Raw genomic sequence first — 119,274 nt, forward strand, 5'->3', positions numbered from 1 at the left:
ATCACCTTTCAATCTCTCATGTTTCTCCTGTTCTTCCTCTTTTGACAGAGTTTCCATCCCACCACACTATATTTCCCTTTCCTGTTGTCTTTCTTTCATTATTAGGCAAATACCACATCAGAGGTAGTACCTGTACCATAGTTCCTTATTTGTGTTGATTCATGAAGCCTTTGAACTTTGTCTATGGTCAAACATGGGTATTTTCCACAGATTTGTCCTTTATGTGCTAAATTAGAGAATTGTATGTCCACTCTAACTTACATGATGCTACAACCATGACTACTACAACCATGCACTACTGCCAGCAGATTGTCCATCTGCTCTTGTTCAGGTCCCCTAGAACGTTGCCGTGTCTGTGTAAAGGCAACCATATGTACCGGTCATGTTTACACTGCTGAGAGAAACTGACTGGGCTGCTACAGCGTTAGAACTGTTTGCCATCAAACCAGATTATATCACAATGGTCTGACACTGCTGCTGTGTGAATGGCCATAGCAGCCACCCAGCATGCAAAACAAAGCGTGACGCTCGCTATTTTCCCCATTCCCGAAGCAGAAGGCAATAAAGTTCTACCACCAGCAGGTGAGCAGAGTGCCGCTTAAGACGTGATTTACATCTCTGGCAGGTATACAAGCCTTCAACAAGCCCCTTATGTTATTTACATCTCTGGCGGGTATCCCCCAGTCAGAGGACTGCTACAAGCCTTCAACAAGGCGCCTTTCCCTGCCCAGCAAATGTAGACGCCTGGAGTTTGCTACATGGTATTGGTACTTGGATTGGAACCGGTGCTATGGTCAGATGAAATGAAAATGGAGCTCTTTGGCCACGCACACCAGTGGTGTGTTTGGCTTCGAAATAAGGATACATAAGCAGAAAAGAACCCCAAAATATGGTGGTGGATTAAATGTTATTGGTCTCGTAAAATATTTAAAAGGCTCTGCGCCGCTAACCTTGCAGGGTGAGGTATTGAAAACAGGGTACCAGTAATTTTGACCCCAATCTTTTTGAGAAAGATTACTTGTTAACCCCCCAGAGTCGATGTCCACACCTCTATGGTAATCTGGTTAGCGTTAAAAAAAGTCAGTTTCAGCTAGAGAGAGAGTGCATTCGGAAAGTATTCAGACCCCTTGACTTTTTTACGCATTTTGTTTACATTACAGCCTCATCAATCTACACACAATATCCCATAATGACAAAGTAAAAACTGTTTTTTAAAACTTTTTGCAAAGTTCTAAATAAAGAAAGATCACATTTATGTATTCAGACCTTTTACTTAGTACTTTGTTGAAGCACCTTTGGCAACAATTACAGCCTCGAGTTTTCTTGGGTATGACGCTACAAGCTTGGCACACCTGTATTTGGAGAGTTTCTCCCATTCTTCTCTGCAGATCCTCTCAAGTTCTGTCAGGTTGGATGGGGAGCGTCACTGCACAGCTATTTTCAGGTTTCTTCAGAGATGTTCGATCGGTCTCAAGTCCGGACTCTGGCTGGGCCACTCATGGACATTCAGAGACTTGTCCCGAAGCCACTCCTGCATTGTCTTGGCTGTGTGCTTAGTGTCGTTGTCCTGTTGGAAGGTGAACCTTTGCACCAGTCTGAGGTCTTGAGTGCTCTGGAGCAGGTTTTCATCAAAGATCTCTCTGTACTTTGCTCTGTTCTTCTTTCCCTCGATCCTGACTAGTCTCCCAGTCCGTGCCGCTGAAAAACATCCCCACAGCATGATGCTGCCACCACCATCCTTCACCGTAGGGATGGTATTGGCCAGGTGATAAGCGGTGCCTGGTTTCCTCCAGACGTGATGCTTGGCATTCAGGCCAAAGAGTTCAATCTTGGTTTCATCAGAGAATATTGTTTCTCATGGTCTGAGAGTCCTTTAGGTGCCTTTTGGCAAACTCCAAGCGGGCTGTCATGTACCCTTTTACTTAGGAGTGGCTTCCGTCTGGCACTCTACCATAAAGGCCTGATTGGTGGAGTGCTACAGAGATGCTTGTCCTTCTGGAAGTTTCTCCCATCTCCACAGAGGAACTCTGGAGCTCTGTCAGAGTGACTATCGGGTTCTTGGTCACCTCCCTGACAGAGCTCCAGAGTTCCTCTGTGGAGATGGGAGAAACTTCCAGAAGGACAACAATCTTTCATCAGTCCTTTTACATGAAAATGCCCATAAGGAAAATGTAAGTCTAGAGCAGATTTCCCCAAATATTCTGTTAACAAATGTTTTATTACTATAATGTTATACTATATGAACCCTCAATTGAATTATACATAAGCCTATTCTCTTTTTACAGAAAGTCAAAAGATCTATGTATAGTGACAGTCACACGTTAGATAACTTCCCAAGCAAAGTCTACATTTTTTTTACTCCTCGACTTTAGAAGGTCTTAGCTCAGCTTCTGAACGTCATAGAGACAAACCAAAGATATTCCCATGTGCATCAGTCGCGTCTATCTCTGGCATTTTTCAGCTTGTTTCACAGAGTTATGTGTTGTTATAGATCGGTTCATACAATCCCGAATTTGTAAAAAAAATGTCTTTATAAAATTACCACTCATATCAAGGAAGGTCCCGTGACCCCCCCCAGAAAACTTTGGTGCCCCCCACCATTTTGAACAAATAGCCTAACCATTGAACAAATAGTACAGTGAGTAGGTTAGATTGTGCTTTGAAAGTGATGTTTTAAAGCCATCAGTGATGCCCGTAGTGGAAGCCAATGAAGCAGAGCGTTAAAAGCATCTTGTCAGGATCAAAGTGAAAGGACTCTGGTGTGCCACTGAAATACCAGTTGTCATTTGAAAGGGTCTGTAACCTGGAGCTCTGGGCTCTGGGCCTGATTGGTCATCTCTTCTGGGCAGATCCATCCTACATCCCATCCAATAGTGGGCTGAGAGAGTCTCTGAACTCTGAATCATGTCCCCATTGTGTCAGTCTGGATCTCACACACGCGCCAGGTGATGGGCTGAGTAGAGCGCTGGGCTGGCTCGACCCAAACCCGCAGAGCCAGGAAAAACGGTAACAAACTCTGTTTACTGTATGTTTATGCTCTGTTTACAATCACATGGTCCAAAAGTTCTGTCTTGGTCCCATCATCCAATCTTTAGGATAATCAAATGGCCAGTTCAGTGGCACTTTGCCAAAATCCTTGCTATTTATAAATGAATTATTCTCTTCTCTAAATGCATGTGTAGATAGTCTACTGCACTGTAGTCACTCAAGACCGTGTAGTGGTAGATTCTTGCAATTCAATGATAGAGACAAGTGTGATTTTAATTAGGAGATTAATATGCACAGTAATGCTGAAGTCAAATGCATCAATGAGTGACATTGAGATGGGATGCTTCAGTACTTCTTTGCGATTTATTTATCCACTTAGATATTGTTTATCCAATTTCATGGAAAATTGTCTTACTTCCACTGCATGGGGTTTTGGCAAAAGGATTTCAGACATCAAAGACCCAGTAAAGATGAAGACTTAATGGAAGTTTGCCCACCATCCTGAGTGCAGACTGAGGCGTAGTAATACACGTGATGCTGAATTCCTCTTTTTTTTTTAGCCATGGGATACAAAATATTGGCTATATCCCAGCCACTTTGTAATTTTTAAGAAATAATGTCATGGCGACTAAGCTTTTCATTCAAACAGTATCGGTGCAGGGGCCGTATCCGTAACGCGTCTCAGACTAGAAAATTGGTCCTGACGATGTAGACATTTTACGCCTACTCTTATGGGTAAAAATAAAAGCTATGCATGAAGCCTCTGTCACGATTACCGGCTGAGGTTGAGTTGAACATCATCCTAAAACCCACTCTGAGCTGGGAGTTCTTTTAGTCTTAAAACCGGTTTTAACAAGATTCCTAGGACCTTTTCTGAGACGATTTGTGGATACAACCCCAGGACATGCATAGTAATTCAATTAGGCTAATAATGAATGCTGCCATTTCAAACGCAACCTTTGGAAATGGCACAGCACAGTTGCCATTTCCCTTCCAAATCCTTGATCTTTTCTTGATCTTGACATTCAATCAGCCTCTCAAATATGAAGAAGCAACAGTGTGTGAAAAGAGTAGTGAGGATTCCTCTTGCATTATATGCCTACGGTTGTGCCAAAAAATGTCCTCAATCGTTTTGTCAATAAGGATTCATTGGAGAAGTGTGACGATGTCAGCCATGCTTACAAACATCTTGTATTGATTTAAACATTTCTCCCTCCATCTCTCCTTCCTTAGATCCATCCCTCGCTCCCTCTCATGCTCTCTCATGTTTCCCCTATTGATTTCTTCCCTGGTGATGTTAAGTAACTGATTTACATGTAGCTAAAAAATGAAAATGTGTCCGAGCATGTGGTATCAGCGGCATGGGAATTACTGTAGTTGCTCAGTGGGATCCAGAGAAAAGGCTTTGTTTATTTCCTGCTCTGATGTGTCGCCCTGGGATGATGATGATGAACTACAGTAATGTAGAGTCACACCTGACCTGACTTCTGTGATTTGGAGGTAGGGTGACTCACTCATTGTTCTTTTATTTCTGTGCTAAAAGAACGATCACAAATTGTCATAGCTCTGCTGGATACTTGACAAGTGCACAAAGGTCTCTGTGCTTGTAAAGAAGAACTCTGAGCAAAGGAGAAGCATTGTAACCCATGAGCGTAAGCTTGCAATCGGGAGCGAAGTGAAAGCACCTTTGTGACCTGTCGTCGATCTTCGTAAAAGTCAGCGCGTGAATCGGTTTTCATGTCCCACGTCTAAATGGACTGGTGGTGAGGGAGTTGCTGGCTCTGTTGTGCAATTATTTTGAACAAGGCCCTATGTAACCTAATATGTTAGTCATAAATAAGGTACTGATCAGGTCAAATGAGCCATACTATTTCCTACAACTGTAAGCTGCAAAACAGAATGAAAGTCACTCACAGTACAATAAGATCTTCCTAAGGTTGTGTGAGAGTTTCAGACTAGGAGACAAACTGTCTTCAAGTGTTCCCAGAGTCAAAGCCCATGTGACCCTGGCTGACACGTGGGTAATATTAGTGATAGCACGGTCGGTTGCAGCGCTACGCAAGGTTATTTTGTATCGCTACATCTCCCCCCCCAGTTATCTGCCAGCCCGCCCGCTGCCTCCTTATTAAAGCGGATTAAAAAGCGCTGCTGTCATCTCGCCTGTCGTAATACGCTGTGACTCTCAGTTGCCCGGGGGGGAAGACAGCGCTCAAAGTTCAGTCTTTCAGCCTCTCAGTCAGAGCATGAGTAACGAGGACTTGGCGTCAGTAGGTGTCTTCTCTATAATGTATTTCTAGAGGGGAGTGTCCTGCGACTTGGTTGGGGAGGTGTGCTTGTTGTTGTTGAAATATGAATGGGCCCTCTGTGACTGAGGTAAATGTTAGGTTAAACCTCATTGTCATCTGACTCCTCTCACTGTTCTGATATCAGGCTGAGATATCATGATGTACTGATCGGAGATAGCTGAGCCCTCTGGTAACAGTAAACACTGACAACTTGTTGAGAAGTTTCCTATGAAGTTGAGAAGGTCGTACAGAGAGTTTGTTCTCCATTTGAGACACGCAGAGCTCAGCTGTGGAAAATCCACTTTACTTACACACAGAGTACACAGCTCCGTAGGGCTGAGCACTGCATAAACTCTATTACCCCTGACAAACTGCGTTAATTCAGTCTGCTGCTGAAATGTGAACCATCGTCTACAAATGATTCCGTCCACTTACCTTTTCTAATGAATATAATGCCAATGTGGCAGAATGGAGGAAATGAGTTGGAATATTCATTAACATTTTCAGATGTAGTTATTTTTCTAAAAGTTTCCTCCTCTCTCCCTCTGTAGTGTTTCTCTGGGGTGATGTAAAGGAGAAACAGTTCTGCACTGGAGGGATGTTGCTGCTTTATTACCCCCCCCCCCCCCCCCCCCCCCTCTCCTTCTGTCAGCACCCCTTTTTTGTTTTGGCTTTCTTCCTCTGCTAGCATCAAATTGACATGCATCTAGCTGCTATCTGCTGGTTTTATGTACATAAACTGTGTATATATTGGTGTGAAAGTAGAATTAATTTCTTCCTGGTATGGGACCTCCCTATGTGTGCATGCCTGTGCACCTAGAAAATGTATGAGCTTAACAGGCCTGGCCCTGGAAGTTCTGCCGCCCTAGGCGAGACAAAAAATCCCCCCCCCCCCCCCCCCCCCCCCCCCCCCCATCCTCGCTAAACTAGAATAGTGTACAGCAGGGGTTAGCAATAGGTTTGGCCAAGGGCAAGTTTTCTCAGCTAATAGTCAGCAGAACAGAACATAATAGCAGCCCAATTCATAGGCCTACGTTACACATTAAACACAATGTTTAACACATCTGGTGAGTTGGCTATGTAATCAGGTCAATGTCAATAACATATCCTCATATTTTCAATCTGATTACACTGATAAAATCACCAACGTCTCTATTAAATTCGTTTTTTATATTTCTTTGTGCGTTGATTGGGGAAAAACTGCTTGCAGTCAAGAGAATGTCACTCTGAAAAAGTCTGAAAAGAAGGATGGATAATGAAAAATAGAGCTTTCAGGGAACAATGGACAGAGGAATAGGCATATTTCTCCAATGTCAAACCAGAGTGTGGGCCTAGTCATAAAGATTTGTCATTGAGCTTTATAGTGGCATAAACACAACCAGTCATGATGTTTTCCTCTGCTTGTCAAACAATCACTTCAAAGGGCTCCTTTACTAGGCTACCCACACACGTTCATCCACTCACAACATATTTCCATCCTCCAAACAGTTGTGAATGGAAAGACACTTCTGTTACACAAAACACCAAAAAAGTGTCATGACATTTGGTGATTGTCATTAGGCCAGAATGAATGCCTCCACTGCTGTCCGTGTGCTTCTCGGTGTGGCCACTCATCTCTGCCTTGGCACATTTCTGTGATCTTGTCGAACCACATTGCATTTTGGAACATAGGCTATCACCCACTTTCAAGTCCTTTCGCTTTTTCATGCCTCTGACGTATGGTAATGATAAATAATGGTGGTACAGCCTACAGTTTTCTTGATGTTATTGTGATCGGCCCAGGTTTTACCGGTACGGCGTACCCCTACTATTTATTTTGCCCGGGACGCCGTACCGGACCGCCTTACTTTCACCCCTGTGCAGTGGTGGAAAAGGTACCCAATTCTCATACTTGAGTCAAGGTAAAGATACCTTTTAATAGAAAATGACTGGTGGTTGATCACGCACAGTGAACTCTATGTAGTTTTGCTGTCTGAGGTTAGGCTGCTACTCTACTGTACTGTGTTTCTAAGGTCTGCAGCCTAGGCGGGCTTATCTCTGTCAGATAAAATATGGTCATGGTTTTTAAAGAGCTGAAACATCTCAACAGTGATTGTACTGCGTACAGTAGTTTTGTTTAGCCTTCTCCTTTGTCTGCTGTTTCCCCCACTTACTCCCTATCACCTCGTAGCAGTGCATTGTTAGGCTGTTTTGTGCCTGTGAAGGAATAGGAGGTCAGGAGGACTGTGTTTGGATCATTTGTCTGGCTTTTCTTTTTGCCCTCAAGAACACAAAAAATAAACTGCTTGTCCTTTTGTTCTGTGGGGCAGTCGTTTGCATCTGTGGTACGGTCGTTATAGGCCTAACTCATTGAAGTGAAACCTAGGCCGATGTGCTGAGAAATGGACTAGTCAATTAATGATTAATTAGCTAATAAAACTCTTGCATTGAACTCCATAAAATGATATGCTCAATGTTTGTTCAGCAGGGATTTTTTTGTAAACAAAAATTATTGTTCTGATCCTGAATGAAATTGACAATACCTCATTTCATGTGTTTTTTTTATTCCCTCCCCCCTATTTTTTTATTTATTTTTTACTAATTGTTCTAATTTCAAAATGCAATTAGCAGCAGAGGACCAGCTAATGGTTTGTATGATTATTCACAGTGAGTAATCACTCCCACTCTCCTGACAAAAATAATAATAATTTCTTAAACTTTTATAGCACTTTTCATAACAGAAAGAAATCTCAAAGTGCTTCAAAAGCAACAACAAAAGAAAACGATCAAGCAATAGGCTATGTCGTGAGTAGCCTAGCTATAGTTAGCTAGGTCAACCAATAGAGGCCAAGTCTTTGAGTGCATGAATCCTCCAAAGATGGAGATGGTCAGTTTATGGCTTGATTAGATGAAGGTAGAGGGAGATGGTCAGTTTATGGCTTGATCAGATGAAGGTAGAGGGAGATGGTCAGTTTATGGCTTGATCAGATGAAGGTAGAGGGAGATGGTCAGTTTATGGCTTGATCAGATGAAGGTAGAGGGAGATGGTCAGTTTATGGCATGATCAGATGAAGGTAGAGGGAGATGGTCAGTTTATGGCTTGATCAGATGAAGGTAGAGGGAGATGGTCAGTTTATGGCTTGATCAGATGAAGGTAGAGGGAGATGGTTGATGGAATCTGATGGTGATCTTGTCGAGGGTCAAGCCCTTCTCCTTCACAATGTGTGGGTGATGCCTCAGCAGCACTAATAGGTTAAAAACAAAACCTTTATCTTCAACATCAGGCCAAACAAATAATGTGTTCTATTCATCCCGTAAAGTTACTAATTTATCGTCAAAGGAACTGTTAGAAAGGCGCAATTTAATCATTTTTGGAAGATGGAATAAGTTGTTGACGATCGCTTTAGGAGACAACTTAGTTTTGCCGTTAATGGCATCCCGACTTGAAGTACATTTTTATGTGATTCTAAGTGAGTCAATCAAAAAGGTAGGGCTAGGTTTATATAAGAAGTAAGATTAGCAAACAAATGTGCCCTTGGAAATGATCAGTCAGCATTTTCGCCTCACTACGGGCCTATCTAGGGTATCTCAAGGTGGGATGTGTCGCAAACACAATTACCTCAACACTGCCACACCGTCAACCTATTGACACTTATTTTCAGCTTTTGTTGAAACAGTAACGCATTGCAACATCTTTGAGCTGTCATATCAAATGGACATCTCTAGAGCATTCAGCTGTTCTGTCGCTTTTTATGGATTGACAGTATGTATGCATTGACAATAAATTACACACTGTCAATGAACACGGGCAAGTGGGGGAGGAATGCTGTCTAAATGTGCAAACAATATTCAAAGTAATTGATGAGTTGAATTAAATCTCTTTGTGTTTTTGTGTTGCAGTACACTCGGGTGTGGATCCCAGACCCAGAGGATGTATGGAGAGCTGCAGAGATCATCAAGGACTACAAGGAGGGAGAGCCAATCCTGCACCTCAAACTTGAAGATGAATCGGTAATCTACCCCCCACCCCCCAGATCAGGCCACAATTATAAGATAAATATCGTAATATATATATATTTTTTATAGCCCTTGCCTAAGGACTCAATATGCTTTGGTCTATTTTGTCGTGCTCATGTACATTTGTACATGTCCTCATTTTAAAGCAGTTAATGTGTGTGCGCGCCTACACACATTCAGAAACTTTGGTGCCATGAATCATTAATCATATTTTTTGAAGTGAGAGATGCAAGCCCTGAGAGATGCAAGATACAGTTATTAAATAACAATGTACTGTGCCAAGAGTAGTTTGAATGAATCAGCAGATGATGATATTATCGCTTTGTGCAGCAGCAGTATATTCCCCTACTCATGATCACAATCTCTACTTGATACAGGTATGATTCATAAACACCTAGAAGCCACCAAATCCATATCCTTTAACATGTGTAGTTATGGACAGTGCTGCATTATGATTTCAACTGGTAAAGGGAGTCGTCATACCCTAAAACCAGGTGCACATGTGCAAAGACTTTGCTTTTAACGTTTTTTTAGTATTGACATTTTTTGCTTGAACCCCTCCTGTCCCAGCCGTTGGAATACCGCATCGGACCCAAAGACAACCCTCTTCCCTTCCTCCGGAACCCTGATATCCTGGTGGGGGAGAATGACCTCACAGCGCTCAGCTACCTGCACGAGCCTGCTGTCCTGCACAACCTCAAAGTGCGCTTCCTCGAGCCCAACCACATCTACACATACTGTGGTAAGTCTATACTGTACCACCACCTGCTCTGACAGCGCCACTTATAGTAACCAGAATGTCTGGTCTGTATAGGGTCTCTTAGCAAAGCCCTTGGCCTGACCTTGTGCTGCAAATTCCTCCTACGTTTACTATGGTAGCTGGCTTATTTTACACCATGTAGGGTCGAGGCTTTCATTGACCTTTTTTAATGGTTGTCTTGTCCCAACTTTTACAAACCTGTCCTCCCAATTCCCCAATCAACTAGGGTTCCATTGACTTAAACAGCCAACGAGTGAGCTGTTGCCATGTGTGGTATGCGCCCTAAACAAAGCAGACAAAGGGGAATGAGCAAAGACAATATTTGTCTGTTGATCCTACACTGGCTATAGATATCACCATCATGTTTTAATTAGGGAAATCTGTCCCCATAGTAACCCTGCCAGTGCAAACTTGGGTGAGCCTACTACATTCCTCTGGTAATATGGATGTTTTGACAGTATTTGCCTATCAAAGTTAGCAGGAAAAATACAATGTGTTTTTACCCACAGTAGCATATTGTACTGTACTGTATGATAGGATTATATAATTATTATCTGTGATATGTTGTTGTCCCACCTAGCTATCTTAATGTGAACTCACTAACTGTAAGTCACTCTGGATAAGAGCGTCTGCTAAATGACTGAAATGTAGATGCACATACAATTAATGGACTTAAGGTATTTTGGTGGGAATTCAGGTATTTACTTTCTCATACATTTTCTTAGTATATCAGGTATTTCTTAAATACTTTGTGAAAATATGTTGCCTCATTTGCATATATACAGTATGCTGGGTGTATTTGCATTCATGAATAAATTAATATGAAGGGGTGGAGCAGGGCTGCAACCACCAAAAACTTGCTCTGTCTCTAGGTTACTCCTTACTGTTGTTGTCACCAGTAAGGAGTGTGTCAGGAGAAAGTGTGTCAGGAGAAAGTGTGTCAGGAGAAAGTGTGTCAGGAGAAAGTGTGTCAGGAGAAAGTGTGTCAGGAGAAGGATAACCAATGCTAATAGAACTCTACACGCTTGGCTCTAGATTACACCCATCCAAACATATTTTACGTTGTTTGTGAGATCAGACATAATGTCACTAATCCAAGTGTTCATTTTCAGAAGTTGCTTTCATTTCAGCGCATTTCATTTGTAAATATTTCAACTGTATTAAATCATTACTTTTTTTTCTCAAATTGGACAAAAAAACGAACACCCATCAAAATACCTTTATCTTTGTTCTCTTTCTTGGGATGTAACTGTCGAAGACGTGCCGTTGAATCCCTTACGAAGCGTTAGTGTTCTTATAGATGCAACGGATAGCCAATGTATTCTATTGAGCCCATTTCAGCCATTACCGGAGTGTGTTTGACAGGTCATTACAAACGTTTCCGCGGTCGTTACATTTAACGGGGGGGGGGAGCGAATGGCACAAGCAATAGTGGGAAAGAGTCACCAGTGAAATGAAAGCAATCAATCCAGCAAGATTTCAGTGACAAAGTGGATTTTGCACTCCTCAAACACAGGAAATAGATGGCTAAGATCCTCAGCTGGGTGAGACACACAAATACACACCCACAAGAATATATGGGATGTATTACTAAATATAGGATTAAGGAACTAGAGGTTACAGTCTCACTGACTGGTCATACTATTTTCTCTGTCCTCCCTTCCCTCCTTCCTCTATAGGTATCGTACTGGTGGCCATCAACCCCTACGACCAGCTTCAAATCTATGGAGAGGAGGTCATCAATGCCTACAGTGGGCAGAACATGGGAGACATGGACCCACACATCTTTGCTGTTGCTGAGGAGGCATACAAGCAGATGGCCAGGTACTGGATGAGCCTCAGGGTACAGCTAAACGGGTATAACACAGGATCAGGATACTGTTAATGTATTAGACCTGGAAGAGTTGCCAATTAATAACCACATTCTATATATTAGTCTGCTTTGGGAAGCAATTGAGTTGTTACTGTGTGGCACATGGAGCTGCGTAGGAGGCACTTGATTAGACTCCTCATTCGGTTTGATATGTCATTTTGATAGTGTGTGGCTCAGTTGGTAGAGCGCTGCGCTTGCAACGCCAGGGTTGTGGGTTCAATTCCCATGGGGGACCAGTATGAGGGGGAAAAAGTGTGAAATGTAAATGTATGCACTCTCGATAAGAGCATCTGCTAAAATGTAAATAGTGTTGGTGTGGGACTGAATAATGAGTTGCCACAGAGATAAACTGTGTCTTCAATGGAAGATGTGGGTGGATAATAACAGTGCTCCGGTCCACATTAACTGTCAACCTCATCAATGCTGCTCTTCTCTGTAGAGCAAAAGACAATAAATACCATGTCCACTGCCTACATACTGTGCATGCCCACTGCTGGGTAGTCCTGGCAACTCCAGTCATGTAGAGAAAATGAGCGTTGTGTAACTGTAGACGTGGCCCATTAATGCAGCTCTGGTCAGTTACCTATTTTTATTAAATGTTCCAAATCTCAGGCCTCCCGGGTGGCGCAGTGGTCTAGGGCACTGCATCGCAGTGCTAACTGCGCCACCAGAGTCTCTGGGTTCGCGCCCAGGCTCTGTCGCAGCCGGCCGCGACCGGGAGGTCCGTGGGGCGACGCACAATTGGCATAGCGTCGTCCGGGTTAGGGAGGGTTTGGCCGGTAGGGTTATCCTTGTCTCATCGCGCTCCAGCGACTCCTGTGGCGGGCCGGGCGCAGTGCGCGCTAACCAAGGGGGCCAGGTACACGGTGTTTCCTCCGACACATTGGTGCGGCTGGCTTCCGGGTTGGAGGCGCGCTGTGTTAAGAAACAGTGCGGCTTGGTTGGGTTGTGCTTCGGAGGACGCATGGCTTTCGACCTTCGTCTCTCCCGAGCCCGTACGGGAGTTGTAGCGATGAGACAAGATAGTAATTACTAGCGATTGGATACCACGAAAATTGGGGAGAAAATGGGATAAAATTTAAAAATTAAAAATTAAAAAAATGTTCCAAATCTCTTTCTCTCTCTTTTTCTTTTCCCGTAGAGATGAGAGGAACCAATCCATCATAGTAAGTGGGGAGTCGGGGGCAGGGAAGACCGTCTCTGCTAAGTACGCCATGCGGTTCTTCGCCACTGTGGGAGGGTCGGCCAACGACACCAACGTTGAGGAGAAGGTGCTGGCCTCCAGCCCCATCATGGAGGTGAGGAGGGGAACTGGGGATGGGCTGCTGGTCCCATACTGTAGGCCAGCCCAGCAGTATGGCATCCTAGTAAAGGAAGTCGATCCCGGAATATATGGGTTACATAATATGATTTGTGCCTTTTTGGAGATGACACATATATCTTCTGGACAACCAAGTAATATTTTATTTACCTGCTTAGATGGATTCTAGTGAAAACGTCATCGTGTTTTACTTTTTCTATGCCCTGAAAGTTTTATGAACTCGGCTGTAACTTTGTAGAGTTTACAGCACAGTATTCTTATGGGGAATCATTTTGTAAACTGTAGGTGGAGAAGCTAAACACACCAGGAGTCCATGAACAGCAAAGTCCCACAGCCTGTCTGGAAAGATACGACTAGGAGAAGCTGCTAGCTAGAAAGTTCTCATGACTCTCTGTCCTTCAGGAAGTCATAGCTGAGGAGAGTCCGACATCTCTGAGTCCATTACCAGCCTCACCTCAGCTAGATCAGTCAGAGTGAAGAAACAGGACAGATCTGTATGCAAGGCCAGTTGGGCACAGTCTCCATCTTGGCAGATGACACAACACAAAATTAGGAGCTTTACAACTGTCAAGACACATTACGAGCAGCAAGGAGAAGCTAAAGGTTTTTGTGTGGCATGAATCATAATTTCAGAAGATATAAACTCTGCAAAAACATAAACTTCCTTTTTTCAGGACCCTGTCTTTCAAAGCTAATTTGTAAAAATCCAAATAACTTCACAGATCTTCATTGTAAAGGGTTTGAACACTGTTTCCCATGCTTGTTCAATGAACCATAAACAATTCATGAACATGCACCTGTGGAACGGTCGTTAAGACACTAACAGCTTACAGACGGTGGGCAATTGTCACAGTTATGAAAACTTAGGACACTAAAGAGGCCTTTCTACTGACTCTGAAAAACACAAAAAGATCGATGCCCAGGGTCCCTGCTCATCTGCGTGAACATGCCTTAGGCATGCTGCAAGGAGGCATGAGGACTGCAGATATGGCCAGGGCAATAAATTGCAATGTCCGTACTGTAAGACGCCTAAGACCCCGCTACAGGGAGACACGGCGGACAGCTGATCGTCCTCGCAGTGGCAGATCACGTGAAACAACAGGATCGGTACATCTGAACATCACACCTGCGGGACAGGTACAGGATGGCAACAACTGCCCGAGTTACACCAGGAACGCACAATCCCTCCATTAGTGCTCAGACTGTCCGCAATAGGCTGAGAGAGGCTGGACTGAGGGCTTGTAGGCCTGTCCTATGGGCACAAACCCACCGTTGCTGGACCAGACAGGACTGTCAAAAAGTGCTCTTCACTGACGAGTCAGGGTTTTGTCTCACCAGGGGTGATGGTCAGATTTGCATTTATAGTCAAAGGAATAAGCGTTACACCGAAGCCTGTACTCTGGAGCGTGAACGATTTTGGAGGTGGAGGGTCCGTCATGGTCTGGAGCGGTGTGTCACAGCATCAATGGACTGAGCTTGTTGTCATTGCAGGCAATCTCAACGCTGTGCGTTACAGGGAAGACATCCTCCTCCCTCATGTGGTACCCTTCCTGCAGGCTCATCCTGACATGACCCTCCAGCATGACAATGCCACCAGCCATACTGCTCGTTTTGTGCGTGATTTCCTGCAAGACAGGAATGTCAGTGTTCTGCCATGGCCAGCGAAGAGCCCGGATCTCAATCCCATTAAGCACGTTTGGGATTTGTTGGATCGGAGGGTGAGGGCTAGGGCCGTTCACCACAGAAATGTCCGGGAACTTGCAGGTGCCTTGGTGGAAGAGTGGGGTAACATCTCACAGCAAGACCTGGCAAATCTGGTGCAGTCCATGAGGAGGAGATGCACTGCAGTACTTAATGCAGCTGGTGGCCACACCAGATACTGACTGTTACTTTTGATTTTAACCCTCCCTTTGTTCAGGGACACATTATTTTATTTCTGTTAGTCACATGTCTGTGGAACTTGTTCAGTTTATGTCTCAGTTGTTGAATCTTGTTATGTTCATACAAATATTTACACATGTTAAGTTTGCTGGAAATAATCGCAGTTGACGGTGAGAGGACGTTTCTTTTTTTTGCCGAGTTTAAATATACACTGCTCAAAAAAATAAAGGGAACACTTAAACAACACAATGTAACTCCAAGTAAATCACACTTCTGTGAAATCAAACTGTCCACTTAGGAAGCAACACTGATTGACAATAAATTTCACATGCTGTTGTGCAAATGGAATAGACAAAAGGTGGAAATTATAGGCAATTAGCAAGACACCCCCAAAAAAGGAGTGATTCTGCAGGTGGTGACCACAGACCACTTCTCAGTTCCTATGCTTCCTGGCTGATGTTTTGGTCACTTTTGAATGCTGGCGGTGCTCTCACTCTAGTGGTAGCATGAGACGGAGTCTACAACCCACACAAGTGGCTCAGGTAGTGCAGTTCATCCAGGATGGCACATCAATGCGAGCTGTGGCAAAAAGGTTTGCTGTGTCTGTCAGCGTAGTGTCCAGAGCATGGAGGCGCTACCAGGAGACAGGCCAGTACATCAGGAGACGTGGAGGAGGCCGTAGGAGGGCAACAACCCAGCAGCAGGACCGCTACCTCCGCCTTTGTGCAAGGAGGTGCACTGCCAGAGCCCTGCAAAATGACCTCCAGCAGGCCACAAATGTGCATGTGTCAGCATATGGTCTCACAAGGGCTCTGAGGATCTCATCTCGGTACCTATTGGCAGTCAGGCTACCTCTGGCGAGCACATGGAGGGCTGTGCGGCCCCACAAAGAAATGCCACCCCACACCATGACTGACCCATCGCCAAACCGGTCATGCTGGAGGATGTTGCAGGCAGCAGAACGTTCTCCACGGCGTCTCCAGACTCTGTCACGTCTGTCACATGTGCTCATGTGCTCAGTGTGAACCTGCTTTCATCTGTGAAGAGCACAGGGCGCCAGTGGCGAATTTGCCAATCTTGGTGTTCTCTGGCAAATGCCAAACGTCCTGCACGGTGTTGGGCTGTAAGCACAACCCCCACCTGTGGACGTCGGGCCCTCATACCACCCTCATGGAGTCTGTTTCTGACCGTTTGAGCAGACACATGCACATTTGTGGCCTGCTGGAGGTCATTTTGCAGGGCGCTGGCAGTGCACCTCCTTGCACAAAGGCGGAGGTAGCGGTCCTGCTGCTGGGTTGTTGCCCTCCTACGGCCTCCTCCACGTCTCCTGATGTACTGGCCTGTCTCCTGGTAGCGCCTCCATGCTCTGGACACTACACTGACAGACACAGCAAACCTTTTTGCCACAGCTCGCATTGATGTGCCATCCTGGATGAACTGCACTACCTGAGCCACTTGTGTGGGTTGTAGACTCCGTCTCATGCTACCACTAGAGTGAGAGCACCGCCAGCATTCAAAAGTGACCAAAACATCAGCCAGGAAGCATAGGAACTGAGAAGTGGTCTGTGATCACCACCTGCAGAATCACTCCTTTTTTGGGGGTGTCTTGCTAATTGCCTATAATTTCCACCTTTTGTCTATTCCATTTGCACAACAGCATGTGAAATTTATTGTCAATCAGTGTTGCTTCCTAAGTGGACAGTTTGATTTCACAGAAGTGTGATTGACTTGGAGTTACATTGTGTTGTTTAAGTGTTCCCTTTATTTTTTTGAGCAGTGTATTTTACAGTGGTTATGATTTTCTTTTGATCTCTGAAACTCTCCACCCCTTCTCCACCCCTCTGCTTCTCTTTTCAGGCTATTGGAAATGCGAAAACCACGCGCAATGACAACAGCAGTCGTTTTGGGAAGTACATCCAGATTGGTTTTGACAGGCGTTATCACATAATAGGTGCCAACATGCGCACGTATCTGCTGGAGAAGTCAAGGGTGGTGTTCCAGGTACGTGTAGCTCCATGCTGCGCAGTCTGGGATGAAACTCTGTATTACTACTTACTAAGTCCATGCTTCCCTTCACATTTACTTTCCTTCATTTAAACATTTGATTAGGTCCTAGCTTGACATGTTTTTTCCAGCCAATCAAATATCAAAATAAACGTATCTAAGTACTTTACAGAAATTAATACGATATTAAATTGCAGCCTGGGGGAACTCATGATCTAACAAAAGTCTTTCATTCATCAGAATATATTATTGATAAAGAGTTAAGTGTAGTATATTTCTGCTTTTTAGGCTGAGGATGAGAGGAATTACCACATCTTCTACCAGTTGTGTGCCTCTGCTAGCTTCCCGGAGTTCAAAGACCTAGCCTTGAGTAAGTGTCGCAGACCGAGCCAATATTCAACTACGTTTCTGTTAAGGAAGCAACTGCATAATAACTGCAATCGTTATTTTTATGTCATGTTTACTGGAGCATAGTCCTTCGAACTACATTCAGAGAATAGTACGTGTCGTCTGTGAGGACGTTCAAATAAGAACACTTTTCTAATACGTTTATTTCTATCTCTGCTTTCATCTTAAAGCCAGTGCGGAAGACTTCATCTTCACATCGCAAGGAGAGAACATCTTCATTGAGGGGGTGAATGATGCCGAGGACTTCAAGAAGACGAAGGAAGCCTTTACACTACTGGGTAATGGTCTGACTGGGACATGGGTACATTCTAAGATGGTAACACCGCTACATTAGAACAGGCTCAGAACAAAGGGTTTATGTATCTTGGAACAATATTTACCTTACTGTGGTTTGTTTTTGCAGGTGTTAAGGAGAGCAATCAAAGCAGCATCTTCAGAATCATAGCTTCCATCCTGCATCTGGGGAACGTGGAGATCTGCTCGGAGAGAGACGGAGACTCCTGCCACATATCAGTATGTCACTATACAGCCTTGTCCAGATTAATTCTGTTTGAGTTTATAGTTCCACATCACAGCCTCAAACCGTATATCTTCTCTATACCTAATTTATTGATTAAATCTGTGTGTGTTTGTAGAGGAACGACCCTCACTTGACGCACTTTTGCCGGTTGCTGGGGGTGGAGCTGGAGCAGATGGAACACTGGCTATGTCACAGGAAGCTGGTCACCACGTCAGAGACCTACGTCAAGAACATGTCCCGCAAACAGGCGGCTAATGCCCGCGACGCGCTCGCCAAACACATCTACGCACACATGTTTGACTGGATTGTGGAGCACGTCAACAAGTCTCTGCACACCTCCTCCAAACAACACTCCTTCATCGGTGTTCTGGATATCTATGGGTAAGACTGCCCACCTGGGCTCCCCAGAACCTCTGAAAACAAACCTCAACAGTGGGTTGGTTTGGATTGTGAGAGAAACTTGACTGTGTGGTGAGAACCGATTTTCATGCCAGCAATAGAAGTCTTATTTCAGGAGTGTAATCTCAGCCATGGTGAATGGTAAAAGCATCCCAGGCTGGCAGTAAGTTAACACACTGTGACAGCAGACACACAGAAGAACATCAGCCCAACATTTCTCATTTTCCCTCGCAGTTCTGTCACACAATGTTTTCTGTACTAAAGGCACGGAGAAGCATGATATTTGATGAGTCGATTTCATAACGGTCACATACACATATTTAGCAGATGTTATTGCTGCTGTAGCGAAATGCTTGTGTTCCTAGCTCCAACAGTGTAGTAAAATCTAACAATTCACAACAATACACACAAATCTAAAAGTAAAATAATGGAATTAAGAAATATATAAATATTAGGACGAGCAATGTCGGAGTGGCATTGACTAGAATACAGTATATAGATATGAAATGAGTAAAACAGTATGTAAACATTATTAAAGTGACTAGTGTTCCATTATTAAAGTGACCAGTGATTCCATGTCTCTGTATATAGGGCAGCAGCCTCAACGGTGCAGGGTTGAGTAACCAGGTGGTAGCTGGCGAGTGATGGCTATTTAACAGTCTACCTTGAGATCGAGAGACTGAAAAACAGCTTCTATACCAGCTTTGATGTACCTGTACTGACCACGCCTTCTGGATGGCAGTGGGGTGAACAGGCCGTGGCTCGGGTGGTTGGTGTCCTTGATGATCTTTTTGGCCTTCCTGTGACATCAGGTCCTGTAGGTGTCTTGAAGGGCAGGCAGTGTGACCCGGTGATGGGTTGGGCAGACCGCACCACCCTCTGGAGAGCCCTGCACTTGCGGGCTCTTGGATGCACTTGGATGCTCTCAATTGTGCATCTGTAAAGATTTCGGAGGGTCTTAGGGGCCAAGCCAAATTTCTTCAGCCTCCTAATGTTGAAGAGGCGCTGTTGCGCCTTCTTCACCAAACTGTCTGTGTGGGTGGACCATTTCAGATCGTCAGTGACTGTGTATGCCGAGACACTTGAAGCTTTTCACCTTCTCCACAGTACTGTCCCGTCAATGTGGATAGGGGGGCGCTCCCTCTGCTGTTTCCTGAAGTCCACGATCCGCTCCTTTGTTTTGTTGACGTTGAGGGAGAGGTTATTTTCCTGGCACCACTTTCAGGGCCCTCACCTCCTCCCTGTGGGCTGTCTTGTCATTGTTGGTACTCAGGCCTACTATGGTTGTGCCGTCTGCAAACTTGATGATTGAGTTGGAGGTGTGTGGCCACGCAGTCATAGGTGAACAGGGAGTACAGGAGGGGGATGAGCACACACCCTTGTGGGGCCCCTGTGTTGACGATCAATGAAGTGGAGGTGTTGTTTCCTACCTTCACCACCTGGGGGCGGCCCGTCAGGAAGTCCAGGACCCAGTTGCACAGGGTGGGGTTCAGACCCAGGGCCCCAAGCTTGATGATGAGCTTGGAGGGTACTATGGTGTTGAATACTGAGGTGTAGTCAATGAACAGCGTTCTTACATAGGTATTCCTCTTGTCCAGGTGGGATAGGGAAGTGTGCACTGCAATGGCGATAGCATCGACTGTGGATCTATTGGGGTGGTAAGCAAATTTAAGTGGCTCTAGGGCAGGGGTGGGCAAAGTTTTTGGCTCAAGGGCCACATCGGGATTTTGAAATTCAACAGAGGGCCACATTTTTGGAGGACCAATTGTTTGTTAAAATGAATTTGCGGGGGCCTCCCGAGTGGCACAGTGGTCTAAGGCACTGCATGGCAGTGCTTGAGGCATCACTACAGACCCGGGTTCGATCCCAGGCTGTGTCACAGCTGGCTGTGACTGGGAGACCCATGAGGCGGCGCACAATTGGCCCAGCATCGTCCGGGTTTGGCAGGCCGAGATTTCCTTGTCCCATCGCGCTGTGGCGGGCCGGGTGCATGCACACTGACACGGTCGCCAGGTGTTTCCTCTGACACATTGGTGCGGCTGGCTTCCAGGTTAAGTGGGCATTATGTCAAGAAGCAGTGCGGCTTGGCTGGATCGTGTTTCGGAGGATGCACGGCTCTCGACCTTCGCCTCTTCTGAGTCTGTAACGGGAGTTGGGACAAGACTAACTACCAAGACTAAGACTAACTACCAATTGGATACCACAAAATTGGGGAGAAAAAAGGGCAAAAAAATATATATTTCTTATGTCTCACGGGCCGGATTGAAGTGCCCGGCTGGCCGGATGCGGGCTGTACTTTGCCTCCCCTTGGTCTCGGGTGTTATGTAAGGGTGTTATGTAAGGTAGGCAAAGTACAGACTCTCAAAGCACTTCATGATGACAGAAGTGAGTGCCACGGCGCTATAGTCATTTAGTTCAGTTACCGTTGTTATCTTGGGTACAGGAACAATGGTGGACATATTGAAGCAAGTGGGGACAGCAGACTCGGATAGGGAGAGATTGAATATGTCAGTAAACACTCCAGTCAGCTGGTCTGCCCATGCTCTGAGGACGCGGCTAGGGATGCCGCCTGGGCCGGCAGCCTTGCGAGGGTGAGTATGCCTTGCGAGGGTGAGCACGCCTTACTCACGTCGGACACGGAGAACGAGAGCCCACAGTCCTCAAAGCGGGTGAAGAAGGTGTTTAGCTTGACTGGGAGCAAGACGTCGGTGTCCGCGACGTGCCTGGTTTTCCCTTTGTAATCCGTGATTGTCTGTAGACATTGCCACATACTCATCTGTGTGTGTGAGCGCTCTGCGTGTCTCCAGCCAAATACCTCCATCCCCTGTGTTTTAAGTGCCTCTTTTCATTACAGTAGATAGAGGATGGAACCATATTGAATTGGGAGAGCTGTGCTTTTCTTATTCATGACCCTGTTTGACTGAGGGCTTAATTGGTTCTCTGCTGTGGGTTAGATTATTGATAAAACTGGCAGCCTGGCGCTGGGAGGGGAAAGATGCTGAGCTACAGTAGAAAGCCCAAATAATAAGACATACAGCGGGGGGTTATTTGTAACTTGAGTCTGATAATTATCTGTACAAAACAGTTCATCTGAAAATACTTGTGGAATTTAAAATACTTGCTTGATTCACTGTTTGTTATGTTTTCCAGTTTCTTGAAATACTTTGCAAACGCAACTTATGTGAAAAGTGAAATGGTCTATTCATTCCTTTTCCATTTTAGTAGACAGTCTTATCCAGAGCAACTTAAAGTAGCGAGTGGATACATTTTCATACTATTTCGTACTTGTCCCCTGTGGGAATCGAACCCACAACCGTAGCATTGCAAGCGCCATGCTCTACCAACTGAGCCACATCACATCATTGTCAATGTACTCAATTACTGTATTGTGATGGAAAGTGTACAGGTACAAACCTCGATGACCAGCCTATGTACAATACGGTAATATACATTTACATGAAGTGGTTTGTAAGGATGGCACATTAATGCTGCACAAAAAAGTGATTGTTTTCCATGTTATTTGATTAAGAAAAATATTTAATTTGATGTGGATGTTTTGTGTCTTCGCCCATAACTTTGTACCTTTTTGATGTAAGTGTTTGAGGACAGGGTTTTTAATCTTTCTGGATTCCATTAGAATGACAATCGCAAAGAAAGGAACAAGGGCAACAACTCTTACAGTTGTATTGAATCCTGCAAGATACAGTTCTCAATAATACAACTACCTTATTTGCCAAAGCAGAGATGCTGTGGAAAAAAACTTTTGCCCACGCTATCTGTCCTCTAATACTGGTAAAGGCATACTACAGTACTTTAAAAAAAAATGTGTATAAATATATTTTTTAATTCAGATTTTTCAGGGGGTGCTGCAGCACCCCTACTTCCCGTGGCTATGCAGCAGGGGTGTCAAAATCATTCCATGGAGGGCCTAGTTTCTGCAGTTTCTTTTTAAGACCTAGACAACCAGGTGAGGGGAGTGCTTTACTAATTAGTGAGTTTCATTTATTAATCAAGTGTAAGGGAGGAGTGAAACCACGCAGACACTCTGCCCTCTGTAGAATGAGTTTGACACGTGATCAACAGTGAGCTCAACATTTAAGGGACAGTTTTGTCGTTGTTTTGTCTCTGTACTCCAGCACTTTGGATTTGGAATTGTACAATGACTATGAGGTTAAAGTGAAGACTGTCCCCTTTCATTTGAGGGTATTTTCATCCAAATCGGGTGAACTGTTTAGAAATTACAGCCCTTTTTGTACATAGTCCCCCAATTTTAGGGGACCAAATGTATTGGGACAGATTCACTTATGTGTATTAAAGTAGTAAGAAGTGAAGTATTTGGTCCCATATTCATAGCACACTATGACTACATCAAGCTTGTGACTACAAATTTGCTGGATGCATTTGCTGTTTTGAGTTGGTTGCATTTCAGATTATTACAATAACAGGGGAGGTTAGAATTTTGGGGGGGATATATTTGTGAATCTGAAACTTTCTCACTCATCATTATTCACAATTCATTCAAGATTATCAGTAATCATGGTAGCATCCACATGCATGTAGAAGTGTTTAGAAACATTATCTTCTCATTTAGAATAAAAGTGACTCCAAAATTACACACTACATTATTTACTATTTAGTTTTCCTCTAGGCCTAATCACTGTCTAAAACACAGGATGGAAATAGACCGGAGACTTCCGACTCACCAGATATGTGACTGTTTTCTCTTCATCTGAACAGATTTGAGACCTTTGAGATAAACAGCTTCGAGCAGTTCTGCATCAACTACGCCAATGAGAAACTGCAGCAGCAGTTCAATCAAGTGAGTTTAAGTCTTCTATTTATAATATACACAGTGTACAAAACATTAAGAACACCTGCTCTTTCCATGACATAGACTGACCAGGTGAATCCAGGTGAACGATATGATCCCTTATTGATGTTATGTGTTAAATCCACTTCAATCGGTGTCGATGAAAGGGAGGAGGTTAAAGAAGGATTTTTAAGTCTTGAGACATGGATTGTGTATGTGTGCCATTCAGAGGGTGAATGGGAAAGACAAAATAGTTAAGTATGGTAGTAGGTGCGAGGCGCACCGGTTTGAGTGTGTTAAACTCAGCAGTGTTGCAGTTCTTTTCACAGTCAACAGCTTCCAGTATGTATCAAAAATGGTCCACCACCCAAAGGACATCCAGCCAACTTCACACAACTGGAGTATACGTGCCCCTGATGAATTGAGGCCGCTCTTAGGGCAAAAGGGGGTGCAACTCAATATTAGGATGGTGTTCCTAATGTTTTGTACACTCAGTGTAGCTACCTACCTTATATTCCAATGTTCAGTAGAGGAGACCTGAGAACATAAAGCAAAACATAAAACATAACATAAAACATAAAGCTGTTAACCTCGTGACTCAACATGAATGTTTTCAAGTGAAATAATTCAGGACTTAGTCTAACTGATAACCTACTGTGCTGTAGCTCACTGTGGGACTGCCTCTGTGTGTCCTCAGCATGTGTTCAAGCTGGAGCAGGAGGAGTACATGAAGGAGCAGATCCCCTGGACGCTCATCGACTTCTATGACAACCAGCCGTGTATCGACCTCATCGAGGCCAAGTTGGGTATCCTGGACCTGCTGGATGAGGAGTGCAAGGTGGAGTACCCGGTCTTCCATACATAATGTATTCGTCTTTAGTCCTGAATTCTGTCCTTGCTCCAGTAGTTCTTAACTTCTCTTTTTGGGATGCATTAGTGGGGAAGTGTATATGAACAATTGGCAACTGGAGTAGTTTTAACGCTGAATGCACTTGAGCAGTCACAGGTGTTGAACAATCTTCTGTGTTTTGGTCTGGAGGGAGCAGAGCGGAACACACTGCTGATCCCTGCGTTTTAAACCTCTGGTCTCAGTTTAATGGGATTCATCCTGCATTCATAGGTGCACACCGTGGCCTGCGTCTGTTTCCCCTGCCTGCATCCAGATTGTTATCGGAGTTAAGGACTTTGCAACAAAACACAGATTACTTATTTATTTCACTCATCCTCATCCCACAGCCCTTTGAAGTTATTGACGATCATTTGGAACAACCTCAAAATAATTGTTATTCTGAGCACAGCTAACCTGGATAGAAAGTTTTGGTTTCCTTCATGGTTTTACATAATATTTCTCCTTTATTCCCCTTCGCCTGCTGCTGCTACAGGTGCCAAAAGGGACAGATCAGAACTGGTGCCAGAAGCTGTACGATCGCCTTTCAAGCAGCGTCCATTTCCAGAAACCACGGATGTCCAACATATCTTTCATTATCATTCACTTTGCTGATAAGGTGGGTAGACCCAGCCTAGAGACATGTTTCACATGAAAAGCACCTGTACGTAAGGCTCTTCAGTTAGGTCAAAATTGACCTGATCCTAGGCTGTTGGTTCAAATGTCATTTTGGCCGGGAAATCCTGTTGTTACAGTCCTTAAGCAAGGTTGTGTGTTTAAACCTAACTGCTTCAGTATACCTGGCTGAGTAATTGGGAGCATCTACAAATTGTGCTATTCAAAGGACCTGACATGAATCACCCTCATTGCAGGGGCTTTGCCTGAAAAGAGCTAATATGATTATCCCATGATGACTCATCAGAGAGGCTTTGTGTGTTAGTATTACTGTGAGTGATCTCATTGGCCCTGCAATGTCACCCCTCCTCCTTATGACACATACACAAGCTCTAATTAACTCAAAGAGCAGTGCTCCTACGCAGAGGAGCTGGCACTAAATAGAAAGGACTGCCTATGTGTCTGCCTAAAGTGGGTCATGTAAACAGATGAAAGGCAGGCAGCTGTAGCAATGTCCTTTTATTTACCGTGATAATTTCCGTGAAAAGCTAGGGATGTGAGTGGCTAGAGTGGGACGAGAGAGTCCTGTTAATGTAGATGGGATTTCCTCAGCTCTCCTCTGTTAAGATGGTATTAAACCGATTCCCTTGGTGTTTCTCTTCGTCTAACTCTTCAAGTGAAAAGGAGTAGGATCTGCATTCAATTACTGCTCTTCCTCTCGCGCGCCAGTTGTACAGTCGTGGCCAAAAGTTTTGAGAATGACACAAATATAAATTTTCACAAACTCTGCTGCCTCAGTTTGTATGATGGCAATTTGCATATACTCCAGAATGTTATGAAGAGTGATCAGATGAATTGCAATTAATTGCAAAGTCCCTCTTTGCCATGCAAATTAACTGAATCCCCCAAGAACATTTCCACTGCATTTCAGCCCTGCCACAAAAGGACCAGCTGACATCATGTCAGTGATTCTCTCGTTAACACAGGTGTGAGTGTTGACAAGGCTGGAGATCACTCTGTCATGCTGATTGAGTTTGAATAACAGACTGGAAGCTTCAAAAGGGTGGTGCTTGGAATCATTGTTCTTCCTCTGTCAACCATGTTACCTGCAAGGAAACACGTTTCGTCATCATTGCTTGCACAAAAAAGGCTTCACAGGCAAAGATATTGCTGCCAGTAAGATTGCACCTAAACCAACCATTTATCGGATCATCAAGAACTTCAAGGAGAGCGGTTCAATTGTTGTGAAGAAGGCTTCAGGGCGCCAAAGAAAGTCCAGCAAGCGCCAGGACCGTCTCCTAAAGTTGATTCAGCTGCGGGAGCGGGGCACCACCAGTACAGAGCTTGCTCAGGAATGGCAGCAGGCAGGTGTGAGTGCATCTACACGCACTGTGAGGCGAAGACTTTTGGAGGATAGCCTGGTGTCAAGAAGGGCAGCAAAGAAGCCACTTCTCTCCAGGGAAAAACATCAGGGACAGACTGATATTCTGCAAAAGGTACAGGGATTGAACTGCTGAGGACTGGGGTAAAGTCATTTTCTCTGATTAATCCCCTTTCTGATTGTTTGGGGCATCCGGAAAATAGCTTGTCCGGAGAAGACAAGGTGAGCGCTGCCATCCGTCCTGTGTCATGCCAACAGTAAAGCATCCTGAGACCATTAATGTGAGGGGTTGCTTCTCAGCCAAGGGAGTGGGCTCACTCACAATTTTGCCTAAGAACACAGCCATGAATAAAGAATGGTACCAACACATCCTCCGAGAGCAACTTCTCCCAACCATCCAGGAACAGTTTGGTGACGAACAATGCCTTTTCCAGCATGATGGAGCACCTTGCCATAAGGCAAAAGTGATAACTAAGTGGCTTGGGGAACAAAACATCGATATTTTGGGTCCCAAGTCCAGGAAACTCCCCAGCCCTTAATCCCATTGAGAACTTGTGGTCAATCCTCAAGAGGCAGGTGGACAAACAAAACCCCACAAATTCTGACAAACTCCAAGCATTGATTATGCAAGAATGAGCTGCCATCAGTCAGGATGTGGCCCAGAAGTTAATTGACAGCATGCCAGGGCGGATTGCAGAGGTCTTGAAAAAGAAGGGTCAACACTGCAAATATTGACTCTTTGCATCAACTTCATGTAATTGTCAATAAAAGCCTTTGACACTTATGAAATGCTTCTAATTATACTTCAGTATCCCATAGTAACATCTGACAAAAATATCTGAAGACACTGAAGCAGCAAACTTTGTGGAAATTAATATTTGTGTCATTCTCAAAACTTTTGGCCACGGCTGTACAATTAGAACAGCCTGCAACCCTATCTGTGAGAAAGAGGAGAGAGCAGGGGTGAAGTGTGACACCAGACTGCCTGGAGGCTGGGGCTGCTGATGGACAGACAAAGGGAAGGACGATAGACTGACTGACAGGGGGATTTCCTTCCAAACAATACCTGCACTCATGTTATTTTACATCTGACTTTTTATAAATAAACACAATGTTTGCATATCTGGTTCATCTTTTTTTTATGCTCAGTAAATGCTTATGTTTAAACTGCCACATGCTTTAAATTATTCAATGTACAGCTGGATGTTTGGCTACGGTTACTGTAAGTGCATTGCTGTGGGACACAACAGCAGGACTGTATGGGCCACCTGGGATTTGAACAAACAACCCTCCGTCCCTATTGTACATAATTACCATAGTTGATTAAATGTTTGCTAATTTAGTTGTCAGTGTATTTGGCTGTGAAGTGTAGTCTGTTATATATACCTCTGTTCCCGCCCTTGGCAGGTTGAGTACCAGTGTGATGGCTTCCTGGAGAAGAACAGAGACACCGTCTACGAGGAACACATCAACATTCTGAAGGCCAGCAAGGTGAGAGAGAACAATGTCATTAGATCGCTACCACAATGACACAATCATCAAAACCATTCTAGTGGACACTTCAACTCACACTCAACAGCACACTCTGACCACTTAAATGCAGAAAGCATGTCGCAAATAATTATATTTTTAAGCTCAAACTAATTTAACCGTGTGGACTTCTTGGAAAAGCAGCACCGTAAAGCTTTTACCAAATTAGATTACTGCTGAAAGAGGCTTCAGTTTTGGGATAGAGTGCAACGACACAAAAAAAGTAACACGATTTAGAAAGTGGCAAATTGGAAGCATTTCACAGGTTCATATGATGGCCAGTATAGCTCCTATCAGATATAGTTGTTGTTTAAAGCCAGGCTGACAACTTGGCAACACTTCACATGAACCCTAAAGTTTAAATCCTGCTTTACATTCTCATTTGAAATACATGAAATGTAAATTAAGATGTCATATCAAAATTCTAATATATTGCAGATGAATTGTCTCCCACAGACACACACACACACACTTTCTAGAGATCCGCTGACTCCTGCCTCTCCAAGCCAAACTCAAACTGCTTGATTGGAACCTAATTTCAGCTCATGTTCTCTGCATGAACTTTTTTACTGATTAAGTGATGAGAGCCAAAAGTGCATTAGCTTTCTCAGTCATTTCTGTTCAGTTCACCCTCTCTGCCACTCTCTTTGGGACAAATACCAACTTTAGTTCACTTCATCTCGTATTAGGCATCTCATATTCAGCCCTTTCTCTTTCAACCATCTTGTCTCCCTCTCGCCAAAATCCTCTCCTCAGCATTACTAATGCAACAGCCATTAAGAGCGTGCAAATGAGAAGGAATATTGAGAGGCAAGGAGAGATTTCATATTTTATGTTCTGTCTAAAAGCATCTTGTCTGTGCCAAATCTATTCACTATCAGAAAGACACCAAGCTCCATTGAACAGCATGGATAGGACCGAGTTTGGGAAACGCTGCAGTGAGGTTTCCGAAACAAAAGCAGTGATAAAGACATAGCATGTCTCAATATTGTACAATATGCTGTACTGCATTTTTGTCTCTGTCATTTCAATTGATTTTCTAGTGTCAATTTTGCTCAGTAGTTGAGAACTTGGCAAGAGCCCCTAGCTTGTTTAAACCCCCTCATATCTAGCTGACAGTGATGCAGAAACCTAATCAACATTGGAGAGCCTTGGAGGACATGTGAGGGTCATGAAACTTCCTCCGGCTGATAAGTCTTTCCTCAATGACCATTACTATCATCTCTCACAGCCTGAAAGCCCTGCTAACTCTGAGGTACCTGAGCTGTACCCCCAAGCCAGAGGAGGTGGATGGATCAAGGAACTTCCATGAATCTTCATAGAAGTCCAATCCTGCTTACAGAGCATATTCTTTGCAAAGTGATAAAGGAAACATTTTCCGAAAGGAATTTCGTGTTAATGTCAGAATATTTTTTCGCAAGTTTGGCATGAGAGAATAGTTTATCCGTATGGATGGTGGGACTGCACTGCAGTGTATTAGTACTGTCTAACCACACCAGCCTTATGTGACAGAGATATTATTGTGCTATTATCAGTATGGATGGTGGGACTGCACTGCAGTCTATTAGTACTGTTTTACCGCACCAGCCTTATCTGTGACAGAGATATTATTGTGCTATTATCAATATTCCCTCTGCATCCACTGCAAATACGTGGATGCTGCTGCTTGACACTCAAATTGTTCACCTTCACTGGTTCTGCTGTGGAGATGTGACTACAGAACTCTCCTGACAGACGCCTAAATGCTGGTTTATTGACGTCCTGTCCAGCCATGCTTTTCATTACTGTAGTCTCATCAGTGTTCTTTAACACACCCGCTATTACACTGGATCCTACAGTACAGCACTATGTAAAAATATATCTTATGAAAAAGATTTTTGTGGAAATTCAACGCCACTTTTTTGTGCGGTTTGGTGAATTGATGTTGTTATCCGGCTATAAAATGGCTTATAATATAATCTGTTTTATGCTAAGTTGTTTTGGATGAAACCATCTGCTAAACATATTAATGATGTTCCCCCTCTCCCAGTTTCAGCTCGTGGCGGATCTGTTCCAAGACACTAATAAAGACGGAAGCAGCTCCACGTCTTCCAGCAAGTCCTCCAGGATCAACGTGCGCTCGGCCAAACCAACACCTAAAGTCCCCAACAAGGAGCACAGGAAAACCGTGGGCCACCAGGTTAGCATCCACCATGAGGCCTGAGTTCAATCAGTGTGCCTCTGGATAGGAGCCTGTCTGTGTTAGTGTCATAGTCATTTTCTTAACAATGTCTTTAACCTTTCATTAGGAAGCAATGATGTAACAAGTCTGTATTTTTACAATGATTGGTGGGATTAAGCAAGTTTTTTAAACTTAGCCTTTGCAGTACTTCTCATCCTCCGTTCCTCTGTTTGTTTACTGTAGTTCCGCAGCTCCCTGCAGCTTCTCATGGAGACCCTGAATGCCACCACCCCCCACTATGTGCGTTGCATCAAGCCTAATGATGAGAAGGAGGCATTCTCGTGAGTAAATATTTGGCTTTTCAGTGACGGTGTACAGTTGAAGTCAGAAGTTTACATACACCTTAGCCAAATCAAATTTATTTATAAAGCCCTTCTCACATCAGCTGATGTCACAAAGTGCTGTACAGAAACCCAGCCTTAAACCCCAAACAGCAAGCAATGCAGGTGTGGAAGCATGGTGGCTAGGAAAAACTCCCTAGAAAGGACACATATACATTTAAATTTAAACTCAGTTTTTCACAATTCCTGACATTTAGTCCTAGTAGAAATTCCCTGTCGTAGGTCAGTTAGGATCACCACTTTATTTTAGGAATGTGAAATGTCTGAATAATAGTAGAGAGAATTATTTATTTCAGCTTTTATTTCTTTCATCACATTCCCAGTGGGTCAGAAGTTTGCATACACTCAATTAGTATTTGGTAGCTTTGCCTTTAAATTGTTTAACTTGGGTCAAATGTTTTGGGTAGCCTTCCACAAGCTTCCCACAATAAGTTGGGTGAATTTTGGCCCATTCCTCCTGACAGAGCTGGTGTAACGGAGTCATATTTGTAGGTTTCCTTGCTCGCACACGCTTTTTCAGTTCTTCCCACAAATGTTCTATGGGATTGAGGTCAGGGCTTTGTGATGGCCACTCCAATACCTTGACTTTGTTGTCCTTAAGCCATTTTGCCACAACTTTGGAAGTATGCTTGGGGTCATTATCCATTTGGAAGAACCATGAGATGTTGCTTCAAATTATCAATTTTCGTGATGATGCCATCTATTTTGTGAAGTGCACCAGTCCCTCCTGCAGCAAAGCACCCCCACAACATGATGCTGCCACCCTGTGCTTCACGGTTGGGATGGTGGTCTTCCCCCTTTTCTCACCATTTTTCCTCCAAACATAACGATGGTCATTATGACCAAACAGTTCTATTTTTGCTTCATCAGACCAGAGGACATTTCTCCAAAAAGTACGATCTTTGTCCCCATGTGCAGTTGCAAACCGTAGTCTGGCTTTTTTATGGCGGTTTTGGAGCAGTGGCTTCTTCCTCGCTGAGCGGCCTTTCAGGTTATGTCGATATTGGACTCGTATTACTGTGGATATTGATACCTTTGTACCTATTTCCTCCAGCATCTTCACAAGGTCCTTTGCTGTTGTTCTGGGATTGATTGTCACTTTTCGCACCAAAGTACGTTCATCTCTAGGAGACAGAACGCGTCTCCTTCCTGAGCGGTATGACGGCTGCGTGGGTTCTATGGTGTTTATACTTGCGTACTATTGTTTGTAATGATGAACGTGGTACCTTCAGGCATTTGGAAATTGCTCCCAAGGATGAACCAGACTTGTGGAGGTCTACAATTTTTTTTCCTGAGGTCTTGGCTGATTTCTTTTGATTTTTCCATGATGTCAAGCAAAGAGGCACTGAGTTTAAAGGTAGGCCTTGAAATACATCCACAGGTACACCTCCAATTGACTCAAATGATGTCAATTAGCCTACCAGAAGCTTCTAAAGCCATGACATCATTTTCTGGAATTTTCCAAGCTGTTTAAAGGCACAGTCAACTTAGTGTATGTAAACTTCTGACCCACTGGAATTGCGATACAGTGAAATAATCTGTTTGTAAACAATTATTGGGAAAGTTACTTGTAATGCACAAAGTAGATGTCCTAACCCACTTGCCAAAACTATAGTTTGTTAACAAGAAATTTGTGGATGGTTGAAAAACAAGTTTTAATGACTCCAACCTAAGTGTATGTAAACTTCTGACTTCAACTGTATGTAGGCAACAGAATACGGAAGAGTTTGTGTGTCTTGTCTGTCATGTAACTTCTCTGCTCAAATAGCCAAGTTGTTTGGATTAGCAAACTTTTTTCATGTTGACTGAAAAACCTTGCCCATTTTTAGTGGAAGAGATGCTTTTGGGACTTCTGTACCCACTGGTACAGTATTACTACAGTATTACTGTAAACAAAGAGGGCTCTGTTCTGTGTGTATGTTTGTGTACAGTGTGTTTAAGAATCAGAAGCCAACTTCTTACCGTGACTGGCTTCACTAATCAGATCTAGGAGCCTAATATGTGGTCTGCCATTCTTATTTAAACGTGGTACGGTCATGGTGAGGTAATATTTGCTTATGTAAACAGAACACTAATAAACATGCATGGAGTCATGGGAAAAGACAACTAGGAGAGAGTACTGTGTGTGACAGACAGAGAGAGACATCACCTGCGTGTGCTGTGTTTGTTCTTTGGTTGCCTAGACCCGAGTGTAGCCTGAGGTGCTGATTCTGTCTCTTGCTGAATAACTCTCTCAAGTCCTCTGACTCAATAACAGTTTCTCTTGCTCACAGTGGCACAGCCATGTTGACTGTTACCAGAAACTCTCGTCCAAAATAAAGACTGTTTTTCAATAAACAATGTTGTCTTGATAAGCAGTGTTGAATGGGGCATTTAAACCAGCACACTAGATATCCTAGGTTTTTGTTTTTCGAGGTCGATTTAAGGAATTGTCTTGTGTTCTGAAGCTTTTCTACTACAGCACACATTGTCGACTTAGAATGTTTACTTCCGAAAAACAGGACGGAAGGAGAGGTCAGGTTATGTTGCCATCGTCTTGATGCATTCTTTTGCACAAGTGCCTCTTCAAGGTCTCTAAATCTAATGATGTGCCTTGGTCACATGCTGTGGCTGGACTTTAGCAAACATACCGACGGCTGTATGTAGGGACACAGTCAGTCTGCCCAGGCAGCACCTAGCTGACTAGCATTAACCTCCTCTCAATGCTTCTGTCTTCTGCCTAGTGGAGATGTGTACAATACTGAAGGGGAAGCTTAAGCTCAGGTACAGTAAGGAGAGGGTAATAGCCTTTACCTCTGTATATGTATGGTAATTAACCCTACTCCCAGAATGGTGTGTTTTCATTGTGATGGGGAATTGTTTTTGAAACTTTGTATACGTGTTCTTTTGTCCCTCTCTCTGTTGCAGGTTTGACTCTAGGAGAGCTGTGCAGCAACTGAGGGCATGTGGGGTCCTGGAGACCATCCGCATCAGTGCTGCTGGCTACCCATCAAGGTAAGATTGCTTCTCACACACCGTTACACGGGTGGCCCTGTTGTCTGCTCTGTGCAATAGATAGTGGATGCATAGAAATTGATTGTGGTCCTGTGGGTCAGTTGGTAGTGCATTGCGCTTTGCAACGTCATGGGGCGTTGGTTTGATTCCCGCTGGGGCCACCCATATAAAACATTTGTCACTTTGGATAAAAATGTCTGCTAAATGGCATATAATAATAATATTATTAATATTATATATATTGTAATAGAATGTGGTTGTTATGCGACTCCTGGTGATGTAATGGGCATGTCACTTCCGTAATCTGTGCTGCCTGGACGGAGGCTCTTCCTCTGTCTGTTTTTATTGCTCCATCATTGAGCTTTCTCGGTCGTCCTAAGCAGGGAGGAAATTGAATTCCGTCTCCCCTGAGGTACGTGCTTCCCTGAGGGTGAACAGCAGGAGAGCAATTCACCACAGAGCACGAAAAGTCTCTTAATAACAATTTGATTCCGTTACACAGCATAAAACAGATTGCATAAGACAAAGTACTGCGTGAGAAAGTGCAGTCTTACTGTTTCAAGTCTAGAGGACCGACACTAGTCCTGACCTGCTCATGGTCGCAAACCAAAAGAAACTAGAGATGAACAATAATCATGCCTTTATGTCGCGTGGAAGTGGCAAGGACATGTCTTACAATTTGATTTGTTCAAAATAATACAATGGTTTCCTTTTTCATGAATTAAAATATGCCTGTTTCAGATTTGGGCTGTGTGTGTTTGACTTGCTTCTCAGCCAGTCCTATGTGATTCCAGGTGGACGTACCCAGACTTCTTCAACAGATACAGAGTCCTCATGAAGAAGTCAGATATGACCGTAGGAGACAAGAAACTGGTGTGTAGGAACTTACTAGAGACCCTGGTCAAGGTAAGAAAGATTTACGCCCTAAAGCCCCAAGTAGGATAGGAAAGGAAATGAACAAATAGAAAGGAAATGAATGAATAGAAAGGACCACTTTTATTCCTCCCATGGTTGAAGGATGTTGTTCTCTTCAACGGAGCTCCCTAACTCCTTCAGGGCCAGTCCATCTTTGCATCATTGAACCTACTGCATGTCTGCTCTGATACAGTACATGTTAACTTTTCCAGTATTGAGAGACAGCTTTGAACCTGGGGAATGGGGATGTAAAAAGGCAGGTCACGAGTTTCAGTCCTAATGGACAAACCCCGTTGTGTTCTCTGGGAACAGTGGTTAATTCAGCATACACAGCCTGAGATGAATCATGTTATTAATACATTATTACTGGAATATCATTTGTATGCGCCTTGGACAGTATGTCATGGATTCCTTAGGGGAGGCAGGGGGGGGACTATTTAACCTTGTGTTTGATAACGTCCACTTAACTAGCTGCCTTGATGCTCAGTTGATCGAGCTGAAGTTCCATTTAACTGAATGAATGAATGAATGACTGGAAACCAAATGACTTCATCTTTCTCCCTCACCAGGACCCAGACAAGTTCCAGTTTGGTAAGACCAAGATCTTCTTCCGGGCGGGCCAAGTGGCCTACCTGGAGAAGCTGAGGGCAGACAAGTTCCGGTCCGCCTGCATCAAGATCCAGAAGACAGTGCGACGCTGGCTACAGATGGCCCGCTACAAGAAGATACGCAAGTCTGCCATCACCTTGCAGAGATTTGGCCGCGGTTACATGGCCCGCAGGTGAGAGGAGAAGCACAACGTTCTGCTAGACTAACAAAGTAGCTGGTCAATTCAGAATTTTTCCCACGAGGCAACTTCTTGATAAATCACACTACAAGGGTCTTGAACAAGTTTTAATCAATATCGGTGCCAGTGATGTAACTACTTTCCGTGTCCTCCTCCTTTTGCTGTCTTTCTCAGGTATGCGGAGCAGCTGCGTCTAAGCCGCGCTGCTGTTATCTGTCAGAAGCAGTATCGTATGGTCCGAGAGCGGAGGGGCTATCTGAGGGTGAGACAGGCTGTTGTCACCATCCAGGCCTTTACCAGGGGCATGTTCACCCGCAGGATCTTCCAGGAGGTACTACAACCACAACACTCTACCTGTTATGTCACTGGTTTACCTTTTACCTTTTTGATCCTGGATTTTGTATACACTCTCATTTGTTCCCAATCCCACACTGTATTCATGTTGAAGCTATCAGTGGTTAGATCTCTATTAGATCTCTATCTATCTCTATCAGGAGTAAAGAGTACCCTGGGAAGATGCCTCAGTCTTGGACTTGTTGTCCTGTTTGTGTGACTGGAAAATTGGAGACGAAGTGCTCGGATTTGAAATGGAATGTGATCAGGCGGGCCTTGCATAAATGCTGCCTGCTATTGCGCCTTCTCAGATACTCTAGATTCCCTTTGGATTTAGTACTCTAGAATTTCCCCCTACTGGGAAATCTAGTTAACTACATATTTCTCATCACATTGTACAGTATAATAAATGGTTCCTTGTCCCTGATCTCTACCTCTCCTCTCCCCCACCCCAGTTCCTTCTGCATCACAAAGCCATGATCATCCAGAAGCATGTCCGAGGCTGGCTTACTAGGAGGAAGTTCAAGGTGGCACGGAACGCCGCCATCACCATCCAGTGTGCTTACCGCCGCATGCGAGCCAAGCGTGAGCTGAAACAGCTGAAGATTGAGGCGAGGTCCGCTCAACATCTGAAGAAGCTCAACACGGGCATGGAGAACAAGATTGTCCAGCTGCAGAGGAAGATGGATGACCAGGTACAGTCAAAGACGCATGGTTCTGACCCAAGCGACTTTATAGGAGTACACTGACCTGTAACGCTAGTAGCCTACAATGAGTGCCATAATACAAAGACGGGTCAATGAAAGGTCAATATTTCCCTTTGCAATCATTTTGGCACAGAATGTTTTTTGGCTAGTCTAGACTGTAAGTTATGTTAAAATGGGATGGATTTGAAAGTGATGTGACGTCCCATAGTAGTAACAGAGCTCTCTCTCCTGTCCCACTGTTTAGACCAAAGATCTGAAGACTCAGAATGAGCAGCTGGTGGTGGCCAAAGCCTCCCTGGGCTCAGAGGTGAACAAGCTGCAGAAGGAGCTGGAGACCATGCGCAGTCGCCAGGGAGACGGCGGTCAGCTGACCTCTCTGAAGGATGAGCTGGAGAAGCTGAGGGCGGAGCTCCAGGAAGCACACGCCCACAGGAAGAAGCTGGAGGAGGAGCACAGCAACGAGAAGATGAGATTTGAACAGGTGAGCTGTCAATCACTGAAGAGGAGAAAGTACATTTTCCTTTACCTTGTATGTTCTCCAAAGCCCTAATGTTGACTGAAAACAACCTTCTGTTTGAAACACGTGGGTGAAAACAGTCTTCAGTTGCCCGAGTAACTACAGAAGATGCTGGTAGCAGCGGTTTTACTGAATTCTTGCTCTAAGAGTTGAATTACTGAACATCTGTTTCTCCAACAATCTCACTGTGGATTTAACTGTATGTATCAGTGGTCTTCTACTGACCTGAAAGTGATATCATGCATACATTTTTGTATTGTTTTGACCACCTGACTTAAGGAGATCATTGTTAAGTAGATTGGCCTCGGGCTTTCTCAGTGGTAATAGACACCCCTCTTTGGTCCTTTTGATTCTCTCCCAAGTCAGCCAGACAATGCAGGAATTGTCCCTGGCTCTCTAGCTCCGTCTGACATCAGTATGAGAGCCTCACACGCAGGATCGACAGATTTATAGTCACTTAAAGAGAAACAAAACAACTAAATAGACCTTTTTCTCACTTGTAGAGAGTAAGTAGCGTCTATCGTCTGAAGTATCAAATTGAAATAGATAAAAGAAAATGCATTGCTCTTGAACGGCCATGCTCTTTCTGATGTCTCTATTTCTTTCATTAATGCTCTTGTTCTTTTTCCTTAGAGAGTGGAGGAGCTGGAGAGGGAGAATTCCCTGCTGAAGAGTGAAAAGGAGAAGATGAACCAAAGGATTCTGCACCACTCCAAGAGCACAGAAGGTAAGTGCTTTTTAGATCTCATACACCACTAAGACGTAAACGATAGTACTACTACAGTGATTAGTTGATACATATATATAGGAGTGGTTGAAGGTGAAACTGTAGTCACAGTGAGCCCTGCATTCTGCCTGACCTGAGGGGAGGGACGGCTTGTTTCCCCACACAAAAGGTTTTTTTGTGGAAGTAGGACAAGAGGCAGAAACCGCATCAAGTTACATGGCAGCAGCAAAGTGAGACCAAAAAAAAAAAAAAAACTGAAGTCAGCCCTTATTTAGCACTGGGTTCATGTGGAAAAGTATTAGTTTTGGAATATGTACCTTTATGTGTGCGAAACATAAATCAATCAATTTGTTAAATCCATTCGTCAATGGACTTCTCTTTGTCAATGAGAAGTCACTTCTAGTTTACATCATAATCTCTGAACATGACCACTGCCTTTATCTAAATACCATGTGCAGTACTTCAAACGGGATGTTTCATCACAGAGCAGTTAAAAGGAAATCATGGGGCAGCGCACAATTGGCCCAGCGTCGTCCGGGTTAGGGGAGGGTTTGGCCGGCAGGGATGCTCTTGTCCCATCGTGCACTAGCGACTCCTGTGGCGGGCCGGGCGCAATGCACGCTGACACAGTCGCTAGGTGTATGGTGTTTCCTCCGACACATTGGTGCAGGTTCCGGGTTAAGCGGGCATTGTGTCAAGAAGCAGTGCGGTTTGGCTGGGTTGTTTTGGAGGATGCACTTCTCTCGACCTTCGCTTCTCCCAAGTCCGTACGGAAGTTGCAGCAATGGGACAAGACTGTAACTACCAATTGGATAACACGAAATTGGGGAGAAAAAAAGGGGTGAAATTGAAATAAATAAAAAAGTTCAAATCTGGTCCCATCATAGCCTAAATACAACAATTTTATCATAGCCTAAATAAAACTGATTTATTATTATATCATAACCAGAGTTTTACCTGGTGTGGTTAGCCTACCAGATCATGAAAGACTATCCCCCCATCACTCTGGGAACTTTGGTGCCACCTCTAAAATCACCACAAAATGTTACAAATGAAAAAATATATTATATTTGTTTGAATTACTATCTCAACATTTTGACTTGCGTAGTTTCACTTGCGTATATCAAAATGTTGACTTGCATATCTAAACATTTTGGGATAGTAGGCCTATCAAAGAATATATACAGTGCCTTCGGAAAGTACCCCTTGACTTTTTCCACATTTTGTTACATTACAGCCTTATTCTAAAAGGGATTCATTTTTAAAAAATCCTCAGCAATCTACACACAATACCCCATAATGACAAAGTGAAAACACGTTTTTAGAAATGATTGCAAATGTATTAAAAATAAAAAGCTGAAATGCCTTAAGTATTCAGACCCTTTGCTATGAGACTCGAAATTGAGCTCAGGCGCATCCTGTTTCCATTGATCATCCTTGAGATGTTTCTACAACTTGATTGGAGTCCACCTGTGGCAAATTCAATTAATTGGACATGATTTGGAAAGGTACACACATGTCTATAAGGTCCCACAGTTGACAGTGCATGTCAGAGCAAAAACCAATCCGTGAGGTCGAAGGAATTGTCCGTAGAGCTCCGAGACAGGTTTCTGTCGAGGTACAGATCTGGGGAACGGTACCAAAGCATTTCTGCAGCATTGAAGGTCCCCAAGAACATAGTGGCCCCCATCATTCTTAAATGGAAGACGTTTGGAACCACCAAGACACTTTCTAGAGCTGGCCGCCCGGCCAAACTGAGCAATCGGGGGAGAAGGACCCGATGGTCATTCTGACAGAGCTCTAGAGTTCCTCTGTGGAGATGGGAGAACCTTCCAAAAGGACAACCATCTCTGTAGCACTCCACCAATCAGGCCTTTATGGTAGAGTGGCCAGACGGAAGCCACTCCTAAGTAAAAGGCACATGACAGCCCGCTTGGAGTTTGCCAAAATGCACCTAAAGGACACTCATAGCATGAGAAACAAGATTCTCTGGTCTGATGAAACCAAGGTTGAACTCTTTGGCCTGAATGCCAAACGTCATGTCTGGAGGAAACCTGGCACCATCCCTACGGTGAAGCGTGGTGGTGGCAGCATCATGCTGTGGGGATGTTTTTTAGGGACAGGGAGACTAGGCAGGATCGAGGGGAAGATGAATGGAGCAAAGTACAGAAAGGTCCTTGATGAAAACCTGCTCCAGAGTGCTCAGGACCCTCAGACTGGGTGTAAGGTTCAACCTTTCAGCAGGACAACAACCTTAAGCACACAGCCAAGACAACGCAGGAGTGACTTCGGGACAATTCTCTGAATTCTCTGAGACCTGAAAATAGCTGTGCAGCAACTCACCCCATCCAACCTGACAGAGCTTGAGAGGATCTGCAGAGAAGAATGCAAAAAAACTCCCCAAATACAGATGTGCCAAACTTGTAGCATCATACCCAAGAAGGCTCATGGCTGTTATCACTGCCAAATGTGCTTTAACAAAGTACTGAGTAAAGGGTCTGAATACCTATGTAAATGTGATATTTCCGTTTTATCCAAAATCTGTTTCTGCTTTGTCATTATGGGGTATTGTGTATAGATTGAGGGGGAAAAACAATTTAATCAATTTTAGAAGAAGACTGTAACCTAACCAAAATGTGGATAAAGTCAAGGGGTCTGAATACTTTCCAAAGTGTGTGTGTGTGTGTGTGTGTGTGTGTACACACACACACTGCGCTAATAGGCTTCCATTGTTGTTCTTGGCTCAGTGCAGCCGGCAGGCAGCGGCTACTGTGACAATTTCAGAATGTAACAGGGTGTTAACTGCAATTTCTGTTGTTAGGTTCTAAATATCAGAGTAAGAACTCAATGTACACTATGAAAGCTTAAACCAAGTTTATACATGGTTCCACCAGTGATGGTATATGTACCCCAGTTTGGGGTGGAATCTCCTCCTTCTCTTTAAACATTACATCTCTGTTGCTAGGCAGGAAATTAAGTGACGCTGGCAATAAAATGTTCCTTCTCCCTTAACGTGACCTGACCTCGGCCCCCTTCCTCACTAATCCACAGCTCTCCACCCTTATCAGTGCCTGCCAACATGTGATCGTCTTCCCTGCACTCAGTACATTCCAAGCTTAATTGCCTCCACATATACATTCCTCCTACAGATAACCATTAACTTCTGGTGTAGACCCTAGACCAGTGGTTCTTAACCTTGTTGGAGGTACTGAACCCCACCAGTTTCATATGCGCATTCACCGAACCCTTCTTAATTGGAAAAATAAAATATGATTTCTTCAAATTCAAAACATGGGTATATATTTTACTGGTGCACAAAATGAACCGTGCATCAACATCAACACCGTGTGTTCAAAGAACAAAATCATCAAAACATGATTTTCACACAAAAACAAAAACATAATAATGAATATTTACTGCAAATCAGTGTGACTTCTGCTGTTGCCTTTCAGAGACCAGTTCAGAAATGCGCGGCTTCACCTTGGCAAGTGCCACTCATGTCATTTTCGCAACAAAGTCTGTTCCTTTTCTTCGTTTTTATGTCCAGCATCCTCGAAAAGGATTGCTCGCAAAGATATGTTGTAACGAACGGTATGAAAATCTCCAGAGCTTTCTTAGCAATTACAGGGTACGTTACCATTTGTTGACACCAAAACGTTGAAAGCGTTGTTGTTCTGAAGAGTTGCTGTTGAACCTGGCTCTGCTGAATTTCAATGATTTCATCGAGGTATTCATCATTGACATCTGTTGTCTCAACACTAAACGTGAACGGCTGTCTCACCCATGCTGGATATGACTCTCTTGTAGGGAAGTATCCGTCGAGACTTTGCAAGCTCAACTAAGTGCGTGGCAATTGCTTGCTTCAGTTCCGCGGGTACAGAAATGTCTCCGATTCCAGATACATCTTCAATCTTACTTACACAGTCGTCCAGCAGGGGAAAGTTTGCGAAGTTATCGTTCTCTGTTCGTCGTTTCCATAACGGTAGCTTTTTTTGAAAAGCCTTCAGGTTTTCCTCCGCTTCGATGATGTTGACTCCACCGCCCTGCATTTTTTGATTGAGATGATTGAGAGCTGCGAAGATATCAGCCATGTACGCTAAAATGAGAATGAACTCAGAATTTTTGAAGCAATCTGCATGACAATGTTGGTGCTCTTGCAAAAACAGGGCTAATTCCACACGCACGGCAAAAACACGAGTCAGCACCTGTCCCCGGGATAGCCACCGAACGTTAGAATGGTACAGAAGTACCTCGAATTCAGAGCCCATTTCTTTACACAGCTCACTGAAGATGCGGTGCCTCAGAGCACTAGTTCGCACATAGTTCACGCATTCCACTACAATTTTTAATACTTCTGCCAGTTTTGGAGGCAAGGTTTTTGTTGCCAACGCATGCCTGTGCAGAATACAATGCGTAACAATGATGTGTGGTGCATCGGCTTTCACTAGCGCACCAAAACCAGACTTTCTTCCCAGCATGACTGGAGCTCCGTCCGAACAAACTGCAGAAACCATATCCCACGAAAGATTGTTGTCTTTGAAGAAGTCATCCACAAGTTTCTTCACATCGGCTGCCTTAGTTGTTGTTGTAAGAGGCTTACAAAATAAAAAATCTTCCTTTATCACGCCGTCTTTCACATAGCGCACGAATACAGCAAGCTGGCTTAGATTGGAAACGTCTGTGGTCTCGTCGAGTTGAAGGCTGAATTTTGCCGGGCTTGAAATCAGATCTGCAACTACTTGAGCCAAGATGTCTTTGCTCATGTCCTCTAATCTGTCGCTGATGGTGTCATTTGAAAGAGGAATTTGGGATAACTTAACTTCAGCCTCTTTTCCCAACATGATATTCGCCATCTTCAACACAGCTGGTTTTATGAGTGTTTCACCAATGGTGTGTGGTTTGCCCTGCTTTGCGATCAGGTAAGCAACTTCGTACGATGCTGTGAGGATCGGTTTGTTGATGGGTACAAAGCCGAGAACAGGCAGAATAGGCTTTTCATCGAATCTGGCTCTCTTCACCTTGAATTCAGCGAGCGTTGTGTTCTTGTATTTTCCATCTCCATGCAGTTTAAGGAAGTGTTCTCTTAGTTTTGCCGGTGCTAGACAAGAATTGCTCAACTTGGCATTGCAAATCATGCAGTTAGGACGCTGACTCCCATCACGTTCCGTTATACATGTGAATCCATATTGTACATATTCGTCCGACCACTTTCTTTTTTTGCTCGACATAGTAAGTATGAAGGGATTAAAATATTAAGAAAGAAATCACAAGACGTACCATCACGACAGTCACAAGTCGACTACTGAGCGCACCAAATTCCCTGCAGCACAGATAGGCCAAGCGATGTAGCGTGATCACCTGCAGCCAATGATGGCCAAGCGGGGCGTGTCATCACGAATCATATGAGTCGGATGTGTGTCTTGACCTCCGCCGAACCCCTGAGACTGACTCACTGAACCCCTGGGGTTCGATCGAACCCAGGTTAAGAACCACTGCCCTAGACTATAGCACCCCTCATGTCTCAATATTTAAAGTTTAGAAATCTGAACCCATCACAGGTAAAAACTCAATAAAACAAGTATCTAATATAAGTCTATACATTTCAGCTGTTTCAAAAACATTGCTCTGTAGGAGTGTTAAGCTCAACGAGGTAAACTGCCCTGCTCGGAGGGGTCAACTGTCAGGCGAGTGTAGTGCGTGAAAACTGTCATCTCTTTTCTAGTGTAAAACCAGATGTAACGCTCCAGGCGTGATCATTTCGCAAGTTTACGTGACAGTATTGTCTCTCAAAGATCTATGCCTCTCGAGAACCTCTCAAGAATGTCCCTATGCTATCGGCAATGTGAAAGCGGTCCAATATAGAAAAGTTATTTGGAATCTTGACAATACAATAACCTATCCCTCAAATTAACATTTGAAATGGTGCTGACACCAAGGTGCTATTCCAAGTAACTTAATAAAATAAACTTGACATCAAAGACTAGCAATAGATATTCAGTACCTGTAATGGAGAATACTGTATGTAACTTATTGATGGCTTGTTTTCTAGTCACTCAAATGAAGGCTCATCTATAGGACAGTAATTGAGTAATAGTGAAAGTGGAGACTCATGAAAGTGATTGATGTGGACTGGTCGTGTGCGTGTTTCAGACCAGGAGAGCAGTGCATCCCAGAGTGTGGGTCGGGTCCAGGCAGAGCTGGATGAGGAGAGGCAGCGCTACCAGAACCTGCTCAGGGAGTTCTCCAGACTGGAGCAGAGATATGACAACCTACAGGAGGCCAAGGTGCGTGTGTGTTTGTGTTTGTGCACATTTGCATGTAGGTGTCCTATGCCAAGCCAGATATCCAATGGTTTCCTGTCTCCTCTTACCCTTCAGTTTCAGCCTGGCCACAGGAGGAACAATTCTAACCAGAGCAGCCTGGAGTCTGACTCCAATTATCCCTCCATTTCTACCTCGGAGGTGGGAGACACTGACGATGCCATCCAACTCGTAGAGGTAAGACCTCCTTAACCAGGATTAACCAGTTTTATACAGTCTAACACAGGCTTACTGTACATAGTTGCTTGGACTAGGTTTTGACCTGACATTGTTCCCCTGCAGGAGATGGGAGTGGAGAAGGCAGCAATGGACATCGGTGTGTTCATGAAGCTGCAGAAGCGTGTTAGGGAGCTGGAACAGGAGAGGAAGAGACTGCAAGTCAACCTGGAAAAGATAGAGGACCAGTCTAAGCGCAAGGTGGGCCTATGTCTCAGTCTAGTGTTATGCTCTTGCTTATTTTTCTATACTTCTAAAATACCTACACAGAAGTTTCTCCCGTTACTCTTTGTCTTGAATACCTTTAAGTTTAAGATCCTCAAGCTGCCTGCCTCTGCCTTATCGACCCAAAGTGGAATATTTACTATTCGCCATCTCTCTTAGGGCATTGAGCCAAAGATGACATCAGAGCAAGAGAATGCGGATCTGGCCTACAACAGTCTCAAGGTACAGATCCATCCACCCCCACACAGATACACCAACTAACATGCATACACACAGACAACCACAGTGTACAGTACTATTCAGCAGTGGGATGTCTCTATTTGTGGTGTTCCATTTCTTCTTCACTCTGGATGTTCTGGTGTCTTTGGTCTTCCTGCCCTCAACTTCTCGAGCATATTCAAAAAATGAAATTGTATGTTCACAGGTCGCCACAGAAAGGTAGAGGATCTGATTCATGTTAATTTTGTAGCAACACCTTTTCACTGGAATAATAATTTCAATATCCATGACACACAGTTGAAAACAAAAAACTAAAATATAACTGCGAGCAGCAATGAATGGGGTTCACAGGATGAGAGAAAGGACGCACAGGCAGTTGAATAACAAAGCAAAGGTTCATTAGAGGAATATGTTTAAAGTATTTTTTTAGCATATCTGCTAATGTATATCTATAGGTACAATGCGGCCATATTTGAATGCAGCAACAACAAAAAATCTCAAAACCATTAAAGACTGAGTCTAAATACAAAATCAGGAGTGAATCTGGCATATGGTGCATGAGGAGAAGATGATTGCATATGATTTTGAGCATTACCGTTACATATGCAAATAATTAGATGTTGAAAGTCCTTGTTTTTTGAGATATCAATACCAAATTCAATGTGGTTTACCTTAGAGACGTCCATGATAGCGATGACAAGTTTCAAGTTAATAGGCAACTGCGAAGTGAATTTAAAGTGGTTTAAATGGATACGTAAAATCTGAACTCTGCCATCTTTTGTCCAGCTTTTCTCAAGCTAAGTTAAGACACGTACCATGGGTATACTTTCCAAATGTGTTGTCATTTGGTCCTATGGTTCATGATAAGTGTTTTTTGCATATTAGCCTATGTGCTAATATGCTTCCACTGGTATAGTGTGGCCATCTTTTAATGCATCAGCGTTATTTTCTCAAACTCTTTAGGGACTATTGTGATGAGTCCAAAAACCAACTTTATTTATTGATTTAAAATTTTGCAGGATGAAATCTCTTGATGCACCATTCCATTTTCAAGTGTTCAAATTATTATGATTTTTTTTACAAACAATACTTGGTAACAAAAATATGGCAACTACTGTCTAATAATAAAACGTACAATCAACAGAATAAAAAAGTTGTTGTACAACTACTAATAGGTCTACAACTAATAAAAATGACTTCCAACTACAACTAATAAAACTAAGTACCTATAATATATACAGTGCATTTGGAAACTATTCAGACCCCTTGACTTTTTCCACATTTTGTTATGTTACAGCCTTATTCTAAATTTGATTTTTATTTAATTTTTTCATCAATCTACACACAATACCCCATAATGACGAAGCAAAAACATTTTTTTAAAGAAATGTTTGCAAATGTATTGCAGATGCAAACAAGGTATCTGTTTTTTGTAAGTATTCAGACCCTTTGCCCTGAGACTCAATTTTGCTCAGGTGCATCCTTTTTCCATTGATCATCCTTGACTGGAGTCCACCTATGGTAGATTCAATTGATTGTACATGATTTGGAAAGGCACACACCTGTCTATACAAGGTCCCACAGTTGACAGTGCATGTCAGAGCAAAAACCAAGCCATGAGGTCGAATGAATTGTCCGAGAAAGGATTGTGTCGAGGCACAAATCTGGGGAAGGGTACCAAAACATTTCTGCGACTAGGGTTTCGATTATTTACGTTAGACATACTATGGTTACACACATGATCAACATATTATGGTTACCATACTATAATTTCTGCAGCCTTGAAAGGCAGGTATCAACATGGCCGAACGAGAAGCTGCCAGCGATTTCTAGAAATCGCTTTCTATGGATATTAACCTTTTTTCTATGAATACAAATCGCTGTCTGTGTGAGAACTTTTTTTATACGCATGAGAACTTTTTTTTTTATACGACTACAAATCGCTTTCTACGCGTGAGAACATTTTGTATTTTTCTTGTCGTCAAATCCCTGCCAAAAGCCAGGTGACCTAAGCGCTTTCAAATATGGAGTTGCAGGTTTGCCATGTCTGTCATGTTTGCGCATATCTCTTCTATGTGCAAATCTTTATGGCATTTTACAGTCATTTTAATTAAGGCCATTGGAAATGACCTGCATATCTGCGGTTATAAGAAATTTATAATGCAATATATCGATTTACAAATACAAATCAGAAGGTGTTTGGATAGTGAATTGCATTTGTGGATTGGGGATTTACATTTGTGAATACATTTGGCATGATATTGATCCCATATAATAGTACCATAATAGCACAGGCCACAGGGTTTAGATTCGATTGGCAGTAAAAATGTGTGCGTCGTGAACATTTTACAGGTTTGAGCCATGGGATCTAATGTATCTGAGTCTACTGCACAAGTGAAATGATAACTGCTATTGGTGCCTTTCTGGACTCATTGCAAAGAGAGAGAGAGAGAGTTGAGCACTTTCAGTCACTGTACAGTATCTTAGAAGATTAATAATCTTGTCAGTGTATCTATGAATCAACTGCAGTAGTCTTCGTGGCTTTTAGCTACTTGCCATAGCTAAATACTGTAGCTACTTGCCATAGCTAAATACTGTAGCTACTTGCCATAGCTAAATACTGTAGCTACTTGCCATAGCTAAATACTGTAGCTTCTTGCCATAGCTAAATACTGTAGCTTCTTGCCATAGCTAAATACTGTAGCTACTTGCCATAGCTAAATACTGTAGCTACTTGCCATAGCTAAATACTGTAGCTTCTTGCCATAGCTAAATACTGTAGCTACTTGCCATAGCTAAATACTGTAGCTACTTGCCATAGCTAAATACTGTAGCTTCTTGCCATAGCTAAATACTGTAGCTTCTTGCCATAGCTAAATACTGTAGCTTCTTGCCATAGCTAAATACTGTAGCTTCTTGCCATAGCTAAATACTGTAGCTACTTGCCATAGCTAAATACTGTAGCTACTTGCCATAGCTAAATACTGTAGCTACTTGCCATAGCTAAATACTGTAGCTACTTGCCATAGCTAAATACTGTAGCTACTTGCCATAGCTAAATACTGTAGCTTCTTGCCATAGCTAAATACTGTAGCTACTTGCCATAGCTAAAATGAAAATCAACTACAAATAGTTTCTCTACAAAGATTTACTTACTAAAGTACTCACAATGTGGCAGCAATCACATCTTATTCTGCTCTATATTACTTTAGTACCTGTATTGGTATCAATCACTGTCATTCTTCCTTACATTGAGCCTTGGCATTTCATTACTTTTATTACCAACGATTACCAAAGTAAAATTTTAGATTGCCAATAAATCTCTTTGAACTTTGGCCTTGTTTTTCCACAGAGACAGGAGCTGGAGTCTGAGAACAAGAAGCTGAAGAATGACCTGAACGAGCTGAGGAAGGCCATCGCTGACCGCGCCTCCAAGAACAGCTCCTCCAATGAGCTTCAGGACGGCTACAACCTGCTGCTGGGCCAGCTCAAGGCAGCCAATGAGGAGCTGGATGTGCGTAAGGATGAGGTCCTTATCCTCAGGAGTCAGATTGTCACTGCAGCCCAGCAGAAAGAGAAGGAGACAACCAATCACATTGTAAGTCACCAAACTGGGAGCTGAAAGTTGACATGGCTTCATTTGTCCAATGGGAAGTGTTTATTGTCCAGTTTATATGGCCCTATTTGTTAATCAAAAGGTTATCTACACATTAAACGGGTACCAGGGACCTTAAAATTAGTCTTGTGAGGCTTGCATTCTAGGGAAAAACGGATAACACCATCATGTTCATGAGTCTCAGCATCTCACACATATCTCTAGCTTAAGCAGATGGATTTTGATGGAGATGTTTTTATGTTAATTAGATTTCCACTGGGGCGCGACCATTGTAGGCCAAGGGTTGAAAGAATGTTCCACAGCATGTCTCCACGACTCCACAGCAAGTTGTTAGTGCCCCTAGTTATCCAAATTGCCCAGATATATTTATATACATATATATATATTTATATTATTATTATTTATTTCTTTGAAAACTTTTTTTTTTATTGCATATAAGCATCGAACCATTATCGAACCAGGAAGTCATGTGTTAGAATGATGATATTAATACAGCTTCGATGGTGCTTTGCATCTGGAAGGCAGGTACAGTATGGGGAGGTGTGTCTCAGCTTAATATAGTAACGATAGCAGAACTAACGATACACAACCGCAATGCACACAACAGCACTATATGAAATTATGCCAATATAAAAACATTATCTAGCAGGCGCCCCAAACACTTACTCTGTTGTCGTCTGTTCTCTTGGCACCAGGCATATATTTTTCCTCGAGTGGATGGTCAGGGCGCCGGAACATAATTACAAATAATTTGTAGACTGCACATTGACCGCAAGATGCACAAACCGATATATTTTACTAAAACATTAATTTCACACCTTGCTTACATTTGTATACAAGAGTGTATGATCACAAAGTATCTTTCTATTATGCATGGGAATACTTTGCAACAGCATTCCAAGTTACTTGGAGCTGATTTGCTGGTGTTTTTACAGTCTTTAATGTCCAACAATAAAACATTAAAATAAATCAAATAAAAATGTTTTGGTCACATGCAGATGTTATTGCGAGTGTAGCGAAATGCTTGTGCTTCTAGTTCCCGACAGTGCAGTAATATTTAACAAGTAATCTAATAATTTCCCAACAACAACCTAATACACACAAATCTAAGCAAAGGGATGGAATAAAAATATATACATATAAATACACTGCTCAAAAAAATAAAGGGAACACTTAAACAACACAATGTAACTCCAAGTCAATTACACTTCTGTGAAATCAAACTGTCCACTTAGGAAGCAACACTGATTGACAATAAATTTCACATGCTGTTGTGCAAATGGAATAGACAAAAGGTGGAAATTATAGGCAATTAGCAAGACACCCCCAATAAAGGAGTGATTCTGCAGGTGGTGACCACAGACCACTTCTCAGTTCCTATGCTTCCTGGCTGATGTTTTGGTCACTTTTGAATGCTGGCGGTGCTCTCACTATAGTGGTAGCATGAGACGGAGTCTACAACCCACACAAGTGGCTCAGGTAGTGCAGCTCATCCAGGATGGCACATCAATGCGAGCTGTGGCAAGAAGGTTTGCTGTGTCTGTCAGCGTAGTGTCCAGAGCATGGAGGCGCTACCAGGAGACAGGCCAGTACATCAGGAGACGTGGAGGAGGCCGTAGGAGGGCAACAACCCAGCAGCAGGACCGCTACCTCCGCCTTTGTGCAAGGAGGAGCACTACCAGAGCCCTGCAAAATGACCTCCAGCAGGCCACAAATGTGCATGTGTCTGCTCAAACGGTCAGAAACAGACTCCATGAGAGTGGTATGAGGGCCCGACGTCCACAGGTGGGGGTTGTGCTTACAGCCCAACACCATGCAGGACGTTTGGCATTTGCCAGAGAACACCAATATTGGCAAATTAGCCTTTGGCGCCCTGTGCTCTTCACAGATGAGAGCAGGTTCACACTGAGCACATGAGCACGTGACAGACGTGACAGAGTCTGGAGACGCCGTGGAGAACGTTCTGCTGCCTGCACCATCCTCCAGCATGACCGGTTTGGCGGTGGGTCAGTCATGGTGTGGGGTGGCATTTCTTTGTGGGGCCGCACAGCCCTCCATGTGCTCGCCAGAGGTAGCCTGACTGCCATTAGGTACCGAGATGAGATCCTCAGAGCCCTTGTGAGACCATATGCTGACACATGCACATTTGTGGCCTGCTGGAGGTCATTTTGCAGGGCTCTGGCAGTGCTCCTCCTTGCACAAAGGCGGAGGTAGCGGTCCTGCTGCTGGGTTGTTGCCCTCCTACGGCCTCCTCCACGTCTCCTGATGTACTGGCCTGTCTCCTGGTAGCGCCTCCATGCTCTGGACACTACGCTGACAGACACAGCAAACCTTCTTGCCACAGCTCGCATTGATGTGCCATCCTGGATGAGCTGCACTACCTGAGCCACTTGTGTGGGTTGTAGACTCCGTCTCATGCTACCACTAGAGTGAGAGCACCGCCAGCATTCAAAAGTGACCAAAACATCAGCCAGGAAGCATAGGAACTGAGAAGTGGTCTGTGGTCACCACCTGCAGAATCACTCCTTTTTTGGGGGTGTCTTGCTAATTGCCTATAATTTCCACCTTTTGTCTATTCCATTTGCACAACAGCATGTGAAATTTATTGTCAATCAGTGTTGCTTCCTAAGTGGACAGTTTGATTTCACAGAAGTGTGATTGACTTGGAGTTACATTGTGTTGTTTAAGTGTTCCCTTTATTTTTTTGAGCAGTGTATATGGATGACCGAGCGGCATAGGCAAGATGCAGTAGATGGTATAAAATACAGTATATACATATGAGCTGAGTAATGTAAGATATGTAAACATTATTCAAGTGGCATTATTAAAGTGACTAGTGATCCATTTATTAAAGTGGTCAATGATTTCAAATCTGTATCTAGGCAGCAGCCTCTCTGTGTTAGTGATGGTTTTGTTCAGAGAATTTGAGGTTCCAAATAAAATCACACGCGGGCCACCATTTGGGGAACCCTGCTATAGGTTTTGTGACAGTAGTAACGATAGAAGCTCTCTGACTGACACAGAACTACATTCTCATGGCTGTTTAATTCCTTACGTTCGGGGGTGGGACAAGCGGAGACCAGGAAATCAACCTCACTCCTCCCTAAAGCTTGTTGTAGTTTTCCAAAAACACGTTATCTCCAAATATGTCACTGAGGGTCAAATCTGGAAAACAACAATACCTAGCTTTTTGATCTACAGAACGCATTTGGAAGCTGTTTCCGTAACGTGACAAAAAAATGTAGGTAAAAAAAAAATCCTGAACGTTCGTTTAAGGATGGCTGATATACTTTTCTTGTTTGTGACTTATGTGGGTTGAAGGTCAACACGATTATTATCATTATGCAGCGCAATTGAATTGAGTCAAGTCAGCCAGTGATGGAAAAGCACATGATAGTCTTGCACTGTATGTTATGGATTCCAGTGACCTGTATCTTACCCAAACAAAACACTGGAATATTTGATCAAATGTTTCCAGTTGGATTTAGACAGAGGTACAGGCAGACTAGTATGTAACTGGAGAGTCTCATTATGAGACGTTTGAGAGAGACTGGCCTCCGTGCCAGACCTCCAACTGGAACTGAGAATGACAGCGTCTGACAGATCAGTCCTTACACTGTAATAATCCAGCGCGGCATTCACCTGTAGTTATGTCCTCCTGAAGAGAGTTCCGAAGATGATCCCCACTGCTGTTAAACACCGTGGGTAGCCAGGCGTTTGGTTTGAGAGGGAGTGCCTCAGGACAGAGAGCAGAGAGAGCGCATGGTGTGCGGGAGGCAGCAGAACAGACAGCTCTCATTCACTCAGGCGTTTCCACTTCTACCCCCTCACATCTCTTCCCCCCCCACATCTAGGTAATATTTCAGACACTCCTGAGCTGCACTCTCCCAGTCCCACCTGCTAGGCTAGTGGAGGATATGCCTTGTGTGTCATACTCCTTAGAAGGGTGGTGATTATGACTCCTCCGAGATGATGGCCTGTCGCTCTGATTCTTCCTTTCCCAACTGTTGAAGCTGATTGGTTCAGATGCAGATATTAGAGAGGCGCTGGCCTGTAATATGAAAGTGTGTTGAGGGCAGCTGTACTACAATATGTCCTATGACTCACGTTTGAGTGCGTGTTAAACACTGACTGGGTTTGACCTAAAGAGGGAAAGAGACAAGTCGGATGAATGTCATTACCTTATAAAGCAGTGGCAGATGTACCCACCAACTCTCTCCCACGGGTTTTGCTACCTCTTCAATGGCATCATAAATTGACCTTCATGTCCCCCTCTCTCCATAGGAAACTAATAACTTGCCTGAATGGACCAACAGCAAGAAGCCCATAGACAAGGAGGAGGCTCTGAGGTCCTATCATGGACTCTGTGAGTCTAAGAAGTAAGTGTCTTTCTTTACCTTATATTGGAAGTACAGTCATGGAATACACACTGGCCTGTGATGAATATGGCCTCTTTTTTTTTTGTCATACCCACTGGCGCACAGAATGTTTTTCAATGTAAATATCACATTTATACTTCTGGGTTGACAGGGTGAAATGGAAATGAGGAAAGTGTTTGGTGGTTCAGTTTTCATTCCATGTGACTACATCAAACTGTTGCCAGTGCTACTATTGTTTTGTCTAGAGACCTTCACTACTGTACTTCTATGTCCGGCGCTTAGTCCAAGAGACAGTGTAGCTACAGTATGCTCAAGGTGACAGACCAACCCCCCCCCCCCCCCCCCCCCCCCCCCCCCCCCCCCCCCCCCCCCCCCCCCCCCCCAGGGAAAGCACTCGAGGCGAAACAGTTTAAGCACCGTCTTCACCCAATCCTTATACGTCAATATAACCAGTGACGAAAACCCCAAAAACAGAACTAATGCTGCTCGGATCTCCCGCATCGCATTCAGTCCAGGAAGTTTCTCTCAGTCTATGAGCAGAATCTGCCCACAGGAGATGACTCTCAGGGTAACATCGGATCACCTTTCTAATCTAAACTGTCCCAATCACTTTGACGGTATAATGACATATTCATGAAAAACTGCCCTGCTTTTGATTCCACCCTATTGAAATTGACACAGTAATATCCTTCCTGAGCCATCTACCTTCATGGCCCTCTGTGTCATCATTAACAGAACCCTCAGACAGCCAGTGAGTGACGGGACTTAGATGGCACTCAGATTGCCAGGGAGGAAAGACATTTGTGTTGCTCATAATGAGCCACTCGAAGCACACAGATTCATCGCGATCCAAAGCAATCTTCCGTTGACCCGCGATCTATTCCTGTTTTATATCTTTCATTCTGTGTCGGTTTGAGAGACCTAGCCAAAATGCCAGGGTGATTTGAACACCTCTGTTGTGGTCCCGTGTGGCTCAGTTGGTAGAGCATGGCGCTTGCAACGCCAGGGTTGTGGGTTCGATTCCCACGGGGGGCCAGTACAAAAAAGTATGAATGTATGTACTTGTAAGTCGCTCTGGATAAGAGCGTCTGCTAAATGACGTAAATGTAAATGTAATGCAGAGCAGAACCTTTTAACCTGGAGGTATTTGTTAGACGTCCTCATTATGGCAGAATGCAGATAGATGGCAGTAATGAGAGGCAGATGCTGATATAACGACACTCTCACCGTGATCGGGTTTTAAAAGGGTGATGGTAGTGTCTGTCTGTTGTGTGAGAGCTTTTTCCTATGTCAGCTATAGGATTTTAACTGGAGAATCTCTGGTTCTGCTCTACCTCTCTGTGATGCTAACTCCTATTGCTCTGTTCTGTTTTCTCCTGTCCATTTTTGTTTCACTTCCTCCTGTCACTCCTTTCTTCTTGCCATCTCTCGCTTTTCCTCTATCTCTCCGTCTCGCTATCTCTATCTCTCCTGGCTTGCCGCCGGCAGCAAAGCTTCAGACTGGGGTTATTTGAATGAAGATGGCGAGCTGGGCCTGGCATACCAGGGTCTAAAGCAAGTGGCCAGGTTATCTTCTGCTTTCCTTCTCTACTTACTGCCTTCCTGTTTTATCCTCTCCCCGTTCCTATGCCTCTGGTAAAAGAGGCACAAACTGTGGGGGTTAAGATGTGAGTTAATGAGCTATGAAACCATACTTAATACAGTAAGTCTCCACACTATGGTACCGGAATGCTACAAGTTAGGCGTTTAGGAAGGTTCAGTCAGCTTTAGGCTTATTGTAACCATCCCCTCTCTCCTCCTCCTCCCCCTCTCCTCCTTTCCCCCAGGCTGTTAGAGGCCCAGCTCCAGTCTCAGGCCAGGAAGCACGAGGATGAGCTGGAGGCGTTCCACACCCAGGTTGAGTTGCTAAAGGACGACATAGAGAAGAAGCAGGAGATGCTGAACCACACCATGTCTCTGTCCCCTGAGGCCCAGGTGGAGTACAGCGTCCAGCAGGAGATCACCCGCCTCACCAACGACAACCTGGTGAGAACACTGCAATCAGATTGCTGATCTAGGACTCTCAACCATACTATTATGATCCAAAAGGCAAAACTGATCCTGTATCAGCAGTCCTACTCTGAGACTCTTTGAATACAGGCCCAGGGGCACCTATTGGAATGGAACAGCCCGGAGCTCTGAAGGTTAGTGTTGAGTTGACCATCTTGAATGTTTTGTTACTATAGGACTTAAAAGAGCTTGTGGAGAAACTGGAGAAGAACGAGAGGAAGCTGAAGAAGCAGCTGAGGATCTACATGAAGAAAGTACAGGAGCTGGAAGGTGAGAGACCTGGAGCTCCTAATGAATTCTGTAGCCTATTCATTTATTGGTCTCACTAAGCTGTAATGAAGGCCAAAGGGACATACTGTATGATGGTTGTTGCAGTGTCAGTGACCACTTTGTCCTCTGCTCTGTCCAGTGTCCGTGACTGCAGCAGCATCCCAGTCCACCACGGCCAAACCAGAGATGACCCGTCAGGTGACTGTCCAGCGCAGAGAGAAGGACTTTGAGGGCATGCTGGAGTACTACAAAGAGGACGAGGCCCTGCTGGTCAAAACGCTCATCACAGGTACGACGTGGCGGCAGAAAGCCAGCTCATCACACAATATGACAGCATCCCAAGTACAAACACTTGTCAAGTCCAGAGCGTATCACTATATTCTCAAATCCACACGATGACTACAATGATTACTGAAATGAGTGGATGAACTTGTTCCAGGACACATCACTCTCTGTTTTCGAAATGGAATGGGTTAACATTGGGATAACTTATTGTAATGCGGTGTTCATGTAATGTTATTGTGATAACAATGTTATTGTAATAACTAAGATGTGCTGTTTGGTGTTCCAGACATGAAGCCCCACGCTGTATCAGCAACAGTGCCCTGCCTACCTGCCTACATCCTCTTCATGTGCATCCGCCATGCGGACTACATCAACGATGACCAGAAGGTCCACTCTCTGCTCACCTCCACCATCAACGCCATTAAGAAGGTCCTCAAGGTATAGATACAGAGCTGTATTCCCGCATACAGATGGAGACTTCACTCACATACTTTAATGCGGTGCACAATCTTTGGAAGTAAGTTGCGAGTCAAGCTCGGTCAGAATACAGTACAACGACTCTGGTATTTGAACGTTCTCTTCATTTTGCAATGCCTCTGCAGAAAAACAATGATGACTTTGAGATGACCTCCTTCTGGCTGGCCAACACGAGTCGTCTGCTGCACTGTCTCAAGCAGTACAGTGGAGATGAGGTGAGGCTTACTTTGAACGATCAGAGATCATTCTGCTTATTATAAACTGTGACGAGATGCTAGAAAGGATGCTCAGTACTTTAGCTGGTTGAAATAAGCGGTAGATTGTCTGACATTTATACAGTCTGACTACTCCTTGACTCCTCTCCACGCACAATGCATTTTAAAGATGTGCAGACGGAAATACACTTGCTTTAACCTACTCTACAAATTGTAGATCTCCACAACTCTCATTCCTGTCTTGCTGTGTTCCCAGGCGTTTATGACTCAGAACACGGCCAAGCAGAATGAGCACTGTCTGAAGAACTTTGACCTGGCAGAGTACCGCCAGGTGCTGAGTGACCTCTCCATCCAGATCTACCAGCAGCTCGTCAAGGTGGCAGAGCACGTCATGCAGCCCATGATCGGTGAGGTGCTGGGGTAGCTCGGTGGCAAGAACTGTATGGTCCAGAAGTTTGAGACAATGGAGTTGGAAATTGACCAACCATTTCTTCATTCTGGGTTGATTGTACTGCTGTTTTGACATTGTAAAATCCCTTATTATACTGATCTATATTTTCCACAGCTGAATGTTATAGTTCAGTACTTAGGTTTCCTAAAAGAAGAAAAGTGAACCAGTTAAACCTATAGATATGAATGAATGAACATTGCGTTAACTATCTCCTCCCTTCAACTGGGCAGTGTCGGCCATGTTGGAGAGTGAGTCTATCCCCAGCCTTGCGGGAGTGAAGCCCATGGGTTACAGGAACCGCTCCTCCAGCATGGACAAGGACGAGGAGGGCCCAGGGAGCTACACCCTGGAGGCCCTGATCAGACAGCTGGGCCAGTTCCACGTGGTGATGGGCGAGCACGGCCTGGACCCAGAGATAGCAGGCCAGGTGGTCCGGCAGCTGTTCTACAGCATCAACGCTGTCACCCTCAACAACCTGCTGCTCAGGAAAGACGTCTGCTCCTGGAGCACTGGCATGCAGCTCCGGTATGTTTATATATCAATATATCAATATATATATATATATATATATATATATATATATATATATATATATATATATATATATATATATATACACACACAGAACCATGCTGGGGATATTATATGTTCTAGGGACTGACCAGGAAAAGATCTTTAATGCTACAGTATAGCTGAGAGGAGCACTCATTAAAGTAGCATAAGGGTTTCATTTATGACCCGTCACTGAAGAGGTGGGTCTATACTAAGTGTCTTTCACTGGGATTGGTCAGGTACAACATCAGTCAGATGGAGGAGTGGCTTCGGGGGAAGAACCTCCACCAGAGTGGGGCGGTGGTTAACATGGAGCCCGTCATCCAGGCCGCCCAGCTGCTTCAGGTCAAGAAGAAGACGTCCCAGGATGCCGAGGCCATCTGCTCACTGTGTACCGCTCTCACCATGCAACAGGTACACTCATACACCTGTTACAGAAAGCTGTTACGAGCCTGTTGCACATCAACAATCCTTGAGCACCGGAACGCCCCTCACAACTCCCTCTCAACGTTCACAGGAAGAGTGACGTGTCTTGTCTTCATATATTAACCAGTGTCTTATTTGTCGTACAGATTGTGAAAATCCTCAACCTCTACACCCCGCTCAACGAGTTTGAGGAAAGAGTCACTGTGTCCTTCATCAGAAACATCCAGGTAACAGCTCTCTGTCCGTTATAATGTGTGATTGCCTGAAACCACTTCCAGTCAAATATAATCTATTTTCCATGCCATTTATTCCTGTTTTTTTTTGTATCTTGTCCTCAGAATCGTCTGCAGGAGAGGAACGATGTCCCAATGCTCCTGGTGGACACCAAGCACACCTTCCCTGTCCTGTTCCCCTATACCCCCTCAGCCCTCAGCCTGGAGACCCTTCACATCCCTGCCAACCTCAGCCTACACTTCCTCACTCGAGTCTGAGGCTTCAGCGAGGCCTACCACAGGTTCTTAGCAAGAAGGAGAGCCCAACGGAGCTCCCTCTAACCTGGGTAGCTTTCAGTTGTTCTGCTAAACAGCAGAGGGCGCCAAGTCTACAGGACTCAATGGAAGGCAAAGAACCTTCCAGCTGACCAACATTGGATGCTGTCGAGCCTCTGTGTGTAAATCCAGCAGAATGTGTCAAGTCATTCTTTATAGCTGTCCACAACTGCTTCCTCTATTTGGCATCTTCTACAGTGGGCTATTGCGATGCTGTGCTTCATCAGTTCTGTCCCAGACAGTCACATTTCTTTTCATTCACTGTAAGGAGTCTCTATGGTAAGCTGACTGTAAATTTATTCCTCTTAAAGATGAATTGAATCTGTGTAAATTTGTGCTCTCACTTCCATTGACAAGGTATTGATTCCCAGTTAGCCACTCCGCCAAGCATTCAAAGTGTCCAGTTTTATTTATTGTACAGTAGGCAGTGGTCTACCGTGTCAGTCTGTCTGGCTTTCTCATGATGAGTTAATTGTAGCCTCACTCCTCTCTACACCCTGTCAATGGACAGCAGATCAGACTCGGGAGCAGCCCTGCATTGCAGTGGCTCTGTTTGTGACTCACACTACATGCAGCACTGTGGCTCTGCTGCTCTTGATCCTTCCTCTGCCTTGAGGAATCCTCAGTCTTCAGAGCCCTTCTCTCACTGAGGCTTGAGTTTGATCTTATATAAGAGCCGTATCTCCTCTGTGTTCAGATCAGAGCACACCGTCACACCATCTCCTACTACACGCTATGGTCCAGGAAGTCTGAAGTGCTCAACAAATCTCTCAACAGAGAGATTAGTTGTTGTTTTTACTCTGAATTCAATTTGAATGAATTGAACCCGTATCATCTCCGAATCAGGAGAAGTGAAGGCAAGCTTTATGTAAGTGAGGAGTTAGTAAGTGGGGTAGATCCATGTGTTTGTGAAGACTAGGGTTGAGTAGAGATGGGCGAGAGAGAGCACTTGAAAATGGGACTGGAGAGTCTCCTGTGTAGAGTGAGCTAATAGCCATTCCTGCAGGACAGTCTTAGCCTGGTTTCAAATCTGTTTGTGCGGTCTTGCCAACTCCTGCATGGCATGACAATGACTGGCAGGAGTTGGCAAGATGGCACAAACAGATCTGGGGCCATGCTAGGTCTGCTGCAGGACAGAGGAATTAACCCTTTACACTTGTGGGAATTGGCATATGGATAGGGCTAAATTGAAATGTTTCTCACAGAAGACATATGGAAAGCATATGCATAAGCATGGTAGCAATTGAAAGGGAACAGTTTGGATACTATGGGGAAATTATTAGACCAAAGTTGAGGACACAACAGTTCACCTGACATACTGTAAGACTGAATCCAAACATTACACTGTTGATTGGATGTGCATTTTACATTTACTGTACATTTTGCCGCATTTGTTGATAACGAAATCTGAAAATACTGGATACGTTCAGTAACATAATAATATTCCCTGGAAATTGTGGGGTAGGTGCAACATAATACAAAAAAATGACAAGGGTTTGAGTGAGAGGACTAACTGGTTTCTCCAAGTGGCCACACACTTTTATAAGTCATTTCAATCCACTTGTACGATTCAAAGAAGAGTCTTCAATTATAAGGTGCTTTTTTTTTTTGCTCTCCTAGCTGTAGTCGTTTTGTTTGGAACACAACCCTGCATCCCCGCCATCACACAATTACTGTTGTTTTCCCAATCCAAAAAACGGGCCATTTATAAATTGCAATCTGGGTCAGGTGGGCATCATATGAAAGCCTGTTCTATTGCCAACATGACTAGCTAAGTTAGAAAATACAATATTACAGTGTTAAGCTTTCACAAGGCAATTCAGAGAAACAGATTTTGGTGCGCGTAGAAAGGAGTCGTGAGTGCATCCAGGTGCGTGTTCCGGAGCAAATGTTCTTTACATTAGACAAACAGGCTCATTCCATTCAGAACACCCCAGGGTATGACGCCATGTCATCTTGTAACTGTATATCAAACATAGTGATCATCAACGTTGACACTGTATATGATGCGAGTTTTAGGATATGAAAATGTGGCTTGTTTGACATCAAAGCGGTATTTATTATAATTCTCAACATCTCATATTTTAAAATACAATGAGTCCTCTTAAATTACAGCATTTCCCTCACTCAGACAACAAAACATTTTGCTAAAGTATCCCAATTAGCAGGAGGGATGGGGTCAACTTCTTGTTGCATGCGGTGCTCAAGTTCAGAACGGCTGTCAGTCACAATCCTACAGCGCTGTGAAGCGCAGAGCCAGAGCTCGGATGTAATGTATAGCATGCTACTGTACATCCACTGCATTCCAATTTAGGCGCTTATCAGTGGCCAAATCTGCCATTTACAACCCCGCATACTGGTACGAGTGTAAAGGGTTAAAGGTTAAGTGGAAGTGAGAGATTGTTCATTAGTAAGTGAAAAGGGAGAAAATTAGAAGTGACATTGGACGGGAAGAGCCACACAGCTATCAAAGACTACTGATGAGAGAGGAAGAATGAAACCTGACTTCCAATAATGACTACATTTTGAGCCCAAGTAATCGAAAGCGGCATTTGTCTGATTTGTTGCCATTTCCTTGGACTGCCTCCACAGTTGTGAAGCAGAGAGCACGTGGAAGGTCAAAGTAACTTCATTATGATACTTGGAGAGCACTGTATCGCAAGTTAAGACTGCGAGTGTATCAGCTCCATGAAACTGAAGTAATAAATAGCAGATCATGTCTGCAACTCCACTGTTTCCGCACCGGCTATTCCTATTGGATAGAAAACACATACTGTTGTTGGGCCTCTGAAGTTTTAAGCTCGTCTTCAAATCACGTTCAGAGATATCAGAGCAGCTTTTACTAGAACAAAGCCTGTGTGGGGAAAGGTCTCTAGCTACTAACGATGCCACTAACATGTACAGGACCATCTTTGATTCACCTTGTGCTTGTATTTTGTTTGGAATATGTTAATGTGTTGTTTTTTTTATTATTACTGTTGAGAGTTTATGGTAAAGGGATCAGGCTTTTTCTAACACTACTACTCGCTCATTTTGAGTGTCATTCCTATTTCCGTTGTGTGGTTATATAACTTGGTCTTCTGTCGATTTTTGTGCCATTTTATAGCAGAGCGTTTCAGATGCAGGTTCCTATAACATCCTTTCTGCTACTCTCACTTATAAAGAACTTGATATTGCTTATGTTAAGACTGGAAGTTCAAAATTTTTCACTGCATTCCTCTTTGTCATAATTTACGATCATATCCATTATATCATGAGGCTATACACAGAATACAATATTTCACAGGGGCCACATCCTCAGAGAGGCCTTCAGTCTATGGGCCCTGTGTGCCATAATAACAGTTAGAAAACACAAACAATGCATACATTTAACAATGTCATAATTTTCATCGATTATAAAAAATATTGTCGCACACTCTATATATAAACTCCCAGTAATTTATTGGGGGAAATTATTGATGAAATTGAACAGGAGTCAAGGCCCTGGTGTGTGATCAGAGTATGGATGCCAGCGTTCATACATTGATTGATGTGTTGTCCTTAATTGAAGCTCTTTCTAAAGCAGTGGTCTTGTCCTAAAGTTGAATCTTGATGTGGAGTTTATGGAAGTGTGTTTAATTGTATGCAGATTAGTACATGTTGCACAATATGAATTTGGTGACATGGACACATTTATTCTGCCAACATCTCATTGAATGATCAAGGATTGTGAATTTAAATGAATATATTTTAGATGAAGCATTGAAAGCCCACAATGACCTGGTTTTGTGGATGAGTAAATGATAAGCAAATGCATATGACAATGTTTTGTATGGTCAGGGTGATGTACGGTTTTCCATATGTATAATTAGGAAACGTATTTAGTCATTGGGGGGAAATTGAAATACAGTGTATTGACTCAGTTTGAACAAAATGTAACCTCACAATCTTTCTTTGAAAAAATGTTGTAAAAATGAAATAAAATGTTCAATATATATTTTGTGTTGTGAATTGTGGTTTACTACTGTTACGTCGCCCAGCAAGAAAACCAAATAATGTTGCTCAAACAGAAGGGGGAACTAACAGTCACTGACAACTACCAAAAGGAACCTTGTGGGGGTTTAGGAGGGGTTCTGAACGACACTTGTGGGTGTGTCCACGGAAAGTTAACTAACTACAACAACTGGAACCAAAAAGACACCCACCATGAGACCCACTAAATTTGCCCAAGAACAGGCAAACAAAATGAAAACCCCCACCAGGACGTAAAACAAAATGAAAACCCCCACCAGGACGTAAAACAAAATGAAAACCCCCACCAGGACGTAAAACAAAATGAAAACCCCCACCAGGACGTAAAACAAAATGAAAACCCCCACCAGGACGTAAAACAAAATGAAAACCCCCACCAGGACGTAAAACAAAAAAGTGGAGCAAAACAAAATCAGACAAAGGAATGTTTTTCTAGAAATCAAATTTGGAGAGCCAACTAAAGGTGTTGACCCTCCACATCTCTCAAGACAACCGGAGCACTGGGCCAGCCACTCTTAAATATCAGCTGTGCCAGCACAGGTGAAACACCTAATGAGATGACAAATCAGCACAGGTGTACGCATACTGACTAATGAGGTGACATCAATTGGTTATAGCTATATGTGCTGAAGTCCAATCTCAAAACATAAATGGAAAAACCAAAGCCTGTACACTATCAAAACAACATTTCAGATGTGATTACAGAATTGCATACATTATCTGCTGTGTGGGATTACCCTGGGGAATGTTTTAAACTACTCCAAAGGCTCCTTCCTGTATTAGTTAAGAGTAGCTGACGTTACTCTTTTGTAATAACACAACTACAGCCCTGCAACCACTTGGTCTCTGTGGGTATTGGTGGAATGGCAGTCTCCCCTTCTTCCTCTCACACAGACACCTTCATTTCACACAAACACCGATACACGGACAGAGCCGATGTGTGGAAGGCTTTGTGAAAGTGTCTCGCATGGTAGCAGACCGGTTGTGTCTATAGCTAAGCAGCTGTCACTGAATGGCTGTCTAGCTCAGTGTCCGTGGTTACCTTCAGTCTCTCAGGTGGTTAGTAACTCTGCTCTCAGAACAGGAATGATAGGTAGTGTTGCATGGCTGTTTGGTATGTTTTGTTTTTCAATATATTTGCACGTTTTTAGTATGTTTGATGGATCGAGAACGATAGAGGTTAACCTTTCTACAGTTTCCACGGCCCTGTGGAAATCTAATTAACATAACACAAAAATCCCCATCAAAATCTGTCTGTTTAATTAAAGGCAGGAGAGGGAATGCTGACAGAACAGTGGGTCTGATTCAAACCCATGCTGGCAGCGGTACATCGTACATGTGCTCCAGAACACACCAGGCCACGTTATGTTTAGTTTGACAGTAAGGCTGACGTAGACAGGTTGACCTCCATTGACATAACCAACATCTCTATTGTCTGCCAGTCTTATTACAAATCACAGCTTTCTGGGTTAAAGCAGGTTTTGGGAGGTTTACATCAATGATAGTGTGTCTCACACAAACGTGTGGTCAAATGGGCCTCTGTGGTTCATCTTTGACTCCGAGGATGACCCAGTATCTCGATGCCTCCGCCTGCACCAAAAACACTAAGCTATATGATTAGAACAGACTTGAGACATTGTGAGATGACAACATCCACTCTACATTCGTGAATGTTGAACACAATTACAGAGTGACATAAGGAGGTGGATTTCTTGACCAATTAGTCAAAAGATATGCAGGTGAAAGGCATTCAGTTGAGTTTTATAGGCAAAAACACAATAAGTTACCTCTGCAACCAGGTCTACCTTTGTTACAGAATATTGCAAAACAGTTTGTTGATGTTGAGTGCAACCTTGGTTAGAGAAACAAGCAAAAGGAAGCAGGAAGCTCACAGAGTTGCTGTGCAGCGGAGAGATTCATGTGGCTGCCACAGACATAGGTTCAAAGAGTTGCTTATTTTGGTGTGGCTTCACTGGAAATGAGCCAAACAATAGTAGTAAGAGCTCACAGTGTGCCTTCATAGAGGAGGTGGAGGATATATCTGAAGGATGAGGTCAGAGGTGGCTTAAGTAGCACTTTACCGAATCTGTTTACATGCTTGATGGGGATGTTTTAATTGTTTTTGGCTAAAGATGCACTCTCAAACTTTTGTATAATTTCAGCCAGTAGTTTTGAAAGTGCTGCTCATGAGTCAATAGTGGTCCCCGTTTTTTGTGTACTACGTCATCCATTTTGTGGGGCCAAAAAATATATACTGTATATATTTATATTCTTTTTGCTATTCATATGATGTTACAAATTTGTTGTGCTTCAGATCCTGGAGTGCATCTTTAAAGGTCGACTGCACTTCCTGATTTGGCCTTGTTTTAGATTTGGTTAATTAAGAAATGCTAGCGGCCATTACTGAATTCAACGTGAGTTGGTTTCGGTGTGTGGTTTGATGTGGGTGTATCCTGTGTGTGTGTGCAGGTGGGAAAACTTAGCCAAATCATTTAGCCAATTAGCTTCAGCCCGCTGGTGTGCGACTGTGGCAAAATTGGTTTGACTTTGGATATACTATATCTGAGGATAGTTTGGGACCGTCAATAAAATTACACAATGTAAATGAGACAATATTTTAATGTTGCACATCTATTAGTTGTCTCAATAAATGCTTTAAATATTTGTAAATGAATTTCTACAATTTAGTTGGTTTGAGGTTTTTAAGTCATTGAAATTTGGAGCTATTGATCTTTTAAAATATTGTTCCTTGTACATCCTTTACTGATGGTCTCTAACTTGCCCCATAGGGATGTCGAATGTACAACCAAATTGACCATGGGCATTACAATTGAGTCCAATGCTGCTGCGCTTAAATGTATGATTACTTGGGTGCTGCCAGCTGTGGGCATCTGAGCACGATTAAAATAAACCCAACCCATGGAAAACTGTTACGGTACACTTCATTCAGTAACATACCATTTTATCCTATCATCTCTCAAATCTCAGTTTTGGACGAGGTTGACTTTATGACAAAAATTATCCTATTTACACATTGTAGTCAATTTTTACACAATAATAAATGTTTCATATTGATGCCACATAGGCCATTTTCAAAACGAAAAGTAGCTTTTTAGGGACAGTTGCTCTTTAATTATGTGATATTTTTTGGGGTTTTTGCTGTTGCTTTTCAATACATTACTACAGACTCTTTTCACCAGCACACAGGGACCATGCATCATCCTTTACCCACAAGCACTAAATAGTCTCTACACACAGTCAAAGGATGAGGATTTAGACACCCCCGAGAGACTACAAAACAGACGAGAGAACAGATTCCCAGGCCGGTGTGGAGCGCTATAAAACCATGTGGTATAAAACCACAGCAGATGATGTTTGTGAGATGAGTGCAGAGATAAGGCCGCCAGCTTGTGGTTTCATCGGGGGAGGCGGGGCAGGCTGGTTGGTTCCTCAGAACTCCGTAGAATCAGATGTGTACCAACCAGGCTTTACGACGCATTCTAGAGAATGGTGTGCTGCTAGGCAAGTGTTAACTAACCTTTGACCCTTCTCATAACCATCTCCCCTTCCCTAACGCAGGTATCAGTGTAACACAGGCAATCACGGGCTTTGATAAACAGCTATGTGTTTGTGGTTGTTGAGTCAATGAGACCATGCCTATTTCAATCTTATCTTTCAAAAACAGTTATTTCTGAATATTTAGGCAAGTTAGCTGGCCACCTCCTTGATCCTGCTTTGTAATCAGTAATCTCTTGTAAGATGTGGCCCCTAAATGTAAACAGTGCAAAAGCCAGTGAGTGTAGAGAGGAATAGGATTCTTCCCCTTCCCCTACATGTTTTTTGAATCTTTCTTCTACATCAAACCCAGCATCAGAACCACAGCTGCCACCCACAGACGCATTCGAGAGCTCACACCAACATCTACCTTCCACCCACGGGCACCCGCAGGTACCAAAAACACACACAGATCCATCACCTTCCCTCCAATCCTCCTTCACAATATGAAAGATCTAGGTTATGTTATTCTCTCTAATGTTAAATCCTGATAAACACATTAGGTATTTTACTGTGTCCAGTGGTGTAAAGAACTTAAGTAAAAATACTTTGAAGTGCTACTTAAGTAGTTTTTTGGGGTATCTGTACTATACTATTTACATTTTTAACTACTTTTACTTCACTACATTACTACAAGAAAATAAAAAACAATGATAATACAAATCTTGAAGCTAGGATTAGCCCGTCAATAGCAGAAGAATATAACCTGAGTATTGGATGAGTATCCATACAACAATACTACAATGTACACTACCGTTCAAAAGTTTGGGGTCACTTAGTGAAGAGGCGACTCCGGGATGCTGGCCTTCTAGGCAGAGTTCCTCTGTCCAGTGTCTGTGTTCTTTCGCCCATCTTAATCTTTTCTTTTTATTGGCCAGTCTGAGATATGGATTTGTCTTTGCAACTCTGCCTAGAAGGCCAGTATCCCGGAGTCGCCTCTTCACTAAGTGACCCCAAACTTTTGAACGGTAGTGTACATTGTAGTATTGTTGACGTTGAGACCGGTGTTTTGCAGGTACTATTTAATGAAGCTGCCAGTTGAGGACTTGTGAGGCGTCTGTTTCTCAAACTAGACACTAATGTACTTGTCCTCTTGCTCAGTTGTGCACCGGGGCCTCCCACTCTTTCTATTCTGGTTAGAGCAAGTTTGCGCTGTTCTGTGAAGTGAGTAGTACACAGCGTTGTACGAGATCTTCAGTTTCTTGGCAATTTCTCGCATGGAATAGACTGACGAGTTTCAGAAGAAAGGTATTTTTTTCTGGCCATTTTGAGCCTGTAATCGAACCCACAAATGCTGATGCTCCAGATACTCAACTTGTCTAAAGAAGGACAGTTGTATTGTTTCTTTAATCAGGACAACAGTTTTCAGCTGTGCTAACATAATTGCAAAAGGGTTTTCTAATGATCAATTAGCCTTTTAAAATGCTAAACTTGGATTAGCTAACACAACGTGCCATTGGTACACAGGAGTGATGGTTGCTGATAATGGGTCTCTGTACGCCTAGATATTCCATTAAAAATCATCCATTTCCAGCTAAAATAGTCATTTACAACATTAACAATGTCTACACTGTATTTCTGATCAATTTGATGTTATTTTAATGGACAAAAATTTTGCTTTTCTTTCAAAAACAAGGATATTTCTAAGTGACCCAAACTTTTGAACAGTAGTGTATGTGTGTGCTAGCGTGTGTATGAGTATGCGTGTGTCCAGTGGTGTAAAGTACTTAAGTAAAAATACATTGAAGTGCTACTTAAGTAGTTTTTTGGGGTATCTGTACTTTACTATTTATATTTTTTACTTTTTAAATATTTCCTTGGTAGTTAGGTTGGTCTCTAGACATAACAGGAAAATGTGGGGAAATTATATACAGTAAGGGGATTTTCTTTACTGTCAAGTTACAGGACACATACCACAAATGCAATGGAACCTTATCAATGTAATACTAGAAACTGTTGAAACAAGTGTGTCAAGTGTCAAGTCATCCTCACAACATCCTGTAGTGGTAAATGGTTTGAACTCCTTTTTCTGATTTTATATTGTTATATTTTGGCAAGCAATGATGGATATATTGATTGTGAAGAATTATTCAAACTCAAACTTTTGTTCAGTGATAAGGTTAGTGTTGAGTAAGTTGAGTACGTATAGGCCTCATTTGAAACCAAACCAGTTAATTTGAGTTGACAGGAAGTGGTTTGTAGGTTACTGGTTTGTTTTTCTCTTCATGGTTGTTGGTACATGGAGAGGAAGACTGTCTTCTTGTTAAATGCACGTAGCACAGGTTGTTGCACGATAGTAAATGCACAGGTTGTTGCACAATAGTAAAGACAGCTGAAAAGTATTCTAATATTCAAACGACTAGGTCCTTACACTATGTGAAAACACAAGTATTTGAAAGTAAGAAAATTATATATTCTTCTGTCTGTGTAAATATACAAGGTCTCCGTAACAGCAAACCTTTCCCATATTGTAATGCTTGGAGCACTGAACAAATAGGCACCCAACACCTCCCCCTTTCTTAGTTGTTTCTGTAAGAATGTTTTCTATCTGAAATTCTCATGCAGGAATGTGACCTGGCTAGATAAACCTTGAAATACTGACCCCCTGTGATATCACTGAGAGTGATATCACGGGGTCAGAATAAACAATAAACAATGAATAAACAATGGTAATACAAATCTTGAAGTTAGGGTTAGCCCGTCAATAGCAGAAGAATATAACCCGACAATTGGATGAGTATCATACTACTCTCAGGGATATTACAGAATATAGAATATAACCTGACAATTGCATAAGCGTATCCGGTAAGGTATATGGACCCAAAAACCCTTTCTCTGCCCCCGCCCTCTCTCTCCCTCTTGCTCTCTCTCTCTCTCTCTCTCTCTGCCACTCCCTCTTCCTACCCCTCTCTCTCGCTATTTTCTGCTCTCCTCTGTGATATTTATACTGAAAGTTCATTGAGACAGCTGAGACATCACTTTGAGTTCCTTGTGCGTGTGTGCCCTAGAGTCTAACACCGCTGTGTGTGGTGCCACTACATCTTATGTTAGTGTGACACCTTTGTGAAAAATGGCATACAGCCTGTGGATCGCCCTACTCCTTCTCCCAGTTCTGGTGCACTCTCAAAGTGGAAGAGAATGGGCTGACAATGGTGAGTTGCCTTTTCTCTTGAAGAGTTATTTTAATTCTCTTTAAGAATTATTTACATTCACTGCAACGTTTGTGTCCAAAAATACAGTGCTGGTGCATCATTGACTGTTATTTCTCACTCCATACCAAAATGTATTTGACAAAATGTATCTGGATTCGCTGCTGTTGACCTCATCTAAATTGCTGAAATGGTTTCCTTTCCTTTCCCTCCCAGAACCCAGAATACTCTGCACTTCTCATCTAAGTGTGTCATCACCAAACACCCTAACCTGCCACTTTGATGATGACAACGGTGATGATGAAATAGAGGACGTAAAAGCCATGATTCTTTGGTAATGAACCTTCTAGAAGACCACTGAACATCAGCTATGTTAGTTAGGAGCTTGTACAATACATAGGACATAAATCATGGGTAGAAGAACTCCACCCTTACTGCATATACAGATATCCAAATGTGTAAAATCCTCAGCTGGACTCGGAAATTATTTCCTGAATCTGATTTTATGAATATTATGTTTACAGCTACAGCAACAGCAACAGCATTGGTGAGCAACGCTGTCTGAAAGAGAAGGGGAATAATGTCACATTTACGAACCTGGCCACTCTGCCACCGTGTAATCTCACCATTCAATTAAAAGGAGGCAGCACATTTTGGAAAACAATCCTCTTGGCAAAAATAAGTAAGTTATCATAATTTCATACCTTCTCACCCTAAATTACACCTATTTGTCACATTCTTCGTTAAACAACAGGTGTAGACCAACAGTGAAATACTTACTTATGGGTTGTTTTCCAAAAATGCAGAGTTAAAAATATATATTTTATAGAAAAATAATGACAAGAGGAATAAATACACAATGAGTAACGATAACTTGGCTATACTCACGGGTACTAGTTCCGAGTCGATGTGCAGGGGTACGAGATAATTGAGGCAGATACTGTATGTCCATACACAGTACCAGTCAAAAGTTTGGACACACCTACACATCAAGGGTTTTTCTTTATTTTTACTATTTTCTACAAAAAAAAAGTGAACATTTCTTCAAAATGTTTTGTTAATACACTGCATGCATGCTATAGTTTTGAATACATGGGTGTTTTATGTACCATGTTTTATCCTATTGCAAAGTTAAAGAATGTTTTTAATAGTAGTGAAGACATCATTCTTGGCATTCTCTCAACCAGTTTCATGAGGTAATCACCTGGAATCCCATCTGTTTTGCGCTGAGTGGGACTATCATTTATTTTTCAACAGGACAATGACCCAAAACACACCTCCAGGCTGTGTGAGGGCTATTTGTCCAAGAAGGAAAGGGATGGTGCTGTATCAGATGACCTAGCCTCCACAATCACCCGACTTCAACCCAATTGAGATGGTTTGGGATGAGTTGGACCGCAGAGTGAAGGAAAAGCAGCAAACAAGTGCTCAGCATATGTGGAAACTCCTTCAAGACTGTTGGAAAAGCATTCCTCATGAAGCTGGTTGAGAGAATGCCAAGAGTGTACAAAGCTGTCAACAAGGCAGAGGGTGGCTACTTTGAAGAATCTGAAATATAAAATATATTTTGATTTGTTTAACACTTTTTTGGTTACTACATGATTCCTTATTTGTTATTTCATAGTTTTGATGTGTTCACTATTATTCTACAATGTAGAAAATTGGTATAAATAAAGAAAAAACATTAAATGAGTAGGTGTGTCCAAACTTTTGACTGGTACTGTAGGTAGGGATAAAGTGACTAGGCAACATAGATAATAAACAGTACAAGCAGCGTATGTGATGAGTCAAAAGAGTAAGAGAAAAAAGCGTCAATGAAAATAGTCCGGGTAGCTATTGGTCATCTTTATTTTTTTATTTTTTACCCCAATATCGGGATATCCAATTGGTAGTTACAGTCTTGTCCTATAGCTGCAACTCCCGTATGGACTCGGGAGAGACAAAGGTTGGGAGCCATGCGTCCTCCAAAACACGACCCCGCCAAGCCGCACTGCTCGTTTAACCTGGAAGTCAGCCGCACCAATGTGTCGGAGGAAACACCGTACAACTGGCGACTGAAATCAGCGTGCATGGACCCGGCCCGCCACAAGGAGTCTCTAGAGTGCGATGGGATAAGGACATCCCGGCTGGCCAAACCCTCCCCTAACCCGGACGACGTGGGCCAATTGTGCGCCGCCTCATGGGTCTACCGATCGCAGCCGACTGTGACACAGCCTGGGATCGAACCCTGGGTCTGTAGTGACGCCTCAAGCACTGCAATACAGTGCCTTAGACCGCTGCGCCACTCAGGAGGCCTAGTGGTTATCTTTTTAACTAATTACTTAGCAGTCTTATGGCTTGGAGGTAGAAGCTTTTGTCCAGCTGGGAAAGGGCAGTGTGGAATGCAATAGAAATTGAGTCATCTGTGGATCTGTTGGGGCGATATGCGAATTGGAGTGGGTCCAGAGTGTCTGGGTGATGGTGTTGATGTGACCAACCTTTCAAAGCATTTCAAGGCTACAGATGTGAGCACTACGGGGCAATAGTCATTTAGGCAGGTTACCTTGGCGTTCTTGGGCACAGGGACTATGGTGGTCTGCTTGAAACTTGTAGGTATTACATAGTGGGTCAGGGAGAGGTTGAAAATATCAGTGAAGACACTATGGTTTGAATGACAGTTTTTACATGACATCTTCCATCAATTGAGAGTCCTTAGTTGTCTCCTTCATCAATTGCCCTTAACACTTATCCTCTTGTTTCTTGTTCATCTTTATGGTTTAGTTAAACCCATGAGTCCTTGGGTGGTGAATGTCACATTTCTGGGGAGCTCCAACCGGGCTCTTATTTACATTGGGAATCCATACCTAAACGATTACCTGAACCCCAGCAATCAACTGTTCCAATTTCGCATCTGGAGTGTCAAAAATACTCTGGTACAGTAGCCAAAAGTCTATTTTTCTTGGATTTTTGGATGCAAACGCTTAACTATATGATATATATTTCCCTTTAGTTCAGACATAATTATTTAGCAACACTGTAGTTACTCTGTATAGTACAGTATAATCTATGAACACAATTTCTTGTCTTGTTCTTCTTTTACGGTGTACCCTGTTCATAGGTTCATAGCATAACCTATCAGCCTCTGATCATCGAGGGGGACGAGTACCTCCATAAGAACACAGAGTATCACGTCAAGGTTCGAGCCAAGCCAAACGGGAGGTACTTTGATGGGAGCTGGAGTGAATGGAGTGTCCCCCTCAGTTTCAGAACAGACAAAGGTAAAAAAAAAAAGACTTACGTGTCTAAAAAGTATAGTATGATATCGAGACTGTGCAGTTGGAAGTGATAGAGGGTAGAGGAAATGGGAGTCACATGCATCGTCTCTGCTCTCGTTCTCTCTCCACTCCCCTACAGAGACAAAGACAGATGTCCAGATGCTGTCCTACTCACTCATTGTGGCCATTTTTGCTCTGCTTCTGGTCACCTTGGCAGTTAGTATTTTCTGGAGATTACAGTGAGTATTAAATTGGTCTCCTTTTCCTCTGCAAATCATCTTTTGTGTGTGTGTGTGTGTGTGCGCGTGTGTGTCAAATCAAATCAAATTTGATTTGTCACATGTGCCGAATACAACCTTACAGTGAAATACTTACTTACAAGCCCTTAACCAACAATGAAGATTTAAGAAAATACCTACAAAAAAGTAAGAGATAAGAATAACAAATAATTAAAGGGCAGCAGTAAATAACAATAGCGGGGCTCTATACAGGGGATACCGGTACAGAGTCAATGTGCAGGGTCACCGGTGTAGAGGTAACTGAGGTAATATGTACATATAGGTAGAGTTATTAAAGTGACTATGCATAGATAATAACAGAGAGTAGCAGCAGCGCAGAAAGGGGGGGTGCAAATAGTCTGGGTAGCCATTTGATTAGCCGCTTGTCGTGCGTTAGCAGAGAGAACAGTCTATGACTAAGGTGGCTGGAGTCTTTGACAATTTTTAGGGCCTTCCTCTGACACCGCCTGGTATAGAGGTCCTGGATGGCAGGAAGCTTGGCCCCAGTGATGTACTGGGCCGTACGCACTACCCCCTGTAGTGCCTTGCGGTCGGAGGCTGAGCAGTTGCCATACCAGGCAGTGATGCAACCCGTCAGGATGCTCTCGATGGTGCAGCTGTAAAACCTTTTGAGGATCTGAGGACCCATGCCAAATATTTTCAGTCTCCTGAAAATAGGTTTTGTTGTGCCCTCTTCACGACTGTCTTGGTGTGCTTGGACCATGTTAGTTTGTTGGTGATGTGGACGCCAAGAAACTTGAAGCTCTCAACCTGCTCCACCACAGCCCTGTCGATGAGAATGGGGGCGTGCTCGGTACTCCTTTTCCTGTAGTCCACAATCATCTCCTTTGTCTTGATCACGTTGAGGGAGTGGTTGTTGTCCTTGCACCACACGGTCAAGTCTCTGACCTCCTCCATATAGGCTGTCTCATCGTTGTCGGTGATCAGGCCTACCACTGTTGTGTCATCGGCAAACTTGATGTTGGCGTTGTGCCAGGCCGTGCAGTCATGAGTGAAATGGGAGTACAGGGGACTGAGCACGCACCCCTGAGGGGCATCCGTGTTGAGGATCAGCGTGGCAGATGTGTTGTCACCTACCCTTACCAGCTAGGGGCGGCACGTCAGGATGTCCGGGAACCAGTTGCAGAGGGAGGTGTTTAGTCCCAAGGTCCTTAGCTTAGTGATGAGCTTTGAGGGCACTATGGTGTTGAACGCTGAGCTGAAGTCAATGAATAGCATTCTCACATAGGTGTTCCTTTTGTCCAGGTGTGAAAGGGCAGTGTGAAGTGCAATAGAGATTGCATCATCTGTGAATCTGTTGGTGCGGTATGCAAATTGGAGTGGGTCGAGGGTTTCTAGGATAATGGTGTTGATGTGAGCCATGACCAGCCTTTCAAAGCCTTTCATGGCTACAGACATGAGTGCTACGGGTCGGTAGTCATTTAGGCAGGTTACCTTAGTGTTCTTGGGCACAGGGACTATGGTGGTCTGCTTGAAACATGTTGGTATTACAGACTCAGACAGGGAGAGGTTGAAAATGTCAATGAAGACACTTGCCAGTTGGTCAGCGCATGCTCAGAGTACACATCCTGGTAATCCGTCTGGCCCTGCGGCCTTGTGAATGTTGACCTGTTTCAAAGTCTTACTCACATCGGGTTTGGAGAGCGTGATCACACAGTCGTCTGGAACAGCTGATGCTCTCATGCATGTTTCAGTGTTACTTGCCTCGAAGCGAGCATAGAAGTTATTTAGCTCATCTGGTAGGCTTGTGTCACTGGGCAGCTCGCGGCTGTGCTTCCCTTTGTAGTCTATAATAGTTTGCAAGCCCTGCCACATCCGACGAGCGTCGGAGCCGGTGTAGTACAATTCGATCAGTCCTGTACTGACGCTTTGCCTGTTTGATGGTTCGTCGGAGGGCATAGCGGGATTTCATATAAGCTTCCGGGTTAGAGTCCCGCTCCTTGAAAGCGGCAGTTCTACCCTTTAGCTCAGTGCAAATGTTGCCTGTAATCCATGGCTTCTGGTTGGGGTATGTACGTACAGTCACTGTGGGGATGACGTCATCGATGCACTTATTGATAAAGCCTGTGACTGATGTGGTGTACTCCTCAATGCCATCGGAAGAATCCCGGAACATATTCCAGTCTGTGCTAGCAAAACAGTCCTGTAGTTTAGCATCTGCTTCATCTGACCACCTTTTTATAGACCGAGTCACTGGTGTTTTCTGCTTTAATTTTTGCTTGTAAGCAGGAATCAGGAGGATAGAATTATGGTCAGATTTACCAAATGGAGGGCGAGGGAGAGCTTTGTACGCGTCTCTGTGTGTGGAGTAAAGGTGTTTTTTTTCTATCGTTTTCCCCCCCTCTGGTTGCACATTTAACATGCTGCTAGAAATTAGGTAAAACTGATTTAAGTTTCCCTGCATTAAAGTCCCCGGCCACTAGGAGTGCCACCTCTGGATGAGCGCTTTCCTGTTTGCTTATGGCGGTATACAGCTCATTGAGTGCGGTTTTAGTGCCAGCATCGGTCTGGTGGTATGTAGACAGCTACGAAAATTACAGATTAAAAATCTCTAGGTAGATAGTGTGGTCTACAGCTAATCATGAGATACTCTACCTCAGGTGAGCAAAACCTCGAGACTTCCTTAGATATCGTGCACCAGCTGTTGTTTACATATATGCATAGACCCCCGCCCCATGTCTTACTAGAAGCTGCTGTTCTATCCTGCCGATAGAATGTATAACCCGCCAGCTGTATGTTCTTAATGTCGTCGTTCAGCCACGACTCGGTGAAACATAAGATATTACAGTTTTTAATGTCATGTTGGTAGGATATATGTGCTTTCAGTTCGTCCCATTTATTTTCCAGCAATTTAACGTTAGCTAGCAGGACGGATGGCAAAGGCAGATCGTCGCCTGATCCTCACAAGGCACCCTGATCTCTTTACGCAAAATCTTTGTTTCCTTCTCGAGCGAATGACGGGGATGAGGGTCCGTTAGAGTGTTTGTAGTATATCCTTCCCGTCTGACTCATTAAAGAAAAACTCTTCGTCCAATTCGAGGTGAGTAATCGCTGTTCTGATGTCCAGAAGCTCTTTTCGGTCATAAGAGATGGTAGCAGCGACATTATGTACAAAACGTGAAAAAACAAACAAAATAGCACGGTTGGTTAAGAACCGATAAGACGGCAGCCATCCGCTCCGGCGTGTATGTGTGTGTGTGCATGTCCTCCACTCTCATGTCTCTCTTTCCTCACAGAATACATTCCTTCATATGGCCAAGCATTCCACATCCCAAACACACACTTCTCCAGATCGTCCAGACCTACGAGCCAATGAAGGTACACTATACATTCTAAAAGTATTCTGACCCATTGACTTTTTCCACATTTTGTTACGTTACAGCCTTATTAAAAATATATGTTTCCTCATCAATCTACACACAATACCCCATAATGACAAAGCATACTGATATATTACATTTACATAAGTATTCAGACCCTTTACTCAGTACTTTGTTTAAGAACCTCTGGCAGCGATTACAGCCTCGAGTGTTGATGCTATAAGCTTGGCACACCTGTATTTGGGGAGTATCCCCCATTCTTCTCTGCAGATCCTCTCGAGCTCTGTCAGGTTAGATGGGGAGCGTCGCTGCAAAGCTATTTTCAGGTCTCTCCAGAGATGTTCGATCGGGTTCACGTCCGGGCTCTGTCTGGGCCACTCAAGGATATTCAGAGACTTGTCCTGAAGCCACTCCTGCGTTGTCTTGTCTGTGTGCATAGGGTCGTTGTCCTGTTGGAAGGTGAATCTTCGCCACAGTCTGAGGTCCTGAGTGCTCTGGAACAGGTTTTCATCAAGGATCTCTCTTTAGTTTGCTCCCTTTCTCTGCAGCTGAAAAACATTCACACAGCATAATGCTTCCACCACCATGCTTCACCGTAGGAATTGTGCCAGGTTTCCTCCAGACGTGACGCTTGGCATTCAGGCCAAAGAGTTCAATCTTGGTTCCATCAGACCGGAGAATCTTGCTTCTCATTGTCAGAGTCCTTTAGGTGCCTTTTGGCAAACTCTAAGAGGGCTGCCATGTGCCTTTTACTGAGGAGTGGCTTACATCTGGCCACTCTACCATAAAGGCCTGATTGGTGGAGTGCTGCAGAGATGGTTGTCCTTCTGGAAGGTTCTCCCATCTCCACAGATGGAGCTCTGTCATAGTGACCATCAGGTTCTTGGTCACCTCACTGACCAAGGCCCTTCTCTCCGGGTTGCTTAGTTTGGCCGGGTGGCTAGCTCTACAAAGAGTCTTGGTGGTTCCAAACTTCTTCCGTTTAAGAATGATGGAGGCCACTGTTTTCTTGGGGGCCTTCAATGCTACAGAAAGTTTTTGGTACCCTTCCCCAGATCTGTGCATCGACACAATCATGTCTTGGAGCTTGAGGGCCAATGCCTTTGACCTCATGGCTTGGTTTTTGCTCTGACATGCACTGTCAACTGTGGGACCTTATAGACAGGTGTGTCCCTTTCCAAATCATGCCCAATCGATTGGAGTCCACCTGTGGTAAATTCAATCAATCATATAAACATCTCAAGGATGATCAATGGAAACAGGATGCGCCTGAGCTCAATTTCAAGTCTTATAGCAAAGGGTCTGAATACTTATGTAAATAAGGTATATAAATAAATTAGCAAAATTTCTAAAAACCTGTTTTCTGTTTCTCATTATGGGGTATTGTGTGTAGATTGATGAGGGGGAAAATACATTACATCCATTTTAGAATAAGGCTGTAACGTAACAAAATATGAAAAAGGGAAGGGGTCTGAATACTTTCCAAATGCACTGTACATACAAAAGTATGTGGACACCCATTCAAATGAGTGGATTCGGCTATTTCAGCCACACCCGTTGCTGACACGTGTATAAAATCCAGCACACCGCCATGCAATCCCCATAGACAAACATTGGCAGTAGAATGGCCATACTGAAGAGCTCAGTGACTTTGACTTTCAACATGGGATGTCACCTTTCCAACAAGTCAGTTCGTCAAATTTCTGCCCTTCTAGAGCTGCCCCGGTCAACTGTAAGTGCTGTTATTGTGAAGTGGAAACGTTTAGTAGCAAGAATGGCTCAAGCGCAAAGTGGGTCACACAAACTCATAGAATGGGATAGCCGAGCGCGTAAAAATCGTCTGTATGTGTGGTTGCAAACTCTGGGTTTCCATGGCCAATCAGCCACACACAAGCCTAAGATTACCACTCGCAATGCCAAGCGTTGGCTGGAGTTGTGTAAAGCTTGCCGCCATTGGACTCTGGAGCAGTGGAAACGTTCTCTGGAGTGATGAATCACGCTTCACCATCTGGCAGTCTGACGGACGAATCTGGGTTTGACGGATGCCAGGAGAACGCTACCTTCCCGAATGCATAGTGCCAACTGTAAAGTTTGGTGGAGGAAGAATAATGGTCTGGGGCTGTTTTTTATGGTTCAGGCTAGGCCTCTTAGTTCCAGTGAAGGGAAATCTTAATGCTACAGCATACAATAACATTCTAGACTATTCTGTGCTTCCAACTTTGTGGCAACAGTTTGGGAAAGGGCCTTTCCTATTGCAGCATGACAATGCCATTCAGAAATGGTTTGTCGAGATTGGTGTGGAAGAACTTGACTGGCCTGCAGAGCCCTGACCCCAACCCGTTCGAACACCTTTGGAATGAATTGGAACGCCGACTGCGAGCCAGGCCTAATTGCCCAACATCAGTGCCCGACGTCAATAATACTCTTGTGGCTGAATGGAAGCAGGTCCCCGCTGCAATGTTCCATCATCTAGTGGAGAGCCTTCCCAGAAGAGTGGAGGCTGTTATAGCAGCAAAGGAGGGACCAACTCCATACTAATGCCCATGATTTTGGAATGAGATGTTCAATGAGCAGGTGTCCACATACTTTTTGTTATGTAGTGTAAGTCCTCTGATATGCACTAGATTGGGAACAATAATGTCCATAATGAGTTAGAAGGATATTGGTTTATCCTGTCTCTTTCCTGTGACCCAGCAGGGCCAACCTCTGAGCTTTAACCCAGAGGTGTTCAGTGACCTCAAGATCCAGCTGGTGGAGCTGGACGAGGAGCAGCACGTTACTGCCCAACCCCCTGACTCTGACGCCCATCACCTCACTGAGGTCAAAGATCAATACCTCATTCAAGAGTGTGATGGGGATACGAAGTCCTGCCATAGCACCAGTAGTGGAGGTTCGGAGGCCATACTGTTGAGGTGCAAGTCCCCAGGAGAGCACCCCAACTTTGGGGCTGGGAGCAGTGGCTCCACCATGGGTATCCTGGACCTGAAGAGTGACACGGAGAGTGTGGAGACAGACGACAGTGATGGTAACATTGGTCCTGAGGGGCTAGTTGCTACCCAGCAAGGAGGTAAAGGTGAGGTGTATGTCACCATGTCTAGTTTCTATCAGATCCAGTGAGAGATGTAGAGAGAAAGAGCTTATTCAAGGTTATAGCTTCTTATTACATTCTTACGCTGAGCTCTGAGCGACTTTGTTAACGGCTGCTTTCATATGAGGTCTATTTGATCCACCGTGACTCAAACTGACTATCCACTGACTCCCAGTATCACAAGACTAGCAGAACTCAATGCACATGTTATTTACAAATGATAGGAGACAGAACAGGAATAATCCTCATTATGTTTCTTTGGTCTTGTGTTATTAATCTGTTGGTAGTTGCAAAAGACAAGGGAGAACTTGACTAACTTGAAACACAAAGCTGTCCCTCCTTTATATACTATTTTTGCATTTGCACTTCTTCCCATTTTGTATATTGTACTGAGGATAGTATACTGAGGAGCCACTGTGATATCCTGGCCTAATATTATTATAATACACACTGCTGCTTCTTATGACCTTGACAAAGATACTCTTTACTTTACCATGACAACAGCTGCAAAGTAAACCTAGAATGTATCATTCAATTCCTCAGGGTTTGAACCCTTCTACACATTTATAGACATAAACATGGCAATAAGGTTTGATTAATTTATCTGTCTGTCACGTTTCTTTTCTTCTTTTTGCACATACATGATTGTATTTCCTGCAGTTACCAGTACGTAGTTTTTTAAAACTTTGAATGTATTGTACTATGAACTATCATGCATTCGTTTTCAATGCAGAACGCTTGATCATTTTGTTGAACACGTTATGGGAGACATAGCATTAGACAGTCTTCAGCTTCACCGTATTACAGCTTTTTTTCTGTATATCTGGTATTTGTATATTTTACTCTGACAAATGTGACAGCATTTCCTGTATAAAAAGGACCGTTGTTGAATTTTGTGTTTAAAACATTTTATTAAAACAGATCAAATGTGTATGCATAATAAAGAAATTAAAAGTATAATTTCTTCTGCTCTCATCCCCTGAAATGACTGTACTTTGATTTATCATTCATGTTGTATCTGTTCAACCAATCTGAATGTAAGGGGATCTCTATGGTTTTCCTGTGTCTTTATAAAGTTGTATTCCAACATTGACGCCTCAATCAGACCGACAGCGTTTTGATACACCAGAAGTACATTCATTTACAAAGGAATTCTGCTTTTGCTTTGCAGCATTGCGTTGCAGAGGCAGTTGCAGTGCGTTCTGTGTAATGCATAACATGGTATGGTATATACATGCGTTCAGTTTAGTTGCGTAGCTATGCAAAACGGTGTGTAATGACGCTGTCGGTCTGATCGAGGTGTCAGACTGTGGACTACAGTTTTCTACAATACATATATAGCTAGATGTAGTTAGTTAGCTTGTGGAGAGAGTGACTAACTGAAATACATATTTTAACATTGCACAAAATATGAACAAGTCATTCATAACCATTTGCATATCATTGGGAAATTATAAATATTAGTTTGTCAACATGATTTCCATAAAATATTAGTTTAAGAAAGCACCTTGAAGAACTGTCCATTAAAAATCATTATCATAAATGTATCAACTTAAAACTCATAATTTCCATGCATTTTTCATCATTAGAATGAAATAGACATCACTGTCGATGGAGGCGCTGACTCCGCAGTAGTAGTTGAGAAACTCCTCCTTGGTGACCTGCAGAAGGGGAGGAAGTGACAGACAGAGCTTACTGAACCAGCCTATACCATCAGTGTCAGATAGAGACAGAAAACCCACATTGCACTGATAAGGAGAACTGGAACACAAAAGAGTTGAAAGGGAAAGGCAAGGTTGTGTGAGAGCTGAGGGTGTCACCCTTTTGCATTGCCCCCCCCCTTTTTTTGTAAGCATTTCACTGTAAGGTCTACCTACACCTGTTGTATTCCGTGCATGTGATAAATAACATTTGATTTGATCAATACATTGACATTTTCATCTAACGTCCAAATGCTTATTTAATCAGGCCACTAAAGGTGCATTATACACTGAACAAAAATATAAACGCAACATGTAAAGTGTTGGTCCCATGTTTCATGAGCTGATTTTTTTTTTAGTGTGCACAAATGTGTTTACATTCCTGTAAGTGAGAGTCTCTCCTTTGCCAAGATAATCCATCCACTGGCATATCAAGAAGCTGACTAAACAGCATGATCATTACACAGGTGCATCTTCTGCTAGGGACAATAAAAGGCCACTAAAATGTGCAGTTTTGTCACACAACAAAATGTCATAGAAGTCTTACGTTTTGAGGGAGCATGCAATTGGCATGCTGACATCACAAATGTCCACCAGAGCTGTTGCCAGAGAATGTAATGTTAATTTCTCTACCATAAGCCGCCTCCAACGTGGTTTTAGAGAATTTGGCATTATGTCCAACTGGCCTCACAACCACGTGTAACCACGCCAGCTCAGGACCTCCAAATCCGGCTTCTTCACCTGCGGGATCGCCTGAGACCAGCCATCCAGACAGCTGATAAAACTGTGGGTTTGCACAACCAAAGAATTTCTGCTGTCAGAAATCGTCTCAGGGAAGCTCATCTGCATGCTCGCCATCCTCACCAGGGTAACCGTAACCGACTTCAGCGGGCAAATGCTCACCTTCGATGGCCACTGGCACGCTGGAGAAGTGTGCTCTTCACGTATGAATCCCAGTTTCAACTGTAATGGGCAGATGGCAGACAGCGTGGCATGGCATTGTGTGGGCGAGTGTTTTGCTGATGTCAACGTTGTGAACAGAGTGCCCCATGGTGGTGGTGGGGATATGGTATGGCCAGGCATAAGCTACGGACAACAATTAATTTGCATTTTATCGATGGAAATTTCGATGCACAAAGATATTGTGACAAGATCCTGAGGCCCATTATCGTGCCATCCATCCGCTGCCATCACCTCATGTTTCAGCATGATAATGCACGGCCCCATGTACATATTATACTAAACTACTGCATAGAGAAATATAAGCGAAAGGAGACACCATGGTCTTTCTCTATGCAGTAGTTTAGTGGGGTGTAACGCTCTCCTTTTGCCTATATATTTCTCTATGCAGTAGATTAGTGGGGTGTAACGCTCTCCTTTTGCCTATATATTTCTCTATGCAGTAGTTTAGTGGGGTGTAACGCTCTCCTTTTGCCTATATATTTCTCTATGCAGTAGTCTAGTGGGGTGTAACGCTCTCCTTTTGCTTATATTTCTCTATGCAGTAGTTTAGTGGGGTGTAACGCTCTCCTTTTGCCTATATATTTCTCTATGCAGTAGTTTAGTGGGGTGTAACGCTCTCCTTTTGCCTATATATTTCTCTATGCAGTAGTTTAGTGGGGTGTAACGCTCTCCTTTTGCTTATATATTTCTCTATGCAGTAGTTTAGTGGGGTGTAACGCTCTCCTTTTGCCTATATATTTCTCTATGCAGTAGATTAGTGGGGTGTAACGCTCTCCTTTTGCTTATATATTTCTCTATGCAGTAGTCTAGTGGGGTGTAACGCTCTCCTTTTGCTTATATATTTCTCTATGCAGAGGTTTAGTGGGGTGTAACGCTCTCCTTTTGCTTATATATTTCTCTATGCAGAGGTTTAGTGGGGTGTAACGCTCTCCTTTTGCTTATATATTTCTCTATGCAGTAGTTTAGTGGGGTGTAACGCTCTCCTTTTGCTTATATATTTCTCTATGCAGTAGTTTAGTGGGGTGTAACGCTCTCCTTTTGCCTATATATTTCTCTATGCAGTAGTTTAGTGGGGTGTAACGCTCTCCTTTTGCCTATATATTTCTCTATGCAGAAGTTTAGTGGGGTGTAACGCTCTCCTTTTGCCTATATATTTCTCTATGCAGTAGTCTAGTGGGGTGTAACGCTCTCCTTTTGCTTATATATTTCTCTATGCAGTAGTTTAGTGGGGTGTAACGCTCTCCTTTTGCTTATATATTTCTCTATGCAGTAGTTTAGTGGGGTGTAACGCTCTCCTTTTGCTTATATATTTCTCTATGCAGTAGATTAGTGGGGTGTAACGCTCTCCTTTTGCTTATATATTTCTCTATGCAGTAGTTTAGTGGGGTGTAACGCTCTCCTTTTGCTTATATTTCTCTATGCAGAAGTTTAGCGGGGTGTAACGCTCTCCTTTTGCCTATATATTTCTCTATGCAGTAGTTTAGTGGGGTGTAACGCTCTCCTTTTGCTTATATTTCTCTATGCAGTAGTCTAGTGGGGTGTAACGCTCTCCTTTTGCTTATATATTTCTCTATGCAGTAGATTAGTGGGGTGTAACGCTCTCCTTTTGCTTATATATTTCTCTATGCAGAAGTTTAGTGGGGTGTAACGCTCTCCTTTTGCTTATATATTTCTCTATGCAGTAGATTAGTGGGGTGTAACGCTCTCCTTTTGCTTATATATTTCTCTATGCAGAAGTTTAGTGGGGTGTAACGCTCTCCTTTTGCTTATATATTTCTCTATGCAGAAGTTTAGTGGGGTGTAACGCTCTCCATTTGCTTATATATTTCTTAGTTGAGCAGTATAGGTGTACACTATAGTTGAGGTGGATGATGGTAAGACCCTTATTACCTCTACCCAACATTGTTATCAGTATTACCTGTCCGTCCTTGTCGTAAGGAGAGTCGAAGCTGTCCAGGAATTTGCGGAATACTTGCTCCTCTGTCCATTCCCCGTTTTGATATTTGGGATGGTACTTGACATTGTAAACTCCCCTTAGATCTTCAATAGTGATCACCCCGTCATTAGTCTTATCCAGCTTCCTAAAGGCCTGCATGATCACCTCCTTCCTGGCATTGGACATCGGAGGCTGCAAGCAGAAATAATGCACAACGTTTACAAATGGCATACTGTGTGATCACATTTCAACAGTTATCATGTACTTCAGAGGCTTACCCCTACCACTGATATTTACCCTGAGAGTGAGGAGAAATTCATCAAAGTCGATGAATCCACTGTTGTCCCGGTCAAAACGCTGAAACATTGCCATGGCTTCCTCTTTCTCGATGAGGACACCATAGTCATTAAGGCCCTTCATAAACTCCTTCATATCTAACGTACGGTTATTGTCATCATCCATTATCTTGAATGTTCTGACAGATAATTAAACAATTGAAGAAGAAAAAAGATAAATACTTGGCTGTTGAAGAAAATCAGACAGTATTTCGTGGAGTTCACATTACTGAAACAATCCTTGCATTTTATAAACCAACCAAGAGAGGTCCTTAGACTAATTCAGACTATGTTACAGGCTTGACCAGTGACATATTTGATACAGTTGGCCTGTTAAATCACTACTGCATCAAACAAACCCACTGTTCCTAGGCCGTCAATGAAAATAAGAATTTGTTCTTAACTGACTTGCCTAGTTAAATAAAGGTAAAATAAAATAAATTATTTGATGTTGATGACCTCCTGGGCAACAGTTGATATAGAACCATTTCCTCTGCCCATCACATAAAAGTATACTGTCCTTTCTCTCACCTGCCCAGACCCTTGATGCCAGAAGAGCCTCTTGCAAGACACTGCAACCTCAAGCTTTCCACAGGGTCTGTGCACACAGACAGGTGTTTTTTGGCGTTCACTGCCATCTCCCGATCATGTCGTGACGTCCCCGCCATGAAACCTGCTGCCAGGAAATACATTTGCATAACTGATTTCCAAGCATACATGTCGATTTGATACAGAAAACATTCAATTTTCAATGTCTAGTACAGTATTTGAGAGACGGTGACAATGATAAATGAAACGTAAAGCTATATGATAGCTATGTGACAAAAAGGGCGTAGTGGGGAAACGAACAGGTAGGTTCAAGTTGTCACCTGGCGCTTGCTAGCTGAACGGTCAAACTAGCCTAGCAAGTCGTGTGCATTATGTCCGTGTTTGCAATAAAGTCTAATTGTACCCATTTAGATATTTAGCTTCCTAAATACAAGTTATTTAGAATTTGTTTGCTACTTTATCTGTAGATGCGAGCAACTTACCGTGCAAGTTAATATTGATATTGCAACCTGTAACTGTAAACAACATCAGCAGCGGCCCCTCTTCCCAGTCCACACCCCTACGCGTTCCCATAGAAATGTGGGCTTGCCTTATCCTCTTGCCTGCCCCCTTTGGCCCTTGAGCACAAGTCAGCTTACGGAAAGTGGTGTAAAGTATCTACATACAAATACTTTGAAGTACTACTTAAATAGTTTTTGGGGGTATCTGTACTTTACTATTTATATTTTTTGACAACTTTTACTTCACTACATTCCTTAAGAAAATATGTACTTTTTACTCCCATACATTTTCGAAAGGGAAGGCCATACTAAACTCAGCAAAACAAGAAACGTCCCTTTTTCAGGACCCTGTCTTTCAAAGATAATTAGTAAAAATCCAGAAAACTTCACAGATCTTCATTGTAAAGGGTTTAAACACGGTTTCCCAAGCTTGTTCAATGAACCATAAACAGTTAATGAACATGCACTTGTGGAACGGTCTAACTGCTTACAGACGGGCAATTAAGGTCACAGTTATGAAAACTTAGGACACTAAAGAGGCCTTTCTACTGACTCTGAAAAACACCAAAAGAAAGATGCCCAGGGTCCCTGTTCATCTGCGTGAACGTGCCCTGCATGCTGCAAGGAGGCATGAGGACTGCAGGTGTGGCCAGGGCAATAAATTGCAATGTCCGTACTGTGAGACGCCTAAGACAGCGCTACAGGGAGACAGGATGAACAGCTGATCATCCTCGCAGTGGCAGACCACGTGTAACAACACCTGCACAGGATCGGTACATCCGAACATCACACCTGTGGGACAGGTACAGGATGGCAACAACAACTGCCCGAGTTACACCAGGAACGCACAATCCCTCCATCAGTGCTCAGACAGTCCAGCCTCTCTCAGCCTATTGCGGACAAAGGGCTTGTGGGCCTGTTGTAAGGCAGGCCCTCACCAGACATCACAGGCAACAACGTCGCCTATGGGCACAAACCCACCGTCGCTGGACCAGACAGGACTGGCAAAAAGTGCTCTTCACTCACCAGGGGTGATGGTCAGATTCGCGTTTATCGTCGAAGGAATGAGCGTTACACCGAGGCCTGTACTCTGGAGCGTGAACGATTTGGAGGTGGAGGGTCCGTCATGGTCTGGGGCGGTGTGTAACAGCATCATCGGACTGAGCTTGTCGTCATTGCAGGCAATCTCAACGCTGTGTGTTACATGGAAGACATCCTCCTCCCTCATGTGGTACCCTTCCTGTAGGCTCATCCTGACATGACCCTCCAGCATGACAATGCCACCAGCCATACTGCTCGTTCTGTGCGTGATTTCCTGCAAGATAGGAATGGCAGTGTTCTGCCATGGCCAGCGAAGAGCCCGGATCTCAATCCCATTGAGCACGTCTGGGACCTGTTGGATCGGAGGGTGAGGGCTAGGGCCATTCCCCCCAGAAATGTCCGGGAACTTGCAGGTGCCTTGGTGGAAGAGTGGGGTAACATCTCACAGCAAGACCTGGCAAATCTGGTGCAGTCCATGAGGAGGAGATGCACTGCAGTACTTAATGCAGCTGGTGGCCACACCAGATACTGACTGTTACTTTTGATTTTAACCCTCCCTTTGTTCAGGGACACATTATTATTTTTCTGTTAGTCACATGTCTGTGGAACTTGTTCAGTTTATGTCTCAGTTGTTGAATCTTGTTATGTTCATACAAATATTTACACAAGTTTGCTGGAAATAAACGCAGTTGACAGTGAGAGGATGTTTATTTTTTTGCTGAGTTTAGTTACATTTCAAATGCTCAGCAAGGAGAGCAATATGGTCCAATTCACACACCTATCAATATTTTACATTTACATTTTAGTAATTTAGCAGACACTCTTATCCAGAGACTTACAGTTAGTACATTCACATTAAGATAGCTAGGTGGGACCACACAGTAAGTAGCCTACAATACATTAATCCTCAATATTACACATTGTCATCCCTACTGCTTCTAATCTGGCAGACTCAAAAACACTCAACTTTTACTCAAGTAGAATTTTAAAAATGGGTGAGTTTCACTTTTACTTGAGTCATTTTCTATTAAAGTATCTTTACTTTTACTCAAGTATGGCAATTGAGTACTTTTTCCACCACTGCTTACGAAGATCATAACCTTTTTATTGTTGAAAGGAAAGTTTATTCAAGTGCACCATAGGTGCCACTTGTTCTGTCTGTAAATTGTCAGTCCTCTCCAAAAAAATACGATATGTTAGGAATACATCATTTTAAGATGTTTTATTTAGTTCCACAACACTTTAGTCTAAATACTACATAAAAACCCCACAGAGGACCAACACCAGGGTTTAATAAATTATAACATTCCAGCATCAGAGTACATGTGCAAAGAAAATGAAATATACCTGTACATAATATATTTCAAGATACAAAGCAAAAACGTCTTCAACAAAATCATCAGTGTGAGGTTACCCATCTCACTAACACTACAGTATACTGTATAATTCATTAGGAACTTTAATTCATTTCTTACTTTCTACAGAGATTTTAAGGAGATTAAGTTAAATGGGCATCTAAACAGATGTAGTTCAATTCATTTACAATAAATAGCATGTTGTACATGTGTTGACCTTTTCTGTCTGCTATATTAAAAGAACAATATAAAACAAAACAAAAAAGCAAACAAAATATACAACAGTGCATCATTAACAAAGACATGGAGACTTTTCTGGTTAAATCTAAAATATTATTTACAGCAGATTACATTCAATTATAATTTAACATGATTTTAGGATAATTGTCCATCTCCTTCAAATATGAATATCATGCATTTAACTTGCATGCTATTGAGTGTGTGTGTGTGTGTGTGTGTGTGTGTGTGTTACATCTGAATTACTCAATCCAACTAAGCGCATATAGTAGTTCTTCCATGTTGACACATTGTGCAGTCCTACTTTTGGGACCCTGCCTTGAAAGATGTTTGGGAATGTACAGTATTTCAGAGATGTAAATGGCCTGTTGCTTTGCTGTACCTGCCAGCAAGACCTCTTGATCAATTTAAGAATAAATATTTAAAATGTAAGACATTTGAAGGTCACTTTTTTGTTGTTGATTGAGCCAAGTAATTAAAACCAAAAATGGAATCATAATAGGGAAAAAGTGCATTTGCCATTTTCATAATGCAGCCGAATAAACACAAATAAAACAATAAATGGCACAATGATACCCCAAAAAGACTTCAGTAGATTCTTTAACACCTAAATTCTAAATAGTTTACTAAATGTCAAGCGGTCAATGGTTAATGACACAATATTGCAAATCATTTTTTTTAAACAGGCCTTTCAACAGAATTTAAACAAATAAATTCTCAAACACAAAAGTTTAAGGTCATTCTGACATTAGGAATAGAAAAGAGAGTATACATAACAGCTGTATCAGTTGACCTCCATCAATTGCAACAACATCTCTAGCGTTATGTGCTGAATTCACACTTGAGTTCCGATTTACACAAATCTGACATCAATTCCCTTGCACAAAAAATGTGAATTAAGAACACACATCTCAAGTTAGTATTCAGCTCTATGGGCAGTATAAACACCATGTGTGTTAGCTCAGTGTGGGCCTGATCACATAGATTATACAAGAAATAGAGGACTGTCTACTGTACACTTCGTTTCTATGGTAGCAGCTTCAGAAACAGTCCCAAGCAACTGTCCATCCTTCCATAAACCAGAACCATAAATCATAGAATTCTACAAGACTGACAAGTGACAACACAAGACTAATTAATTGAAACATTGATCATTTGTTCCACTATTTCTATTTTTCTGGCACAGTTAAATAAGTAGGTAGTTAGGAACTTTTCGGAGATAAAATACAAACGCATAAAAAAAATATATATACACACACACTACCGTTCAAAAGTTTGGCGTTACTTAGAAATGTGCTTTTCTTTAAAAAACAAGGACATTTTTTGTCCATTAAAATAACATCAAATTGATCAGAAATAAAGTGTAGACATTGTTAATGTTATAAATGACTATTGTAGCTGGAAACGGGAATATCTACATAGGCGTACAGAGGCCCATTATCAGCAACCATCACTCCTGTGTTCCAATGGCACATTGTGTTAGCTAATCCAAGTTTATAATTTTAAATGGCTAATTGAACATTAGAAAACCCTTTTGCAATTATGTTAGCACAGCTGAAAACTGTTGTCCTGATTAAAGAAGCAATAAAACTGGCCTTCTTTAGACTAGTTGAGTATCTGGAGCAGCAGCATTTGTGAGTTCAATTACAGGCTCAAAATGTCCAGAAACAAAGCTCTTTCTTCTGAAACTCGTCAGTCTATTCTTGTTCTGAGAAATGAAGGCTATTCCATGTGCTAACATAATTGCAAAAGGGTTTTCTAATGTTAAAATAGCCTTTTAAAATGATAAACTTGGAGTAGCTAACACGTGCCGTTGGAACGCAGGAGTGATGGTTGCTGATAATGGGCCTCTGTACGCCTATGTAGATATTCCATAAAAAATATGTCGTTTCCAACTACAATAGTCATTTACAACATTAACAATGTCTACACTGTATTTCTAATCAATTTTATGTTATTTTAAAATGGACAATATTTTTTGCTTTTCTTTCAAAAAACAAGGACATTTCTAAGTGACCCCAAACTTTTGAACGGTAGTGTATATAATGTCTCCCCCCTCCAGAATATCCTTCATTAGTAGTAATTACTTATCTTCTCAAAAAAAATTACAATTCGCTCAACCCGTCAACCAGATTTGAGGGAAGACACATTCCAGTGGGTATCAAATGAACAGATGACCTTTAATTGAAATTCATACACATAAGTAACAAATGAAATAACAAAACGGATTAACAATGATAAGCCCAAATAGGGTACAGGTTCATGCATTCATGACATGATGCACACTGGCTGGCACTGGGGAGGACAGCTATCTGCCTAATGGGGAAGTGTATATTAACAGCCACTGGAGTGTTCTGACAGGCGACAAGCTATTGGAAACGAGGGGTAGCAGATACATCAGGCCAACAGTGTAGTGTGAGATAGAGGTCATGTGCTACATTCACAGAGGTTGAGAGAGCGTCTCTCCTTCGTATGGTCTTCCCTGAAAAGTGGAGGATGAACATTAATGTGTGTTTCTAGCTTTCCTGTTCCTTCGACTTCCCCTGTCTACTTCTCTCAAACGTCATCAAAGATTCTGCTCCGTGACGAGGACATGGACAGGTACCTGCCTGGTACATGTCTGCAACATGGAGAGGCACAGTGAGCATACTGTATATGTTTAACAACACACACACACACACACACACACACACACACACAGACACACACACACACACACACACACGTCTGTGTTATTTGCTTACAGGTATCGACCACAGCAGAGCAGAAAATTATACTAACACACTTAATTAGATAAGAGTGGGCACTGGAGGACGTATTACCTGGTGGAGCCTGCTTCAAGAGGGTCGTCTGAAAGTGTCTCTGCATTGAAGTCCAAAGGCTCTGCGTCCTGGAGAAGTTCTATAGAGTCTCTCTCTGTTCCTCTGCCAGTCCGAGAGTACTTGGCCTCTGTTGGAGAAAAGACAACAATCAATACCATTTCACTGCCTTCCGCAGCTCAATTCCAATACATGTTAGAAGGGATTTATAAAGAAGATGTGGTGTTGATATCCTTAGTGGCATTATGATAAGCCATGACTACAATAGGAAACGAACCAGTGATTAATTGTTTAACAAAGCAATGAGTAAAATCTAGCCAAACGGTAGAAAAACAAGTACAACGTAATGTAAGCAGGCTTTGCGACCATTCACTCACGTCTAGTGTTAGGGACAGTATCGGAGTAGTTGGTCTCTGTCATTTCTGCTGCTTCATTTCTAATCCTGTTCCTGGCGGTGTCTTCCCGCGTGTTACCGTAGCGCTCTTTCCACTCCTAGAACACAGGCCTGACGTTATCATCTGGATCTGTTTCTTTGCAAAAAATAACTACCAACGCACACAATAAAGGGGCATGGGAAATGAAAACTAGGCACTCACCCTTCGTCGGTTCTCTCCATCCTCAATCCTTTGGAGCTTTCTTTTCTCTGTTAGAAACAGAGAAATCACTAAGTACCGTTGTTTTAGTCGACAACCACACACACAGAAAACCAAAGCTTTTTTCCCCCCTGTCAAAAGGTTTCAATTCAAGTGGTGCCAAACCTCGCCGAATGAGCTCCTTGCCCTCATCGATCAGGTCAGAGGTCATTTCATTGTCTCCCACAAACTGCTGAAAGCCCAGGAGGTTCAGACAGCGGGTGCCCAGGCTAAAGGGTTCATACAGAAACAGTGATGGTCTATCATAAAATCAATACTTGTTCTTGCACAGTATGTATGTGCGCTGATAGTCCTTTTGGGTCATTGGAGGAGTACTCCTTGTAGAACAGTAAGTTGATATTATCATGTATCCTAATATTATTGATCTACAAATGCAATTGAATTCCAAAATCTAAACAGCTGACTGGACTCACCTGAAGTAGGTAGCGATGCAGAGCAGTAATATGAGCATGGGGTAATAGATGTAGAAGCCATTAGCTATGAACGATAGGACCCTCATAGAACCCATGATCTGCAGAGGAGTGACATATCATCAACATGAGGAAAAGAACACATCAAGGAATACGTTGGATCACTGTCAGAAGGACGTGCTGTGTCTTACAGAGGTGTAGGCCGTCTGCTCCTTCAGTTGGTGGGAGATGGCAGAGTCCATGTGGATCAGACCCAGGAAGTTCAGACACAGAGGAGGGGTCAGACGGCAGAACAGCCTAAAGAGCAACAAGACTACATTAGACATTTAACATTAAATCATGTTACATAAACATATACCAGGTGAAAAGTAAGGGATGGTATGGTCATTTTCAGTGTAGCTGTCCTCATACAGTATAGCTCTGTGCACACATGCACCAAAACCAGAAACACACACCACTTTCTGAATGTCAATTTCGTCCATTTCTACCTTATACTGTCTATGATTTCCAGAGATGTTCTCTCTCTTTGATACTTAGCTATCCAATCAGACCCAAATTCATCCTCTCACTGCTCTCTACCGTCTAGTCACTTACATGCCACTGAACTGCAGGCTGTAGGCATCAGTCTGGTGGTGTGAGGCCAGATAGTAGTAGTTGAACACTCTGATCCGGAACACAGTGGAGTAAACACAGGTGCACAGGAAGAAGATGGTGATGAAGCACGCCATCTAGTGGACAAAACAATAACCATGTAAGAGACCGACAAGCTCCTACTGAATTATGAATACACAACAGGATGTTGATATTATCAGATACACCAATTAGTACAGTAGTACACCAGTAACTGCTTTCCGTTGGCATCTCACCTCAATGTACAAGTAGTTGTAGTCTCTCTCAGCGAGCTGGATGAAGACAGCGAAGAGTGAGAGGACGGGTCGGGTGCTGAAGAAGGTACACTCAGACCACACCACGGCCACAGAAAACAGAGACAGCACCACAGCCAGCAGCCGGTAGAACCAATGTCTCAGCAGGCACTCCCAGTACCACTCTGGAGAAGAACAACATACAAACACACAAGGATCTTAGACGTTCAGAAACATCCCAAATGAGAAGCGGAATGGAAGACTAGACAGGGTAAGACCCATTAGGGAGCCCTGCACCCAACACTGCGAAGAGCATACTGTAGGTGAGTGAACAGTCAGTCAGTTGTAAAGTTGATCTAGGACATATTCAATCTCTCCCTATCCCAGTCTGCTGTCCCCACATGCTTCAAGATGTCCAACACTGTTCCTGTACCCAAGAAAGCAAAAGGTAACTTAACTAAATGGCCCTGTAGCACTCACTTCTGTTATCATGAAGTGCTTTGAGAGACTAGTCAAGGATCATATCACCTCTACCTTACCTGCCACCCTAGACCCACTTCTATTTGCTTATCGCCCCAATAAATCCACAGACGATATAATCGCCATCACACTGCACTGCCCAATCCCATCTGGACAAGAGGAATACCTATGTAAGAATGCTGTTCATTGACTATAGCTCAGCATTCAACACCATAATACCCTCCAAGCTCATCATTAAGCTTGAGGCCCTGGGTCAGAACCCCACCTTGTGTAACTGGGTCCTGGCCTTCCTGACGGGCCACCTCCAGGTGGTGAAGGGCACCTCCACTTCTTTTGTCCTCGGCACTGGGGCCCAGCGGGGATGCGTGCTCGGCCCCCTCCTGTACTCCCATGATTGCATGGCCGCTCGGTCATCAAGTTTGCGGCCGACACGGCAGTGGTGGGCCTGATTGCCAACAGTGCCGGGCGGCCTGCAGGGGGGAAGTGGGGGCCCTGGGGGTGTGGTGCCGGCAAGATGGCCTCTCACCCAACGTCAACAAAACAAAGGTGCTGATCGTGGACTTCAGGAAGCAGCGAAGGGGGTGCCCCCCTGTCCGCATCGACGGGACCGCAGTGGAGAAGGTGGAGGGCTTCAAGTTCCTCGGCGTAAACATCATTGACACTGAGGTGGTCCACCCATGTGGACAGTGTGGTTAAGGGTACGCAGCAGCGCCTCTTCAACCTCAGGTGGCTGAGGGGATTTGGCTTGGCGCCTAAAACCCTCACAAACTTTTGCAGATGCACACCAGGCGTCCTGTCGGGCTGTGTCGGCGCCTGATATGGTGGCTGCACCGTCCGCGGGGCTCTTCAGAGGTTGGTGCTGTCTGCCCAGCGCATCACCGGGGGCGGGCTGCCTGCTCTCCAGGACCCCTGCAGCGCCGATGTCACAGGAGGGCCAAGGGGATCATCGGGGACGGCAGCCACCCGGGCCACTGCCTGTTCACCCTGCTGTCGTCCGGAGGGCGGGGTCAGTAAAGGTGCATTGAAGCTAGGACCGAGAGACTGAGGGACAGGGGCCATCGGACTGTTGAATGGCCATCGCTGGCACATTGGAGGCTGCTGCCCTATATACATAGACTTGAAAATCGCTGGCCGCCTTAATAGTAGAACACTAATCACTCTGATGATGTTTACATATTTTGCATTGCTCATCTCATATGTGTATGCTGTGTTCTTTCCTGTTCCTTTCCTGCTGTATCTTGGTCGGAGCTGCTCTGACATTGCTCGCCCAAATATTTGTATATTCTTGGTTCCATTCCTTTACTTCAGATTTGAGTGTGTTGTTATGAAATTGTTGGATATTACTTGTTAGATATTACTGCACTGTTACAGCTAGAAACACAAGCATTTCGCTACATCCGCAATAACATCTGCTAAACACGTGTATGTGACAAATACAATTTGATTAGATGTGACCCACCTACGGTAGGAGTGTAAAAGTATCGGCTGAGCCAGCTAGTTGGTTCTGTGGAGGGGAAGCTGCGGACAAACTGGTGGGCTGAGCTGGTCTCATTCTTTGCCACATCCTCCAGGTGCATAGCCTGCTGCAGGAGGATCAGCCACTGGACACGGGTCCTGTTGTGCCTCTGCACTGCGTAAATTACCTGACCATTCACAAAATAACCACATTAGTCTGATTTAACCACAATTGAATCTAATATAGCTACTGGATATATCAGTAAAATAAAGTAAACACAATGAAATACTTAAGTGAAAAGCCTTCTAATATATTTCTTCATTTTACTTGTTTGTGAAGCTTCACCAGGCTCTTCTCACTGGGATAGGTGTTCTGTTTGTCATCAAAGTCCTCATAGTCATCCATGTTTCTGCCCATCTTCTCCTGGTAGTCCACAGGGCACTAAGGGAGAAAACTCGTGTTAGGATTAACAAAAGGCGCCCGTCTCTCTCAGGCCACGTCACATTCCTCACTTGTTTAATCCTCACTTTAAGCACACGGAGCAGAGATTGTGGTGGGGCTCCATCTATTCTTCACTAAGAACGTGCAAATTGTTTCTTTCCTCGTGAAGCTCCTTTAATCTTACCTTTCTAAGAACAGTATCAATGTACTTCCTCAGTGGGTGGTTGTACTTGATGGATTCTTGGACCTTTCGCACTTCCTAAAACAGACGCACAACAAATGTGGACAAAAAAAAAAAAAAAAAAAAAGGACATCAATTAACTCTAGGGGAGCCGAGAGCGTCATGTTGACTCAAAACAAAATGTGCTTTTTTAATTACTCTGCCATTTTTTAAGTCGTGCCATGTCCCCACCTGTCCTTGACTTTCCTAAATAAGTCTATAAAATCAAACATATTGAGTTATAAGCCGTTTCAAGAGGACATAACATTTTTCCCCCTGCCCCTTATTCACCGCAAGTCATTCACTGGCAGTCAGCCTGCGTAGCTGATGGCCCATCGAAACTACACCTAACTACACCTGAAAAATAAATTCACACATAGAATAAGAGAGTTAGCCTAAAGACGAGATTAAATTGACAATAGACTGATGGGTGAGAATATTATGAATTGTATATGAAGAATCTGTTGCAATATATTTCAACTGTTCTGCCTGCGGCTATGAAACCCTGACCTGTTCACCGGACGTGCTACCTTGTCCAGAACCTGCTGTTTTCGACTCTCTCGCTCTCTCTACCGCACCTGCTGTCTCTAACTCTGAATGATCAGCTATGAAAAGCCAACTGACATTTACTCCTGAGGTGCTGACCTGTTGCACCCTCTACAACCACTGTGATTATTACTATTATTTGACCCTGCTGGTCATCTATGAACGTTGGAACATCTTGGCCATGTACTGTTATAATCTCCACCCGGCACAGCCAGAAGAGGACTGGCCACCCCTCAGAGCCTGGTCCCTCTCTAGGTTTCTTCCTAGGTTCCTGCCTTTCTAGAGAGTTTTTCCTAGCCACTGTGCTTCTACATCTGCATTGCTTGCTGTTTGGGGTTTTAGGCTGGGTTTCTGTACAGCACTTTGTGACATCGGCTGATGTAAAAAGGGCTTTATAAATACATTTGATTGATTGATTCACAGCGGGGCTTGGAATTGACAGAGGCAGGTAAACAGAGCGCCAAAAAGTGACTTTTTCAAATGTATATATAGTATCAAAAAGAGCATATTCTGCAGTTCCCAAATCACCTATCATTGCCAAAACAACCCTTGAGCTCTATAAAATAAAAATAAAACTTTTTGACAGAATTACCAAGATTCTATGCGCTCCCCACGTAAACTCGCAAAACTCACAGTAATATATTTAAATTCAAAATGCTATTCTGTTCTTCTTCAATGCTTTAAAAAAAATTCAAAATGTTCCTTAAGACCGGCCTGTAATGAATGAATGAGATTTGTGACGATGTTTATTTAAATGGTTTTTAACACAAATTGTGGCGTTTTTGTGGTTTTACCGTTGTAAGGTCTACAGTTGAAAATGCTATTGTGTTCTTTGAAAATAAATGTTATTTTGTATTATAATGTTATAAACACAACCAAATGATATTTTTTGAGATAGCATACTGTATATAAAATGTCTTTATTAGACTGTTAGAATGTGGCCCGAAGGGGGGTCTAACGAGGCCAGGCTTTTCTAGTGTTAAACACAATTTAACTCAGTTTCTAAGAAACAGAGCACACTAAAGTTTCCATTTCATAGTGAGAGCAGGAAGTTTTCCCTACCTCCATGACATCCTCTAGGTTCTCCTGTGCATCAGCCTTCTCCGTCATCAGCTTGGCTGCCTTGAAGTAGGTCTTGATGAGCAGGTGTCCCCGCCGCGAGGCGTTCCAATAGGAGCGCGGAATCTCCACCAGGCCGTAACCCAGCAACAGCACCAGCAGGAACAGACCCCAGGTGTTGGCTGCAGTGATGCCTATTGTCTGCAGCTCATACCTGAGAGAAGCAGGGAGACATACCAAACCAGATTTACGCCAGACGAAGACAAACATGGTTCCTCCTAATTACCCTTCCATGTTTGCACGGAGTTGTGTAGAATACAAATGAGGTGAAATACGGAATGTTAAACGTTGTTTTTGGAGTCAACAGCTATACTTTCCAAACCACTAATTTGTCCATGTTGCTGTGCACTCACCAGGAGAGGTGCCACTGAGGGTGAACGGCCACGTAGATAAGCAGCGAGCCGAAGATGAGCAGGTATGTTCCGTAATAAATGGCGTTCTCTATCAGTGCAGTCTTTATTTTCCCAGTGATGGAAAAGCCCCCTGAGCGTGCATAGGACTGCATGAAGGGCAGCAGCAGCCTACAAGAACATAAACATCTGGAGTAAGGCAGGTGTACTAGAATATGTGAAGTAAGAGAACATCTCTATAGGAACAGATGTGGGTGATTGGCTTAGTGAAGAAAGACTGGTCAGTCAAACTATATTAACTCGGGCAGACAATTCCTGTCCCAAGTCCTTGTCAGTCTAGTGTTTCCAGTACATACAACACCATGCAAATTCTGCTCTAAACCTCACCAGGTGAGACACTGAGAGGTCCAGTAAACAACTCTCCAGAACACAGGCATGATTCCATCTGGAATGTAGCTCCATGGCTTGTAACACACCTTTAGAACACTGTCAAGGGAAACACAAAGTGTTAATATGTAAGCAAACTTGGGGAAATAACGCTTACGCTATACTGATTATACACTGAGTACGCCCGGAGTTAATTATATAATGTTTTTGTACACTCAGTGTATACTGTGCTGGTGACCTATTTAAGATGAATCAAAACATTGAAACTGGAGCAAAGTACACGAACATTGATCTTCATATTTAAAACCATGGAACTCCAATGTTTGCCTTGTATAAACTATTAGGGTAACATGTCAGACTGGGGAAAAAAACACTTTACATAACAATGAGCAAAACTAAAAAGGACCCGAAGTACTCAACTTTTCATGGTAGGAAGAGGCTGGACTTGTAAGTGAAATTAGATTACGTCTAGCTGTTGCAAATAAGTGTGTGTGACAGATATACAAAACCTGCCTTGTAATCTGATTTAGACGAGCCTCTGCAAAACCTCTCTCTGGTTTGAGAAGACAGCTGAAACACAGTGTCATGTTTGAAATTACAGCAGTGGTTACTGCTTTTTGGCTAGGCCCCTCGTTCCTGGTCTTAAGTAACCAGGGTATGCTGGCGTTTTGTTCAACCAAATCCTGACCTATCATGTCATTACCCTGAATACTGAACCAAATCCTATTACACATGAACATTTGATGACACCCTAGGCACTCTAACCTTTTAGTGGCAGTGGCCATAGTTGAGTTTCCTGCTGTTTGATTGGATAGCAGTGGGGTCACAGGGAGTACGGCGGGATGTTCTTCATGATCAATCTTACACTGCTTGTAGATTGTCTGGAAGGTCAAACACACAGGAAGACATCAGAGAGGTATGCAAACACACAGACACCACAAAGTTAATGGTCACCATTTTGATCCAATTTTTTTGTCAAAGGGAATGGATAAGATGGGGCTTCAGTGTGTGGTGAATGTGTTCAGTAATAGTACTAACCGTGCTGATGTCCAGAGGAAGAATGAAGACGATGAGGAAACACAGGTACCAGGCCAGCAAGGTGCCAAACAGCACCATCCTCTGCTGCTTACGGAAGTCTGCATAGCGATGCAGCAGGAACAGAGCCAGGAAGAACACCACCACTATCTCAATGCCCAGAGCAGCCCCACTCATCCTGCCTCTCTTACCGCTCTCTCAACGGCAAGACAGTCACTGAAAAGAGACAACGTTTTAGAATCAATCCCTAGAAGTTATATAGACTAGAGGCTGTGAAAGAGAAATGCCATATTCACTACCTAATATAATAATAATTAATTTAAATTTGCTTTCAGGGTTCTTCCGCGGATTCTTTTAATGAGATGGTGCTGCTGCGTACAGCCGGGGGGGGGGGGGGGAACTGTAACCACCATTTCCTGTAATCTAGAGCAAACAATTGCCTTATATGATAACATATGTTACCAGTCCACAAGGTGGCGCAGCGCCTCTCTAACCTTCCTTTGGAGAGAACGCTGGCTTTTCTTACACCCAAGGCACTGAAGAAATGAATCAAAAATAAAATTCTAATAATAAAAACAATCCAAAACACAGGACATAGTAAGCAGACGTCAATCAAAGCTATATACAGGTGTTGTCAGGTCCAGTGGACAGTAGAACAGAATTAACGGAGGTCCTTGAAAGCTTTTCTGAACAGCTCAGTCTTGAGCTGAGTCTTAAATGAGGCCAGAGACTCTGCAGCCCTGACAGTGACTACAAGTCTGTTCCACAGCCGTGTCACCCATAGTTTTTAGTCTGCTGTGGGGCTGCTGAAGGGAGATAGACCTGGAGGAGTGAAGGTGTGTGTGGGGCAGGAAGGTAGAATGAGAACAGACAGATTCTTGGGTACAGATTTTCTCTCTTGTCAGTCACTGACAGTAACTCAACTAGCCCATGTGGGCTAACATGTTTTAGATTGGTAAGTTAGGCTAGCGGCCAGATAATTAAACTTGTAGTAATCATGGTGGAATTACCGACCGGGGGGCCCCCATTGATTTTCTTAGCAAACATTTCTCTCCACCCTATGGCAAAATGAGTAGAATTGCATGAACGGAGTTATAAAATTGCGAAATCTTCTCGCCGCCCCAAGGCAAAATGTGTAGAATTGCAGGAAATGAACTATAAAACTTCTCTCTGTTGTCAAGATGGGGGCCACTAAATTGTTTTGCTTGGAAGATGGGGGAGGTGAGCTCTTAAAGCCGACTGGAAGGGCTCAAGTAGGTTGTGAGTGGCCAGATGGTGTCGAGGAGCGTACTCAGGAAGGGCTGGTTGGAGATAGGCCTGTAGTTCTGGATGTTGTCAGGGTCAGATCCTAATAAAATGGGGATCTTAAGAAAAAAATAAAGCTCCAGCCTTTTTAAGTACTGGTTTGACTGAGGCGAGTTTGAGCTGAGGAGGGACACATCCAGTGATGAGGGACTTGATGATTTCTGTGAGGGAAGGCTCCAGAGCAGGTAAGCAGGTCTTGACCAGGGAGGTGGGGAATAGGGTCAAGTGAATAAGTGGTGGGCCTCCTGGCCTCATTGTCCTAACCAGCTTGGTTACATCAGCAGTAGTGACTGTGGTGAAGGTGGAGAACCTTGACTCAGGAAGCGTAGATCAACTAAGGGGCTGGAGAGGATAGGATGGTGTTGAGGTTTTCAATTTTTCTTTAGAAGAAGCACAGGTATTGATTGCAGCGTTCTGAGGAGAGCAGGGTTTGGGGTTTTGAGACTCCTAAACTGAATGGAGCATAGGCCTCTAAAGTGCGACCAATGTGGTTGCATATGCGACCAAATATTTTGCTGTGCGAGCAGGAGTATTATTTTTGGGAGCACTGTGTGACAGTGGCGGCTCCTCAGAGGAGGAAATTGTAAAGATGGTCAAATGTTTAAAAAGTAATTATTTTAGGGCCTCCCGGGTGGCGAAGTGGTCTAGGGCACTGCAGCGCTAGCTGTGCCACCAGAGTCTCTGGGTTCGCGCCCAGGCTCTGTCGCAGCCGGCCGCGACCGGGAGGTCCGTGGGGCGACGCACAATTGGCCTAGCGGGTTAGGGAGGGTTTGGCCGGTAGGGATATCCTTGTCTCATCGCGCTCCAGCGACTCCTGTGGCGGGCCGGGCGCAGTGCGCGCTAACCAAGGGGGCCAGGTTTTTCCTCCGACACATTGGTGCGGCTGGCTTCCGGGTTGGAGGCGCGCTGTGTTAAGAAGCAGTGCGGCTTGGTAGGGTTGTGCTTCGGAGGACGCATGGCTTTCGACCTTCGTCTCTCCCGAGCCCGTACGGGAGTTGTAGCGATGAGACAAGATAGTAATTACTAGCGATTGGATACCACGAAAATTGTGGAGAAAACGGGGTAAAAATAATAAAATACATTTTTTTTTTAAAGTTATTATTTTAGATAAAACTATACTGAATATAATCGCATCACCAAACAATTGGTTGAAACACACTATTTTGCAAAGAAGGTCTACAGTAAACGTAACAGCACTCTGTAGGGTAGCACCATGGTGTAGCCGGAGGACAGCTAGCTTCCGTAGTACATTGACCTCAATACAAAACATAGGAGGCTCATGGTTCTCACCCCTCCCATAGACATACACAGTAATTATGACAACTTCCGGAGGACCTCCTCCAACCTATCAGAGCTCTTGCAGCATGAACTGACATGTTGTCCACCCAATCAAAGTTTTAGAGAAATAATCTAGTACTGAAAGCATATGCTACAGCTAGCACTGCAGTGTATAAAATGTGGTGAGTAGTTGACTCAGAGTGAGAAAGACAATAGTTTTCTTAGTAATAGTATTTATTCCTCAATGAAGGAGAAGCAAGAGAGAAATATAGAGAGATTGTCATTTTTTTCACTTTCAGTTTCACTTAGCTAGCAAACACAGCTAGCTAGTTTAGCCTACTGAAACACCCTGCTCAAACAGAGCAATGCTATATTAGCTAGTTGGCTATGACTATCCAACACAACACTGGAACTCTTCCAAGTCAAGGTAATAATTTATTGCCACCGGGGCCCGCCAGGAATAACTGCTTACTGACTGTACACTAATGTTACTGCATGATTGCAGCAGGTTTACTAGCACGTTAGTTCTATTAGCTATGCTGTCTATGACGTTACTTTAGCTAATATGGTGACAACGATGTAGGCTGTGTGTAGAGGTTTGGCTTGGAAAGGTTTTTTCACCTGGTCACATACAGCTGATGTGTTGTGCATTGAAGTCCACAAGCGAAGGGACAAGGTGAGAGGAGGAGAGCGCATAAAAGGAATACTACGTGGTTGCTATGAAAGTGAACTTAGTTCACTTTCCAAAAAATATTAAACTGAAGCAAACGGGGATAAACATACCTGAATGTGTCCAATAGAAACTCTTGTTTGCAAAGGTTGGACTAATGATTACACCCTATATCAGCTAGATGCAGGCAAGTGTGCAAGGCAGTATTTAATGTCACTGTCTGTCGCCTCAAATTTGTCTCTCGACCTGTGTGCACCTACGTTGTAAACTTTCATTCATAGGCTGGGTTTTAGCAACCTTATGATGGCTATATATAGTCACAGCTGTGTACATTCCCCCTCAAGCAAACACCAAGACACCCCTCACGGAACTTCACTGGACTCTAATTACTCCAGTGCTAGCCTCTCTACACTGGCTTCCTGTTAAGGCAAGGGCTGAATTCAAGGTTTTACTGCTAACCTACAAAGCATTACATGGGCTTGCTCCTACCAATCTTTCCGATTTGGTCCAGTTTCAGCTGTTCTGCCTGCAGCTATGGAACCCTGACCTGTTCACCGGACGTGCTACCTGTCCCAGACCTGCTGTTTTCAACTCTCTAGAGACAGCAGGAGCAGTAGAGATACTCTGAATGATCGGCTATGAAAAGCCAACTGACATTTACTCCTGAGGTGCTGACCTGTTGCACCCTCTACAACCACTGTGATGATTATTATTTGACCCTGCTGGTCATCTATGAACATTTGAACATCTTGGCCATCTGTTATAATCTCCACCCGGCACAGCCAGAAGAGGACTGGCCACCCCTCATAGCCTGGTTCCTCTCTAGGTTTCTTTCTAGGTTCTGGCCTTTCTAGGGAGATTTTCCTAGCCACCGTGCTTCTACACCTGCATTGCTTGCTGTTTGGGGTTTTAGGCTGGGTTTCTGTACAGCACTTTGTGACATCGGCTGATGTAAAACGGGCTTTATACATACATTTGATTGATTGATTGACTCTATGTAAACTGGAAACTATATATCCGGAGGCTGCATTTATCGTAGCTGGGGATTTTAACAAAGCAAATTTGAGAACAAGGCTACCTAAATTCTATCAGCATATTAATTGCACGACGCGCATGGGTAATACTCGACCACTGCTACTCTAACTTCTGCAATGCATACAAAGCCCTCCCCCACCCTTCCTTCGGCAAATCCGACCACGACGTCATCTTGCTCGTACCGTCTTATAGGCAGAAACTCAAACAGAATGTACCAGTGACGAGAACCATTCAATGCTGGTCTGAACAATCGGAAGCCACGCTTCAAGATTGTTTTGATCACGCAGACTGGAATATGTTTCGGTCAGCCTCAGAGAGCAACATAGACATATACGCTGACTCTGAGTGAGTTTATAAAGAAGTGCATTGGATATGTTGTATCCATTGTGACTATTTAAACCTACCGTAACCAGAAACCGTGGATGGATGGCGGCATTCGTGCAAAACTGAAAGCGCGATCCACCGCATTTAACCACGGAAAGAGGACTGGAAATACGGCTGCATATAAACAGTGTAGTTATTCCCTCCGCAAGGCAATCAAACAAGAGAAATGCCGGTACAGGGACAAGGTGGAGTCGCAATTCAACGACTCAGACACGAGACGTATGTGGCAAGGGCTACAGGAAATCACGGACTACAAAAACAGCCACGTCATGGACACCGACGTCACAATTCCAGACAAACTAAACACCTTCATTGCCCGCTTTGAGGATAATAATGCCACCGTCGCGGCTCGCTAACATTGACAAGCTCATCATCAAGGTGGAGGCCCTGGGTCTCAACCCTACCCTGTGCAATTGGGTCCTGGACTTTGAGGGGCCGCCCCCAGGTGGTGAAGGTAGGAAACAACATCTCGAGTTCGCTGACCCTCAACACTGGGGCCCCACATGGGTGAGTGCTCAGCCCTCTCCTGTAGTCCCTGTTCACCCACGACTGCATGGCCATGCACGCCTCCAACTCAATCATCAAGTTTGCAGACAACACAACAGTAGTGGGCTTGATTACCAACAACAACAACACAGCCTACAGGGACGAGGTGAGGGCACTCGGAGTGTGGTGTCAGGAAAACAAACTCTCACTCAACGTCAACAAAACAAAGGAGATGATCGTGGACTTCAGGAAACAGCAGGAGAAGGAGACATGTTCAGTCTCCTAGAGATTAACGTACTTTGGTGCGAAAAGTGCAAATTAGGACCTTGTGAAGATGCTGGAGGAAACAGGTACAAAAGTATCTATATCCACAGTAAAAACTAATCCTGTATCGACATAACATTAAAGGCCGCTCAGCAAGGAAGAAGCCACTGCTCCAAAACCACCATTAAAAAGACAGACTACGGTTTGCAACTGCACATGGGGACAAAGATCGTACTTTTTTGAGAAATGTCCTCTGGTCTGATGAAACAAAAATAGAACTGTTTGGCCATAATGACCATTGTTATTTTTGGAGGAAAAAGTGGGAGGCTTGTAAGCCGAACACCATCCCAACCGTGAAGCACAGGGGTGGCAGCATCATGTTGTGGGGGTTCTTTGCTGCAGGAGGGACTGGTGCACTTCACAAAATAGATGGCATCATGAGGGAGGAAGATATTGTGGATATATTGAAGCAACATCTCAAGACATCAGTCAGGAAGTTAAAGCTTGGTCGCAAATGGGTCTTCCAAATGGACAATGACCCCAAGCATACGTCCAAAGTTGTGGCAAAATGGCTTAAGGACAACAAAATCAAGGTATCGGAGTGGCCATCACAAAGCCCTGACCTCAATCCCATAGAAAATTTGTGGGCAGAACTGAAAAAGCATGTGCGAGCAAGGAGGCCTACAAACCTGACTCAGTTACACCAGCTCTGTCAGGAGGAATGGGCCAAAATTCACCCAACTTATTGTGGGAAGCTACCTTTAAAGTTTGACCCAAGTTAAACAATTTAAAGGCAATGCTACCAAATACTAATTGAGTGCATGTAAACTTCTGACCCACTTGGAATGTGATGAAAAAAATAAAAGCTGAACTAAATCATTCTCTCTACTATTATTCTGACATTTCACATTCTTAAATTAAGGTGGTGATCCTAACTGACCTAAAACAGGGAATTTTTACTAGGATTAAATGTCAGGAATTGTGAAAACATTAGTTTAAATGTATTTAGCTAAGGTGTATGTAAACTTCCGACGTCAACTGTATTTAATACCATCTATTGCACCTTGCCTATGCCGCTCGGCCATCGCTCATCCATATATTTGTATGTACATATTCTCATTCACCCCTTTAGATTTGTGTGTATTAGGTAGTTATTGGGGAATTGTTAGATTACTTTTTAGATATTACTGCAATGTCGGAACTAGAAGCACAAGCATTTCGCTACACTCACATTAACATCTGCTAACCATGTATGTGACCAATACATTTTGATTTGATATTGGGAAAATGTGATATATAGTAGCCTAAACCCATCGAAGTAATATTGAACTGGGTGATTGGAAAATGAATGAGAGTCATCTAATATGCTGTAATAGAAATAAGGCCATTCTCATCTTTCCCTCGGTCCTGACTAGTCTCCCAGTCCCTATCTCTGAAAAACATCCCCACAGCATGATGCTGCCACCACCATGCTTGTACGTAGAGATGGAGCCATGTTTCCTCCAGACGTGATGCTTTGCATTCAGGCCAAAGAGTTCAATCTTGGTTTCATCAGACCAGAAAATATTGTTTCTCATGGTCTGAGAGTAGAGGTCGACTGATTATGATTTTTCAATGCCGATACAGATTATTAGAGGACCAAAAAAAAAAGCAGATACCGATTAATCTGCTAATTTTTTATATATATACACATTTGTAATAATGACAATTACAACAATGCTGAATGAACACTTATTTTAACTTAATATAATACATAAATAAAATCAATTTAGTCTCAAATAAATAATGAAACAAAGATAAAAAATAAAGTGTTGGAGAAGAAAGTAAAAGTGCAATATTGAAAAATCATAATCGTCGACCTCTAATTTAAACTGTCTTAATTTTAATTAGACTTTGCTAACAACAAAAGAGCTTTGTGTTGGAGCCTACATCTTTCTATTATGAGGTAGGCCTACCTGTTTGACAGACTATATTAGGCTAAAGGCTGCTATATCCATAGATTTGTCGGTCAGTTCCTCCAACCACCATGCACTCTTTAAATGCCCTACCTCCATATCAGGGCTGTTAAGTTAAAACCAAGACTCGACTTGAGAAAGTATGCAAAATGGCAAAAGGCATAGGCCTACCCCTTGTTAGCTTAAGATTTAGAAGAAAATAAAACGGATCCGTTTTAATAAAGTAATCCATAACAGCGCTTTGGTCCGCGATGCTTTATGCTAGAAACAAGCTGTAAAATACCCGGGAAAGAAGTGACTCCGATGCATATGGTGATGTCATTTTTTTCATTTCTTTAACATTGAGAGGCTGAACTACAACCTTATTTAACAGAAAAGTCCATTTTTAATTTGCTTGGGGAGTAATCTAATTCAGTCACTATCAATTGATTAAGCTATTCAATTTCTGTACATTACAATATGTTTAAACCCAGCCAGCTTTTAGCGAAACACTTGTGACCTCGTTAAGCAACAGAAGAAGAGTAGCCTGCAGATAAAGCTTACATTTTTCTGCGTTGGTAGACCTAACTTTTGAAAGTACCAGGCTCAGATCCTAATGATGTCTCAGATTTTTATTTTTGTAATTTTTACCCCCTTTTCGTGATTACGATCTTATCTCCTCGCTGCAACCCCAACGGGCTCGGGAGAGGCGAAGGTCGAGTCATGGGTCCTCCGAAACGTGACCCGCCAAACCGCGCTTCTTAATAACTGTTCGCTTAACCCGGAAGCCAGCTCCACCAATGTGTCGGAGGAAACATTGTTCAACTGACGACCGAAGTCAGCCTGCAGGCGCCAGGCCCGCCACAAGTCCCTAGAGCTCAGTGAACCAAGTAAAGCCCCCCCCCGGCCAAACTCTCCCCTAACCTGGACGACGCTGGGCCAATTGTGCGCCGCCCTATGGGACTCCCAGTCATGACACAGTCTGGGATCGAACCCCAGGCTGTAGTGACGCCGCAACACTGTTCTAATCTACAATAGGACATTTTTTCTCGGACCTGCAAATACGATGATAGATTCATGCAATGCTTTTACTATGAAGGATATGTTTCCACCCATACTGTGGTCTGCGAACCCACAACCTGCTGGCCCGCAGCCCTGTGTACCACGCCCTGTGTACCATCAAAACCCATGTAATGCTTACAGCAACAGTTTCTAAAGATGCATATCTAAGGATCTGGTCTGTCCAAGACCTGACGGTGAACATGTTTTCTGCTATCCCATTTGTTTTAATTATTATTTTGGGTATATAGGGGAAGGTCACTTTCAAGCATCCAGGGAGGGTTTAGGTAAAATATAGGGAGGGCCATCCATTTTAATTTCTGAGAGGTCCGATTTTCTCCATGCAACCCTTATTATAAATAACGGTCACTCCCTAATCGCTAGAAAAATGTAAACCCGTGTATGGAAACATAAAATCCCTCAAATGAGCAGAGAGCGCCGCCTTGCTTGCTAACTAGCTAATTCTACATATTGGCCGTGTTCGAGAGCATCAAAACCGTGATGTATGATGGGTAAATTGTGACTGAATGACTGATCTACAATTAATATTGAGTAGTTATTTAGGATGCAAGGTGATGTGTAGATCAGAGTCAGTCTCGACCTGACTTAAAGTCGGCTGCAATGTCGAACGCGCCCAACGTATTAGCTAGTATGTCAGCTCACGTTACAATTCAATAATAAAACAAACAAAGATGCTTTCACACTTGTTAAACAACATCAAATCTAACTTGTCAAACCAAATTAAGATCAACGCTTCAATTGCCTTATAGATGTATTTATCGCATTTTGGCCCGCGATGAAATATTAATAGCAAACGACCTGTCAACATTTTCAATTATAGCTAGCATTAGCTAACCTCGACTCGCGAACAAGCGATCTTTGTAGCTAACTACACACGCTAAAATAGTATCTTACCTTCGTTTTTGTTTCGAATATACGGTTAGAATTATAGCCAAAATCCCAGCTATGATATTGTAAAATACAACCACTGTGTACCATGTAAGAAATAACGTCACATCCTTGGTTCTTCCTGGTCTGCGTTATGGCCGCTGAGGATGATGGGAATTGTTGGCGTTTCTAACATGTTTTGTCTCAAAGTACCTTTGAGCTAAAATACTATGGACTACATATACAGGAACCAATAATAAAGTCAGAGAGAGCCACGTCTTTCAAAATGACAACGCAGACAAAAATAAAGAAAAGTTGGAAAGAAGGAAACATTAAAATCACTCAAAATCAGTATGACTATGTTCTTATTCCAGATCAGAATCACCTTTATTCGGTTAATACATTTACACATACCCAGAATTTTTATTGGTGATATGGTGCTGCTAGCAGTATACAACATATAGAGACAGAAACAGAGAGGAATTTACACAGCTCTCTATGTTCACTTATAATTTTTGGTTATAATGTATATAAACTTTGTGTAAATTCCTCTGTCTGTTTCTGTCTCTATACGTTGTCTGGGATGGCACAGTAGAGAGGAGCCTGGAGAGAAATGGGGGAAGGAGAGGTGTGCAGGGTTGCTAGTAGATTGGAGGGGGGGGGGGTAGTGACCTGAATGTTGAGGGTCTTTTGTGATTCGAAACTGCAATAGAACTGGTTCAGTTTTTTCGGCAGTAGGGAGTCGCCTGCTATATGGGGGCTTTGTATTTGTAATTGGTGAACTTTTGAAGCCCTCTCCAGACAGATGAGCAATCGCTAGTGGAGAATTGTTGCTCCAGTCTGTCCTTGTACTGTCATTTGGCCTCCTTAAAGCAGCAATCGGGTGGTTAGATTAGAGCGTTGGACCAGTAACTGAAAGGTTCCTAGATTGAATCCTCGAGCTGACAAGGTAAAAATCTGTTGTTCTGACCCTGAACAAGGCAGTTAACCCACTGTTCCTAGGCCGTCATTGTAAATAAGAATGTGTTCTTAACTGACTTGCCTAGTTAAATAAAGGTAAAAAAAAAGAGCAGTTGAAACAATAACAGTGTGTTCCCCACCACTGTTTTGGCGAAAAAAGCTGAGGGATGGGACATGTTTCAACTCTCAAATTAATAGAAAGAGCTATAATGCATAGTTGTAAACATGTTTTAAGACGATATTGTTTGTTTCCATTTACTTTGTTTGCAAACATTGGAGTAAAATAAGCATATATTTTGGGTTCTCATGGGTTACAACAGTTGAACTAAGCTCCACTATGTTCTTCAAGAATCAATGGGTATATAGAATATATTTACAAAAGTATGTGGACACCCCTTCAAATTAGTGGATTAGACTATTTCAGCCACACCCATTGCTGACAGGTGTATAAAATTGAGCACACCGCCATGCAATCTCCATAGACAAACATTGGCACTAGAATGGCCCGTAATGAAGAGCTCAGTGACTTTCAACGTGACACCGTCATAGGATGCCACCTTTCCAACAAGTCTGTTCGTCACATTTCTGCCCTGCTAGAGCTGCCCTGATCAACTGTAAGTGCTGTTATTGTGAAGTGGAAACAGCTAGGAGCAACAACGGCTCAGCTGGGAAGTGGTAGGCCACACAAGCTCACAGAACGGAACTGATGAGCATTGAAGCGCGTAGCGCGTAAGATTCGTCTGTCCTCAGTTGCAACAAACTGCCACTGGAAGCAATATCAGCACAATAACTGTTCGTCAGAAGCTTCGGGAAATGGGTTTCCATGGCCGAACAGCCGCACACAAGCCTAAGATCACTATGCACAATGCCAAGCGTCGGCTTGAGTGGTGTAAAGTTTGTCGCCATTGGACTCTAGAGCAGTGAAAACACGTTCTCTGGCGTGATGAACCACGCATCACTATCTGGCAGTCAGACAGACGAATCTGGGTTTGGCAGATTCAAGGAGAACGCCACCTGCTCGAATGCATAGTGCCAACTGTAAAGTTTGGTGGAGGAGGAATAATGGTCTGGGGCTGTTTTTCATGGTTCGGGCTTAGTTCCAGTGAAGGGAAATCTTAACGCTTCCTGTTTCTTCATGACAATGATCCATACAACAATGGTTTGTCGTGATCGGTGTGGAAGGACTTGACTGGCAGGCCGACTGAATTGGAAGGCCGACTGCCCGACCTCACTAATGCTCTTGTGGCTGAATGGAAGCAAGTCCCCTCAGCAATGTTCCAACATCTAGTGGAAAGCGTTCCCAAAATAGTATAGGCTGTTATAGCAGCAAAGAGGGCACCAACTCCATATTAATGCACATGATTTTGGAATGAGATGTTTGACGAGCAGGTATCCAAATACTTCTGACCATGTAGTATATATATACGGTACCAGTCAAAAGTTTAGACACACCTACTCATTCAAGGGTTTTCTTTATTTTTACAATTTTCTACATTGTAGAATAATAGTGAAGACATCAAAACTATGAAAAAACATTTATGGAATCATGTAGTAACCAAAAACGTGTTAAACAAATATTTTAGATTCTTCAAAGTAGCCACCCTTTGCCTTGATGACAGCTTTGCACACTCCCAGCTTCATCTGGAATGCTTTTCCAACAAGCTTGAAAGAGTTCCCACATATGCTGAGCACTTGTTGGCTGCTTTTCCTTCACGCTGCGGTCCAACTCATCCCAAACCATCTCAATTGGGTTGAGGTCGGTTGATTGTGGTGGCCAGGTCATCTGATGAAGCACTCCATCACTTTCCTTCTTGGTCAAATAGCCCTTACACAGACTGGAGGTGTGTTGTGAGATGCCTCACAAGTCCTCAACTGACAGCTTCATTAAATAGTACCCGCAAAACACCAGTCTCAACGTCAACAGTGAGGAGGCGACTCCGGGATGCTGGCCTTCTAGGCAGAGTTCCTCTGTCCAGTGTCTGGGTTCTTTTGCCAATCTTTTCTCTTTATTAGCCAGTCTGAGACATGGCTTTTTCTTTACAACTCTGCCTAGAAGGCCAGCATCCCGGGGTCACCGATTCACTGTTGACGTTGAGACTGGTGTTTTGCGTGTACTATTTAATGAAGCTGCCAGTTGAAGACTTGTGAGGTGTCTGTTTCTCAAACTAGACACTAACATACTTGCCTTATTGCTCAGTTGTGCACCGGGGCCTCCCACTCCTCTTTCTATTCTGGTTAGTGCCAGTTTGCGCTGTTCTGTGAAGGGAGTAGTACACAGCGTTGTACGCAATCTTCAGTTTCTTGGCAATTTCTCGCATGGAATAGCCTTCATTTCTCAAAACAAGAATAGACTGACGAGTTTCAGAAGAAAGTCGTTTGTTTCTGGCCATTTTGAGCCTGTAATCGAACCCACAAATGCTGATACTCCAGATACTCAACTAGTCTAAAGGGCAGTTTTATTGCTTCTGTAAATCAGCACAACAGTTTTCAGCTCTGCTAACATAATTAAAAACTGGTTTTCTAATGATCAATTAGCCTTTTAAAATTATAAACTTGGATTAGCTAACACAACATGCCATTGGAACATAGGAGTGATGGTTGCTGATAATGGGCCTCTGTACGCTTATGTAGATATTCCATAAAAAATCTGCCGTTTCCAGCTACAATAGTGATTTACAACATTATCAATGTCTACACTGTATTTCTGATCAATTTGATATTATTTTAATGGACAAAAAATTTGCTTTTCTTTCAAAAACAATGACATTTCTAAGTGACCCCAAACTTTTGAACGGTAGTGTATATACACTGCTCAAAAAAATAAAGGGAACACTTAAACAACACAATGTAACTCCAAGTCAATCACACTTCTGTGAAATCAAACTGTCCACTTAGGAAGCAACACTGATTGACAATACATTTCACATGCTGTTGTGCAAATGGAATAGACAAAAGGTGGAAATTATAGGCAATTAGCAAGACACCCCCAATAAAGGAATGGTTCTGCAGGTGGTGACCACTGACCACTTCTCAGTTCCTATGCTTCCTGGCTGATGTTTTGGTCACTTTTGAATGCTGGCGGTGCTTTCACTCTAGTGGTAGCATGAGACGGAGTCTACAACCCACACAAGTGGCTCAGGTAGTGCAGTTCATCCAGGATGGCACATCAATGCGAGCTGTGGCAAAAAGGTTTGCTGTGTCTGTCAGCGTAGTGTCCAGAGCATGGAGGCGCTACCAGGAGACAGGCCAGTACATCAGGAGACGGGGAGGAGGCCGTAGGAGGGCAACAACCCAGCAGCAGGACCACTACCTCCGCCTTTGTGCAAGGAGGAGCACTACCAGAGCCCTGCAAAATGACCTCCAGCATGACCTCCCACTTGCTTCCCCACAGGAAGTAAAAAAGCATCTGCTCCAGAACTAAAAGAGTTGTTTGTGGGGGTATAAAAACGGAACTGATTAATAAAAGCACAGGTAAAATCACAGCTTTAATGATTAAACCCTTGCCCTCATAAGTCAGCTGTCGAAGTTCCCAAAAACCCAGTCTCTGTCGTACAGTCCCCAGGATCCCACTCCAGTTGCCGCTTCCTCCTCCCTTCTGGTCAAACTTTACCCCCAGTTATGTCAGTCATTTTAACTGTCATTGGTAGTCTGGTCAAGTCTGGGTCTGCCCATGGTCCGAAAAATTGGGCTTCTGTCTTGTCTCGTCCGTACCAGTCAGTCCTGTTCAGGGTCCTGTCGACAGATAAAAGGTCGGTGCATAAAATGTTGACGTCGTCCATGTAAAAAATGCACTAGGTGGTCATCCCCCCACTCCCCGGGATACCCACCCCACTGATCCGTTGGTCCCTTTGCAAGACCTGTACTAGTGGTTTGATGCAGGCCATAAACAGAAGAGGAGATAACGGACAGCCCTGATGGACGCCACAGTGTACTCCCACTGCTTTTGACAAATGCCCATTTACAAGAATTTTGCTGGTGATATCTCCATACAGCAGTCTCACCCAAGCTAAGAACCTGTCCTGGAAGCCCATTTTTGCAGTACCTTGAAGAGGTACTGGTGCGAGACCCGATCAAAAGCTTTTTCGAAATCTAAATTTAGGACTACAAGCCACATGTTTCTGTCTCTCGCATAACAGATGGCATCTCTCATCAGTGCCAGGCTGTCTGTGATCTTCCTTCCGGGAATGGCACAGGTTTGGTCCGGGTGGATCACTTCCCCTAAAACAGAAGACATTCTGAGTGTTAAAACCTTAGTAAAAAGTTTACAATCAAAAAATAAAAGGGTAATCGGTCTCCTGTTTCTAAGGTCCGTCTTGTCGTTTTTCTTATATAAAAGTGTCACGATACCTACTCTAAACCTGTCCGTTAGTCTGTCATGTTTTTTAAAGTACATAAAAACAGTCAGAAGTTCGTCGGCTAAAACATCCCAGAAAGTCAGGTAAAACTCCCAAGGGAGTTTTCCCCCAGTGACTTACACCTCTTAAAATGTCTCAGTCCTTTGTCAATTTCTGTCATCGTCAGGTCTTTTGTTAGGCCGTCTGTGTTGGGTAAGGTCCTGTCAATATATGTTAAAACGTCCCCCATGGTTTCCTCACACACATCTTTTACTCCAAACAGTTCCCCATAAAAATCATCGACAACTTATTTTATTCCTTCTGTATATGTTTTTAAAACAATATCTATGTTTTTTAAACCGGTCATTGTCCTACCCTTACTATTTTCTTTAAAAAAGTACTGTCACGTTCCTGACCTTATTTCCTTTGTTTAGTATGTGTTTAAGTGGTCAGGACGTGAGCTGGGTGGGCATTCTATGTTATGTGTTTCTATGTTGGGTTAATTGTATTTGCCTGATATGGTTCTCAATCAGGGGCAGGTGTTTTACGTTTCCTCTGATTGAGAACCATATTAAGGTAGGCTGTTCACACCGTTTGTTTGTGGGTGATTGTCTTCCGTGTCTGTATATGTACCACACGGGACTGTTTCGTTTGTTTAGTCTGTTCCTGTTCGTGCATTCTTCGTGTTATGTAAGTTCTCATGTCCAGGTCTGTTGACGTCGTTTATTGTTTTGTAGTTTGTTCAAGTGTATTTTCGTCTTCGTTATTATTATTAAAATCATTATGTCTTCATACCTCGCTGCGTTTTGGTCCGATCCATGCTCCTCCTCAGACGAGGAGGAGAACAATCGTTACAGAATCACCCACCAACCAAGGATCAAGCAGCGTGGGAAAAAGCAGCAGCAGCGATCGCAGGATTTCTGGACATGGGAGGAAATACTGGACGGTAAAGGACCATGGGCACAACCTGGAGAATATCGCCGCCCTCGTGAAGAGCTGGAGGCAGCTAAAGCCGAGAGGCGGCGGTATGAGGAGGCAGCACGGAAGCAGGAGCAAAATCGGGACTACACTACGTGGGAGGAGATCGACAGGTGGGCGATCGACCCAGGGAGAAGGCCGGAGCCCGCCTGGGATTCTCTGGCGCAGTGTGAGGAGGGATACCGGCGAATGGAGGCAGCACGACGACGCGGTAGGAAGCCTGTAAGTCAAGCCCAAAAATCTCTTGGGGGGGGGGGGGGGGGCTAAAGGGTAGTGTGGCGAAGTCAGGTAGGAGACCTGCGCCAACTTCCCGATCTTACCGTGGAGAGCGAGAGTACGGGCAGACACCGTGTTATGCGGTAGAGCGCACGGTGTCTCCTGTACGTGTGCATAGCCCGGTGCGGGTTATTCCACCTCCCCGCACTGGCAGGGCTAGATTGGGCATTGAGCCAGGTGCCATAAAGCCAGCTCAACGCGTCTGGTCTCCAGTGCGTCTCCTCGGGCCGGCATACATGGCACCAGCCTTACGCATGGTGTCCCCGGTTCGCCAACACAGCCCAGTGCGGGTTATTCCACCTCCCCGCACTGGTCGGGCTACGGGGAGCATACAACCAGGTAAGGTTGGGCAGGCTCGGTGCTCAAGGGAGCCAGTACGCCTGCACGGTCCGGTATATCCGGCGCCACCTCCTCGCCTCAGCCCAGTACCACCAGTGCCTACACCACGCACCAGGCTTCCTGTGCGTCTCCAGAGCCCTGTTCCTCCTCCACGCACTAGCCCTATGGTGCGTGTCTCCAGCCCAGTACCACCAGTTCCGGCACCACGCACCAAGCCTCCTGTGCGTCTCCAGAGTCCTGTGCGCCCTGTTGCTGCTCCCCGCACTAGCCTTAAGGTGCGTGTCCTTAGCCCGGTACCTCCAGTTCCGGCACCACGCACCAGGCCTACTGTGCGCCTCAGCCGGCCAGAGTCTGCCGTCTGCCCAGTGCCGCCTGCACTGCCTGTCTGCCCAGAGCCGCCTGCGCTATCCGTCTGCCCAGCGCCGTCAGAGCCGCCCGTCTGTCCCGAGCCGTCAGAGCCGCCCGTCTGTCCCGAGCCGTCAGAGCCGCCCGTCTGTCCCGAGCCGTCAGAGCCGCCCGTCTGTCCCGAGCCGTCAGAGCCGCCCGTCTGTCCCGAGCCGCCAGAGCCGCCCGTCTGTCCTGAGCCTTCAAAGCCGCCCGTCTGTCCCGAGCCTTCAGAGCCGTCCGTCAGTCAGGAGCCGCTAGAGCCGTCCGCCAGACAGGAGCAGCCTGAGCCGCCCGCCAGACAGGAGCAGCCAGAGCCGCCCGCCAGACAGGAGCAGCCAGAGCCGCCCGCCAGACAGGAGCAGCCAGAGCCTCCCGCCAGACAGGAGCAGCCAGAGCCTCCCGCCAGACAGGAGCAGCCAGAGCCTCCCGCCAGACAGGAGCAGCCAGAGCCTCCCGCCAGACAGGAGCAGCCAGAGCCGCCCGCCAGACAGGAACAGCCAGAGCCGCCCGCCAGACAGGAGCAGCCAGAGCCGCCCGCCAGACAGGAGCAGCCAGAGCCGCCCGCCAGCCATGACCAGCCAGAGCCGCCCGCCAGCCATGACCAGCCAGAGCCGTCAGCCAGCCATGACCAGCCAGAGCCGTCATCCAGCCATGACCAGCCAGAGCCGTCATCCTGCCATGAACCAGCCAGAGCCGTCATCCAGCCATGACCAGCCAGAGCCGTCATCCAGCCATGACCAGCCAGAGCCGTCATCCAGCCATGACCAGCCAGAGCCGTCATCCAGCCATGACCAGCCAGAGCCGTCAGCCAGCCATGACCAGCCAGAGCCGTCAGCCAGCCATGACCAGCCAGAGCCGTCAGCCAGCCATGACCAGCCAGAGCCGTCAGCCAGCCAGAGCCGTCAGCCAGCCATGACCAGCCAGAGCCGTCAGCCAGCCATGACCAGCCAGTGCCGTCAGCCAGCCCGGAGCTGCCCCTCAGTCCGGAGCTGCCCCTCAGTCCGGAGCTGCCCCTCAGTCCGGTGCTGCCCCTCAGTCCGGTGCTGCCCCTCAGTCCGGTGCTGCCCCTCATCCCGGTGTTGCCCCTTAGTCCGGTGCTGTTCCTTAATCCAGGTGGGTTAATTTGGAGGGTGGCCATTGGGAGGAGGCTACGGAAGCGGGGATTGACTATGGTGGGGTGGGGACAACGTCCAGAGCCAGAGCCGCCACCGTGGACAGATGCCCACCCAAACCCTCCCCTATAGGTTCAGGTTTTGCGGCCGGAGTCCGCATCTTGAGGGGGGGGTACTGTCACGTTCCTGACCTTATTTCCTTTGTTTAGTATGTGTTTAAGTGGTCAGGACGTGAGCTGGGTGGGCATTCTATGTTATGTGTTTCTATGTTGGGTTAATTGTATTTGCCTGATATGGTTCTCAATCAGGGGCAGGTGTTTTACGTTTCCTCTGATTGAGAACCATATTAAGGTAGGCTGTTCACACCGTTTGTTTGTGGGTGATTGTCTTCCGTGTCTGTGTATGTACCACACGGGACTGTTTAGTCTGTTCCTGTTCGTGCGTTCTTCGTGTTATGTAAGTTCTCATGTCCAGGTCTGTTGACGTCGTTTATTGTTTTGTAGTTTGTTCAAGTGTATTTTCGTCTTCGTTATTATTATTAAAATCATTATGTCTTCATACCTCGCTGCGTTTTGGTCCGATCCATGCTCCTCCTCAGACAAGGAGGAGAACAATCGTTACAAGTACCTTGTGCACTTCTCCCCTTCTCCTAATTCCCTGTCCTTACTTCTTAAAATAACCCCCTTACTTTTCTGTTCTGCTAAAATGCCATTTCCTTTTTTACTTTAATTTCATGGTTAAAATCAAAGCCCTGTTGACCTAGATTAAAATACCTTTCCAGTCGCCTCTGCAGTCCCACCATGGTTCTATCTTTTTCTTTACTTTTCTTCTTTCCTATCTCTCTAAAGAAGATCCTCGTCCTACCCTTCACCATTTCCCACCACTGTGCTCGTGTGTCAAAGAAGTCCTGTAGCGTCTGCCACTGGCTGAACTGCTCCCTGTACTGACTACTCTATCATCTTCTAAAAGGTAGCAGTTCAGTTTCCAGGGCCCTCTTCCAACAGTCACACCCGAAGTTAGTGAAAAGGTGCACGTCAGCATTACGTGATCTGAGAAGAAAGCAGGGGTTATTCTAGCATCAGTTGGGGGACAGTCACGGGTAAACAGATAGTCAATGCGAGAGGCTCTGGTGCCGTCACCACTGGTCCAGGTGAAGCCCTCCTCTCTTGGATGCAGAGTTTTAAAACAGTCAGTCAGTTTAAAATCCTTGCACAACCCTTGCAATAAAACACTTGACCTATCTACCTTAAAATCCTCTACCGCCCCTCTTCTATCTGCTCTACTTAAAACACAGTTCAAATCCCCACCCATAACTAGAGGATCCCTCCTTAGCATGTGGGACTGCAGGTCTTCTAAAACTGTGCACCGGTCATGTTTATCGTTAAAACCATACACATTTAGCACATTAAAATCCCTCCTCATAAAAGTGCAATTGGCTAAAAGAGCACACCCACCAACCACCACCGTGCTCATCCTCACCACCACCTGTGGGGTCTTGATTAAAATGGCAACACCGTCATTTTTGTAAAAATGGAACCACTCCAAATGGAGGGCCCGTGCTGCCACTTATCCTCCCATTTAATGTAAGAGGATAAAAAGGGTAGACCACACTGTAACTGACAGTTAGACTTACAGGTTATGTCGTTGTTTTGTGTTTGAATTGTGCAACTGACAGTTAGACTTACAGGTTATGTCGTTGTTTTGTGTTTGAATTGTTTACGTGTCCGCTGTGCGGGGAAATGATAAGACAAGCGGAACTACGTAGCTAATAACTGTTGTAACGGGGATTCTTATTGTAGCAACACACTTTTGGAGGGAAGGCAATCCCGCGCTGTGTTAGCTAAGTTTTCATGTCATCGGGTGTAGTTCATAAAGTTTGAAGCGTATATGTTAGGATGGTAACGTTATAATAATTAAGGATGAAGCGTGAATTCATGCCAGGAATAATAAGTGTGAAGTTTGATTTCCTCCCTTCTGTAATAAGCAGCCAATGAGGTATTTTTCCTTTATTCATGTGTTTAATCTAATACTGTTATAGCGCCGGCTAAACTGTTTATGTATGTAAGCACTTCAGAGTTATACCAAGCTAATAAGTCACTCGTAAGATAAGGTTGTAAGAGTATGCTTAACTGTATTTTTCATTTACTTTATAGTTCTCATGGAAGGTGATAATTCTGACTAAATCTACAGAATAAAGCCGCCAGTTAAAATCAAGGAACGGTTGTGCTCGTGGTTACTGGAGGGAGCTACAGTGAGAACTCAATGCTCTTCACGAGCAAGAGAGAAAGAAGAATCTTACCCAGCTGTAAAACGTCTACAAGATTCCCAAATCCTGGTAGGCCCTGTCATCTGATAAGAGTTTTGCACCTACCTGCAACCTAAGAAGAAAATCTCCACATAAGGAAGCATCGTGAGGCAACATAAGGCCAAGACTAACAGGAAAGTCAGACACGCAAGTACAAGTCAAGGTGTTTGAAGGTGGTCCTAGCCTTGTGAACAGCTAATAAGAGACTTTAAGATTACAATTCGTAAGGACTGGAGATAGTTGTGCATTTCAAGAGGCTGGTATTATGCATTTGTTCTTTCTATCTTATTAATGTATCGCTGGTATGTGTATTACTGGAAAAATATTCTTTGATACTTACTAAAAAATATATATATATAAAAAAAGGGATATATATATATATATAGTTACAAAACATTAAGGGTCAGCGTACACCTATTAATTCTATTTTCACCTGTAAGTTAATAGTGTAATTGTTTGGTAAGGTGTTTGTTCAAGCCTTTGTTACAAACATTATACATGTTTATACCACGTACTAAGGTTTAAATTACAGTGAATTAGAGTATAAATTACCTACTCACTTATCCAAACCTTACCTAGAATTGATTTGATTTAGAATGTCAGAAAGAGGTAGTTTCACTAAAGGTAATAGAGATGGGGTAGGTCAAGTTGAGCAGCTGCAGCAACACCTCGCAAACTTCAAGCCTTCATCAGAACAAACAGAGCAGCAGGAAGAGGCCCAGACTGGTGTGGAGTCACTTCTGCCAGCGAATGATGATACAGAGGCTGCTAATGAGATATCACAACAAGAGCCACGAAAAGGTGAGAGGGTCCGCAGGTTAACTGAAAAGGGCAGAGAACTGCGCGACGAAAGGTGGAGACAGCTCGAACATCGTTTCAGGGTCAGCTATGAGAAGTGGAAGGCTCTGGTAAAGGAAGCAAAACAGTCACTGACAGGCTGTTGCTCTGAAGACCTACTAGAAGACCTCTTAAACAAGATCAGTCATACCTCTACAGAACTAAACCTTGTCTATGTAAATTTGCGTCAAATCGACATTCCCGACAACGATATAAGACGCAGAGTTGATACTTGTGAAGCAGTTACAATGTCTATAATCAAGACTGTAAGGTGTCATTTAAAAGGCAGGGAAGAAGGTCAAAGTAACCAGATAGAACTGAACTGGAAGGACAGCAATTCCTTGTGCGTGTCCGAACTCTCACATAAGTCAAGTCTCAACTATCAGCCCTCAAGTGCTTCCTCCCAGTCTCTAAGCAACTCAAAGCTCAACTCCAGACGCTCAAGCGTGTCATCTGTCAAGAGACAAGAGGCTGCGGCGGAAGTTGCTGCTAACCAAGCAGCTTTAGAAGTAATGGTTAAGCAAGAACGCCAACTAGAAGAGCTTCAGAGACTCGAAGATGAAGATAAGAAGAGGACAGCGGAGCAAGAAGCTGAGGCTGTGAAACGCAGCTTAGAAGAAGCTAGGCTGCGAGTCAAGTTAGAGGTAGAAAATGCTGCCAGACGAAGGACGCTAGAAGACAAGCGTAGAGAGTTAGAGCGCCTAGAAGTGCTCAAGAAACTAAATGCTGCCAAGGCGCGGATGCAAGTGTATGAGCAAGATGAAAACTCAGAGGACGAGAAGAGAGAACTACTCTCTAACTGCAAATCTGTGAAAGAAGTCATGCACAGAAGTGGGTCATTTCACAGTCTCTCACCACAACATGTTGTGACAAGCACACAACAAGAAGATGGCACCAAGACCATGTTCAGGTTACTAGCGGAATC

General features: G+C 43.8%; 4 protein-coding genes across 7 annotated transcripts; 2 read left to right on the forward strand and 2 right to left on the reverse strand.

The window, feature by feature from the left end:
- The first annotated feature begins 8,130 nt into the window (after positions 1 to 8,130).
- On the forward strand, positions 8,131 to 61,421 carry myo5b (myosin VB). Its single transcript, XM_038970120.1, has 40 exons — positions 8,131 to 8,139; positions 9,153 to 9,263; positions 9,840 to 10,011; positions 11,709 to 11,853; positions 13,044 to 13,200; positions 16,962 to 17,105; positions 17,397 to 17,478; positions 17,687 to 17,794; positions 17,920 to 18,029; positions 18,152 to 18,417; positions 23,173 to 23,254; positions 23,943 to 24,083; positions 24,628 to 24,750; positions 27,535 to 27,618; positions 29,687 to 29,836; positions 30,062 to 30,159; positions 33,127 to 33,213; positions 34,008 to 34,119; positions 34,698 to 34,909; positions 35,090 to 35,246; positions 35,704 to 35,943; positions 36,200 to 36,436; positions 37,106 to 37,199; positions 43,350 to 43,489; positions 43,577 to 43,696; positions 43,802 to 43,936; positions 44,120 to 44,182; positions 47,532 to 47,777; positions 52,080 to 52,174; positions 53,663 to 53,740; positions 54,001 to 54,199; positions 54,400 to 54,493; positions 54,651 to 54,782; positions 55,065 to 55,216; positions 55,381 to 55,470; positions 55,727 to 55,877; positions 56,152 to 56,446; positions 56,713 to 56,887; positions 57,046 to 57,126; positions 57,238 to 61,421. The coding sequence occupies exons 1-40, from the start codon at positions 8,131 to 8,133 to the stop codon at positions 57,388 to 57,390; spliced, it is 5,520 nt and encodes a 1,839-aa protein (XP_038826048.1). The 3' UTR covers positions 57,391 to 61,421.
- Positions 61,422 to 67,986: 6,565 nt separating this feature from the next.
- Positions 67,987 to 79,099, forward strand: LOC120026456 (interleukin-7 receptor subunit alpha-like). 2 transcript variants are annotated; one of them, XM_038971317.1, is made up of 8 exons: positions 67,987 to 68,165; positions 68,379 to 68,496; positions 68,687 to 68,844; positions 70,923 to 71,074; positions 71,260 to 71,419; positions 71,556 to 71,655; positions 74,952 to 75,033; positions 77,730 to 79,099. In XM_038971317.1, the coding sequence occupies exons 1-8, from the start codon at positions 68,084 to 68,086 to the stop codon at positions 78,150 to 78,152; spliced, it is 1,275 nt and encodes a 424-aa protein (XP_038827245.1). In that variant the 5' UTR covers positions 67,987 to 68,083; the 3' UTR covers positions 78,153 to 79,099. The 2 variants fall into 2 exon arrangements, with proteins under 2 accessions (XP_038827245.1, XP_038827246.1); XM_038971318.1 differs by having other exon boundaries at positions 77,733 to 79,099.
- On the reverse strand, positions 79,021 to 84,326 carry LOC120026457 (calcyphosin-like protein). Its single transcript, XM_038971320.1, has 5 exons — positions 84,089 to 84,326; positions 83,589 to 83,730; positions 83,020 to 83,197; positions 82,705 to 82,914; positions 79,021 to 79,784 (listed from the first exon to the last, which is right to left on the reverse strand). The coding sequence occupies exons 1-5, from the start codon at positions 84,177 to 84,179 to the stop codon at positions 79,683 to 79,685; spliced, it is 723 nt and encodes a 240-aa protein (XP_038827248.1). The 5' UTR covers positions 84,180 to 84,326; the 3' UTR covers positions 79,021 to 79,682.
- A 4,572-nt stretch (positions 84,327 to 88,898) lies between these two features.
- Positions 88,899 to 106,958, reverse strand: LOC120026076 (G-protein coupled receptor-associated protein LMBRD2B-like). Of its 3 annotated transcripts, none has more exons than XM_038970868.1 (18): positions 106,849 to 106,958; positions 97,522 to 97,734; positions 97,249 to 97,364; positions 96,484 to 96,582; positions 96,100 to 96,267; positions 95,690 to 95,900; positions 94,046 to 94,120; positions 93,748 to 93,861; positions 93,424 to 93,607; positions 91,488 to 91,669; positions 91,216 to 91,349; positions 90,813 to 90,918; positions 90,625 to 90,722; positions 90,317 to 90,420; positions 90,155 to 90,201; positions 89,936 to 90,050; positions 89,562 to 89,688; positions 88,899 to 89,221 (listed from the first exon to the last, which is right to left on the reverse strand). In XM_038970868.1, exons 2-18 carry the CDS (start codon positions 97,693 to 97,695, stop codon positions 89,167 to 89,169), a joined length of 2,109 nt encoding a protein of 702 aa, XP_038826796.1. In that variant the 5' UTR covers positions 97,696 to 97,734; positions 106,849 to 106,958; the 3' UTR covers positions 88,899 to 89,166. The 3 variants fall into 3 exon arrangements, with proteins under 3 accessions (XP_038826796.1, XP_038826795.1, XP_038826794.1); XM_038970867.1 differs by having other exon boundaries at positions 88,899 to 89,359; XM_038970866.1 differs by having other exon boundaries at positions 88,899 to 89,388.
- Between the last annotated feature and the right edge of the window lie 12,316 nt (positions 106,959 to 119,274).

This window comes from Salvelinus namaycush, chromosome 31, assembly GCF_016432855.1.
Source record: "Salvelinus namaycush isolate Seneca chromosome 31, SaNama_1.0, whole genome shotgun sequence".
Taxonomy (NCBI): domain Eukaryota; kingdom Metazoa; phylum Chordata; class Actinopteri; order Salmoniformes; family Salmonidae; genus Salvelinus; species Salvelinus namaycush.

Coding starts and splice junctions, on each gene's coding strand:
- myo5b (XM_038970120.1), top strand. Junction 29,837..30,061: donor GGAAAACCGTGGGCCACCAG/GTTAGCATCCAC, acceptor TGTTTACTGTAG/TTCCGCAGCTCCCTGCAGCT. Junction 30,160..33,126: donor GATGAGAAGGAGGCATTCTC/GTGAGTAAATAT, acceptor TCTCTGTTGCAG/GTTTGACTCTAGGAGAGCTG.
- LOC120026457 (XM_038971320.1), bottom strand. CDS start 84,179: ATGGGAACGCGTAGGGGTGTGGACTGGGAAGAGGGGCCGCTGCTGATG. Junction 83,731..84,088: donor TATCAATATTAACTTGCACG/GTAAGTTGCTCG, acceptor TCCTGGCAGCAG/GTTTCATGGCGGGGACGTCA. Junction 79,785..82,704: donor CTTACGACAAGGACGGACAG/GTAATACTGATA, acceptor CCCCTTCTGCAG/GTCACCAAGGAGGAGTTTCT.
- LOC120026456 (XM_038971317.1), top strand. CDS start 68,084: ATGGCATACAGCCTGTGGATCGCCCTACTCCTTCTCCCAGTTCTGGTG. Junction 68,166..68,378: donor AAGAGAATGGGCTGACAATG/GTGAGTTGCCTT, acceptor TTTCCCTCCCAG/AACCCAGAATACTCTGCACT. Junction 68,497..68,686: donor GTAAAAGCCATGATTCTTTG/GTAATGAACCTT, acceptor TTATGTTTACAG/CTACAGCAACAGCAACAGCA.
- LOC120026076 (XM_038970866.1), bottom strand. CDS start 97,695: ATGAGTGGGGCTGCTCTGGGCATTGAGATAGTGGTGGTGTTCTTCCTG. Junction 91,670..93,423: donor CTTTTACACTCCTACCGTAG/GTGGGTCACATC, acceptor GTTCTTCTCCAG/AGTGGTACTGGGAGTGCCTG. Junction 90,919..91,215: donor AGCCTGCAGTTCAGTGGCAT/GTAAGTGACTAG, acceptor GTTGCTCTTTAG/GCTGTTCTGCCGTCTGACCC.